Genomic DNA, 143159 nt, shown 5'->3' with positions numbered 1-143159 from the left:
TTTGATTGTTAACATGGTTGGATTCATTTGCTCTGAAATTCAGTATTTAGATGTGTTAATATAAAACTTGTAGAAAAGCCCTTATTGTTTTCTAGTTGGTTAACTGAAGATTGGACTCAACACTGGTCTATAGTCTGAGGTGCCAAAATTTCTCTAGTATACTGTATGACAGTAATTTTTAAATTTTAACATGCATACACATCACCTGGAGATCTGGTTAAACAGTTTCCTGGGCCCCAAACCCAGAAATTCTGAATCTCTCTTTTTTTTTTTTTTTTGCAGGGGGTGGGAAGTAGTTGATGAATTTATTTTTATTTATTTTTTATTGAATTTATTGCAGTGATGTTAGTTAATAAAATTATATCTATTTCAGGCATATGATTCAACAATACATCATCTTTATATTGTATTGTATGTTCACCACACCTAGTCAAGTCTCCTTCCATCACCATTATCTTCCATCCTAGCTTTATACTCTTCTACCTCCCCCAAAACTCTCTTCCCTCTAGCAATCACCATACTGTTGTCTGTGTCGAGTCTTTTCTCTTTGCATCATCTTTTTTCCCAGCTCCCAACCCCCACCACCCTGACAGTTGTCAGTCTGCTCTTTGTATCCATAAGTCTGTCTCCACTTGGAGGATGGAAGGGGAAGCTTGAATAGCATTTCTAACAAGTTCATGGGTGATGCTAATGATGCTGGCATTAGGACTACATATTGAGAAGCACTGCAATAAAGAACTATATGTTATTAGAGGGAAAGGGACATAAGGTATACCTATTACATAAGTTGCCATGTATAACATGCACTTATTTGCCCAAATTTTTGAGGGAAAAATAAAAATGTGCGTTATACATGGGTATAATGATCACATACTATGGATATAATAAGGACCATAATAATCCCAAGTATGATGCTCACAAAAACATGGGTGCACATTATACACAGCAAAATACAGGTATGTGCAATCTACCTTTGTTAGCCATACTCACTGAGAGTGCTTTAGTGGGAGGATAAGGATAGCCAACAACCTTAAAATTCTCATGGTGGCTGGCCTTAATAGGTTGGAGAGGACAGTTTGCAGATGCCAACATTAATGGGGTGCAGCCAGGGCCCCCCCAAAGAGGGGATTTGTAACAGGGTCCAGAACTTGGGGTATCCAGGAAATAGAAATATAGGATATCCACCCCCCACAAGATGGGCTGCCATGGGAGATGGGACACAAGGAGCAGGGCCACTGAGAGTTATTTTGTGTATCAATAACAGCAGACTAATCTTCCAGTCAGAATGGAGCCAGATGCATGACTTTGACGCAAGACATAACTGGGAAGCAGCTACCCCTGGTTACAGTGCCTGCATGACAGCTTGGAGATGGTTTGCTCCATGCCATGGGGCCACACCTACCCAGACTTACTCTGGCAGTCCAGAAAAGCTGAAAACTGTGGGAGTGCTAGTAGGTGTAGCTAGTTGTAGGAGGAGTGGGAGTAAGTTTTAGACTAGGATTAAACTAAAGGTGGGCCACTGAGAGGGAGAGAGGCAATGCAGGACTAGGGACAGGAGACAGTGCAGGACAGTGAGATAGGACAATGTGAGACCTTGCAGGAAGGAAAAGGGTGAAAGGACTCTCGCTAGTGGTCCATGAGAAGGTGCCGCATGGTTTTGGATTAAGAACTGGAGATCCATGGTGGCGACATAGCTAATGGTGCTGGAAACCGAGGGAGACCTGCCAGCCAAGCACAGATTACTGGGAGAAACCAGGAGTCTAGCTTAGCTATGGACTTCTATCTCTTTTTCCTGAGATACAGTACCCCTGACTGGCCTACCTGGGCAAGGGGGAAAGGAAGGACTGTCTGTGTTTGTGAGTGCTTTAAGGGACTTTGAGATTTTAACAGCGACATTCTGCCATTACCTTAAACCTGTTTAACTTTTGAATAAATAGTTTCCATTTCTTTTTACCAAACTCGAGCACTGAGAGCCACAAATCCTAAGGCAATGGGCAAACAACCATACTACAGAAAGATGCTGGGGGAGGGGGCTTGTTTTGGTAACAGTATCTGGGCCCCACCCCAACAGTTTCACTCTGTAACAAATATGGAATTGGGCTCCCTTGTCTCTATGGGAATACTAATGAGATCCCAGTGCAGTAGAGGCCAGGTTTCTATCCTTAACAATTAAGTAGAAATGGGAATAATTATTGTTAGGGTAGTCAAAGACATAGACTGTCAAAGAATTCACAAAGAGAAAAAAATGCAGAGAGCAAAGCTTTCATTTTTGTTTCCCAAGAGAGGGAAGAGCTAGGTGTAGTGATGTGTACCAGCCCTGAGGGTACAGGGCGTTGATCTTTTATCAGGTAATAGGGTGGTTGTACAGCAGGTTGTTTCCTTAGGTTGCAACATGTTTTAATGTTATCTTTGCGTGTAGGGTTGTCCTTGTGGTCTGTCACACCCTGTTTCATAAGTTCCTGGGAGCTTCTATACCTTGAGGGCACTTCCAGTAAGTTTCTAGTCCTGAGGATAAAGGTTCATAAAACAATTAGGGTCAGTCATGCTTTATGGGGTTCAGCTAGCTCTGGGAAAGACATCCTGAAAAGGGGCTTTTGTCCTATTAATACCATAATAAACACCAAAGAAAGAGTAGTACTCAGAGTATTTTACCCAATAGGCAATTGTGACTAATTAAATGGACTACTTAGTCCCTGGAAATAAAATAGAGCAGTATCTGAAGTTGGGCTATTCTGAGTAAAAATGTGCTGTAAGTATAAAACACACAAGATTTCAATGACTTGATACAAAAAATGCAAAACTCATTATTCATTATTTTGTGTTAATGTTGAAATTATAATATTTTGGATATGCTTTGCTAAAGAAAAAGATTATTGCTCTGGCCAGCTGGCTCCTTTGGTTAGAGTGTCATCCTGATTCACGAAGGTTAGAGGTTCTGTCCCTGGGAGGTCACATGCAAGAAACAACCAGTGAATGCATAAGTGGAACAACACAATGATATTTCTCTTTCTCTTGCTCCCTTCCTCTCTTTCACTGTCTAAAATCAATAAGTAATTTTTAAAAGGATATAAAAAGATTACTTAAATTATTTCATTTCCTTTTTGTTAAATGTGGTTACTAGAAAAATTTAAATAACATATGTGGTTCATATTATATATCTATTGGGCAACACTAATTTATTGAACCTAGTGAACAGAGAAGAGCAAGTACCCAAGATGCCTTAGTAAGACATATGTTTGTCAGAGAATAATAAATAAAACCTGAAAAAAGTACAGAGGCTATAACTTTGGTGTTCTCTAGGGGTCCCACAGGTCATGTGGGTATGTTAGACACCTATTTTAGAATGAGAGACAAATCACTACACCTCTCACTGTCTACCATGAAGAAGCACAACACTTGGTGGGTCTCTTTGAAATTTAGAGGCAACATATATCACATTTAAGTGTTCCACTCACAATTTTTAATATAGTTTGATTATGCTATTGCAGTTGTCCCATTTTCCCCCCTTCACTCCCCTCCACCCTGCATACCCTCTCCCACCCACATTCCCCCCCTTTAGTTCATGTCCATGTGTCACACTTTTAAGTTCTTTAGCATCTACATTTCCCATACTATTCTTACCCTCCCCCTGTCTATTTTCTACCTACCATCTATGCTACTTATTCTCTGTACCTTTTCCCCCTCTCTCCTCCTCCCACCCCCCTGTTGCTAACCTTCCAGGTGATCTCTATTTCTGTGGTTCTGTTCCTTTTCTAGTTGTTTGCTTCATTTGCTTTTGTTTTAGGTGTGGTCATTAATAATTGTGAGTTTGCTGACATTTTACTGTACATGTTTTAATCTTCTTTTTCTTAGATAAGTCCCTTTAACATTTCATATAATAAGGGCTTGGTGATGATGAACTCCTTTAACTTGACCTTATATGGGGAGCACTTTATCTGCCTTTCCATTCTAAATGAAAGCTTTTCTGGACAGGATGTAGGTCCTTGCCTTTCATGACTTCAAATACTTCTTTCCAGCTCCTTCTTGCCTGCAAGGTCTCTTTTGAGAAATCAGCTGACAGTCTGATGGGAACTCCTTTGTAGGTAACTGTCTCCTTATCTCTTGCCGTTTCTAGGATTCTCTCCTTCATTTTAACCTTGGGTAATGTAATTATGATGTGCCTTGGTGTGTTCCTCCTTGGGTCCAACTTCTTTGGGACTCTCTGAGCTTCCTGGACTTCCTGGAAGTCTATTTCCTTTGCCCGATTGAGGAAGTTCTCCTTTATTATTTGTTCAAATAACTTTTCCACTTGTTGCTCCTCCTCTTCTCCTTCTGGAATCCCTATAATTCAGATGTTGGAACATTTTAAGATATCCTGAAGGTTCCTAAGCCTCTCCTCATTTTTTTGAATTCTTGTTTCTTCATTCTTTTCTGATTGGATGTTTCTTTCTTCCTTCTGGTCCACTCCATTGATTTGAATCCCAGTTTTCTTCCCATCACTACTGGTTCCCTGTACATTTTCTTTTATTTCACTTATCATAGTCTTCATTTGTTCATCTAATTTGTGACCAAATTCAGCCAATTTTGTGAGCATCCTGGTCACCAGTGCTTTGAACTGTGATTTCTGATAGGTTGGCTACCTCTTCACTGCTTAGTTGTATTATTTCTGGTGCTTTGATCTGTTCTTTCATTTGGGCCATTTTTTTTTGTCTTGTTGCACCTGTTATGTAGTGAGGGGAGGAGCCTTAAGTGTTCACTGGGGCAGAGCAACCCACATTGCTGGGTTGTGATGCAGTATGTGGGGGAGGGGTCTGAGAGGGAACAATGGCACTTGCTCCACTCTCTGTCGGATTTCAGTCACTTCCCTCACTTCCCCCAAGCAAACTGGGCCCTTTTGGTGCTGATTCCCATGTGGATGGTTTTGTGTATGTTCTAGGACCCTGTGGGTCTCTCCAACAAACTCTCCTGTGAGTGTGGGAGTCTCTCCCAACACCTCAACCCCCACAGGTGTTTTCCATTGGTGTTTTGAGGCTTTATTTCCCCAGGCTGGAACCCTGGGTTGGAGGGTCTATCTCACTCCCCAGTTTCACCTGGTTTATCTTCACACAAATGTGGGACCACCCGGTCCACCAACTGCCTTATACGCCAAGCCCCTCCACAATCTACTGCCTCTCTGAGTTCACCTGCTGCCAGCCCTCACCCAGGATCCACCAGCCGCCGCTTTGCCACAAGTCCTCTCCACCCAGCCCCTCAACTTTGCCCCTCCTACCAATCTGGATGAATGTCTCTTCTTTAAGTCCTTGGTTGTCAGACTTCCATACACTTCAATTTTCTGTCAGTACTGGTTGCTTTTTAGTTTCTAAATTTTTGTTTTGTCCTTATTTTGGTTGTACAAGGAGGCACAGTGTGTCTACCTATGCCTCCATCTTGGCCCACAATTTTTATGTGTGTTATTTGTCGTGTTTCCTTTTGATTTCTGGTTTCAATTTTACTGATTTCTGCTCTTATCTTTAGTATTCTTCTTTCTGCCTTTTTAGATTTAATTGCACTTCTATTACTAATTTCTTAAGGTGGGAAATTTGACTATGAATTTGAGAACTTTCTTCTAATGTAACTAAGTGCTATAAATCTCTCTATAAGCATTGCTTTAACCACATTTTTATTTTAATTTTATTTTTTAAACATTTTTTATATTCCCTTGAGAATCTTTCTCTGATCTATTGGTTATATATAAACTTAGCTATCACTTGCTTTTAGACATGCTACATGGAGATGTCCTAGAACAGCTAGAAGTAAGAAGTGAGAAAACAAAGAATATAGTAATGGAGTTTTTATTAAAAAAAATTTTCACTGATAGAATCACAGAAAGAAACACCAAAAATTTTTCTACTGAGCAGGCCTGCTATCAGAGTGGACCACCATGAGTCACAAAAAAGTCTTAGGTTCTACACAGTAGAATGAATCAAAAACAGGCTAGATGAAGCAGAGGGTTGAATCTGTGAGCTTTAAGACAAGGTGGGAAAAAAAAACCTAGAAAAAGCAAGGAGAGGAAAAGAGACTCAGAAGGAATGAAGAGGTGGTAAGGGAGCTACAAGACAACATGAAATGCACTAATATCTGTATAATAAAGATACCAGAAGGAGAATAACAGCAAGGGATACAAAACCTGCTTGAAAAAGTAATGATGGAAAACTTCCCTAATTTGATGAGAGAAAAAGTCACACAAATCCAGGAAACACAAAGAGTCCAAATCAAGAGGAACCCAAAGAAGCCCACTTCAAGACATATCATAATTAAAATGGCAAAATTCCAAGACAAAGAGGGAATCTTGAAAGCAGCAAGGGAGAAACAGGAAGTAACATACAAGGGAGTCCCAATAAGGGTAGCATCTGACTTATCAATGGAAATGCTGTAAGCAAGAAGAGAATGGCAAGAAATATTCCAACTAATGAAAACCAGAGACCTGCAACCAAGATTACTTTACCAAGCAAGGCTCTCAATTAAAATGGAAGGCCAAATAAGGAGCTTCCCAAATAAAAGAAGCCTCAAAGAATACACATCCACCAAACCAGCTCTATAAGAGATGCTAAAGGGTCTGCTTTAAGAATAGGAAGAAAACCAGTGAGAGAGAGAGGAACACAGGTACCAAAAAAAAGGGCAATGAATAAGTACCTATCAATAATTTACATTTACTTTAAACATAAATGGATTAAATGCTCCAATCAAAAGACATAGAATAGCTGAATAGATAAGAAATCACAGCCTACACATATGTTGCCTACAACCTGTTTCAGAAAAAAAGCACGTACACAGACTGGAAGTGAAGGGCTGGAAATATTCCAAGAAAATGGACAGGAAAAAAAGAGCTGGGATAGCAATACTCATATCACAAATTGGACTCCAAAGAAAGAGCCATAAAAAGAGACCCAGAAGGTTACTTTATAATACTCCAGGGAAGAATCCATCAAGAAGACATAGGCATTGTAAATATATATGCACCCAACATAGGAGCACCCAAATACATAAAGAAAATCTTGCAGGAATTCAAGAAAGATATCGGCAGCAACACAATTATAGTAGGGGATTTTAATACCCTACTCTCAAAAGTGGGTATATCTTCCAAACAATATATCAACAAAGGTATTGTGGCATTGAACAATTCCCTAGATGAAATGGACTTAATTAAAATATAGAGAGCCATTCATCCCAAACAGACAAAATACACATTCTTTTCAAATGCACATGGAACATTTTCAAAGATAGGGCACATGATAAGACACAAAACAAGCCTCAAAAATTTCAAGAAAATTGAAATCATATCAAGCATATTCTCCAAACACAAGGGACTGAAACTGGAAACCAAACTCAAGGAAAAAATGCAAGAACACTCAAACTCATGGATATGGAATAGCATGCTGTTAAACAGTGAATAGGCCAAGAATAAGATCAAGGAAGAAATCAAAAATTTTCTGGAAACAAATGAAAATGAATTCACAACAATCCAAAACCTATGGAACACAGTGAAGGCAGTCCTGAGAGGGAAGTTCATAGTGAAACAGGCCTACCTAAAAAAGATAGACACGTTTCAAATAAATAACCTAACACTACACCTACAATAACTGGAGGAAGAACAACAAAGACAACCCAGAGCAAGTAGAAGGAAGGAAATAACCAAGATTAGAGTAGAATTAAACGACGTAGAGACTAAAATAATTCTAAGGATCAATAAATCTAGGGACTAGTTCTTTGAAAGGTAAACAAAACTGACAAGACTTTAACCAGACTCATCAAGAAAAAAAGAGAGAGGACTCACATAAACACAATCAGAAATGAAAGAGGAGAGATTACAACTGAAACCACAGAAATACAAAGGATTGTAAGAAATTACTACAAAAGACTATATGCCAAGAAATTTGAAAACCTAGGTGAAACGGACAAATTTCCAGAAAAAACAATGATCTTCCAAAAACTCAATGAAGAAGAAGCAGAAAGCCTGAACAGACTGATAACAGCTGATGAAATTGAAGTAGTAATCAAAAAGCTCCTGACACACAAAAGCTCTGGATCAGAAGGTTTCAAAGGAGAATTTTACAAAGCATTTAAGGATGAGCTACCCCTATCCTTCACAGATTATTCCAAAAAATCCAAGAAGATGGAAGACTCCCAAACTCTTTTTATGAAGCCAGCATCATCCTAATCCCAAAACCAGATAAAGACACAAGAAAGAAAACTTCAAGCCAACATCACTGATAAACATAGACACTAAAATCCTCAACAAAATACCGGCAAACCACATCCAGCAATACATTAAAAAGATCATACAGTATGATCAAGTGGGATTTATCCCAGGGATACAAGGGTGGTACAATAATATTCACAAATCAATAAACATAATACATCATAAACAAAACAAAAGACAAAAATCACATGATCATATCAATAGATGTGGATAAATCATTTGATAAGGTTCAGCACCCATTTATGATAAAAACACTTAGCAAAGTGGGAATAGAGGGAGCATTCCTCAACGTAATGAAGTCCATATACAAGAGACCTACAGCCAACATCATACTCAATGGGCAAAGGTCAGGAACAAGACAAGGATGTCTGCTTTTACCACTCCTATTCAACATAGTATTGGAAGCCCTAGCCATAGCAAAAAGACAAGAAAAAGAAATAAAAGGCATCCAAATTGGAAAGGAGGAAGCAAAACTGTCATTGTTTGCAGATGACATGATAGTCTACATGAAAATCGTATAGACACCACCAAAAAAAAGCTCAACCTAATAAGTAAATTTGTCAAAACAGAGATACAAAGTCAACATTCAGAAATCAAAGGCATTTCTGTACACCAACAATGAAATACCAGAAAAAGAAATCAGGGGGGAAATCCCATTTGATATAGCAACAAGAAAAATAAAATAGCTAGGAATAAACCTTACCAAGGAGGTAAAAGACCTGTACTCAGAAAACTACACAACACAGAAGAAAGAAATTAAGGAAGATAGAAATGGAAGTACGTACCATGCTCACTGATTGGAAGAATTAGCATCATCGAAATGTCCATACTAGCAAAAGCAATTTATAGATTCAATGCAATCCCTATTAAAGTACCAATGACATATTTCACAAATCCAGAAAAAAATTTCAGAAATTTATATGGAACCATAAATGACCCCAAATAGCTGCAGAATTTTGAGAAAGAAGAGAAAAGTAGGAGGGATCATAATACCTAACATCAAACTGTATTACAAGGCCACTGTAATCAAAACAGCATGGTACTGGCATAAAAACAGGCACGTGGACCAATGGAACAGAACAGGGATCCCAGAAATAAACCCAAGTCTCTATGGTGAATTCATATTTGACAAAGGGGGAAGAAGCATAAAATGGAGTAAAAATAGCCTCTTCAACAAATGGTGTTGGGAAATCTGGACAGCTACATGCAAAAAAATGAAACTCGATAACCAACTTACACCATAAACAAAAATAATTTCAAGGTAGATAAAACACTTTAATATAAGTCATGACACCATGAAAGTCCTAGAGGAAAACATTTACAGGAAAATGTCAGACATTCCACGCAGCAACATCTTCACTGATATGTCCCCTAAAGCAAGGGAATAAACAAATGGGACCTCATCAAATTAAAAAGCTTCTGCATGGCTAAAGAAAACAGCTTAAAATGTAAAGAGAACCAACTATATGGGAAAACATATTTGCCAATAATACCTTGGACAAGGGTTTGATCTCCAAAATATATAAAGAACACACACAACTGCACTCCAGGAAGACAAAAGACCCAATTAAAAAATGGGCAAAAACTTGAACAGACACTTCTCCAAGGAGGACATACAGAGAGCCCAGAGACATATGAAAGAAAGCTCAGCATCACTAGCCATCAGAGAGATGCAAATTAAAACCACAATGAGATACCACTTCACACCAGTCTGAATGGCTGTCGAACAAATCAACAAACAAGTGTTGGAGAGGATGTGGAGAAAAGGGAACCCTAGTGCACTATTGGTGGGAATGCAGACTGGTGCAGCCACTGTGGAAAACACTATGGAATTTCCTCAGGAAACTGAAAATGGAACTGCCTTTTGACCCAGCAATTCCACTTTTGGGATTATATCCTAAGGGCCCTGAAACACCAATTCAAAAGAACCTGTATGCACCCCAATGTTCATAGAAGCACAATTTACAATATCCAAGTGCTGGAAGCAACCTAAGTGCCCATCAGTAAATGAATGGATCCAAAAACTGATACATTTACATAATAGAATACTATGCAGCAGATAGAAAGTACCTCCTACCCTTTGGGACAGCATGTATGGAACTGGAGAGCATTATGCTAAGTGAAATAAACCAAGCAATGAGGGACAAATACCATATGATCTCAACTTTAACTGGAATATAATCAACAAAAGCAAGAAGTAAGCAAAATGTAACCAGAGACACTGAAAGTAAGAACAATCTGACAGTAACCAGAGGGGAGGTGGGAAGGAATAATGGGGGAAAGGGTTTTCAGGAACTACTATAAAGGACACATGGACAAACCCAAGGGAGAGGGTGAAAGTTAGGAAGGGAGGGGGGTTTGGCCAGGGTGGGGGGAGTAGAGGGGGAAAAATATAGACAACTGTAATTAACAACAATAAAATAATCTTAAAAAAAAAAGAATGCATATTCTAGCCCTGGCTGGTATAGGTCAGTGGATTGATTGTGGGCTGCAAACTAAAAGTTCACAGGTTTGATTTCCAGTCAGGGCACATGCCTGGGTTGTGAGCCATGTCCCCAATAGAAGGTGTGCAAGAGGCAACCACACATTGATGTTTCTCTCTGATCTTTCTCCCTCCCTTACTCTCTGTCTAAAAAATAAACAAATAAATAATCTTTACAAAAAAAGAATTGCTGATCAGCAGATAACGAAGTACTAGGAAAATTGCTGTATTGCAGCTCTTATCTAACCTTTTTTCTAAACCTCTTGCCTACCCTTTTCTTCTTCTTATAAAAAGGTTGGCCTGAAATGATATGTGATGATAGTTTTTGAGGATACACAGCCACCATCTTCTCAGATCACCAGCATCTGAATAAAGTGCCCATAAAAATTCAATCCTTGACTCAACTTATTGGTTCTAGTAGTGACAGGCAGCATGAATGCCAACTTTCCCTCTTTTATTAGGATTCTAAATTCACATCTTTTTCTTTTCTTTTCATTTTAATTTTAAGGAGACAGAGAGATTTGTTGTTCTACTCATTGATGCATTTATTGCTTGATTCTTGCATATGCCATGATCAAGAATTGAACCCTCAATCTTGACATACCACAACATGCTCCAACAAACCTAGCTATCTGGCCAGGGATGATTCATATCTTTTTCTGTTATTTGTCCTAATGAGGCAGGATACTAAGAAGCAAAGAAAATTCTTTGGCAAGTAAAATGGGAAAACTGAGACAGATAGCTGAACAAACTGGCCTAGCAATTTCCAGCCAGATATAGGAGGTCACTTTCCTAGAGATAACATCTAGGCCTCAGTTGTATTTCAGCTCCAGGCCCATAAAAGCAATAAAACCAGGTGTGCAACATTAGGACTAGATGCAGTAATTAATGGTCCCCTGCCCTGGTGCCAACCAAGCAACTAATGGAGACATCAAACCTGAAAAGACACACCTGGAAAATTAATGAATATTCTGCTGAAATCCTCCCCTCAGGTCTCCCCTAAAATTTCCAAAAATAAACAGAAAACCCTCAAGACAAAAGACCTAATGCATGCTTTCCCTATGGGGAGGGAGCACACCTGCACCATTTACTTCTCCCTTTTCCCCCACAGATATATATCTCCTAAATAGTAAGAGTCCCCAGGAGATTTGTAATCATGGGAGTAATGGGCAGTGGCAACTCATCTGAAGGTAACCCCCTGAACCTGTCTCCAAAGCCCCTTTTTTCTGACTCTCCAGTGAGATTGTTACAGAACAGACCCAGGGGGGTGAATGATATACCATTACTGGATGGACCCCCTTTGTGGTCCGGGGGTACCCCCCCATACTAGGTTTGCCTTGCGGGCTGCCAGGGAAAGTCATCTCTTGATGCCAGAGACTGGTGAAAAGGAAAGGAATTATTTCTTTAAAAAGTTATACAGACTTAGAGTAATGACCTAATGTCTTCATTAAAATACTAAAGTCCTTTAGAATACCCACAAGCACACACCATCCTTCCTTCTCCCTCTGCCAAGTCCAGGGTACCATATCTCAGGAAAAGAAGTAGAAGTCCATGGCTCAGGTAGCCCCTTGGTTCCCAGTACCATCAGTTGTGTTGCCACCGTGATCTCCAGTTAATCCAAAACCATTTGGCACCTTCTCATGGCCCATCAGCAAGAGTCCTTTCACCCCTTTTCTTCCCAGCAAGGTCTCTTCTGCTTCTAAGCCACCTGGAAAAAGGGAACACCCCAAAGTCACATGGTCCCAACCATCCAGCATGGTTGCTGTGCCTGAGTTTCAATCCCAGCACCAATCTTCCTCTGCAGCCCCATTTCCAACTCCTCCCACAATCAGCCACACTTGCCAGCATTCCCATATTTTTCCAGCCTTTCTTGACTGCCATAGTAAGTCCGGGCAGGCATGACCCCATGGCATGGAGCCAATCATCTCCAAGCTCTTACGCAGGCACTGTAACCAGGGAGAATTGCTTCCCAGTTACATCCTGGATGGAAGTCACTCCTCCCATCCCCCAGGTTCAAAGCATGGCCACAGCTATTTAACATATCCATGAAACCAGTCAAAATTTGTAGATATGTTAAATGACCATGCCTGAGATTATTTGCAAAACTGTTGCTATGCAAAACAACTCTTAATGGCCCTGCTCCATGTGTCCCATCACCCAGTTCAGACCTGTGGGGGTGAGGACATCCCATATTTTTTTAATATTTCCTGGACACCCTGAGTTCTGGACCTCATTACAAATCCCTATTTGGGGTCCCCCTGGCTGCACCCTGTTACAAGATGACAGCAACCCTGCCTATGCTCACTTCTTTCCAATAACATTTCAACAGAGCCAAACAAGCCCTACCTAAGTTCATTGGTTTCCTACAACACTTCTAGAGAGCCACAGTACTCCAGCCAAAGCTCTCTCTTATTGCTTCTTCTATCCTAAGCCCTTCCTTGTTTCACTGCACCCACCTTTAATAAACATACTTTCAATCACCTGGACTTATGTTGTGAAATTTTTCCTGCATGAAGTCAAGAACCCACATGCTACTGACCAGTCCTAGGCAGACACACTCAGGGCCAGGTCCCCTATCTGGTAACACTATGCTAAAAAGCCTTGAAAGTTGAAAATTAATAATAACACAACATACTGAGTTTTGTTTTTCTATTTCCCCTTCATCTATATCTCTTATTCTATTCTATCTCTAAATTAATGGTACAACTATCAACCCAATTTTACTCAACTAAAAACAGAGAGGTTATCTTGGGTGCTTCCCTCATCCTTATCTCTTTATTCAGTCAGTCATTAAATCCTATACAAATCTCCTCAGTCATATATCTTTGTCATAAACCCCCTTCCTATCTCTCTACTATCTGAATTCCAGCCTAAGAAGGTGAAGACACCTTTTGCTTGAACAATTGCAATAAATTTCTAATTGGCTTCCCAGTAAATGAAACCTCTCCTCACCCCACACTGAGGGTATCTTCCCCATGATGTAACTTCCTTGTCTCAAGACTTTTAACATCTGAAGAAACAATACAAGCCACATACCTGAGAAAAAATATATAAAATCAGAAATTTCTCTACCTTTATGAAAAAAATAGCTTTAATTAATAAGAATTTTTAGCCAAATCAGTTGGGTTTTTAAAGTATTTTGTTTAATCAAGTACTGTGTTGTGAGTCCTTTATCTTAACTAAAATTATGAAATCTCTAGGGAAAAAACACATATCACTGACAGAGCAAAACAGAGAACCTATCACCAGAGTGTAATCAAGGCTGGGGCTCATGCTGCCTGTCACCATTCAGCCAAAAAGCAGAGACAGAGATTGGATTATAATTGCACCTTTAGTAATATCCTAGGCCAGCAATCTGAGAAGGTGTCAGGTACAAACCCTAACAACCACCTTCCCTTGAGCTTTCAGAAGCAAGTTTATACTGGAAAAAGATGGGAATTTGTGGGGGGGAGGAAATTTCTAAGGGAAGTAAAGATGTGCTGTTTCTCTTGAGAATAAGAGGAAGGGGAGCTAAAAGGAGATTTGTACAGCCTCTTCCCAAGTTCACTCCCTGTGTTCTGGTGCTATCTGTCCATTTGCATTAGCATTCCTCTCTTTCCTGGACACCTGTGGTTTATGTCCAGAGAGGCTATGTATTCTCTGGTTAAGGAGGAGAGGTATAAACCATTTGCTCTCAAGTGCCCTTGATTAGGGGAGATAAGGTCTTGTGATTTACCAGGTGGCTGTAAGTTGCTCAAATTGTTTGGCCTTGTTTTATTTTCTTGTCTAAGTTTCCCCATTCCACTTGCCCTGGAATTTTTCTAGCCTCTTACTCTTCTATCTCGTTCTCCCCTCAGAGACCTCCATCCCTAAAATCTTTTAGGGGTGATGAGAGAGGAGATATCAGTAACTACTTTCTGCCAACGAGGAGGTTAGTGGTCTCTGTGGGTGTAGGGTGTGGAAGTCTCTTCCTGCTTAAGATAAGAGAGATGTGAGAACGGGATCTGAAACCAGAACAGAGAGGTTGTTAGCAGATTCTTCCAAAGTAGGGATAGGCTGGGATTGTTACTGAACAAAAGGGGCCAAGGGATCCAAAGGGCGATATACTATTACCCAAAAGGAACCCCCCAGGTTTGTTATGTCTGCCGCCAGAGGAAAGACATCTCTCAGTGCCAGAGATTTGTGAAAAGGAAAGGTTTATTTAATGCTGTGCAGACTTACAGTAGTGACCTAATGTCTTCATCAAAATCCCAAAGTCCCTTAAAACACCCACAAACACACACAGTCCTTCCTTCCCCCTTTGCCCAACCTGGGGTAGTGTATCTCAGGAAAGGAAATAGAAGTTTGTGGCTCAGGCAGCCCCCAGTTCTTCTCAGTAATCTGTCTGGGCTGGTAGGCCTCCATCAGTTCCCAGCACCATCAGCTGTGTCTCAGGGATCTCTGCTAAAGCCGGTGGTAGTTCCCCCTTCTAAAGCTGCAGGAGTCCCCACTCTGGCAAAGCTGCGAGGTTCTTTCTCCACTGCCCCAGCCGTGTGGTCCTCTCTGCACAAGGGCTGTGGGTGTCTCCACTCAGCCAAAACTCCGTGGTTCTCCCAGCTCAATGGCTGCAAGGAGGGGGGTCGCCACTCTGCCAAAGCCAAGTGGCAGTTCTCTGCTAAAGATGCATGGTGGTTCTCTCTCGCAGGGCTGTGGGAGTCCCCACTCTGCTAAAGACCAAGTGGTTCTCTCCTCAATGGCTGCCGAGTCTGGGTTTAAATCTCCATGTCAATCTTCCTCTGCAGCCCCATTTCTGACTCCTCCCACCATCGACTACACTTGCTAGCACTCTCATATCCTTCCAGCTTTACTGGGCTGCCATCGCGAGTCTGGGCAGGTGTGGCTCCATGTCATGGAGCCAATCTTCTCCAAGCTCCAAGCTCAAGAACACAGGTGCTCTAACGCTGTAACTTGGGGGACTTGCCTCCCAGTTACATATTGGGGGGAAGTTACTTCCATTCCCCTGGCTCAGAGCAAGGCCACAGCTATTTAACGTATCTATGCAACCAGTTAAAGGTTATAGATATGTTAAATGATCACACCAGAGGTTGGCTGCAAAGCTGTTGCTATGCAAAACAGCTCTCAATGGCCCTGCTCCAATTGTCCCTTCCCCCAACCCACACCTGTGGTGGGGGGGTGGTGCAGACATCCTAATATTTCCTGAACACCTTGAGTTCTGGACCCCATTCCAAATCCCTATTTGGCCCCCCCCCACTCTTGGCTGCACCCTGTTACAGGATCCCCAAAGTATCATCATCTCAATATGGAATTATTGTATCCAATTCAATCATCTAGTCCTGACAAAAAAATCCATTCAGCCAAACCACTGAGTGTCATCTCAGGAGGTGGTAATGCAGCTGAGCTTCTAATGTGAGGCCTATACTTTGTAAACGAGCAACCAGGTAAATAAGGTCATAGCATACACTCTGTGAAATAAGAAAGAACACAAAAGTTAATAAACACAGCAAATTATAAAACTTTCTGAGTCTGCAAGACTGTCAGATGAGAAGACTTCCAAATGCAAGGCTTTTGCTGTATTGAAATTAAGCTGAGACAATCTGATAGACCTTTATCTGTAGTTTAAATGTCTCTAGTAATATCATCAGGTCCTCAGGTCAATTCTGTATGGCTGACACTGCATCAGTAGTTCTCATGAATTCCAAATCAAAGTCATACAGAGAGATCTGATCAGATCTTTGGGAATGAGTAGGGAGGGGCTGTAGGTGGAGGTTGCCCAAGGAAATGGTAAACAGCCTAGAACAGGATAGGCTAAGAAGCAGAATGCCTCCAGAGCACATGGAATTATGGGCAAGAAAATTTGAAATAAAAGAAGGGTTCTCAGACTGGTGGGCTCTTGGAGTCACTCAAGCTCTTTCTTCCTCAGTGATGCCTGGATACTCATGGTGCAGCTGCCCATGTTTCCCAGTGGATGGTATTTTGGTTAGAAAATACTCTGGACACAGTCTAGGATCAGGCTGACCTGGCAGAGGGTGGCAGGGTTATTTTTCTTAGGATGTTCTAGGGGGGATGAGCTCTGAGGCAGAGGTCAGCCGTTCTTCAAAATTGTGTAGCTTTTGTATCTTATTTTTTTTTAGTTTGTAAACTAACCATATAGAAATAAGATAATTAAAACTAACTGGGAAAGAGATAGAAGAACTCAGGTGTTGAAGAGTTTAGCCTTAATTGATAGGCTTAAGTGACTAATGCATATGAAAAGAGGTTAAAATTCAAAAATGTGGAGCCTTTAAATAAAGACTCTTTTCCTTTATCACAATACCTTTGCTTATAGAACGTTGCCTAGGGGGTGTTGCAGACAGCAGGACCACAATTGCTGTCCAGGAACAAAAGGATAAAAATAAAAAAGGATGAAACATCAGTTTGAAAGGAAAGTAGAAAATTTAGGATCCAATTCAGTTTGTAGGTAAAAAGTGAAACTTTAACTAGAATCTAATATTTATAACTGTTTATAGTAGATTTTATTGAAAATAATTATTCCACTAAATTATCCTTACTTTTTATTAAAGAGACTGCATTAAGTCTAATTTCAATTTGGCCTGATTATTTGCATAAACACAAGAAGAATAGCAACTGATTATATAGGCTTTCTTAAATTTACTTTGCTGGAATGGTATAAGAAATTCTCAGACTGAAATTCAGTTTGCCCCTTAGGGCAGGAGCCAAACTACACAGTTGCCATTAGGCTTTGCCTGCAATACGTACTGATTTGGGGGGTTCCTCAAGTTCTCAAGGTCCCCAAAATGTCTTGAGGTTCTTTCCTTGATATCTTTCAGGAAAGTGACCTTTGTTCCTTGCCTGGAAAGAATGCCATCAACCTTCTGAATAAGCAAGGTACCAGGCAATTTCTGCAAGGGACTTTTTTGGTTTCAAGGTTAATCTTTATTCCTTAAAGCTTTTTGCTCACATCCAGAGACCAAGCATGTCTCTTTTGATTATTCCAGACAAAGACTAATAATTCATCATTCCAGACAAAGACTTGGATAATAAAATCACAGTTGGAAACTGGCTTTATGTGTCCTGTTGTGAAGAAATAAAATTCCTATTGGATTTATGCAAACAAAAATATTGCAATGCAAATAAAACTCACTAATTAAGACTTTCCAAATTCCAGAAGGATCACAGAGGGAGAAAAATATAACTGCCTTAGTGACTTCTGAGAAGTCTCTGTATACATATATACCTGCGTAGCCTTCTCAGGCTACATATACCTTCTCAGGCTATGCAGATATATATAGCTCATCTCCTCAAAAAACTACATCAAAGTTACAACAAAATACAGAACAACCATCACTCAGAACTTTCAAAAATCAAGTTGAATGAAAGTCTAACAACTATGGAACTAAAGAAACCACAACCATCAGACTATAAGAGGAGTGGAAACATGGAATAGACTGCTCCTACACCCACATGTGGTGGATAAAAATTCAGGAGGGATATGTCAGAAGGAGGAGTCCTAGTCTCATGCCTGCCTTCCCCGCCCACACAGGGTTTCAGTGCCAGGAAGATAAGTCCCCATAATTTCTGGCTACAGAAACCAATGCAGATTGAGTCAGTAGAAGAAACTTATGGAGTCTAAAGCAGTTCCTCTTAAAGAACCCACACATGGACTTACTCAGAACCACTCCCTCTGAGGTCCAGCACCAGGGTAGCAGTTTGAAAGGTACCAGTAGCATATAGGGAGAATCTGAAGTGTCTGCATCAAAGTGAGAACTGGAGGACAGAAAGACAGCAGAGTCTGTTGTCCCTTTCTGAACCCTCTACCACAGAGTCATGGAGCCAGCAGGCTGGTACCATATCTTAGGCTCCATCATCATGGCTAACAATGTTTGGCCCAGCCTGGAGATGCCCTGAGACTCCATCCCACCCAACTTATGGGTCCAACCAAGCAGCTTTTCCATATGAATGGCTTGTCTTGTCTGATGCTTCACAATTCCCTAAATCCTCTCAAAACAAGCAACCCACAACCTCAGTGAGCACTCAGCCCCACACCTCTTGCTAAGTGGCCCCAGGCCCATCTCCAGCAGCATATAACCTAGATTCACAACTTGGCTTCACCTGGGAAATTACAAGCCCAGGACAAGTAAAAGCCATCTCAGATTGGTTTATACTTCATGCAGGGCAGCCCCAGAGAGAATGCAGGTGGGGCCTGACCTTGGCCCCCAGTGTTGGGAACTGCCCAGCCTGGTTTCAGAAGCTTTAACCCCCCATGGCTAAGGCTGAGTAAAGGATCTTGGGACCATAAGTCACTTAGGAGACAAAGCTTATCTTCCTTTTAGGGGCACCACCTCTGCCCCCTTTCTCTTTACCCTGCTTGGCCCTGGGCAGATGACTGGTTAGCCAATGATGGGTAAGATTCCTCAAAAGAGGCACAACCTAAGACAGACATGGTCACAAAGGGGCCCTCAGGGAAGGACTTCGGGGGATATAGAAAAAGAGGGTGATGGACCCTCACCCCTCAGCTTTGACATATCCTGAGTCCTCATTCTGTCTGAAAGAAGTCTCCTAATCTCTTGACTGCCTTACTTCCACTGCCTGACTTAAGCTTGAAACAATGCCTTAAGCCTGAAACAATGCTGGAGGTGGGTTCCGCCCTGTGCTGGAAAGGGCAGGTTCCCTAAGGCAATCAAGCCTAAGAAAGAATGCATAAAATTCTGTGAAACCTACTTTGCTAATACCCTCAATTTAAATGATAAGGGTCCAAGCAGGAAGTGAATTTGTTCCCCAAAGTTTTATAGCCCTTTAACTATCTGACCCTGACTCAGAATAAGCCCTCAGAGTTCTTTGAATGTTATCTATTGTTTAATCATTTCTACTTGACAATGATTGATGAGCTTTGTGTATACACCCTGTATTCCTGTGCAAATTGAATCCAATAAAAGCTTGTAAAGGCAAGGGTTGAGGCGCTCTCCTCTTGAGAGGGTGGCTGAGGTGTTCTAAGGCTTTTTCTCCTCTTGAGAGAGAAGCCATGCCATTCCTTTTCCTCCACAAGACTCAGTAGTCCGTGTGAACTTGTCTCCTCTCATCCATAATGCCGTGGACCCCAGGAGCCAGGATCCACATCACCCCACAACCTGGGAAATCCAGAGCTGCACACCCAGTGGGTAGCTACAGACCACATTTGAGCACAATCACCCTGCCACTCCACAGCTGATCGTCCATGGATGGCAGATGTTGGTGGTCAGTGGTCACAGCTATCCTTGTAGCTGACTGGCCTAGGTAAATCCCTCCCATTGACCTGCCACCAACAGCCAATGCTCAACTACAAGAGGAGGGAGTATTCAGCCCACATTAATGGCAAACAACAAGTACCAAATTTGGGTGATAGGGGAGGCTATGACACTGGACCTCATAGGATACATACTACATTAGACCACATTACAAAGAATCAGAGTAGCTCTCTCTAACACATAGAAACAAACACAGGAGGGCTGCCAAAAAGAGGAAACAAAGAAACATGGCCAAAATGAAAAAACATATCAAAACTACAGAAAAAGAACTAAACAAAATGGAGATAAGCAATCTATCAGAAGCAGAGTTCAAAACACTGATTATTAGGATGCTCAAGGGCCTTAGTAAGGATCTCAACAGCATAAAAAAGATCCATTCAGAAATGAAGAATACGCTAATTAAAATAAGAACAATTTAGAGGAAAACATCAGTAGAGTGGATGAAGCTGAGAATCAGATCAATGATTTGGAAGGAAGAAAAACCAACCAATCAGAACAACAAAAAGAAAAAAGAATACCAAAAAAATGAGGATAGTGTAAGGAGCCTCTAGCACAACTTAAAGTATTTTAATATTTGCATCATAGGGTGGCAGGAAGGGAAGGGAAAGAGCAAGAAATTGGAAATCTATTTGAAAAAATAATGAAAGAAAGTTTCCCTAATTTGGTGAAGGAAATAAACATGCAAGTCCATGAAGCACAGAGTCCCAAACAAGATGAATGCAAAGATAGCACTATAAGACACATCATAATTAAAATGCTAAAGGTTAAAGATAAGGAGAGAATTTTAAAAGCAGCAAAGAAAAATCAGTTAGTTACCTACAGGGGAATTCCCATAAAACTGTCAGCTGAATTCTCAAAAGAATCTTTGCAAGATAGATGAGACTAGCAAGAAATATTCAAAGTCATGAAAAGCAGTGACCTTCAGCCAAGATTGCTCTATCCAGCAAAGTTGTCATTTAGAATTGAAGGGCAGATAAAGAGCTCACCAGACAGGGAAAAATTATGTAGTCATCATCACCAACAATTATATGAAATGTTAAAGGGACTTAAGAAAAAGAAGATCAAAACTATGAACAGTTCAATAGCAATAAATTCATATCTGTCCACAATTGATACAAAAAAAAAAACAAATTAAGCAAACAAGAAGAACAGAGAATTGTGGGTACAGAAAGAATTTTCATGATTGTCAGATGAGAGGGAAGGTATGGGAAAATGGGTGGAGAGGTGAGGGTATTAAGAAGTACAAAAGGTAGCTGTATCCCTGGCTGGTGTGGCTCAGTGGATTGAGTGCTGGCCTGCAAACCAAAGGGTCGCTGGTTCAATTCCCAGTCAGGGCACATGCCTAGGTTGGGAGCCAGGTGCCCAGCTGGGGACACATAAGAGGCAAACAGACATTGATGTGTCCCTTCCTCCTTTTCTCCCTCCCTTACTCTGAAAATAAATAAATAAAATCTTTAAAACAAAAACGAATAGGTAGTTACAGAATAGTCATGGGGAAGTAAAGTACAGTATAGAAAATGGAGTAGCCAAAGAACCTATGCATTACCCACAGACATGAACAATGGTGTGGGGATTGCCTGAAAGTGCTGAGTGGAGAGGAGCAAAGGGTTTTAAACTTGGGACAACTATAAGAACATAATCAATAAAACATAATTAAAAATATATAAATGCCAAAATATTGCTTAGGAAAGTATAATTTACCAAGTTGCTTTAAGAAAAAAATAAGTTTTATGCCTGAAAAACAAAAGATTAAAAATTAGCAATATTTTCAACAAAACGTTTTATAATTCACAATTATCTTCAGTTTATTATGCCCATAACTTTTGATTATCTCTTCATTCAGCTTAAAGGTATGATCTGAAAGTTTATTCTCAAAAATATGTAATTTAAAATAAGAGTCCTTTGTATGAATCTTACCAAAGACATAATATATTTTTGCAAATACATTAGAGAAAAACAAAGGCTGTTCCCAGCTGATCAAAAACAAACAAACAAATAAAAAAACCTTAAGATGATATGGTTACAGATTTGATCATAATGTAATTGACAAAGGAATTTGCTTTCCTGAAATAGCATTTAAGATAACAACTTAAGATAATTACAGATGAAACTATATCAGAATTTTGTAGGATCTTGGAGATTTTTATACAATCTCTAGAAGATAATAATGTGCATATATAAATAGAACATACTTATCATTTTCTTTATTTTACAAATCTACCCATGTACTTTAAGCAATTACATAGGCCTAATTAGGTCAAATATTTTTGTAATAAGAAAAAATAATAAAACCCCAAGGCATTCCAGGGACCCACTAGAATAATATAAAGCCAATTTTACATCAGGAAAAAATTCTCTTAAATTTTAAACCCTGGGGTGGTTGTCAAATGTACTTGACTAAAAGATTATATATCATTATACAACAATATTATATTACTTATTTACCTATCATTTTTTTCTATCAACATTGAGGAGAATCTGTGGGTCTCTGCTACTTAGATTTTGGGGAATGGTGTTAATTGCCCTATTGTTCCCAGGATTTCAGAAGCTACCAGGCCTCCAGTAGCTACCAGGCCTCTAGAAGGAGGTTTTAGAGTGTTTAAAAGACTTATGTTCTCATTTTTCTTCTTTCTGAGTTTTACAGTCTGGGAGTGGAGTGAGATCTCCCTCTCTTTAAACCATCAGTTTAAACCCTTTCTGAATACAATCTTTATTATTTAACAACATGAAATCTTGCACATAAAAGATCTTATCCTAGGAGAGATCCAAGATGGTGGAGGAGTAAGTAGAAGCTATACTAACCTCCTCCCAGGAACAATCTGGAATTACAACTAAAATGCAGAGAAATCATCCAGAATAACCAATGGAACAATAGCTGGAGAGAAGCCTTATAACTATGGACAGATAGAAGAAACCACTCACCACAATGTAACCTGAACAGAATGCAAAAGAGATGCAAGTGGGCTAGCTGGGCTCCCATGGGCAGCAGCTGAAGTGTTATAGGGGATCCCACTGAGAAGTGTGGGTCTAAACCCCATCTGAACTCCCCCACCTACAGCACCAGAGCCAGGAAAGAGATTCAGATAATATCCAGCTGTGAAAACCTGCAGGGTTACTATCTGCCAGAGAGAGACACCTAAAGTCATGGAGAACCCCTTAAAGGACAAAGACACATAATTTTATTACAGCCACTTACCCTAGGCTCCAGCAAAGGGGAACCAGAGTGGACAAGAGATGATGGAGGAGAGTCTGAGGACAGAGGCTTTGGGCAGAGAACTGAGGGAGCAGCCACCAGGATCCCTGTGCTGAGTCATCCCCCATACTTCATCTTGCTCTGGCAGAGCAATTCCCTCCAAGTGGCATCACCCTGAAGGAAAGTGAAAGCACCACCCACAGAATTACTCTGCCCCACCTTGTGGTGCTTAAGCCTAACTGCTGATTAGAGACTAACTAGATTAACAATGGAAGGAGACAGCCACAGACTGGATTGCTGGTAGCCTGGAACAGGCTGCCTAGGATCAGACTGGGACACCATTTGACATTGCTAGGGGCAGATCTAGAAAGAGAAAACAGTGAGACAAATACCACCATGATCTTCTTCATAATTTGCAGTATTTTCTCTCCTGCATAGCTTTTTAACATTCATTTCTTCTCCTTCAAGTTTGTGCATATAAAGTTGCTAGTTTTTATATAATAGTTTATTTAAAATCTCATATTTTGATCCTCCTTTCTCTTACCCCATTTTACCTTCTTTCCTCTTATTTTAAATTTTATTTTTTCTCTTGCTGTGACTTGTTTCCATTCCACAATCTTACTATTTCTACCCATTCCAGCCTCTAAAAACCATTTTTCTTGTCATTCTTTTTCTTCACATTCTTTTTCCCATTCTTAAAATACCCTATTCTCCCTCCACTGTAATCAATCTTTGCTCATTGATTGTGGATATGGTGGTGGTTGTTGCATTTCTCCAATTTTATTTCTAGATCTTCACTATTTTTGTATTTCAAAACTCAAATTGTACCATTCATCTTTCCCATTTTGCCTTTTCTGTCCTTTCTTTTTGTTTGTTTTAAATTTCAATTTTACCCTGTCTTAGCCTGCTTTTCCTTCCTCAATCTTAGTATTCCTTCTCTCTCCATCATCTCAAAATCACTGTTTCCTTTGACCCAGCATTCCACTGCTGGGACTCTATCCTAAGTATACTAAAACACCAATCCAAAAGAACCTATGCATCCCAATGTTCATAGCAGCACACTTTACAATAGCTAGATGCTGGAAGCAACCTAGATGCCCATCAGTAAATGAATGGATCAAAATGGTACATTGGTACAAATGTACTATGGTACATTTACACAATGGAATTCTATGCAGCAGAAAGAAAGCAGGAGCTCCTACCCTTTGCAACAGCTTGGATGTAGCTGGAAAACATTATGCTAAGCGAAACAAGCCAGGCAGTGAAAGATAAATACCATATGATCTCACCTTTAACAGGAACCTAAACAACAAAACAAAGAAACAAGCAAAATATAACCAAAGACACTAAAGTAGAGGACAGGCTGACAGTGACCACAGGAAAGAGAAGAGGGAATTTCAGGGGACAATGGGAAGGGTTCACGGGAACAAATTTAAAGGACACATGGACAAAAACTAGGGGGAGGGTGGCAATGGGAGGGAAGTTGGGAGGGTTGGGAGGGTGGGCTGGATTGGGAGTAAAAGGGAGAAAACTGTACTTGAACAATGATTAAAATAAAATTTTTAAAAAAATCACTGTTTCCTCTAGTAATCTCTTAAGCTTTTCTTTCTTTCACTTTTACCTCTTATTCCCCTGTCACCTATATTAATCTTTGCTCACTGCTGTTGATAGTGCAGGGGTGGATCTTTTTCTCCAATTTGATTCTTATTTTTTTCTTTTCTCACTCAGGACTTCCCTTTTTTATTTTTTAATTTCTGTTAAACCTAATACTATACACTTCCCTTCTTTTACTCCATTCCACCTACTTCCCTCCATTTTTTATTTACTATGTAAATTTTTCTTTCTTTCTCTCTTTGCCTTCTCTACTTTTCTACTACTTCTACTTTTCTCTACTTTTGTTATTGCTCCTTTCTCTACTCTCTCAAAATCACTTTTCTTTCAATTAGTCATCTCATATTTGTTTTTCCTTTCTTACAATAGTCTCAATCTCTTTACACCTTTATTCATACTGGCTAATTTTCTGTTAATAGTGTGATTGTGGGTGGGAGTTAATTTTGCAGGTGTGGGTTTGCTTCCTGGGCTGTTTTGTTTTGTTTTGTCAGCACCTGTATGAAAGCATACAAGATGTGGTGGGCAGAATGACAGTCAGCCAGACAGAGGGAACAACCCACCAGTGAATGACCCAACAACAATCAAAACCCAATTACAACAAAAGAGCTCACAAAAAATGGCTTAAAGAGCATTCCAAGAGCATCAAGTTAAGAAGATCAATGAGACTGCACCACTGTTTCCAACAGGTTTCCTACCACAGAAGTTCACACCATGAAGACAGGGAGTCAGAGCTGATCAATATAAGAAGCAGAAACAAACAAGTAGAGTCACCCAAAATGAGAAGACAAAGAGACTACCACAATCAAAAAGAAAGGAGGAATCCCCTAAAAGAGTGCTAAATCAAATTGACACAAGCAAACTATCAGACATTCAATTCAAAATAATCATTATAAGGATGTTAAGTGAGCTCAGTGAGAACTATAAAGAACTCCAGGATAGCTACAAGGAACTTACTGCAAACTACACTAGCACAAAAAGCGACACAGAAACTATCAATAAGAGCCAGGGGAAATGAAGAATACAATATCTGAAATGAAGAATGCAGTAGAAGAAAATCAATAATCTTCCAAAACTCAATGAAGAAGAAGCAGAAAGCTTGAACAGACCAATAACAACTGATGAAATTGAAGCAGTAATCAAAAAATTCCTGGCACACAAAAGCCCTGGAGCAGATAGTTTCACAGGTGAATTTTACCAAACATTCAGGGAAGAGCTAATGCCTATCCTCCTCAAACTATTCCAAAAAATTCAAGAACAGGGAAGACTCCCAAAATCATTTTATGATGCCAGTATTACCCTAATTCCAAAACCAGGTAAAGACATAGCAATGAAAGAAAACTACAGGCTAGTAACACTAACAAACATAGATGCTAAAATCCTCAACAAAATGTTGACAAACTGGATCTAGCAATATATTAAAAAAATCATACACCATGATCAAGTAGGATTCATCCCAGGGTACAAGGATGGTATAATACTTGCAAATCAATAAACATAATACACTACATAAACAAAATGAAAGACAAAAACCACATGATCATATCAATAGATGCTGAAAAAGCATTTGATAAGGTACAGCACCCATTTATGATAAAAACCCTCATTAAAGTGAGTAAAGTGAGTATTCACTCACATAGGGAGTATTCCTCAACATAATAAAGGCTATATAGGAGAAACCTGTGTCAAAATCATATCCAACAAGCAAATCAGAAAGCTTTCCCCCTAAGATCAGGAAGAAGACAAGGGTCCCACTTTCACCACTTTTATTCAAGATAGTATTGGAAGTTCTAGCTACAGTGATTACACAAGAAAAAGAAATAAAAGGTATCCAAATTTTAAAACTGTCATTATTTGCAGACGACATGACAGTGTACATACAAAACCCAATAGGCTCCATCAAAAAGCTACTCAAACTATAAAGTGAATTTGGCAAAATATCAAGATACAAAGTCAATATTCAGAAATTGAATGCATTTTTGTATATCAACAATGAAATATCAGAAAGAGAAATTAGGAAAAATATCATTTAATGTAGCAACACAAAAAATAAATTACTGAGGAATAAACTTAACCAAGGAGGTAAAAGACTCAGAAAACTATACAACACTGAAGAAAGAAATTAAGGAAGATACAAATAAATGAAAGTATATACTGTGTTCAAGGATTGGAAGAAGTAACATCATTAAAATGTCCATACTAGCAAAAGCAATCTATAGATTCAATGCAATCCCTAAAAAAATACCAATGACATACTTCACAGATTTGGAACAAATATTTCAAAAATTTATATGGAACCAAAAACAACCCTAAATAGCTTCAGCAATCTTGAAAAAGAAGAACAAAGTAGGAGTAATCACAATACCTGCTATCAAAACACATTACAAAGCCACTATAATCAAAACAGTCTGGTACTGGCATAATAATAGACACCTAGTTCAATGGACCAGAATACAGAACCCAGAAATAAACCCACGTCTCTGTGGTCAATTAATATTTGACAAAGGGGACAGACACATAAAATGGAGTAAAAATAGCTTTAACAAATAGTGCCCATTTGACTACATCACATTAAAATGCTTCTGCATGGCTAGAGAAAACATCATAGAAAAGGAACCAACCATATAGGAAAAAATTTTGCAAATGATACCTCAGACAAGGGTTTGATTTCCAAAATATATAAAGAACTCATACGACTCAATGCCAGGAAGACAGACAATCCAATTAAAAATTGGGCAAAGGGCCTGAACAGGCACTTCTCCAAGGAGGTCATACAGATGGTCCATAGGCATATGAAAGGATGCTCAGCATCACGAGCCATCAGAGAGATGCAAATCAAAACCACAATGAGATATTATTCCACACCAGTCAGAATAGCCAACATTAACAAATCAACAAACAAGTGCTAGAAAGAATGCGGAAAAAAGAGAACCCTAGTGCACTGTTGGTGGGAATGCAAACCGGTGCAGCCACTGTGCAAAACAGTATGGAATTTCCTCAGGAAACTAAAAATGGAACTGCCTTTTGACCTGATGATTCCACTGCTGGGCTAATACCCTAAGAATCCTGAAACACTAATTCAAAAGAACCTATGCACCCCAATGTTTGTAAGAGCATTATTTACAATAGTCAAGTGGTAGAAACAGCCTGAGTGCCCATTAGTAAATGGGTGGATCAAAAAAACCATGGTACATTTACACAATGGACTACTATGCAGCAGAAAGAAATAACTTCTACATTTCTCAACAGTATTGCTAGTACTGGAGAGTATTATGCTAAATGAAATATGCCAGGTAGGTAGTAAAAGACAAATACTGTATGATCTCACCTATAAGAGGAATATAGCCCTGGCTGATGTGGCTTAGTGGATTGAGTGCTGGTCTGCAGAGAAAAGAGTTGCTGGTTCGAATCCCAGCGAAGGCACATGCCTGGGTTGCAGGCCAGATCCCCTGTAAGGGGTGCATGAGTGACAACCACACACTGATGTTTCTCTCCCTCTCTTTCTCCCTCCTAGAAGCATGGAAACAAGGGAAAGGCTGACACTGACCAGGAGGAAGGGGACGGTGTAATCAACTAACAGGTATAGATGACCCATGGGCAAAGACAACAGGGTGGGGATTGACTGTGAGAGGGAGAGGGGTGTGTCAGGCAGGAGAGTGCAATGGGAGAAAATTGGGACAACAATAATAGAACAATAAAGAGAAAGAGAGAGAGAGAGAATATGAATCTTATTCTATTTATCAGATCTTTGGCAAAACAATTGTCATTAGTCATTGACTTAGAGCTCTAACATGACCAGTCAGCTAAAATGCAACCTAATGGTCTCTAATGGGACAGAGACCAAGTTGCTCCTTTACAAAACAGAAACAAACAAAACAAAATCTAAACAAAAGACAAAGTTCAAATACACAACTACTCCTCTGAAAGGAGGGACTGGGACTAGGCTTAGAATCTTACCTTACACTCCCTTTCATTATAGACAGATGAGAGAAACAGAGGAGTGCTATCAAACAGAAACTCACTTACGCCCATGGAGGAACAGAGAAACAAAACTAACAGACAATTAAGCAATATGCACAAGAAAAGCAAACAATACCCAAAAGTCCACATCCCAAAGCCAGAAGAGGATTCCAACCAAATCCCACACTGAGGAACTGGGATTTTTCTTGTCCCTGAGCCAGGCCTACCATGAACTGGCATCTGTTTATTCTTAGAAAATCCCAGGTGGTTCAAAGAATCCAAGTGGTGGGGCAGGAGTTCCTGGTCACGCACACCAGGGACTTACCCAGTTTGGAGTCTGTTGACTCCCCAGAGAAACTGGTTACCAGGTATTTGTTACATAAAGCCCAAAGCAACTTTGATTTATTCCAGATTTAGCCTGCAGACCACTAGATAGATGGTTAAAGGCCAGAAACCAGATGAGCTTTCTGAGGATAAATCCAATCTCTTACTGAAAGATGAGGTTGAAATCAGAAAAGTCAGCATTCATGCTGCCTGTCACCTACCAAGCCCAATCAGCAGGGACAGGGATTGAATCTTTAAGGACGCTTTCTTCAGACGGCCAGCGATCTGAGAAAATGGCAGATTCACAGCCTTAGAGACCATCTCACATTTTCTTCCAAGCCAGCTCTTTTATAACAGTGAATATAAAAAGTGGGGTGAGGGGCTTTGAAATTCAGGGAAAATTAGATTTAAAAACTGCAGCATTCTCGTCCTGGACGGTTAGCCATTCCGGGACAGGTAGTTGTCTGTCTCTCCCTGGAACACAATGGCCTGGATGTCTCTATTTGTTCCCCAGGCGGTGGTCGGTGGTCGTTAGCAGTGTCCCACGAGGTGGGCTCTCTCTCCAGGGAGTCAGGATGGGCTATATCTGCAGTTCCTGAAACAACAGCTTTAACATATGCATTACCTACTAGGCTTACACTATTTACTTTAAATTAAAATTTTCCAACTCTTGAGTCCCCTATCAAGATGACAGGAGGTGCCAGGGTTCCTAGGACCAAAGATCTTCCTTGGCCTAATTTCCAGGCAGCTGCTAAAGATCTTAGCTCAGGGGTCAGGGCTTCTGTGTTCAGACAGCCTCTGGGACTCCCCCTGACCAGAGAGTCTAAAAGCCATCCCAGTGGAATCACCAGAAATTGAAACTGGAGGGCAGTCATGTCAGGGGCTCATGCTTTCTGTCACTGCTCAGCCAAAAAGCAGAGGTAGAGATTGGATTGTAAATGTGCTTGTATTAATATCAGAGGCCAGCCATCTGAGAAGGTGTCAGGTACAAACGCTAACAACCACATTCCCTTGAGTTTTAAGAAACAAGTTTATGCCCTGGCTAGTGGGGCTCAGTGGATTGAGTGCCAGCCTGCAAACCAAAAGGTTGCCAGTTGATTCCCAGTCAGGGCACATGCCTGGGTTGCTTGCCAGGTCCTCAGTTGGGGGCATGTGAGAGGCAAGGGACTGATATATCTCTTGCACTTCAATATTTTTCTCCCTTTCTCCCTCCCTTCTGCTATCTCTAAAAATAAATAAGTGAAATCATTTTTAAGAAAATAAACACGTTTATACAGGGGAAAGATGGGAATTTGGGGGGGGGGGATTTCTAAGGGAAGTATAGATGTGCTGTTTCTCTTGAGAATAAGGGGAAGGGGAGCTAAAAGGAGATTTGTACAACCTCTTCCCAAGTTCACTCCCTTTGTTCTGGTGCTATCTGTCCATTTGCATTAGCATTCCTCTCTTCCCTGGACACCTGTGGTTTATGTCCAGGGAGGCTATGTATTCTCTGGTTAAGGAGGAGAGGTATAAACCATTTGCTCTCAAGTGCCCTTGATTAGGGGAGATAAGGTCTTGTGATTTACCAGGTGGCTGTAAGTTGCTCAAATTGTTTGGCCTTGTTTCATTTTCTTGTCTCAGTTTCCTTATTCCACTTGCCCAGGAATTTCCCTGGCTTCTTACTATGCTCTCTCACACCTATTTGCTAGCTAACCAAATTGGGTGAAGATCTTAAGTAAGATAAATTGATCATGCTGGATCTGTTCACTCTCTTAACTGACAAATTTTTTCTACAGTGTTTTCCTGCCATTTTCAGAGTAAAGAAATAACTGTATGCTGCCATACTGTTTTATTACCCACATAAAATGCAAACCTTTGTCAAGATTTATATGTTTAGAGGATTATCATAAATCACAATTAACAATAGCTTATGACATAAAATTCATCTATTTTACCTGTTGTTAATCACCTTATCTAAAATAGAAACCCTCTAGGGCTTAACACATCTTTGTTTTTCTTTATAGTATCTATCACTGCCAAGTATTTTGTCTCCAACAAAAAGTAAGCACCTAAGGGCAAGGACCTTGTTTTGTCAAGACAATGGTATTACATGTGTTTTAGTCATTCCTTTACAATAGTTTCCCTTTACCCTCTGAAAATATATTGCAACACCTCCAGTGTATGCCTGACAATACTGAACATTATAATACATAATGTTTTTTCCTATACATACATAGGAATGATAAGTTCTACTTATAAATTAGGTAAGAGATTAACAACAATAATTAGTAAAATAGAATAATTATAACAATACAGTGTAGTAAAAGTTATGTGAATATGGTCTCCCTCTTTCTCTCAAAATATCTGATGAGCAATCTGAAAGCCAGCACAGCATGAATATCACTGGGTTATTATCCAAAAGACCCTAATGTTTCTCAAAACCTAAGCTGTCATGAACTGGGCTTGCTTAGAGAAATTGGCAAGAATTCCTGAGAACAAAGACCAAAGTGCCAAATGCAAAAACCAAGGTGGTGATGAAGCATTGAGTGCAAAAAAGACCATGTGCAAAAGCATTGAGTGCAACAGAATATGCATGCCTAAAATAATTTAATCACTTCACACCACAGCCTATAAATGTAAAGGGCTCTTTCCCAGTCAGGAACAAGGTGCTGTTAGAAAATGAGTTCATTCTTTGATCAAGGAATAGAGTTTCTGCTCTGCTTTACTGAACTGTTTTGTTCAATTGACAAAAGCGGCACTGGGAAGAAGGACCTTGGTTTGGATCCTTGAGTAGGATGGGTTGGTAACAAGATACAACGGATATGCTGGATTAAAGGGATTATTCATATCTTGGACAAGACAGAGCGGAACTATGCAAGATTTCTTCACACTACTCAGAATGGTGTGGGATTTGAAACCTACTAATTATCTCTAGAATTCTCTATTTAATATTTTCAGACTCAAGGTTGACCACAAGTAAATGAAACTGTGGAAAATGAAACTGTGGATAAGTGGGGGACTCCTCTATATTCCTAGGACAGTGCTTGGTATACAGTGAGCCTTGTTACAGGTGCAAGGTTCATGTGCCTGATGCTTCAAAAAAAAGGACAATATTCAATACATCAGAGTTTGTGAGACAGGCTAGTAAGTCAGGACAAGCAAAATAGGAAAACTGAGGCAGATACTTAAATAACCAGTTTGCAGCCATATAGTAAATCTAGATGCCAAGCAATTTGCAGCTATCTATCTTCAGTACACCAAGAACACTTAAGAGTAAATGATTTGTACTTCTCCCCAACCAGAGGGTAAATAGGTTAAATCACGCTGCTCAGGAACAGCAAAAATCCACTTAGTGCCATTTGCCAACTATACCCAAGGACAAATTAAGGGAATAAATCTCATTTTGGCACATCTACTGAGATCCTCTCTTAAAACTTCCCCTAGAAAAACTTCCAGCCTTTAAAAACTCTGAAAATGAAGGTCCCCACCACATGTACCATCCTTCCAGTAGCATTCCTACGCCTTTCCCCCCATCCTCTTCTTTCCCCACAAACACGAATCTCCTTTTAAGAGATCCCACAAGGCTTGCAACCAGGGAGCAATGGGCAGCAGCAGCTCATCCCAGGCTAACCCTCTGAACCTGTCCCCAAGACCCCCTTTTCTCTGACTGATCCAAAACAGTCCAGCCTAAACTCATTTTCTTTTTTAAGAGTTTATTTATTTTTAGAGAGAGAGGAAGGGAGAAAGAGAGGGAAACATCACTGTGTGGTGCCCCTTGAGTGCCCTCTACTGGGGACCTGGCCCACAACCCAGACATGTGCCCTGACTGGGAATCAAACCAGTGACCCTTTGGTTTGCAGGCCGGTGCTCAATCCACTGAGCCACACACAGTAGGACCTAAGCTCATTTTCTCACCTAGTATCCTAGGCCCTTCTTTGTTTCTCTGTCCCTGCTTCAATAAATGTCCAAATCATCTGGACTCATGTTGTAAAGTCTTTCCTGCATGAAATCAAGAACCCACATACCAGCCCACATACCAGCCCTAGGCAGAACCACTCAGGGCCAAGTCCCCTTATTGGTAACATTTGGAGTAAGAAAATATTTATTGATCAAGAAGGCCTAGTCATAGAAGATGAGAGTGTCTTATAGCCCCCACAAATCCATCTTAAGATAGCAAGATTCTGGCATCTCTTATTGCCAAAGGAAGGGAGGAGGTAAGGCAAGAGGTTGGTCTAGGCAGTAGACAGTTAGGCAGCTAGGTGTCAAAATGGATCCAAAGAAGAGCACAAAGTTTCTAAATCCAAATCCCTTTGCTCCTGGCGTAAGCAATGGAGGTGCAAGTGTCCAGTAGGCCAGTTCCCTGCTAACACCATGCTCCAGCTGTCACTGCTGAAGACATCTCAGAATCACCCCATGTTGATGGGCCTTAAAAATAGGGAGGGGGTGTGGACTGGGATGGGAGTAAAAGACAGAAAACTGTACTGGAACAACAATTAAAAAAATAAATAAGATAAAACAGGGAGGTGTACAATGGGCATCTGGTAAACTGTGACAACTAGATGAACATCAATGTGCATGAGGTGATGTGCACATTCAGGGACAGGGACAATTTGGTGGATGCCCAAGGACTACATCGGTGGCAGCGCCAAGTGCCTGCACAATCCAGAGGAGATCATCAACACGGTCAAGGAAGAAGTACTGGCCAAGTCACTGCCCACAGTGGCTTGCTGCAGCAGAAGCAGCAGAAAGGCAGAGGTATCTGGAGTGCTGGCTGAGTGAGGAGGAGCGTCTGGAGGTCAGGGCCAAAGCTGGATTCCAGGCACAGGCAGAGGTCAGCCAGAAAAGAAGCCCAGCAGGCAGGCGGTGCACACATCGAGCAGGTCCTCTGTCCCCTAGAGACTTGAGTTCCAATCCACGAAATCTGTTCAGAAAAGAAATAACAGGCAAGTGTTGCGGGGATGCCCAGCCATGCATTTTGTGAATATCCTCTTCATGTAAAGTCCTTTTTTTTTCAGACAGCAATTCTACAATTGGAAATGTTATTTGGTGAGTTTTTATTTTGTGAAGTCGAAGCCAACTTTTTTTCCTGGAAGGTTCTCTGTGTTAATGTATTTTTAGAGCCCTAGCCCTTGCACTACTGAGGTCATTCTCCAAACAGGTTTGTTTTGTATCTCTTGTTGGATCCCTGGATAGCAAACAGGTTTCGATTTTAAGTTCTCTGCCCTGAGATTCATAGTCCAGGCATTTCCTGAAACACATCTCTGAAATTACATTTTCAAAACAAATCCAGACAGACGTGTTGCCACAAAAGCTGTTGTAGGGACATGGCTGTGCCCTGCTCCTTTGCCTCTTCTCCTTCATGTTACAAAAATTAAAACAAAACACACACACACAAAAATCCCCTTTGTTCCTTGTCAGTCAATTGACTCCACATGACCTGGGTCAGGTTCTGGAGACTCCTCTAAATCGTTCAAAAACATTCATGACTTTGTGTAAATTTCCGTACCTCTAAATTGACAAAGGGCTGCTCAAGCCTCAAGCAGAATTCCTCTAGTTATATTAGCATTATTGTAGCAGCTATTAGCCTGAAGGCCATCAGAGAAAGTAAGCATTTCACTGTTACAGCCTCAGTAAATATTTAATGAGTTAAGAGTTAAGGAAAACAAAAATAACCTCTTCGAAGAGCACAGAAATGACTTCTCATTTTATAGATCAGGGCGATAGAATAATTTTTAATTCTCACACCACTGTCTTTCAAGTTTTGAGTAATTTTTGTAACTGTTGCAATTGAAACTGTTAAGACATAAACAAAGAGCTCTACTACAAACTGCGAGAATAGCCTAAGTACCCCCCGCCGCCCGCCCCCCGCCCGCACCCAAACTAAGCTCTCAGCAATCTTCGCGCCCAGCCCGGAACCCCTCCTTCCTCCAGTGCCCATCCTCTGTCAGAAATCTGCTCGTGATTGGCTGCTCGTTGTGTAGGCCGCTTCTCCGGATATTGCGTCAGGCAGCCAGCCGGTGAACTGTGCGTTTGCAGACCGTGGGAGGCGGGAGGGCGGCCTAGGTGTGCGCGTCTGCGTTTTGCTGTCCCGGAAGGAGAACTGCGCGGTTGAGGGGACTGGGGATCGAGGTACCGCTTTTCCGACCCGACAGGCACGGGAGATCGCCCTGTTCTCAGTCAGGCCCTCGGGAGCCCGCTGGGTGCGATTGGGGAGGGCTGGAGACAGCAGCGCTGCTGGGTGCGTCACAGCCTGGTGGCGCGTTAGGATCGTCCTGCCGGTGACCCTGTGAATGGGGGCAGCGGCTGCGGGGCCTGGTGGGTAGGCAAGCAGGGGCTAGCCCCTCGCTGCCGTTTTCTCCCTGGACTGCGAGGTGCTGAATCATCCCCGCCGCTGGGCCGGGAGATAAGGGGGTACCTGAGGCGGGGATGTTGTAGGGTGTGCGTTGACTTTGGGAGGCTGGAGGCTTGTCGCCGGTTTCTCTAGAGAGTCTAGTGAGCTGGGTCAACTTCCTTGAGGACCAGGCGCCTGAGCTTGCTATTGCTCACAGAAGCATACAGAGTATTTATCTATTTTATATCTGGGGAACCTGAGTCTCAGAGGTCAAACACATTTGCAGCAGAAGCAAGATTTCCACCCTGTTCTGTTAGGCGTCACGGAAGCCACTCCGAGCTGGGCTTGTTCCCAGTCCGTGTGTTGAGGACTAAGAGGATGCACCGCAGTTATAGGCGGAAATGATGCAATAGCATGAAAGTCCTAGAAGAACTTGGTATTTTTCCCAAAGGACGGATGCCCGGTGTTGTACCTGGTGTACATAGATCCTGGGGCAGAGCTGGAAGTGCATTGAGATAGTTATTTTTAAGCAAGGACTCTTAGCTTTGGGGTGCTAACTAAAATATATATTCCTTCGTCCCCTTCCTAGAGATTGAATCATTAGGATCAGAGTTAGACTCCGGAATCTACGTTTTAAAATGCATCCCAAGTGGTTTCAATAGCTTGGTATATTTTATATCAAAGTTTGAAGAGAAGTAATTTTTGTCGTGTTTGCCAGAAATTTGTTTGGTTTTCACTGATGTCTTTTAACTTTGTAGTGCACTATGACCTTGAAGAGTTAGTCATCTCTTCCTTGGACGACCTTTTTACTCAGCCCGAAAGTTATACTACGGAGGTTTTTTGTGTGTTTTTTTTAATTGATTTCATTGCGGTGTCATTGGTTAATAAAATTATATAGGTTTCAGGTGTACAGTTCTATGATACATCACACCTATGTTGTGTTGTATGTTCATCACCCCAAGTCAAGTCTCCATCAAATCTCCTTTTAAATGTTCTCATTGAGTGTTGGTATAATTCTTAAGTCAAAACCACATTTATAAAAGCAGTTACACACCATGTAAATTCCCTGAAGACATTCACTCTGTGCTAGCCACATAACCTACATAGTTGTATGTTTTGTTACTGTGTAAACTGGGATTCAAACCTAATTTGGTGATTCATCTCCAACTGGGTTTTGTGGGATGGATTTCTTGAATTTAACAAGAGACATGCAGAAGGTTTATCATTAACATTTTAAAAGGTCACTTTATTCCATCTTTTCTGCTGCGGGATGATTGGCTCCTTCTTATCTCTGGACCCCTCATGTCATTTCCTCAGTTCATTCATGGGTTATTTTTTTGTTTTTGTGTCCAACTAGCATTTTAGATCGGCTTTGGTAAACCTGGTTCACCACCATGCTGGCCGCAAGACTTGTGTGTCTCCAGGTTCTACCTTCCCAGATTTTCCACCCAGCTTTCACCAAGGCCTCCCCAATTGTGAGGAATTCCATCAGGAAGAATCAATGGCTTTTAACACCCAGCAGGGTAAAAATAATCTGAATGTTTTTATATTGTTGTCTCTCTCTTTGTGCCCCTAGGACCATTGGGGGGGGGGGGGGTCAAATATATATATACTGTGAAGTTTCTTACTCTACCATTAGTCATTTACTGGAACACTTAGCCCTAATATTGATCTAAAATAGCTTTCTCTCCACCAGTTTGGTATCATTCTGTTCCATCTTTATCTCATGTGAAAGAGAAAAGGAACTATAATTTTTCCTGTCTTTACAGCTCTTACAATTTCTCATTTAGAGTAGTTTGTGAGGGATTGAGAGCTATGGTATAGATAGATTCATGGAGCCTATAATCAAAAGCTTAAGAACCTAGGATTATTACCAGCTGGCCAATAGACATTGCTAAATGTTATTGCACATCTAGTTTAGGAAATGGTGAAATCTATCAGGTAAGAGAGAAGTCCATTTCCTTTGATAATAGATCTCTCTTCTAACATTCAAAGCAGAAATACAAATTTTGAAATGTGAGGTGGATAAGGAAATATACAAAATATAGGAAGGCCAGGGTTTTTCCTCATAACTGTTTCACTGTTGAAAAGGAGCTAAAATATAGGTAGTAGTCATTCTTTCCTTTAGCTTTGTGTAAAAGAAAGAACCTTTACTGAGCCTGTTTCCCAGATGAAAAATGGTGTAGCTAATATTGAATGCATGTTTTTAAATAGTGTTTAAATGTAATAGATAAAATAAAATCTGTAGTTTGTGAAATAAACAAGCCTGAAACTTAAAAACTAAGAAGTTGTAATGAATTAGTCACCTTGAAGATCAAGCACAAATGGGGTCTCCATATAGGGGTTTTTATGTTTGTTTGTTTAAGATTTTATTTATTTTTAGAGAGGAGTAGGGAGAGAGGAAGAGAGGGAGAAAAATATCAGTGTGTAGTTGTCTGTCGTGTTCCCCCTACTGGGGACCTGGACCACAACCCAGGCATGTGCCTCAACTGGGAATCAAACCGGTGACCCTTTGGTTCACAGCTCGCGCTCAATTCACTGAGCCACACCAGCCAGGGCTCCATATAGTTTTTTAGATTGGTTAACATACTTTCATTGTAGAATTATATGTGTATAAAGTATCATATTACTTTATGTAGTTTTCTAGTGTAACAAAAGCCTATTTTCACTTTGTTGTTAACATTCTGTTTTATTATGGATGGTGTATGTCTGTGTTTTCATGTATATCAGGAATATGCCAGCAAGACAAGAATTGGGGTCCGACGTAGTAGAACTGGCCAAGAACTCAAGGAAGCAGCAATGGAACCATCAATGGAAAAAATATTTAAAAGTAGGTGTCAGTTTTTAGTTTTCAAATGAAGTCTATAAACATCTTCCTAAAAATATGTGCAAATATCTGTATATGTGCATTTTCTGGGGAGAAGGGCAATTATTTTCATCATTGTCAGGAATCTGATGACCCAGGAAAAAAATGATACTTAACACTAGATTTAGTGGTTCCCAGTCACAATTCTTCCAGAGAAAAATGTTACTTTCACCATTATATATGTATAGTCTGTTAAGGAAGTTAATTTGAAGGTGCATAGACTCGTTATTCAAGCATATATTTCAGGTCAAGAATAAATTGTCAAAACACCTATGTTAATGAAAACCTAGCTGTTCAGAAAGAATCCTCTTAACTAGCTGCCCCACTAAGGCCTCTCAGGAAGCAGACCCATTTGTTTCACAGTTTGGATTTCAGCTTTGCAAGTTTGGAAGCTAGATTGTTAATCTACCCAAAGCCAGGCAAAGAACACTACTGCTCCTTCATCTTGCAAAATGTTAATATATTACAGTGGGACAGATCCCTAATTGGTATCCCCCAAGGTGTTTATGACCACTAAGGTGGCTTTAGAAACCAAGTTATATGAATCCTATGGCTACAGAATAGTAACATTCCTAATGAACACATTTAGTCTAAAGGGAGTAAGATGATCTTTATGAATACTACCTTCATCTAGTTAGACTTGATAAGTTAATTGTTTCTCAGTACTAAGATAAAAGCACCCTCTCCCTTAATTGAGCTGCTTAAACACTGATTCCATTTTTCTTTGATTCTTTGTTTGTTTATTTATTTATTTATTTATTTATGTTTGGTTCCATATAAAACACCATCTTTGCTAATTGCACTTCAGACAATTGTCATATAACATTTAACATTTCTTTCTCATCTTTACTTTCTAAGTGTCATGAGAATACATCCCAGACTCTTATTGGTAAAATAACATATCACAGTCTCCCCACATCAACAGATATACCACTCTCAGTTTTGTCAGAGTGAGATTAAAGGTTAATCAAGGGTGATTATTTTTCTACTAATTATACCTGTGTTTCAGCAATGTTTTTTTTACTGGTCCCCTAATTTTCAGGCCATTTGTATATCCCCATACATACTAATTATGGCTATTACAAAGAAGTATGGTATATAGTTTGACTTCCCTCACTTAAATATTGGGAAGGGCTTACCACCACAGCATTTTAATTTAGTCAAAACATGGCAGTGTTAACCTGCATTCCTCCTGTATTCTACAGTTGATCAGATGGGAAGATGGTTTATTGCTGGAGGGGCTGCTGTTGGTCTTGGAGCATTGTGCTACTATGGCTTGGGAATGTCAAATGAGATTGGAGCAATCGAAAAGGCTGTGTAAGTAAATGGTTCCCTAACAGTTCTAACCTTAAATGTCAGGATTCTGGTCCAGTCAGTCTCCCACGATGCAAAAGAAAGACTGTCCAGGCACAATGCAAACTCTTTTTACCTGGAGAGAGAAAGGGAGAGCAACTCTCTGTAAAGAGAGAGTGCTCCTGACCAGTCTTCCCATAGGGCTTTTATTTGCTTTTTCCCCCATGCGCCTTGTGATTCTTATTCATCATAAATCATCCCCTAAGCTTGGGAAAGCTGTTTTCAGTACAAAAGCATATGTAGTTTGTGAAAACAGAGAACAATAAGTGTCAGTTGACAGATAAATCTTTGCACAACTTTCTTATAGGAAAAGACAGTGTCCTTTAGAACTAACAAAGTGATATATAACTACTAAGCAGGACGTGAGTTAAACATAAACTATATATGTAAAGCTCAGCCTGGCTCCAAAGCTAAATGCTTCAATAAGCAGAATACAATTGCCTAAGTTGATTAATAGGTTTGTTTGCCTCATACAAGGGTCCATGTTTTGGACGCCTTTCCCTGGGAATGTACTGCCACTTCCCTCCAGCCCCATTCAGCTTCTGGCGCTGCGCCTCCGCTCGGGCCATGCTGCCTGAGGGTCATAGCTGCAAGAACCAGAGGTGATGGTCCCCAACATTAAAGGCTCCAATTTTCTTCTCATCCTTATCTTTTGCCACTTTTGGAATGTTGAATGTCTAGTCTTCCAACTGTATGGAATATACATGAATAAAGATAGAATCTTTTGTTTTGACATACAGTTAATCAAATTTAAATAATCGTTTTTTAAGTATATGTATTTAAGTAGGGAGAAAATATGTTGCTTTGTACATGAGCCAAGTGCTTATATGTCTTCTATCTTTTACTGTTTATGATAACTTCAATGTATGCATCATTTCCTTGATAAATGAGGTGAATAAGATTTAGAGCAGTAAGGGGATGTTTCCCAAGGCCTCCCAGCTAATCTGAGTCAACAAAAATTTACATCCAGAATCTTATAAATTAACCATATTGTGTTTTCTTTACAGAATCTGGCCCCAGTATGTCAAGGATAGAATTCATTCCACCTATATGTACTTGGCAGGAAGTATTGGTTTAACAGCTTTGTCTGCCCTGGCAGTGAGCAGAACTCCTGTTCTCATGAACTTCATGATGAGAGGCTCTTGGGTGGTAAGTCATCTTGTTTTTGTTGACCTTTTCCACTGCATAGCAAAAGTTTAAACAGAATAAATATTGAGGGCTAGGTGTTAAATGGAAAGAATATCTTACTAAATTGAACAGTTTTTTGTTCAAATAATAAATGAATTATTACTGTAGCTGAGACAAAGTAGGAAGTACATCGTGAGGTGCATCAGCTATTATTCTTTGTTGAATGTGTATTCTATAGCACCAAAGGGTTGGAGACCAAATTTACAAGAATGTGCTATTTATCTAGCTGCAGATATCAAACAGCCTCTATATGATATATTTTACAGCTATTTACTAAAAATAAGGCAGACCCCAAACCAAAGCATTCTGTACTGTTACGAGTAGAATAGTACAGTGCTGTAACTATTCTGAATTTTCTAGACCCTATGTGAGGTATTGAATGAGTGTTTCTTGTGCATTTGTCATTTTACAAGATTTCAAAACTGATTACAAATGGTGGTGCCTATTTCTTTACTTTTTGGTTGAAGAGATGAACTAGAGTAAGTGGTAAAGGATGTACAATAATAAGTAGGAAGTTTAAAATCAGTTGAAAGACTGTTTTTGTCTTGGACTAATAGAGGGTTCCTTGAAGGACAATTTTATCTCATCAGGGCCATAGAGGCCTAGCACTTTTTATTTCAGGAGAGAAGAGGGGTAGTCCAAGTTTGTAAAACAGCTTGAGCAAAGGAGGTAGTCATGAAAAGTGACTTTACAACTCCATTCAAGTATTTGAGGGCTAGAGTATGAAGAAGGCAGTTAGAAAGGGGATGTATGGTTGCCAAGTGGAGGAGAGTGCCTAAGCTGTGAGGGGCCTTTGCAGATACTGGCACAGCAAAAGTCTGATGGGTATTGGAGCATTTAGAACTAATGTGGAAAAGACAAACAGGTGTGCTAGCTGAGCCTTTGCAAGATAAGAGACGAAGGATGATAATGTGAACTAGAGACTAGAGGGGGGAGGGAAGATGGGAGAGTTTAGGTACTACTTAGAGATTTCCCATGGCAAACCAGTTCTCCCCACAGGTAACCCAAATCCATCTAACTTCCAAATTTGTATATTTCTACTATATTTTACATTCCAAAAAGAGAACCATTTATAGTAGCCATTTGGACAAAATGGTATTCTTAGGATATTGCTTCTCAGATAGCTGTCATGAATTGTATAGCTTAGAGGTTCATGAAGACGCAGAGTAAGCTTGGTGCATTCTCAACAAGAATGTCAGATTTAATCAGTAGTAAATAATTTTAAAGTAGTGCTTTTTATAATATGCATGGCTATATGAAAACATGCAAAAGAGGTTAGCCCCTAAAATAGGTCTCCAAAGAAGTTTTGTGCGCGGGCCAAATTGTCAGCTCTATGTGGGCATAGGTTCACTCTCTCACATGCCATTCATTCACTAATTAAATAAAATAGTTTGGAAAGCCAGACAGATTCTACAGAGACGAACATGTAGCTTTGTGGTAAGCTACAAAGGAGGAAGGTGGAAGGCATACACACAGATAATGTCAGAGTTTGTACTAAGTGTTTTTGGAGGAGAGGCATCAGACCCATCATTGCAGTCAGGAGACCAACCATAAAAACTTCCCAGACAAGGGGGTAACCTTTTTTTTTTTTTTTTAAATTTTTATTTATGTTTTCAGACAGAGGAGAAAGAGGGAGAGAAACATCAATGTGTGGTTGCCTCTTGCCCCTTACTGGGGACGTGGCTCACAACCCAGGCCTGTGCCCTGACTGGGACTTGAACTGGCAACCCTTTGGTTTCTCGGTCCATCGTTCAATCCACTGAGCCACACCAGCCAGGGCCCGGAGGTATCCCTTGAATAAGTCAAACCAAATAGGAAAGAAGGATTTATTCTCAGGCACGAGGAACCTGAGGCATGTTTGCAGCCATACTAGTTCAGTGCAGCTGTAATGTAGAGTAAGGAAAGCTAAAAGGCAAAAATAGAACTGGATTATGGAGGACCTTAAAAGAAAAGGTATAATTTTAATAAATATCCTGAAAATGCTTTGCACAGAAATGTATGAAGTGGTTTTTAGTAACTTTCTCATTGGAAAATGGTAGGGTAGAACCTGCTGTGCTTTTCTATATTAATATGAGTGAAAATAGCTGTTCTGTTCAGTTGTATTACGTTGGAGGTTGCATATGCAGATGCCTGTATGTCAGACAGATGATGAAAATGAGTGAGGCAGGCCTGGTATGGCACATGGTATTATTGGCATCTAGAGAAAAAACCCTCTCAGCTAAGAGCATTTACATTGAATTGCTTGTTTGAATAGTTGGCCAAACAAAATACCTATCCAATTCTGTCCAAAGGCAGCGAGTATGCAGTTTCTCCTTTAAATTTCCTGAAGATTTATTATCATCTTTCTTCCATTATTTACATTTTTTCCTTGTTATATACACAGGAAATCTTTAAATATCATAACACTGGAAGTCTAAGCAAAGAAAAGGGAAGAGGACCAAGTCAGCCAGAAAACTGGGAGGATAGAAACAGTCTTATTTCTCATCTTTTCCATGTGTTTCTATTTTTCAGGTTTTCTTTTAGCAAATACGGAGTTAAAGGCAATGTGCTCTATATACTGATTGGTATATCATGACTAATACTTTCAAATGCTATTTGTGCTATATTAAAATAAATATCATTAAAAATTATTCTAGGATTCTTAAAGGGGTTTTGTTAAACTTTTGTCTATGAAGAATAAAGTTTTTGAAAGATAGTGTTATTAGTCAAAACTTAACTCGTTCACTTGAAGCTGTCTGCAGAACTTCACTATATGGCAGTAGGGGCACTCTTGCTAACTTGGCCAAGCTGAAATAAAGACCTTTAATGTGCTAGAAAAATACAGGATTCCATTTCTTATCTTTCATCTTTGTAAACATGGTTTATTTGAGGGACTAACAAATTAGAGTGTGAGGGTTTCTACTTTGCTGTTGTATAAGGACCGATTTTTCTTAGCAGTATGTGTCTTTCAGACAATTGGTGCAACCTTTGCAGCTATGATTGGAGCTGGAATGCTGGTACAATCAATACCATATGACCAGAGCCCAGGCCCAAAGCATCTTGCTTGGTTACTACATTCTGGTATGTTCTAATTTTCAACTGCTACTAAGTGAATCTTGACTACTACCTTTTTGGTTGCTCTTCACAACCATAAATGCTTTGTACATAATTTAATTAACCCCCATGTTTAGAAAATGCTTATAATTTTCTGCGATTACTACTGGTTACATAATGAGACCATGGGCATCCCCAGTATTATACTTGCCTCCTTGGACAGTCTATATATGCAGCAATTTCCTTTTATGTATTTTGTCTAATACCAAGAGGATTTCAGCTCTGATACACTATTGCTTGAGAATTGTTTTAGTTTATGTTTAGAAAAATAAATGGTGACGAGAAGGAGGTAAGACATATGAAAGAATAGGAGAGGAGGTTTTTGCAATGGAGCATTTGGAGAAAGAAAGCAGTCCCAAAAGATTGTTGGAAATGCGTATTTTCATCTGATGAGTTTAGCTGAGTCAATATTAAGATAATTCTTTGTATGAGGTTACATTGGCAGGGCAGTGACCGTTCAACCCTGCTATTACAGGACCATTCTGACATCCTTTTATATGTTGTGAATTTTTCCTTAAGTGTTATATGACAGATTATTTGAAAGTTTAGATAAGTTTTTCACCCCAAGTATTCTGGGATATTCTGTCTCTGGGTTGAATAAAAAACCAGCCAGACCCAGAAAGAAAAACGCTTCTTATAGATGTGTGTTCTTTACCACAAAACAAGACATTTCATAAGCATTTCCCTTAAACTGTCATGGAGACAGACTCTGAAATGTTTTAACATGTTAGTAAATGGAAATTAGGTTTTTGGCACTCAATAACAAATTTCTGATGTGAAATATGTCATTTATATTATTGATGTGCTATCCTTATTTTAGTAAATATGAGACAGCTTCCCAACCTTGATTTTCAGGTCTTTTTCATTTGGTATGAGATTATTCAACCACAGATATTCTCCCTGAAACTTTACAGGACAAAACACTTCTGGTTTGGAGGAAAATGGTCCCTTATCTAATACCAATGAACTGCTTTTAAGAAAAAAATTATTCAAAATAAATATAGCATATGCATTTGCTAAGAAAGCAAGTATCCTTTCATTGAAACACCAACATCCTCACCATCTGAGTTTACATTTCACATTTATGTTTCTAAATCTGTGGATTATGGTATCTTGGCCCATGAGCAGAATTCTGCACCTGTTTCCCCTTTTAGACACTTAAGTTCCTTGAGAAAACAGGTTGTGTCTTTTTATCTCTGATTAATAGTATAGTTACTTGTTGGATTGAGTTAAAATGCCTTTGTAGTTTTAATTCTACCTTAAAGAAGTATTTTTACCTGGTTTGCTTAGAAAACTCCTTTTAATGTGTCATTGTAGCACATAAATTACTTGAGTCGGGGTATTATGTGTGTTGCAGGGGTGGGGTACCCAAGGCCACCAATTTATTCAGTGATTGATTTGTATTCAGAGCTAGGGTTTATTACAATGAAAGGATGCACAACTGGATCAGCAAGGAAAAAATAAGAGGCAGAGCCATGGCCAGTGTGGCTCAGTTAGTTGGAGCTTTCGTCCCATACACCAAAAGGTTATGGGTTCAATTCTCAGTCAGGGCACATACTAGGGTTGTGGGTTCAGTCCCTGGTTGGGGTGCATGCCGAAGGCAACCAACTGATACTTCTCTTTCTTTTCTCTCTCTCTCCCTCCCGTTCTTCCTCTCTCTAAAAGCAATGAAAAAGTGTCCTCAGGAAAGTACAAGCAGATTCTGGAGTGTAGATAAATATACAGTCCTTCAGTGCTCTCATTCCTCAGGGGACACAATGACAATGCGAAAAGTGTAGTACATGAGATTTCTTGGCTCAGGGAAGCCCAGTGGAGACTGAGTGTCCATAGTCTTTAATGAGAGCTGATTATGTAGGCACTGTTATAGCAGCTCTCAAAAACCAGACTCCCAGAAGGAAGGCAGGTCTTCAGAATAGCTCACAGTCTTTGCACAAATAGTCTAACCCTATCAGTTAGGTAATGGCTTAAGTGCCAACTTCTCAGAAGAGTCCAGGACTAATCTGGCAATCAGGCCTTTATAAAGATAGCCTTGGGCCTGCTTTGTTAACCCATTCCTGCACAGTATGAAGGCCAGGTTTTTTCTTTTTTTATTGTTGTTCAAAATTTGCTTTATTCTTCATAAACATCTTAGGAAGCCATTCAGACATTAGCATGTTCATATTTCCTAATTGAGGAAACTGAGGCTGGGTGAGGTCACCCACTAGGGAGCACCAAAGTCAAGACTGACACCCCAACCTTATTTCTTCAAGTCCTGCACTCTTTCATTCACTGGCATGATTGAGATGGGACCCAAATAATTCAAAGACAAGTACTCACAGCATCAAAGGGATATCAAAGCTGGCTTTTGACCCAATATTAACACCCAAATACATTCCATTTTCTTTCTTTTTCCAGATGTCTAGCATGGCTGTGGTCACAATCAGGATCAAGTGATAACGTTGCAGGAATTACTGAAATGGACTTGAAAAACTATTCTAATTGTGTTATACCCCCAGCTTTATTGATATATAATTGACTCATAATATTGTATAAGTTTAAAGTATACAACATGTTGAGTTGATACATTTATATATTGCAAAATTATTACCGCTGTAGCACTTCCATTTCATACTTACCATTTCTTTTTTTATGGTGAGAATATTTAAGATCTACTTTCATAATAACATACAAATATATGACACTCTCATTAGCTAAAATCACTGTCAAAAATTCAGAAATAACAGAAGTAAAACCCAATGAATTACTGAAGTAGTAATTATTAAAAGTTTTATTGTACACACACCAAAATGGTAGTCTTAAAACCAGGAACACTTAACCAAAAATATGGAATGAGGCCCACGTATATTATTATAAAGGAACTTACATAATAAGAAAGCAGTGGCTATTTGTTCTTTACACAGTGATTGGTTATAATAGAATTTTCTGTGGTTACCTCATGTCAGTCTTGGTAAACAGTTCAAATACTGCTTACAGTTTCCAGAGGCATAAGCAAGAAATGATCCAGGTCAAGTTAGTCTTGCAAAATAAGCTAAATTGAGCTTTACTTGTATAACTAAACTGGTTTTGTCTGCCAGGGAAAGTTCAAGGCTGGTCTATATTTGTTTTTTATTTTAATGTCATTGTGCTCCACATTAGAATCTCAAACTTGCTCTTTATACTCTCTGACCATTATCTCCCCGTTTTCCCCATCTCCCTCCCAACTCCTGGTAACAACCACTATACTCTCTATTTCTCTGAGTTTGACTTTTTAGATTCCACATGTGAGATCATACATTTGTTATGTTTTTGTTGTTTTTGGGGGTGGTATTTTTTTTTTTTGAGATCATACATTTGTCTTTGTCTGACTTGTTTCACTTAGGATAATGCCTTCAAGGTCCATCGATGTCAAAAATGTCACGGCTTCATTTTTGTGGCTGAATAATATTCCATTATATATATAAACCACATCTTGATCCATTGATCCATTGATGGACACTTAGGGTTTTTTCAGATGTCAGCTCAAGTACAGCTGTTTCCATGATATCTTGATTCTAATTTTTTTATACAAACTCAGATGTGGATTGCTAGCTATAATTTTTCAAAGAATCTCCATACGTGTTTTTTATATAGTGGCTGTGCCAATTTGCTAAATGCCAGTTTTCATTCACAATAATAATGAGCTATCCTTGTTAGTTTTATAATTGATTTGTCCTTAAGCAGCAAACATATATTATCGCCACTTAAGATTTTTATCAGAAAGTATTACTGACAAGCAGGGTTGGGATCGATGAGGGTAGGAGGTAGGAATGGCTGGGGTGGGGGAAGTGGTGGGGGAAAATGGAGACAACTGTACTTGAACAACAGTAAAAAAAATTAAAAGAAAAAAGAAGGTATCACTGAAAACTCTCTCAATAGTCTCTTTAAGTGTTTTGATAAAAATTTTGCTGCCAAATGCAAAACTAATAGAAATCCTAACAGTAATATCCTACAGAGGAATTTTTACCCAGGATTTTTCCTAGAGCAAAAAATATTTTTTAATTCATCATCATGAAACATAATCAGTTACCTTACCATTTGATCTAGAAACATTATTCTTGGAAAAGAAACACACTAGTATTGAAATTTCAATATGAAGGTAGCTCTTTGCCTATTCCTTGAGTTAAACTGTACACATACAATGTTTAAGAAAAGTGTAACTTCTTGTACTCACCAGTGAAATAATGCCTTACGTAAGATTTATTTTTTAGTTGAGCTCTATTTATTTTTGTTAATCATATTATGGAAAACTTACTGTAATTTTTATAGGATGTTTATAAATATCTTAACAACTGAAATTATTTTTTCCAAGTTGTAATCACATTCCCTATTAATGCAAGGTAACAGCAGTGCCTGTTTTTGGAGTTTCTCTGTTTCAAGATTATCATAATATTGCTCTCGTTTTCTGATTTCATTTTGTTTCCTTTTCGCAGCAGGAGATTTGACCTTGAGCTATGCATTTTAAGCTATTTTAATCTCAGTTCTTACATGTATGACTGTTGTTATAAAGACTAATGTTAGGTTCAGATCCAAATAATGAATTACATAGAATTTGACAGAGTTACTAAAAATTAGATTTGTGTTTGTACTTGTGATTGTGACTGATTGGAATAGTGTTACTCTTGTGTTTTTAGAATCTGGATAGTCCCAAGTTTTGGTTGTAGAATTTGGGGGGTAGTATCACCTAAATAAGGGGAAGGCTTTTTGTGATTATGCTGTTTACCAGTAAGTTATAATATATTCAAATGGGGTGTTAGTTACAAGTGTTAGTTTTTCCTTAGGTCATTGTTTAGTAAAAAGTGACCACTTGCTCTTTCTCCAGGTGTGATGGGTGCTGTGGTAGCTCCTCTGACGATATTAGGGGGGCCTCTTCTCATCAGAGCTGCATGGTACACAGCAGGCATCGTAGGAGGCCTCTCCACTGTGGCAATGTGTGCACCGAGTGAGAAGTTTCTGAACATGGGCGCACCCCTGGGAGTGGGCCTGGGTCTTGTCTTTGTGTCCTCTCTGGGTAAGCCACTGTGCTTTGACACCTGGTTCTTTGCTTATGATGTCCCAAAATCATCTTATGTACTCAAGTATCCTACTGGAGGGAATATATTTAGTCATTTTTAAAAGTTGTTTAAAAGATACATGCTAATTAAACTGGATTTTCTTATTTGGCATGACAAACCATTACTATTGTTTTTACCAAATACATCTAAAATGGCAAGGTGGCCTGGAGAACACGAAGATTGCTCTGATGCAAGAGAATTCCTTGTAATGTGGGCAAGTGACCCCTTGCAGGAATGAGTGTCATAGGTTTTGAACCGAATGTACACAAAACTAGACCGTACTTATACCAAGATGTGTTGTTGTCTGGCAGTATACCAAATAAGTATTTTTAAGTAAGGTTAATTATAAAGTTATAGAAAAGTGCTTTTTTAAAAAAGAACTTTTTTTTCCCATTTTGATTTCAGGATCTATGTTTCTTCCACCTACCACTGTGGCTGGTGCCACTCTGTACTCAGTGGCAATTTATGGTGGATTAGCTCTTTTCAGCATGTTCCTTCTTTATGATACGCAGAAAGTAATCAAGCGTGCAGAAATAGTACCAGTGTATGGAGTTCAAAAATATGATCCCATCAATTCGTAAGTACTCTTTTTAACGTCTTTGTTACATGAAGACATTTGTGTCATTTTGTCCTATTTTGTTTTATGACTGCATTCATTTCTTAGGGCTGCTGTTACCAATTATACAAACTGGGTAGTTTAAAATAACAGAAAATAATTCACAATTTTGAAGCCAAAATCTAAAATCAAGGTGTCATCAAGGTTGGTACCTTCAAAGGACTCTTAAGGGTGAATCGCTTCCATGCATGTCTCATCATCTTGTTATAGCCAGCATTCCTCAACTTATAGATACAGCAGTTCAGTCTCTACCCCTTTTTTTAAATTAATTTTTTAAATTCTTTTTTATTTTTAAACTTCTTATTGTTTATACTATTACAGTTGTCCCATTTTTTTCCCCTTTGCCCCCATCCTCCTATCTGCCTGTCTTCACATGGTGTTTTCCTTGTGCCTGTCTGTCTCTTCCTATGAAGACAGGTGTCATATTAGACTAAAAGGCCACTGCAGTATTCATCTTAACTCACATCTTAATTACATCTACAAAGATCCTATTCCCAAATATGGTCACATTCACAGGGGACCAAGGATTAGGACTTAAAATTATCTTTGAATTCAACAATTACTATTTTATTTCTTTTGTTGTTTGGCCTATTTTCCCTCTCTCGTAAGCTGTGTATCCACAGAAAGTTGATTGTATTGTAACTAAGTGTAATATTTAGTCAGTTATTTCAGAGTACTTTTTTAAAGAAATTTATTTATTTATTTTTAGATGAGGGTAGGGTGGGGGATAGGGAGAGAGGGAAAGATCAATGCGTAGTTGCCTCTCATGTGCTCCCTACTGGGGACCTGGCCCACAACACAGGCATGTGCCTTAATTGGGAATCAAACTGGTGACCCTTTGGTTTGTAGGTCAGCACTCAGTCCACTGAGCCATACCAGCCAGGGCTAATTCAGAGTATTTTCAATTAGCCTTATGGTGCTCTTACAGGTCAACTAATTTTTATATTTAATAGACTTTAGAACTGAAGAAAAGATTTCTTAGTCAGGTATTCATTGAAAAGTGTACATAAATGACTTGAAATGTTTAATAGAAAAGCCTGTTTTATTAAAAATTGGAAACACCTTAGTATGAAAATCTTATTTTAGGGATAATCAGAGTTAACTTACATTAAATGTTCTAATGCCTTTTTCTTTTCTTTGCCTCCCAACCAAAGTAGTGTAGTTTATTTAAACAATTTCCTTGAGTTTCATTGTATTACCACATTTTTAAAGTAATTTTTTAAATTAAAAATGTAATTGTTTTTAAAATGCTGCTTTAATGCTTCAGGTTTGTAACCGTTTGGGTGAAGTGAGGGTGAGGTGTTAAGGGATTGTATTATATTTTAAAATGTCAGACTCGTGTCTGACATGTTTTTGTAAAGGTGTTTCTTTGGTTTTGTTTTGGTTCTTTATTGTCTAGCACCCACTTTTTTCCCACAGGATGCTATACTAATAGTAGAGTTTTAGAGAATAGAATAATGATTTTTAAACTGTCCTTTACCATTTAAACTGCCAGACGAAAATCTTGACTATTGTCTTATCTAGAACTTCCTTAGTTGGCATCTTGTTTTAAAATTTCCATCTTACATACCTGGGACAAATAATCAGTATTGCTTTTCCTTCTTTTCTAGGTTAAGAAATAGTTTTTATCATTGTTATTAGAATTGCATCATATTTAAACAGGCATTTTTCCCCCTAGGATGCTGAGAATCTACATGGACACGTTGAATATATTTATGCGAGTTGCCACTATTCTAGCGACTGGGAGCAACAGAAAGAAGTGAAATGACTCAGCTTCTGACTTCTTTAGTGTATCAGACATCTTGCTTGTTTAATAGGGGCAGGTATTCATTAATAGTTCAAGCAGCTTTCGTTGAAGTTTAGAAGATAAGAACTTGTCATCCTGTTTGAAATGTCCCAGTAATGTGATACTTCAGGTCTGCTTTTCTTCTGGAGAATAAATTCAGTAGTTCTCTGCCAAATGAGCACACACACTCAATTCTCATGTTTGAGTTATTCTGAAATGCTTTAATGAGTAAAAACTGAGGCTTGTGTTGGGAGAATTTATTTTATCTTTTGATTTTTTTTTTAGTGAAAATTAGCAAACTTGTGTTTACCTACATAAATTTTGGAATGCAGAATATTAACAAGTAATGTTATAAGTGGTGTAGAGGTTTGGTACAAGGACCAGAGAGAAGTTAAAGGGTCACCTGCAGTCTTTCTTTAAATGCTTAGACTTTAGGACTTGTGTAACTGGTGGTGAGCCAGTGAGAGGCAATCACTTTTTACATTTGTCTGCTGAATTTATCAGAAGCATTGACCATAAAACAAAGACATGAGTGATACATTTTCCTAGTGTTCCTTTTTAGTTCTCTTTTTAAAATGTAGATGTGGTCATGTTTGGCTCCTCATTGTTTGACATTATTAGGACACTTTAGAATTTTCATATGAAGAATTCCTGATATATAATACATGTGTGTGTGTGTTTTACTTTTGTGTGTTCTAGAACAAAATATCCTTAGAATACCTCCTCAGGATAAAATATTCAAAGTATACAAATAATATATTCATAATTGCTGAAATTTTTGCATATTTATTGAAATGTGTAATAGAATACATGCTTGCTTTTCTCATCTCTTCAGGCTTTGAAGCTTCTATTAGGAAAGCCTGTTTGTGGCTTACACTTAAGATATGAAGGCAGTTTTTCTCCTAAGACTTGGTTTCTTGCATTCCCTCTTAGACCAACCACTAAAAAAAGGAAAACACAGATACTCTTTCTTTATGGACTATATTAGTCAAAAATGTAATGGGCAGAATACTTCATTAGCATGTCCCCTAGCAGAATTTACCTTCTCTCCTACATAGACTGTTACTTAATTCCCTTGTAACATTTGTAAGTTTTTTGATAAGAGCTATTTTGAAAGTTCTTAATGAAGTATATATGATTATTGAGATGATTGGTGTTTTGACAAGCATTTATTATAGTAATACAGAAATAACTATTCTAATGACCATGAGTCACATAGGATGCTTATGTTTGAAATAATAAAGATTCCAGCCAGATGGTGATTGGTCTGTAATTTTTCCAGCTGAACCATATACATACTATTTGAATAGTGGGTTTGTTCAAGAAAGCAACTTACTCTCTTACCAATATAGTGTATATAGTACAGTGTGATTATTATCACAGTACTTAGAGCCATATTGCTTTTTTTTATATCACAGCTCTCCTACTTATTTCTTATGTGACCTAGGCATTACTTAGCTTCTCTATGCCCATTTCCTCATCTATAAAATGAGGATGGTAGTAGAATCTACCTGAAGGTGAAATATGATGGCACTTGTAAGTTTAGCTGCTGTTGCTAGTTTGTTTTGGGGGCGGGGGTTCCCTAAGAAAAATCTAGGTGCCAAGCTTCTATTTTTTCCCTACTTTAGTTCCTATAAAGTGTCAGTGTGATCTTAAAGTAAAATCGTTTTTGTTTGCTTAAAAGATTTTTTTATGTATGTATGTATGTATGTATTGATTTTAGAGAGAAGGGAAGGAAGGGAGAAAGACAGGGAGAGAAACATCTATGTGCAAGAGATATATAGATCAGTTGCCTCTCACACACTACCAGCTGGGAACCTGGCCCACAACCCAGAGCACATGCCCTGACCTGAAATCAAACTAGTGACCTATTGGATCATAGGCCGGCATTCAGTCCACTGAGCCATACCAGCCAGGGCTTAATGTGAAATCTTAAAGATCCTTCTGTCTTTAGTCACATTCTGGATCCCAAAGTTTCTACCTTTATGTTTGGATTGTATCACACAGAAAACAATGGTATAATTTCAACAATGGGTATCAGTAGAAACTTATCTAGAAAATCAAGGATTTTTTAAAAATTTAATGGCTTAGTATTTTAACTTCTGATTTTGCTAAGACAATGAAGACTTTTAAATATAAAACGTGAGGTATATGAGGGGTGGGGCCCTTGTATTACTGGCTTCACCCACTGAGTATTTTAGGAACCCACCTACCTGTATCAGTGTACCAGCTGGCATTGTAGTGAGAGGCTGTGTTCAGCTTCAGTGAATTTTTTTTGGAGACTTTTTCAACATGTTTTCACATTTCATGATGGATGATGTACAAGCACCCCACCCTCCCTATTCACCCAGTCTCACCTGAGTGACTATTTTTTTTTTCTGGATGAAAAAAGTCCTCAAAGGGAAATGTTTTGCCAATGTGGAAGAGGTAAAACAAAAAACAGCAGAAGCACCAAAAGGCATCAAAATAGACAAGTTCAAAAACTTCTGAACTGGGGGGAAAAAATGCCTGGATAGGTGTATTGCATCAAATGGAGAGTACTTTGAAGGTGACTGAAGTTTAAACATATAAGAATAAATACAATTTTTTGTAAGTCCAGGTTTTTCATTAGGTCCTTGGCTCCTTTGACATCCCACTGGGATTTATTTTTCTCATATCGCCCACAGGGAAGAGTGTATACTAGCAAATTGATGGTTTTTAGCCAAAAAAAAAAAACATGTTTCTCATTTTTGTACTCATCATCTGAAGCATTTAGAGGATAACTAAGATGTGGTTAAAAATAATAACACACAAAACTAAAGGTGTTTTTGGTTTATTCACAGTATTATCTAGTGAACATTCAATCAGAAAACATTGAATATATCAGGTAGGTACAGTGCCAGCTGGACCCAGGGGAGACAATGATGAATAAAAATTGCCTTTTAAAGAATAGCATCCCTATATAAACACAGCCACAGTTCATTGTGTTGAGTTCAGTAAGAGAAGTGAACAAAGTAACGTGTCCAAAATGTCCCAGGAGGAAGTCTTCAAGTAAATGTAGTAGTTATAGCACATTAAAAAAAAAACGCCATTCCACACACAGGAAGAGTAGGGATACATGGAGAAAATGGTAAGAAGCAAGAAATTCCCTTGGAGCCAGCGGGTTTATGGTCTGTGGTTAGAGCACTTTAAAAAGTTGGCTGTCTTCTATGCTCTAAAATGGTAGACACACATTTCCCTTAAAATTGTTCATCTGGATAAAATGTGCCCACATTAAAAGTTTCTGAAACTAAATGACACCCAACATTTGTAGCATTTTGATAGGGTGGGATAAGTATCCAGATAAGCTGGTTAGTAGCTAACAATTGAATTTTTTTATGTTGTGTGCTGATTCCTTCGCACAAATGATAACATTCCTCTGAGCTAGGTACTGCTATCCCCATTTTGCAAAGGAGTAAACTAAAGCCCACAAATTCAACCTGCACAAGATTGAGTCCTGTGGCTGGGAAGAATAAAGTGGTAGAATTGAGAGATCCTCCTAACTCATCATGCTGGGAGGTTCATGATAAATCTCATAGGGCTGAAATTCTATCTGAGAATCAAAAGCACTGTACAAATTAAATAGGCAAGTTGAAGAGGAGTCAGCAAACCCACCCCATATACATACACCTCAGACCAGGCCCTCTGCCTGGTCTGTATTGTGAATGGGGGAACATGGAAAAAAAAAGAAGAAAAAATAAATAGGTTGAGATTCTGGTGAACATATCTACAACATTAGAATTTTAGTGTTTATCCAAAGGAATTGACCTCAGTCCAATGGTAATTGACCTCAGATAAACAATAATCATGTTTTATTCCCCCAATCCTATTTTTTTATATAGAGTACCAGAAACTCCTACTTGGAGCTACAAATCAAGCCATTGTTTAAAGGTCAGTGTAATTAGTAAGATGGACTCTAAATGTGCTCAGTTTATATAGGTAGCACTCAAAATGGAAGCCATTTTTTCAGGGCAGAGATTTGAAAGCTGTGACCTTGAGGACTTTGTCTCTGGTGTAGCAGTTCAGGAAGATGGAGGAAATTCCCTTAGTAATAACATGATAACACTTGAAAACAACAAAAGGAGCATTTTGTACCAGAAGCAAAAGTACCAGAAATCTAAAGTTTGAGAAGGGAAAATGTGAACCATTCTGGCCAGTATATCATAGGGCTGCTGGCCAGTTAGCATGAGGGCAGATCCAGTACAATCTCTTCTCAGCCTCAGCACTCCATTCTGCCTGGCTCATTTGTATTGGGTCTTTACCTAGTGGGATATCAATTGTCCTTAGGGGCCTCTCTCTTCACCTTCAGGAGTCCCTGTGGTTATACCTAGAATTGATATTTTCTGGCAGGGCCAAATTGACATTCTCACAACTGGGCACAGAAATCTAAAAACAAACATTTAAAACAATCCACTGAGCACTTTGTAAAAGCTACCTGGGGCCTTGTATGGTGTCAGCTGGCTGTCATTACCCCAAATTAGCCTTTCGTGTGCCTGTTGCATGTGCACTGCTCACCTATGTGCCCCAGTGTGGTTTTACATAGTAGCTCAGCTTGGTGAAATTAGGTTTATATGGTGATCTAATTGCAAGGGTGTTATACATGTCTTAGTTCCATTTACTCATTAGTCATGTTGCCTCAATGCCAAGATCCCCCATCAGACTTTATTTCTGAAATGTTTGTTCAATTTCATGATTTTTTTTTCAAAACTAAATAGCATATCTTAGCATCAGTGGCATTTCAGAACTGAAAAAATACGGTGTTTTCCAGGAATTTGTTTCCATAATTTCCCAATAGTTCATTGTCCTATAAAAACAGGTATCTGAAGTATAATCTTTTGGTAATTGCCAGTAGCAGTTTTTACTGATGATTCAGAGGGAATCTTCAAAAGAAAGTACAAGTCTAGCCCCACCCAGTTATGTACTTCATGAGGATTGGTCAGACAGGAAGACCAGTGGAAGCTGAGAGCATGAGTGGTTTAGTGTGATCTGACTGTAAGTAGAAGATTCACTTAAAAAGAAGTTGGAGAAATTATGACAAGATCTTCACTGTTGTTAATTCTGAGTGGCAGAAAAAAATAGGCATTTGGTAGGAAAATGACATGTTTGGTATCTTTTTCAGTATATTATAGCTTCCCCTAAGTAACTTTTTACAAAGGAAAGTACATACATTGAAACACACTTTTCAGTTTTGGGAACTTATTGAAAGACCCAGAAAAGCAGAACTTCTTTCTACCCTGTGTAGCCTTTTGGCACATCTTATCTCTGAGTGGAGCTGGACCCAAAGCCTTCAAGGTCCTAATAGCCTCTCATGCTGTGTCTGTATTGCCACCAGGGTTGTTGACATTTCCCCCAGGACTGTAGAGCTCTCGCTGTTTCTCACACATCCACCCTGTCCTGGTGGTGCTAGGTGTGAGGGTGATGATAAGAAAGGTGACACCTCTTTTCCGGGAAGCCTGCTGTCAGACCTGCAAGTCATAGAGCAGAAGCTGACAAACTCCAGCTCTGAGGGCGGGCAAAAGCAGCAAATTTTGGCATTCCCCCTCCCTTTTTTTTAATTTAAATTATTTTATTGATGTTCAATTACAGTTGTCCGTATTTTCTCCCCACCCCTCTCCCCCACCCTCTCCAAACCGACCTCCCTCCCTTGTTTCCACCCTCCCCCTTGGTTTTGTCCATATGTCCTTTATAGTAGTTCCTGGAAGCCCTTCTTTCCACTGTCCCCTCCCCCTCCCCTCTGGCTATTGTTAGATTGTTCTTAATTTCAATGACTCTGGTTATATTTTGTTTGCTTTTTTCTTTTGTTGATTAGGTTCCAGTTAAAGGTGAGATCATATGGTATTTATCCCTCATCGCCTGGCTTATTTCACTTAGCATAATGCTCTCCAGTTCCATCCATGCTGTTGCAAAGGGTATAAGCTCCTTCTTTCTCTCTGCTGTGTAGAATTTCATTGTGTAAATGTACCATAGTTTTTTTGATCCACTCATTTGCTGATGGTCACTTAGGTTGCTCCCAGCACTTGGCTATTGTAAATTGTGCTGCTATGAACTTTGGGGTGCATAGGTTCTTTTGGATTGGTGTTTCAGGGCTCTTAGGGTATAATCCCATGAAAAGAAAGCCAACCATATGGGAAAATATATTTGCCAATGACACCTCAGACAAGGGCTTGATCTCCAAAATATATAAAGAACTCACACGACTTCACTCCAGGAAGACAAAAAACCCAATTATAAAATGGGCAAAAGACTTGAACAGACACTTCTCCAAGGAGGACATACAGAGGGCGCAGAGACATATGAAAAGATGCTCAGCATCACTAGCCATCAGAGAGATGCAAATTAAAACCACAATGAGATACCACCTCACACCAGTCAGAATGACCAACATAAACAAATCAACAAACAAATGTTGGAGAGAATGCAGAGGAAAGGGAACCCTAGTGCACTGTTGGTGGGAATGCAGACTGGTGCAGGCATTCCCCTCCTTTCTCCCCAGGTCTCTTGGACTTGCTCTACTGGTCCTCCCACCTTTCCTCAAATTCCACATTTGTGAATGGATCTGGTGGTGTTAGTCATTCAGACCTGAGTTTTAGTATTTTTTTTTTCTTGCCCTGAATTGTGGCAAGAAAACACAGTCACTGTTCCACCTTATAGAAACACCATATATTCTTGAACACAAGTGGGAGACTTATTTTTTGGAGACAGGTTGCTGTTGAAAAGATGGAAAGCTATGCACCCCACTTTCAGGAATTAGCCACTTAATGTAATAGAAAGTTATCTTCAGATTGCAGGACACTTTAGCGTTACACTGATCAAAAGGATCTGTCCATCTCCAGCTTCAGCTACTGTTTTAATGAGGAACAGGGAGGTTGAGCACCTTCTCTAGGTCCACACAGTTAAAATGTGGGAGAGCCCTGGTTAGAGGCTGGATCATGTGACTTGAGCCTGTGCTTTCACAAAGTATGAGGAGGTAGGGAGACAAATCAAAGAACACAATCCTGATTCCTGGACTCCAGGCTAAAACCATGGGGGTGGTGTGATATGGGAGCAAAAAGCCAGAAACTCCAGAGAGAGCAGAAAGCCAAAGGAGTCAGAGGTGGTGGCTTCACAGATCTCTAGCACCAACATGGAATGGACACAGGCTAGAAAAGACAGTACTTTCTAGTTTCTTCAGGTTGCCTTTGTGTCATAGAAGAGAAGGTGACATCCTAGCATAACCCTTGGAGGATTCCACAGTCCTGGCAGTCACCATGGTGAGGCAGGTAGCCCACAGTCATGACTGTGTGTAGACAGCCCCCACCAGGGGGCAGAGAGACATGAGTAACAGTGGAGACTGGGGGTATATAGCATCATTAAAATCCAAGGGGGCCAGCAACGGTGGGGGTGGGAGGGACATACCTGGTATTTACCAGCCTTGACCCCAGCAGCAGGACAAGCAGAGGCAGATTGGAGACTTATGAGGAAGTTCAGATTAACTAAAAAATAGAGGAAGCTATCGGGTTTTTGTACAGTTTGGGGGTGGTGTGTAAACTAAACATTAATGTAGGTTATTTTCAATCTCATGAGCTCTCATGGAACCAGTGTCAGGAAAGAACCTTGGCTTTGGAGCTGGACAGACCTGGTTCTAAGTGAGAAGTGGCCGTAATGTTTTTTGTGAAGTGAAGGAAAGTTGACTTTCCCTTATTGCAAGATGAAAATTAAATGCCTGTGTTTCTGAGGTTGGGGAAGAATTCAATGAGAAAAGAATTGAAGGATTACTGTAGTAATCATCAGAGTCTGACCCTTCTTTCTATTATAAATTGATCTGTAAATGCTAAGCAAATGAAGGAGAGTCATTTCTGAACAATCACAGGATCCATAAAATACCCTTAGAAGAAGAGTGTGTTGGCCCAGAGTGAAGGGAGAGACTGGGGCCAAAAATGCTCTAACCGTAAAGGGTGGGGATGCTTCAGGCGTTTTCCTAATTGACCTTAGAAATCACAAATACGACTTGAAATTTTTTTTTTCCTGTAAATTCCCGTGTGTTAGGTGTGCCTCTGGAGACTCTTCTCAGGAAGGCTGCCACATGTCCAAATCATCTTTGGAAATTACTCAAAGCCTCAAACTTGATTATTTGGGTACCCAAACTGCATATGTTTAAAACTAACAGGTGTTCCTGTAAAAAAATCCTTCTCATTTTCACCTCTCTGAGCTCAACATGAGATTCCAAATATTCTAAACAGCCAGGGGTGTTTCTTCCTTTTTAAAAATGAGATGCTAACAGCTATCTTTGAAGTGTTAAAAAAAAGCAGGTGAAAATCTGTGAACAGGGATTGGAGAGTGAGATTTTGAGTAGAACTTGCACTTTATACCCTGTGTTACTAAATCAGTGCAGGCAGAGATTGCTTCAGTAATTTTGTTATAAACATTTAAAAGCAGGTGGAATTCTTTTTTGTTTGTTTTTTTTTTAATTGTTAAAGCACAGTTGTCTCCATTTCCCACCACCACTGTCTCCCGTCCCACCCACCCCCACCTCTCACTCTCAATCCTACTCCCCATGACTTTGTCCATGGGTCCTTTATACGTATTCCTTGACCACCCTTTTCTTTCTTTCCTCTGTTATTTCCCTTCCCCCTGCCCTCTGGTTACTGTCAGTTTATTTCACTGTCTGGTTATATTTTGCTCGCTTGTTTGTTCTGTTGATTAGGTACCACTGAGAAGTGAGATTGTATGGTATTTGTCTTTCACCCTCTGGCTTATTACACTTAGCATAAAAAGCAGGTGGAATTCTGACATCTGAATCTATCCTTCCTGTCAAACATACAGTCCCAGGAACATCTGTATATCTGAGAATGGTCTACAATTGCATAAGGATCAGAGACACTGAAATAGCCAGTTCCTCCTCTGAGCTGTTCAGTGCTCTTATGGCTGTGTTCTGTGGAGACAAAAAGCTATGTTGAAAATCTGACAGCTATTTTGGACTCTGTGGCTGAGGGGCCCTACAAAATTACACAAGTCCTGGCTTAGTGGATGCAGACCAATATCTCTCATCACTAGCCAGAGAGTTTCCTGATTTCTATACCATTGCAAAAGCAGAGTTCAACTTTTAAGATAGGACCCAATTCCTACCCCCTCTTCCAGGTAGGTTGTTCTTTTCTCCTCTGATGATGGTTTGCCAAAAGCAAAAAGAATCATGCCAATGCAAAGAGTACCTGTTACAACAGGTAATGGGTGAGTAGCAGCCAAAAGTATGCTATCACGCAGAGAACTTGGTGGTGGCACCCCAAACTACCCAGATAAAGAAAAATAAAATAGTGGTAATAGTTCTTTATATGAACCACAGATATAACCTCAGGAAGCCCCCTTAGGAAACTTGGCTCTATAGGTCCATACACTCAGCAAAAACAGCCAAGACATGTCACACCCTCTTCCTTTCAACAGTGGCACCCCTCTCCCCACCAGTCTTTCCTGGGCATCAACTCTGGATTTGTTTCTGGGAGAACCCATTCCCCCTCAACCCCGCCCTCCTCTGGCTCCACTGGCCTTCTTGACCACACCCTCTGTTGTGGCCATGCCCACTCAGCACAGCTATCAAGATTTAGAACACAGCTTGGAAAGGGAATGGGGTTGGGTGGGTGACTAACATAGCGTGACATTCAGTCATTAAGCCCAGCAGCTCCAACAAGTTTCTTTGGAATGGTTTTAAAGTTTTTATAAACACACAAAAGCATACAGGCTGTCTGTCAGATATCCCCCTGTCCCTGATTTGCACACCAAGTTGTCTGGGAATGTTGTCTGAATTGTTTCTCTAATCTCCAACAACAGAGGAGGGCCAGTGAAGGGTACTATTGGCCAGTCTTGGGCAGCAAGGAGTGTCTGATGAGCTGCTGGGAATCAGGGAGATCCTGAAAAGGTGAACCACATATTCCACCGTCTTCCCACATGCCCTTGGAGGCTTGGAACAGAGCCTGTCTTTAGCTAGAAGAGCACACATTAAGGCAAAGAACAGAAGGACATGATATTACAAGAAAAATGCAAATTCTGTGATTCTGCATGGCTACCTCCACTAGCAAAAGGCCCAAAGCCAGACACAGTGTCTTTCATGTCCCTGGGGCCTAAGCACACAGCCTAGTCCATGGTATGCGTCTGGCAAGTAGGTGACAGCTGAGCCTCCTGAACCCATTGCCAGACTCTTCCCCATGCTTGTCCTTGTAGGATGTTCTTTTTCTCCATATCTTTTTTCAGGCTGATTCTGTACCTGAAGTCCCTTTTATTTCATCTTAAATACACATCAAGGTCCAGCTGCAGCCCCACCTCCCTTAATAGCCATAGGAGCTGCTGGCTCATTGCAGATAGCTTCTCATCTTCTCATTGAAACTTGTGAGAAAGGCAGCACTGTGCCCAGTTCACAGATAGGAAACAGATTCACAGACATTCGATGGCAAGTTCAAGTTCATAGTGCTTGTAGCAGAGCAAGGACACAAACCCAGGCTGTGTGATTCTCTGCCTTCTGTTCTCTTCATTTCACTCATTGCTCAAGACTTCCCAGAGGCTTTGTAAAGAGTTTTATGGCCCTCCTCCTGCCCCATCTAAGGAATGAACAGGAAGATCTGTATATGATGGAATTATTACTGACACTAAAAGTTAACGTTCAACCCTGGGAAGTGGCTCTTCCCCGGGAAGAGTTTCCTGCCCTAACCACTGAGGTGAGCACTGGAAGCTCCCAAGGCTGGGGCCTTTACAGCTCTGTTTACAGTTCACTAAATGCTCTCAACTTCTCGAAAAGCTGGTTTTTTCCTCCTGGGAGGGGCTAACTCTACCCTCTGTGAGAATTCCAAGGTTGTTACTGCCCTGCCCATCTGGAAACACTTCTCCCAGTCACTCTGTAAAGGTCTGGGTGTCCTCAAGGGAGGGCTTCTGTGGCACAGCTTCTTCCCCAGGACGTGAGATCCAGCCGCCCACCATGAGGTTTCTAGTCGTCTCCAGTCTGCTCTGCGTCTTGCTTCTCTGCTTCTGCATCTTCTCCGCAGAAGGTAGGTCTGTCCCCAGGGTGTGCTGGGCCCTGAGTGTGGCTTCCAGTGTCTGGGAAAGTTGGAATCAGGAAATGTTGGAGGGCAAGCCCCTGGCAGGCAATCCTGGGCCTGAAAGACGGGCTCTTCCTCTTGAATCTATGTAACACTTCACCCACAGTGGGAGCAGCAAGGGTGGCTTGGGAACTTTCAGCCCCACAGTCTCCATCCACAGCCCCAACTTGCCCAAATGCACATACAAGCTAAGTAAGAGCAGTGTGCTTACCATGCAAACACACAACCTCCCAGCTAGATTGCTTTGCGTACCTAAGTCCTACCTAGCTAGAAATTCCACAGCCACTTTGCTGTCTTGTATCATGCTTGGAGCACAGTAAATTTGTGTTGAGTGAATGAATAAATTAATGAGTAGACTATCTGAGCCTGAACATCACCCATACTCATACACAATAGACACCTGTGGCAGAAGGGATGAAAGTACATGTTGTGGGGGCATGTCTCTGTGTGTTTAAAAGTGGGGGAGATAGTCCTGTACTATGGATATGAATATTTATCTCTCTTGCCTTTTTTGACCAGATAGCTGAGTATTTTTATCTTTTTCTCTTGCCAGCCCTCTAGAAACTGCCTACTTTTATCCCTGTTTTAGCAGTTTTGGTTATTTTAACATTTATTGGAGTTGGAGATAAAAAAATATATGTAGGGGTGAAAACATCAGTCATTTCATGACACAAGGATAGCCATGTTCAGCATTTTGTTTTTTTCTTTTAAGTATTGCATGTAAGCATTTTTGTAATTGATAAATCTCTGTATGTTCTATGTTGTATCTTTTTTATTGATCACTGTATTATCATAATGACCAAAAATACTTAATGATTAGAATTCTGGAAATATTTACAACAAAATGTCAATAGCAATTATCTCTGAACAATAAGATTATAGGAAGTATTTGTTTTCTAAAGTTTCTGCAAAGAACATGGCTGCATATATGACATGGAAAATAGTGATTAGAATTCCTCATAAATGCAGTCCATAGCAATGCATCTCAGACCTCCATTTCAGACATGTTACAAGTTGCTGATGTTACCTTAATGACCATTCAACAAAGATGAATATCTTTCTCCATAAAGGTTCCCATCCATTTAGGAGTATCTCTGGAAGATTCTCCAAAGTGGTGCTATTTAACTAATACATTTTAGGTATAACTTGCCATCAAGTGAATGTCCTATGATAAAATTACAACTTTTCACTATGTGGCAAAGGCATATGTGTACATAAGGTGTTTTCTGTATTTAGGGCAGTTTTTTTAGGCTAGATTGCCAAGGGGAGAATCACTGCATCAAAAGGCAAAGACACTTTTGAGTGAACTGTTTCTCAGACAAGAGCACAAGAAAGACATGTTTTGGGGGCAGAATATGTCTCCACATTGACTTTCTTATTTCTGAAAAATAAATCACCTCAAGGTTCTTCTTTAACCTGGGCCCTCCCATAGCCTAGCCCCTCCAGAGTTTTCATGAGTAAATATTTCTGAACCCAAGTTTGAGAGCTGAAGCTCACACAAGTCATTCCTACAGACCAACCTCATGGTGTCCCCACACATGCTAAGAAAGGGTCTCTGCCCCCTCTGTGTCCATCCTCAGGAAAGAAGCATCCTAGGCATCCTGCCAAGCCCTTGAAAGGCAAGCCCTGCTGCTCCCCAGTTCTGGGGACCCAGAAAGGTAAGCAATGCACCTATGCATGTGGAGTTCTGAGGAGGCCATGGTCAACCCTACCCATCTCTGGCACCAGACGCTGCTATGGAGTGGCCATACGCAGATAACATCTAGCCTCATGGAGCTTCTAGTCTAGCGGGGAAAATTGATCATCTCCACCTCCATCAAAGTCAACAAATTAATCATTTTGAACTGAACATGTTCTGTCAAAAGAAAGAACAGGATGCAATCAGGAGACAGGGAACAAAGAGGGTGGAGGATTAGGGTACAAGCCAAGAAGCAGCAGGCATAGGGGCCTGAGATGTGCAGGAGGGAGGAATGGAAAACAGGGGGAAGTGCTCATGGAAGCTATAAACTAAGGCAGGGCCAGTCATATGAGCAGGCACATGAAGTAGCTGGCACATGAGGTAGCTGGCACATAGGGGAGGTGAGGCTCAGAGGGCCAGATAGTCCCAGAGGTACAGGCAGGCATCAGAGCTGACCTCCATGCCAGGGTGGGGTTTGGCAGAGCAGCACCACCCTCTCTCACAAGGTCTGGGGGGCGGGGGTCAGTGGGTAGTAAGGGAGGCAGGATCCAGGGAGGGGCTATGGGCACCCAACTCCCAGCACTGGGGTTCTAGGCCAGGGGTAGACTAACATGACAGCTGCCCAGAGGGTGAGGGTAGGAGTGCTGGACCTTTGTTGGCCTTTGATAAGAGGGTCCTAAAGCCTGGCATAAGCATAATCCTCGAGAGAAAGCTGCAGAGCTGAGGGCCAGCCAGGTCCAACACAAACCCAGGGCTCCTGCCCCCGTTCTTTGCAGCCTAAGGCCTCCTCTCAAGGATATGAGAAGGCCCCAGCCCTGCTGGTTCTCTGGGGCCCTGACCAGAACTGGAGCTCCCACACCCCTCCCAGCTGCCAAGAAACCTGTGTAAACAGGGGGAGTGGGTGTGAAGGAGAAAACTGGAGGCAGACTGCATGCCTCAGCCATAGGCCACTTCTCTGGACAAAGTGACAGCACCTTCTTCCAAACCAGCAGGCATCACATGCAGCTGGAGCAGGGTAAAAATAACCAGATCTCACACTCTGAACTTGAGCGTGAGGCACTTGCCCAGGCAAGGTGGAGATTGTGCGCACTGACTGGCTGCCTGCAACTCTGCTCCCGCCAGAGGCCCTAGCCTAGCAGAGGAGGAATGTTTTCATGAAATAAGACAAAAATCTAGGCAAGAGAGGAGTCCATCCCTAGGTGGACAGCAGGGTGTGCTCAAACTCTCCCCTGTACCCAACCACCAACCAGGGTGAACTTGCTCAGAACCAGTAAGGAAAAGCAAAGTTAAGGCTGTGTGCACAGGCACATACACAGTTCATAGGAAAGAGCCAGATTAACTCCTTATGCACCATGCAAGTACAAGGGCAGGCATTTAGTTAGTTGCACAGTATTTTAGAATCATCTAGATCAAGAGTGTCAAACTCATTTTCACCTGGGGCCACATTAGCATCGAGGTTGCCTTCAAAGAGCCAAATGTAATTTCAACTCTTTAACAGTTAAGGAGTAATTACATTTATACAGTCCTAAAATTACATTTGGCCCTTTAAAGGCAACCACAAGGCTGATGTGTCCCCTAGTGAAAATGAGTGTGACAACCCTGATCTACATGCATAGCTCTAATGTTGGATTTGGAGTTCTTTTAGGGTAAATATTTTTCAAATTCCATTGCAGAAATTTGCAAACAACTTAGAACAAAAAGAGCAAAACAAACATTTATATTGGGTCCTTATCATGCAACCTCATTTAAATCCTTGGAACCACCCTGGGGAAGCATTGTCACCACTTTACACACTGGGAAACTGAAGCTCGGAAAGACTCAGGCACAGCCAGGAACCAAGTATACCTACCTCTTCCACTACAACAAACTGCCTCCTCAATAGAGAGCATGTAAAGTCAGCAATTGGCCACTCAGCATGCTGGTTTTTGAAGATGGTTTCATTGAACTGACCTAGAGTCCTGTGCCTGCCACTCCCCACTGCCCCTATAGACCTAGCACAGCACTTACATGTAAAACAATGCTCAGAAAAGACACTTTAGATTGAGGAGTAATTGATAGCCAGCATGTGTGTATCACAGCTGGTGCTATCAACTCAGGGACATGCACATGCCTCAGGGGACCATAGACTTCCAGGAAAGAAAGCACCATCTTGATTGGAATATCTTTTCCACAGCATCTGTGACACACATGCTGGACATCAACCACTCAATCTAAAGTGTCTTTCCTGCCAGCCAAGATGGAGGTGTAGGAAGATAGACTTGGCCTCCTCACACAACCAAAAGAAGGAAAACAACAAAATTAAAAACAAAACAAAACAAAAAAAAACCAGTACTGACAGAAAGTTGAACTATATGGAAGTCCGACAACCAAGGAGTTAAAAAAGAAATATTGATCCAGACCTGTAGGAGGGGCAGAGATGGGCAGCTGGAGCAGAGAGGACTCACAGCAATGTGGTGGCTGGAGGACCACGGTGGGTGAGGCAGTGGGTGGTGGACTGGATGGTCCCACATTTGTGTGCAGATAAACTGGGAGGAACAACTAGGGAGCAAGAAAGACCTCACAACCCAGGGTTCCAGCTCTGGAAAAGAAAACCTCAAAACCTCTGTCTGTACAAACCAATGGGGATTGTGGCAGCATGGGAAACTCCCAGACTCACAGAACAGTTGGTTGGACAGACCCACATGATCCTAGAATATACACAAACCCACCCACCCAAGAATCAGCACCAGAAGGGCCTAATTTGCTTGTGGGTAGGGGGGAAGTGACTGAAAGCCACCTGAGAGCTGAGCAAGAGGCATTGTTCCCTCTCAGACTCCTCCCCGACATATAGCACCACAATGCAGTGATGTGGGTTGCCCCGCCTGGCGAATACCTAAGGTTCTGTCCCTTACTACATAATGGGTGTGTGGAGACAAAAAAAAATACGGCCCTAATGAAAGAACAGATCAAAGCTCCAGAAAAAATACAACTAAGAGATGAAGAGATAGCCAACATATCAGATGCACAGTTCAAAACAGAAATGGTTGAGTATGGTCACAAAAAAGAAGAAGTGAAGGCTGTGCAAAGTGAAATAAAGGAAATGTAAGGGGAAACAACAGTGAAGGGAAGGAAACCAGGACTCAAATCAACAATTTGGAGCACAAGGAAGAAATAAACATTCAACCAGTACAGAATGAAGAAACAAGAGATTTAAAAAATGAGGAGCAGCTTAGAAACCTCTGGACAACTTTAAACATTCCAACATCTGAATCATAGGGGTGCCAGAAGGAGAAGAGGAAGACCAAGAAATTGAAAACCTATTTGAAAAAATAATGAAGGAGAACTTCCCTAATCTGACAAAGGAAATAGAATTCCAGGAAAACCAAGAAGCTCAGAGAGTCCCAAAGAAGCTGGATGCAAGGAAGCACACACCAAGGCACATCATGATTACACTACCCAAGATTAAAGTTAAGGCAAGAATCTTAAAAGCAGTGAGAGAAAAAGACACCTTTATCTACAAAGGAGTTCCCATAAGACTATCAGCTGATTTCTCAAAAGAAACCTTGCAGGTAAGAAGGGACTGGAAAAAAGTATTTGAAGTCATGAAAGGCAAGGACCTATATCCAAGATTCCTCTATCCAGCAAAGCTATCATTTAGAATGGAAGGGCAGATGAAGTACTTCCAGGATAAGGTCAAGTTAAAGGAGTTCATCATCACCAAGCCCTTATTATATGAAATGTTAAAGGGACTTATCTAAGAAAAAGAAGATGATCAAAAATACGAACAGTAAAATGACAACAAACTCACAACTATCAACAATTGAACCTAAAAACAAAAACAAATTAAGCAAACAATTAGAACAGGAACAGAATCACAGAAATGGAGATCACATGGAGGGTTATCACATGGAGGGAAAAGGGAGAATGGGGAAAAAGGTACAGGGAATAAGAAGCATAAATGGTAGGTACAAAAAAGACAGAGGAAGGTTAAGAATAGTATAGGAAATGGAGAAGTCAAGGAATTTATATGTATGACCCATGGACATGAACTAAGGTGGAGGGGAATGCTGGTGGTGGGGGGCATGCAGGGTGGATGGCAATAAAAGGGAGAAAAAATGGGACAACTCTAATAGTATAATCAATAAAATATATTATTAAAAATATAGAACAAAAACTGTAGCAATATTAGTACTTATTTATAATTAAGATATGGAGCTATGGATGAACTATGATATTGATGTATCCATATGTATCTATGATGTATTTTTATATAGCTAGTGGTTATATAGCAGTTACTATGTAACACATATGCTAAATCATTTAGTTCTCATAATAATCCTAAGAGTTGAATACTATTACTATGCCCATTTTTACAGATGAGGAGCCAAAGCATAGAGAGGTTAAGTAACTTGTTGAAGGTCATACAGCTAGTAAGTGGTAAAGCTGGCTCTACCAAATGATCTGGCTCCAGATTGTATGTTCTTTTATTTTTTAATTCATTCATATAATTTATTTTTCTCTTTTACCATGAAATTATTTATTCATTTATTTATTTTTAGCATTTTCTTTTTTATTACATTTTTCATTGCCATTTAGCCTCCTTATGCCCCCTTCACCTCTTGCTACCATCACACTGCTGTCCATGTCCATGGGTCCTTTTAACCTTTTTGTTTAATCCCTCTGCCCCCTAAACTCCTCACTCCCCATAGCTGTCATCCTGCTCTCTATCTCTGAGCCTGTCTCTATTTTGCTTGTTAGTTCAGTTTGTTCATTAGATTCCACATATGAGTGAAATTTTGTGGTATTTGTCTATGTTTTTAACTATCACACTGCCTTGCATACAGTAATAATCTGGAAGCAGAAGGAGGAAAAAAAGAATAAACTCATTACCATAACTTAATAATTCTCTCATTCATATTTCCTTTGTTTTTCATGTAAAATATTTGCCTGGTTTTATGTTTATTGTACATCATTTTTTAATTTTTAAAATTAACATTACATCATAATTTTTTTCTTTATGTTGCAACAGTCCATATAGTACTTTGTCACTATTAAATATTTTCATCATCGTGGAATACCTTTATTAATTAACCATTTTTTAACTTTAAGATATTCAGATTGTTTCCAGAAATTTTTTCCAGTTTGAAAACAAAACTATGAAGGAAAACTCAGTCTATGCATTTTTTCTTTTTTGTTGATTATTCCTCCCATAAGTGGGATTAGTTTATCAATACATGCAAATGTAACTTTGCCACACATATTGCTTGAGAGTGCTGTCTGGAAAGAGATAGCTAGATGGGTCCAAGGGTCTGCAAATACATGTGGGCAGACCCTTCTACCCAGCCCATCAGAAACAGGCCCCCCAGACCCTCAGCTTCAATGGACTCTGTTCTTGACACAGCCAACTGAAAAGATAAACCACCTTCTCTCCATCTTCTGCTAATAAATCAGATTTCTCCCAGATGAGACTCAGGCAGCTTGGACTGGTTATGTTTGTCACGAAAGTCACATTTTGATCTTCCAGAAAGGAGGGTAGAATCTGATTTGTCCTTTGATTTTTTTTTAATCTTTGTGTCTAGAAATGAATCTTAATTGTGTTTTCCCTTCTTTCCATCACTGATGCTGCCTGCCTCTTTGCCTGCTTGTTGTTCCTTCCCAGGACACCGTGGGATCTGCAAACCATGCAAGTTCAAGCCCAAGTCCAGCATTTGGGTAGTACCTGGGGCACTCCCACAGGTGTAGTGTTTCCAAAACAAGGCTCAGTTTCTGGCCTCCATCCCCACCTGGCCCCTCTAGTGCTGGTAGTCAAGATTCCACCACTGACACACGGCAGCTATAAATTCAGGGGCTCTGAGCCTGCTGGAGTGCAGGATAAGAGGCAACCCAGAGAAGCTGACCAGCACTGCAGAGGCCTAGTTGTTCTAGATACATCTAGCCTCCAACCATTTGTATCCCATGGCCCCTGAATGAATCCCTTTCTATCTTTCTTATGAGAATCTGCTAGAAAGGTCATACAAATAAATGTTAAGTAAATAAGTAACCAAAATGCATGGCACATCCTTGTTTGAGAAAGTCCGTGATAGAACCTGAGCCATAGCTTCCTGCTAAAGGAAACCCATCCCCAAGCTTCCCCAGCAGGCCACCCCTTCATTGCAGCACATCTAACTATGAGAAGGGAGCATGAGAAATAGTGACAATAGCAAGGGTCTTCATCCTACACCCCAGTATTCAAATCCCAGTCCTAACCAGGGTTTCCCTTTTCTGGGCAATAAGGAGCACAGGGCTTCTTCATAAGGTTGACAGGAGGCTCCACCTCGTAGATGAATGTGCAGTGCCCACAAGCAAAGCTCTGGATCATACAGGGCTTAGTTCAGGGAAGTTCCTGCCTCCCTGCCCCCACACTGTGGGGAACGTTTATGCCCACAGTGAATGCAGAGCTTCAGAACTGCAGCTCAAAGGGGACAGATGGCCCAGGTCTAAGAGGCTTATCTCTCTATGAAGCCCCCTTCTAATCTGATTCTCCCAGCAAGGTGAGAAGCTCCTCCGTGCATCATCCCCACAGCCACATCTGAGACTGACAGCCCCAGCAAGCACAAGCCTGAGGGACAGAGGTTCTCTAATACAGGGTTCAGGAACATGATCCCAGGGTGGCCAGAAGTCCTTCCTTGTCATAGATAGGCCAGACCTTTCACTTCCTTTCAGAAGCATCATTCATAGGCTCGCTCACTCACTCAAACGCTCACTCATTCCTTCCTGGGGTAGGTAATCGTCAAACTGTGGGAGATTCTGAGGCTCAGGGATGAACAAATAAGGTTTTGAGGGCTGAGAAGCAATCATGGCTCCATGAAGTGGTAAGCACTGAGGTAAGGGGGCTGGGCGTGAGACAGGGAGTGGGAAGATGAGCTGGGAAGATGAGCTTGACCTGAGTTATGGAAGACTTTCAGCTGGAGAAGGGGTGTGTGGGGTGGGGTATAATGAAGTAGAGGTGCAGCAAGAGTCAGGCAGGAAAACTTGAGTATTTCAGGAAAATTTAGCAACTGGACAGCAAGATCAAGAGACAAAAGGGAAGCAGGGGATTCAATCTGGGGCCATGGGAGAACGAAGAATGCAATCAGATATTTGAAGTTTATCGGGAGGATGATGAAGAGCCAGGGATGTTTGTAAGCAGGAGAGAATATAGGTATGGAGAGCTATTAGAAGGAAATAGAATGTGCTAGAACTAAGGCAGGGCAATGGGCAAGGTAGAGAGGACAGGAATAGAAGGGTTTCTGAATAGCCTTGCAGACTTGGCAGCTATGTGAGCTATGTGGACAAGTCCACAGTGACCATTCCTTTGCTGTGTAGGACTTCCACTTAGAATTCCCTTGGCAATGTGAACCCCTCACCTTCCAGCAATGCAAGAGGGTTGGCCCTTCCAGATCCTTGTCCCTCACCCTTTTCCTCTACTTTTCACCTATCCCTACCTCCCACCCCCAAAAAAGAGGTAAAGAAAAAATCTCACACAAAATTATACACTTGTACTCAAGAGTCAACCAGGAGGAAAAATTCAAAGGCTATGTCCCCGGCCACTGAACCAAGTCCCTCTGTATGCTCAGGAAGCACAAGTCCCAGAAGCCTCAGCTTCTTTGAGAGGTACAGTAGGGAAGGTCAGACATTTAATGTACACAAATAAAGGGAAGACACGGCCTGGCCTGTGGGAAAAGGAAGAGGGGCAGGAATGCAGTGTTCACAGCTCTGAGCCACTGTCCTTTGGGATATGGTGCCCTAAAAAGACCATCCCCAGATGAAATGGGCAGTGACTCAGAGGGGCCTTCAAGGGACATGAGTCCCTTAGAGCAGCCCAGACCAAGTGTGGGAGGCGTGAAAGGGAGACAAGGACCCAACCCCTGCCTGCCTGGCCTGCCTCATCTGTCCTTCCTCCGAGAAGTGGCGGAGAGTCTGAAACTGATTCCCAAGCAAATAGAGGTGCCTGTGCAGAGCTAGAGGCCAAATGCCAGGAACATTCTTTTCCTCTGTCGCCTGTGGGATGCCACTGCCAGAACTTGCCACTTGAGTTTTTAATCTTGGTGGAAGAACTTTGCCCTTGAAGGGTAGATTGAGTCTAGAGTGGCAATCTTGTGCATAAGGCTAGTCAAGGTTATTGGGCACTCTATGAGATTATAAGGAAATCCCAAACATCTGTAGGTGACTTTTAGTTAGAAAACTGGAATTCTGTTGCCCTAATTGATTCCATGAAGAATCTAGATGTTTGCAGGTTACAGTAGTGTCATTAGAGAAATATGCAGTCTTCATGGCAACTAAAGGGGACCCACACTCCCTGAATGTGTGGGACACCTATATGTTGACAGCTGCAAGCTTCACAGACTGAGTTGGCTTCAAATGATGGCTCTATCATGTGCTTACTGTGTGACATCAGGGAGGTCAGATGACCTCTCAGAACCTCAGGTTCCCCATTTGTAAAATGAGACTGAGACCACCTTTCACAGAGGGCTGCTGGGAGACTAAATGAGAAAATGAGAAATGCCTGACTCTGAAATTACCGATCTGCTTCCACCAAACTAACTACGCAGGTCTCTCCCCCTCAACACCCCTGTTTAAGGTGGGGTCCTCCTAGACCAATTTCATCCCTAGCTATTTTAAAGCATCCTGTTGGGCACCACATACACTTTACAGTCCTTTACCCACTCACTCTGCTGATCATCTCTGAGCTTATCTCTGAGCAAACTGTTTAGGGTAAACACTTCTTGGAGCCCTGCAGAGGCCATGTCCTGGCTGGTTAATGTTCATGCAGGAACCTACACATGACTACCCTCATTCACTCTGCAGTCAATTTTCCCTGCCTTGAAAACATCATAAAATTTCTAGGATGTGAATGTGTCCAGGGCTTTAGTTTGGTCTCCTAGACAGTGACTGGTCCTTGCCCATTTACTAGCAGCCCAGTGACATGTGAACAGCTTTAGAGGCAACTGACAGACTTGTTATCAACAGCTCCCTAGAAAAGGTCCTTTGCTCATTTAATGTTTAATCTGTCAAATTTTCCCTGGTCATTGTGGCTCACTTGGTTGGAGCATCATGCCATGCATCAGAAAGCTGGAGGTTTGATTCCCGATCAGGGCACATACCTGGGTTGTGGGTTCAATCCCCAGTCAGGACACATATGGGAGGTAGCCAATTGATGTCTCTCTTTCACTTTGATGTTTCTCTTTCACATCAATGTTTCTTTCTTTCTTCTTTCCTCTCCCTAAAATCAATAAACATATTTTAAAAAAGTAATCTTTCAAACTCCTCTTTGGATTTGCTAAGTGTGAACCAGAGGGTGGGAGATATCAAACTGTAAGATGTCAGACTGGAAACCATTCTGTTTGTTCAATTCAACATTTAAATATGCTTTGGCTCTGAACACTTACCCTTGTTCGGTAGTCTCCACCACTCACTGTTGACTTTCACTCAGCCATTTCTATCTCCTGGCATTTCAATTCATGAAATTGGCTTGGCTACTCCAGTCTGTCAATTTATGAATGATTGGAGAAGGAACATGTCAAAGACTGCAGAAAGTCAGCTGTTGACTATGACCAGGTACCAAGACTGACTGTCAGGTGCCTTTTCACTCATTCCTTAATTTATTTAAATCATTCATTCATTCACTCAAAAACTACACATTAAGGACCTACTGTGACGGACCCTGTGCTAATACTGAAGCAAACTAAATGGTTCACAGAACTCTGGGGAGATGCAAAGTAGAGCACTAACATCTTTCAAGGGCCCTGTCAATGTCCCAAGTAGGAACCAGTTCTGCTTGGGGGCAGAGCATGCCAGAACAACAACAACAACAACAACAACAGCAAAAGGCTTCTGGAGGAAAAGACATTTTTTGGTGTATTCCCTACCCAGGCTCAGCCACATTGCAGGCTTAGATAGCAAAGGAAACTATTGTAGGGTAAAAACCCAGCAATGTCAATACTGAAATTTCTGTCCACACTTGAAAATACTAAAATGACCAAGAGACAGCATTGCAACCAGGTGTCTGAGCCAGCTAGATGGGAACTGGGAAATAGGTGGCAGCCCTAGACTCCTGCAAAGTCCCTCAGTTAAGGGGACAGGCAGGGCCTTAGGATGATAGAGGAGGGATCCCATCCCCAAGTCTAAAGAAACTGAGGCAGCCACCCTGTATCTGTTCTGAATGCAGCGAAGGCAAGGAGAGGCCACATTACCAAGTAGATGGTGTCCAGGGCTTTCCAGTCTCAGCCCACTGCTGTGAGAAAGCACTTCTAACCTACAGCCAGGTAATACACCCTGGCCCAGACCTGTAGAGGACAGTCCTCAGGACCTCACCTGGGCTGGGATAGGTGTGGCCTCACAGTCATGTCCAGAGAGGGTTCATCCAGGCCCACTGGGATCCCCTGACCCTATACCTTCAAACTCAGTACCACATGCCTCTCTGGAAAGGATTTCCCTATCATAAGCAGTCATTTTGTTGGAACTCAGCAAATGGACAAATCAGCTCAGGATGCCAGGTACTAGGGTAGAGGTCAGCCTGCCAGATGGTCTCATTCTTACAGCTGGAGCAGAGCAGGGTGCTGGTAACCTGCTCATACCTCCACCCACCCCAAGTCAGGATCATTAGGAAGATGAGCCTGAATAGCAAGCACTTGCTACTCATCACATCCTCAGCACCAGAAGGAGCCTGGAGAGCTCCTTGCCCAAACTCTCTTGGTGCAGGTGTGCATGCATGTGTTGGGCGTCCGTGTTTACGTAAGGAGACGTGAGCAGATTCACATGCAGGTATGTGCATATGTGTGTACAAATGAGTCTGCAAATGGGACTAGAGCTTGTGTGTGTTTGTAGGCATCTGTGTAAATGTGTGTGTGCATATAAGCAAGGCAGTGTAGGTTAGCACAGTCACGTGGATCAAATATGAGCTAAGAGGTCACAAGAGCCTGGGCTGCCATTTTGGCAGATGGAGCTGGAACACATACGTGCCCAGCCTGGCAGCTGAACAAGCTGTTCTAAATGTACCTGGGGAAGAGCTGTCACACCTGACCTAGAGATGACTTGATTTGGTATTTCACCCCAGGTGCCATACTCCTCTAGGGTGAGGAGACCCTAGAAAAGAGAGAGTCTGTCACTCTGCAAGGGTGATGGGCATGTGGGAGACAAAGTGACTAGTGTGCCTGAGGCTTCCCAGAGTCAGCAGGGGAGGGCCAAGCCCCATGTGCTATGGCAGATGAGTCCTTCCTTCCTGGCTATGACAAAGTAAGCCATCCAAGCCCTCCATACTGCAAGTTCAAGACCAGGGTCCATGATGAGACTATCATGTAGAGCTGCTGTTTTCCCAGGTTCTCAGATGCTTTGAGGACAGAGGCTGGTCTAAAGTGACCAGCTCCTCCCAGGAGCTGGGACCTTTATCCCAGACCTTTATTCCAGACCTTCCTGGTTTTCACATTGAAAGTTTCACATCCCTGAAAACCCCCTCAGTCCCAGGCAAACTAGGATACTAGGATGTCTGGTCACTCTAGCAAATGTCAACCTATACAATTGAAGAAGAGAGATCTCTTTTAAAAAATAATAATATAAACTACAAATACAAAATTAGTGCTAAGAAAGGGAGGTGTGAGCAAGGGGCTTAGTGCTGAAAATTCAGTGGCTTCCCAGTCATCTTCTACTGCCATGGGAAGAGTCTCAATTTTTTTTTGAAACCAGCCCAAACTGGACATGAATCCAGAGTCTGTCCCTCACTGGTTATGTGAGCCCAGGCAAGTGACTTATCCTCTCTGTACTTTAACTTCTTCCTTTCTAAAGCAGACATCATACCAGAATAGGCTGTGCTGGTTACAAGAGATAATATGAGTGACAGCACACATGCACACACATGTACACACACACTGTGTGTGGACACTCCTTTTCTATCCATTTCTGGTGCCAGTCTGTTGACTGAGTGAACTGAGAGAAAAGTCAGAGACCCCAGAGGAGATGGGCAGGCAGGACAAAGAGAGTGCTGGCTCCTCTCAGCACACTGACAGGACATTTGCCCCAGGAAACTCTGGCCCTGCTTCCAGTCACTGGGAGACCAGCATAGGCCTTAGAATCCTCATCTCTATATAGGACTTATGGAACACTTGCCTTGGATTTGTCCCAACATTTTGTGACACAAAGATGCAAAAATGTCTGTGTAATTTAAAGTACATTTTTTTGGAAAAAAATAAAGATTGAATTTAAAAAATAAAAATAAATAAAGTGCATCTTTCCAGTCAAAAGGCCAAGCCTGGAGTCCAACAAGATGAATTTTGGTTAATTGAGTATGAAAATTGCCAGACACTCTGGGACTACTGACATTTTTCCTTGTCTTGGATCCCTAATTCTTGCTAGTGCAAGAGTTGACTGGGTAAAGGGGTGGGGAGGGAGGCCAGCCTGCCACTTCGAAACTTCTGCCTCCCACCTTTGTGGAGACTTGAAGGCCCTCTCTACTGCCCATCACACATGTGGATAGGACTAGTGATGGGACCCTCTAGGAGAGCTGGCCTGGCCTGGGAGGCAGGGCAGGCATAGGTTGAGATGCTACAGAGGCAACCCTGATAACCCCCCACCACGTGCTGTCTCCAAGCCACAGTCCTCCTTTTTATCTCTTGATCTCACCCTATAGCCTTCAGGGACACTATCCATGGAACATATTTGTCCCAAAGTGAAATGCTTTCCCCCAGGGCCCACACTTTTCTCCTCTGCTCTCATTTTTCCTCTAGGGAGGGATCCCTCTAGCTTGAGGCTGGGTTACAGTCTGGAATGCTCATGCTCTGAGAGAGCATGAACTCCCTGAAAGTCACAGAGGAAGTTCCTAAAAGAGAAATTTCCAGTGGAGCCCAGCCCCACAGGAATTTGGGGACTCTGCGAAGACCCAATTTCAGAGTGCCCTACTCAGGGCACTCTTGGGAAAGACACTTGGTCCCCTCCAAATTGCTTCTGTCTGGTACCTGGGAGGCCCTTGACTCCTGATCCAGACTGAGCAAAGGGGGAGTGGCAGGAGAGAGGATTGCCCTCTTCCCCCAGCCCCGCCCGCAGCTGAAGCAAGTCCCCCGGCTCTCCGTGCACTAATTGGTCTCTTAAGGCGGCCGCGCCAGCGCTTCAGTGGTGCAGACCCAAGCCGTGTCATCCGCTTAGCGCCCTCGCACCACCAGATGGTCCCGCCCCGCTCCCACTACCTCAGCTGCCACTTCTGCTGCCACCCCCATTATCGCCTCTGTGATCCTCTCCCGCCCGGGGCATGCTCGCTGCTCTTGCGCCGGGCCTTGTCTGCTTCGAGCTACACTACCCGCCCGCGGAGACATGAGCCTCAGCCCGCGGGCTGCACTGGCCCTGGGGCTGCTGCGCCTCTGCCTGGGTGAGTGACTGCTGGGCCTCGCGGGCCTTGTTGGGGCGAGGGATAGGCGCCGGCGTTACCCTGGGAGACCAGAGGCATAGGGCTGGACCGTTCACTTCTAGAGAAGTACTTGGTTTGAGGGACGGGGTCGGCAGGTAGGAAGGAGGGCGATTCTTCCGGTTGCCTGGCCCTGCTGGTAAAGAACTGCCGAGGCACTTCCCCGTAGGCCAGTATCCTGGAGACCCAGAATTTGGGGACAGGACCCCCGCTACCCTCCTCTTCTTCAAAAGCAGTGGTGGCGGTTAGGTGGCTGCTCTGCTGGTTGCATCCGGCAGGGGAGGGAGCACCTGTGTCTGATGTGACCTTGGCAGGGCACTGTCCCTTTCTGGTTCAGAATCCCCATTTGCCCATTGAAAGGTTTCGTTTGACCGCTGCCTGGATTCTAAGCGACCCAGATCTTCCGTGTCCCTGATAAGTCTGGGCCCACAGAAGATGGTGGCGAAGAGACCCTGCCTAGGCTCCCCAGCAGAGTCCGTGGGTGTGCTAGGGCGGGAAAGGGGAGTGTCAGCCTGCCCTGGACTGGGGCCAAATGCAGGGCCACGCTGGTGCGAAGTTGTCCCTTCTCGTGTCTGGGTGTCCCATCTGTTCTATTTTCTTCCTAGCCCAAGCCAACTTCGCCCCCCACTTCTTCGACAACGGGGTTGGCAGCACTAATGGCAACATGGCCCTATTCAGCCTCCCGGAGGACACTCCTGTTGGTGAGGAGCTCTGGGAAGGGCCCCCGTGGGTCTCCCGGAGGGGCAGCCCTCCTTCCCTTGGACAGGGCACCCAACAATGAGTCAGTCCTCTGAGCCTACAGAGACACCAGCGCCAGACTGCTTGTGCTCCTGATTGAGCTCTGAATTCCCTAGGGCTGTTGCTGGGTGGGGGTGTTGCTGGGTAGTGCTGTTGCAGGGAGACCTAAGCTTGGCTGGGAGTTCTATGTGGCAGGCAGAACTCTGCAGCATGATGGTAACTGTGGGGCTTAGCTGCCCAGTACACACTGTTGTAACCTTGAGCAAATGTACTGACTCCTAGAATCTCAGGTCTATAGTCTTTAAAATGGCCCAAGAATACCCAGTTCCCAATGATACACAGAGAGACAGGAAGAAGGTGAAAGAAGACAGAGATTTGCACTTCTCCCTCACCTTGTCTGGGTCGGAAAGCCTGAGCAAAGGGACAGTGGTGTAAAAGAGGCTACCTGCTCAGAAATCCATTAGGAACTAATCTGCACATGAGGGACAGTACTGCCCAGAGGGACACTCCTCTGGCCTTAATGGTACATCCCTTTCTCCAGCTCCTTTCCCCAGGAAGCCCCTACTCTTGGCACCTGGGACAGGAGTCATTACCAGACTAAGGCCTAGAGTTAGGCACAGCAGACCAGAAGCTCCTCTGCAGTCTGTATCATAGATGACAAGCTGTAAAGTGGCCCATACAAACATCTCACTAACAGCTGTGAGGAATAAAGACAAAGAGTGGGAGGCAGCCAACAAGGGTGAGGACAGCAGCAAGTGCTCAGTTCAGAGCTGTACCTTCGGCACTGAATTGCAGTCACTGTATGAACAGTTGAACCCTTGGTTCAGAGCAACTGCTCCTCTTAGGAAAAGTTGGGTCCCCAATTCTAGGTCTCCTATCTGTGTTTCCTTCCAGGATCTCATGTGTACACCCTAAATGGGACAGACCCAGAGGGAGACCCTGTCTCCTACCACATCAGCTTTGACCCCAGTGCTAGAAGTGTCTTTTCCATTGACCCCAATTTTGGAAACATCACCCTGGTTGAAGAGCTGGACAGAGAGGTATGGGGAGATGCAAGAAGTGCAGTCTGCTGGCACGCAGACAAACATCTCTGGGCTGGAAGGTCCCCTGAATATCATCTTTGGAGAGGTCCTGTAAGCCACAGAAAACTCAGAGAGCAGAGTAGGGATGGAAAGTATGCTTTAGAGAGTGGATCTGAGCTTGGTAAAACTCTACCTTTTACACCCTTCAACCTGCAGGTTCCAGGGCACAGGCTGTGTTTTTGTCCCTTTGAGCTCCCACACCAGCCTGGTGGGCCTAGTTGTCCACATGACTGGACTGCAGCTATGGGGCTACTGCCAGCTCTGGTCTGGTGGCAGACTCCACCAGGCATAGACCAGGGTAGAGAAAGGAAAGGGTAGGTCTCAGAGGCTGTAGTGAAAATGTGACTGTGTAGTCTCTTTCTGGGGACCTGGGAACCTCAACACCCTTCCTCACTGTGTCATGGGGAGTAATTTAGACCCCACAGACCTGGACCTTTGCAAAACCATGGAATATGGAGAGGCATAGGAGAGATAAGGGGGAAAAAAGGAGAAAAAAAGGAATAAAACCTTTTTCCTGGGACCTCCAAGACAAGAGATCCCTCTTCATTCTAGCTGGGAAGCATTTCTGTTGGCCCCTCTACAATCTCTCTGGGTTCATGAGAATCCCTGATATGCAGAGCCCTGAAAGAAAGCATGGCTAAAGGCAGCTTTGGGCCACCTGCCCTACTCCAGGCCTCCTCTCAGGGCTCAGGGGAGGTGCAGGAAGAGCTCCTCCCACCCTCAGGGGAAGGGGAGTTCTGTAGGGTATGTCACTCCTGGACACTCACTCAGTTCTTGTTCTTCACAGAGGGAGGGTGAGATTGAAGCTGTCATTAGCATTTCTGATGGCCTGAATCTGGTGAGTGCATATCTGAGCCAGCTCCCTGGCAACACACGGCTCCCTGGGCCTGAGCACATTTCCTTCCTCCCACTAGAGGGTGCAGGGGGAGGTGGGTACTCACTCACTGGCAAACTCTAGCTAAGGCCCACCAAGACCTGCCCCAATGTGCCCACAGGTAAGGGCTGAAGTGAGTGAGGTCAGTGGGGGAGGGAGAGAATAAGAATGGAGAGAGCAAGACTCATCAGCTACATTTCAGATGGAGCACATCCATGCTCCACAGCAGCTCCTTAGATCTGCTTTCCCATCTGCCTTCTCCCACTTCATTCTTGGATCCTCCCTCTCAGTCACCCAAGCTGAACACCTGGGCACCCAGACCCCAACTACTCCCTTACCTCTTTCCCCACAGCCACCACCTTCCCCCAGCGCTCATTAGTGCTTCCCCTGATCATTGCAGGGGCTCCGTGCTTCTTAAGGACCCCAACCCCAATTTACCTCTGAATTGGACAAGAACCATCCCTGTGGAACACAGGCCTGGCCACAGCCCAGCTCAGAAAGCACTAACAGCTGGCCCCCACTACCCTCAGGGTAGAACCCAAGCTTCAGTCAGCATTCAGGGCTTCCCCATTGGGCACCTTTGGCCTCCTCCACCTTTTCTCCCACATTGACCTCACCAACCATCTAGCCATAAATTTACTTATGTTCTCAGAACTCATTGTGTTTCACTCCTCTTTGCCTTTGCACATGTTGCTCCTTCACCTATTTCCCTCTCACCTGGCAAACTGCTGCAGAGCTTAGTTCTCCTCACTCCTCTGTGAAACCTCCCTGCTGTCCAACACCACAGGCTGGTTTGGTGCATCTTCTGGGGCCTGGGGACACAGCTTCCTGCACCATGCACCCACAGCCCCAGGGGATGCAGGCCTCGGTGAGCATGCTGTTTCCAGACTGTTATCACCCTGAATGATATCACTACCCTTCTTTTATATGCTGATCTTTGCCCTCCTATCTCATCCTATAAATTACACACTATCAGACTGTCTTCTATCTCTGGAATGGAACACAGTACTTGGCACCAAGTAGTTGCTTAAAAATATTTGTTGTATAAATAAATAAAAGAAGGAAGGAAGGAGAGAGGGAGAAGGAGGATAAGTAGAGACATATACCTTGAGCATTACGGGCTGCTGTCCCTCTATCGTCCAGATCTTACAGCCCCAAATCCTGTCCCCTTTGCCTCTTCTCAGGTAGCAGAAAAAGTCACGATTCTGGTGACTGATGCCAACGACGAGGTGCCAAGGTTTATTCAGGAGCCTTACATTGTCCAGGTTCCCGAGGTAAGCGATAAGCCACTAGAAAGGGCCCAAGCATTCCCACGCTAGACCTATGGCCTGACTTCTGGGGCTGCCCTGTGGCCTGGCCAAAGAGACCAGGCATCAGGATGCAGCGTCTCTCTCCATTCTCTCTCATGTCCTCCTTACCTCCATTGCTATCTCCTCACATTTCTTTTTCTTCCAAAGGAATGCTCATTTACTATTCCTCCGAATCATAGTATACATTTATCATGGAAATGTGGAATATATGGGAAAGTAGAAAAAAAAAGAGTTTCAAGATTACCCAAAACCCTTCCAGGTTGAAAAAGCACTATTAAATTCTGATGTATTCTTTCTAGTCATTTTTGTGATAGTTGGATTTATTTTCTGTTTGTCTTATGTAGTTGGGACTACACTAAATATGCTTTCTGTATACATTTTTTCATTTAATTTATAAGCATTTCCTCAATTAATTTTAAAGTTTGCATAATTATTTTAATAGCTTTTGTTAAGTGAACATTCCATCATTTATGAAGCTGTTCTCTAATGTTTGGATATTTAAGACAGTTTAAATTTTTGCTGTCATAACAGACATTAAATTCCAAACATAAAAGTTTCTTTTTTCTAACTAGAATTATTTCCTTAAGATACAATCCAAGATTTGAAACTACTAACTAGATTGAAAACATGAATGGCTGTGAGTTGTTATTGCTTCTCCAGAAGAACACCCATGTGTTCTTTCCTCCACGATATTGGGGAGGGTTGGTCACCCTATCACCTGCCCTGCACCCCCTCCCCAGCCACCGCTGCCAACACTGGGGATTTTTCAAATATCTAAATGTTTGTTAATTCTATAAGAGAAATATATTTCATTCTGGTTCAAAATTGTATGTATTTGATTCCTGGTGATGCTGAACATGTTCATGTTAATGAACCTTTTTCTCAGCTCATATTTAAATAGTTTATCTACTCTGAGTCTTAGTTTCTCTCTCAGGGGAGGATGTCTGTTTGTTCCTCCTTTTCTCTTCCTTCTTTCCTGTACCCACTCTGATGTGTTTCCTCTGTCACTGCCCTTCCCCCTGTTGGGGGCTCTCTGGGTCATTCACTACCTTTTCACCTTTTCTCAGCCCTTCACTCCCCTTACCCCACTTTTCCATGACCCTCCATAACCCCAGTTCCCTGAGCATTCTGTCAGTGCCACAGGACTCACCCCTGTGGCTATGACCACTCAGGATACACCTGCTGGGAGCAGTATCTTTAAGGTTCATGCCATGGACAAGGACACAGGCTCTGGAGGGAGTGTCACCTACTTCCTACAGGTAAGGCAGTACCCCCAAGATGAAACCAGAGGCACGGGAACACCTAGTGGACCCCACCTCCATCACCAAGGTCCTTAGGTCAGTGCATCTACTGTTCCTGGAGATTGTCAGAGATGCCACATCAGATCCCAAGGAGCTCTTAGTAAACGCAGGGGTAGGACAGACAGGTGAGGACATGAGATGACCTGGGCAGAAGCTGTCTTCTCCTGACTGGCCCACCCTGCCTCCCTCTGGGTTGGTCTGCCTCTATCTCCATAGATCTTCAGGACCCTCAGCTCTCTACCCCCAAACCCGTCTTCTCCATGAGAAGGCCTGGACACTTTGTACCCACATAGGGTGGACTAAAGCTGTTGTGCTGAGAATTGTCTATGGCAAAAGGTCCAAAGGGTCAGCTCTTGGGAGCAAAGCTGTGACTCCCTCACCTCATCCTTCTCCATACATCCCACCCTGTCAAAGGCAAGACCCTTCCTTGCACCTCCTGCCTCTCCCTGGGTTCCCTAGGAACCAGCTGCCCTCCATCACATGTTGCTGTTTCTAGAGAGTTTTCTATTCTCTCCATATTTACTCACTTGCTCTCACAATTTTCAAAGCAGCACAGCTTGGTGGTTAAAAACACAGCTTGTAGAGAAATCTCCTGTGCTCTACAGGTACTAGAGAAGTCTAACCACGTCCCACTCATGGGGCCTTCAAACATAATCTAACTCTCCCAACTCAGTTCCTTCTCATGTAAAATGGGAAAAATAAAAAGCACATCCTCACTGGATTGCAGTGAGGGTGAAACCCATATAAACCTCCAATAATAGCTTCTGACACACAGTGACCCTTTTGTAGATTTTGGATCATCTCCTGTTCCCTCCCCACTCCCAACCCCATCCCACCTCAGATGTTGCCTCACACTGGCCACAGTCACTTTTTAGGGGAGGGGGCAGCTGAAGACCCCACCCCCTCTAGATTAAAGCATTATGCTGACTTCTCTATCTGCTGGATCCTTCAGGCCAGAGTTTAGCCCAAAGCCAGACCCAACTGTTTTCCAGATAAGCAGAGAGGAGAGCTAAGGCCCTGTGGAAGGGACCTTCTTGGTTTTGACTGAGGGAGTGGGAGGGGAAACCCAGAGCCCTAACAAAGGAGATCTTGGAAGCCAGAAAGGCTGAGTGCCCTGAAATTTGAACTTCAGTGCCAAGGCCAGACCAAGGATAGTGAAGATCCCCTTTCAATATGCAGAATGGGTATTCTGGGGCCCACCAGGGTTCCTCTCCAAGGCCAAGCTTGCCCCTCACTCTTACAGAATATTCAGTCCACCAAATTTGCCATGGATCATCACAGTGGTGTGCTGCGTCTCCGGGCAGAGACCACCCTGGACTACGAGAAGGCCCAGGCCCATTTCGTCATTGTGGTTGCCAAGGTAATAGGGAGGAATGAGGAGTATAGTCTTTCCTCAGCCTTTGTCAGAGGCAGCTGCCCTGGGATGGGAACAGAATTAGGTTCTACAATGGAGTGGGGGCAGTTTGGACAGAAGGTGATTGGGATGGGGTGGGGAGGAGGGTGTGGGGTGCAGCTGCAATCTCTGTTGAGTGAACCCTGCCAAAACATGAATATATTTTCCAGGTTGACTGGTGACTGTGGGCTCCTAAAGTCACGTTCTCTCCTGGGGACTGACAGGCCAGGTCCCTTCTATAAGACCAGGTGGCCATGGCCTGAAGACTCATGTCCCATCACATGCCCCACAACATAGCCTCTGCACACCTCCCAAGCTTGTTCACCCACATCTTTCTCTTTGTGTGACCAGTTACCTTCTCTGAGCCTCGTTTCCTCATCATCCCTCCCCTGAGCCTTAACTAAGTTCCTCACATTTCCAAAGTGTGTGGTATAGACCTGCAACTCCGCAAGTGCAAAGTGGTTGCCCTCCCCCTGAGGGAAAAAAATCCCAGTCGTTAGGTCCAGTGTTTAATTTTCCAGGAATGCCCTTGTTGATCACATGCTGGCTACAGGCCATTCAGTCCAGCCTGTGCCAGGGGACTTGAGCTGGCCCCACCTGCAGTTACTCCATGAGGGCTGGGCTCAGTGACTGCTCCATTCTACATGCTAAGCACAGCCAAGTCATACTCGGGTAGCTCCTCAGCAGGTGTTGAGGTTTGGTTCCTGGCTGGGAAGGGAATTGGCTTGGACTTCCTCTTCTGCTTCCTCTTGTCCAACATAATTTTCCTGGACAGTGAACTAACCCTGTTTCCAAAAGAGCATTTCTGAGTATCTACTACATACAAGACACTGACTGAAGACCTTCGTGCATCATGTCATTACATGTTCCTAGCATTCCTACAAGGAGAGAATTATCTCAGGTGACAGAGGAGCAAACAGAACTCAGAGAGGGCAGCTGCTTCATGTAAGTGGCAGGGGCCAGATTCCACTGAAGTCTGTGCAACCCTAAAGCCCAACCTCTCTTTACTCCCTGATTCTTCCCAGGATGGCGGAGGGAGGCTGCGAGGGGCTGATGTGGTATTTTCGGCCACCACCACAGTCACAGTCTACGTGGAAGACGTGCAGGACATGGCCCCTGTCTTTGTGGGCACACCCTACTATGGCTATGTGTATGAGGACACCGTTCCGGTGGGTGACTTGCCCCTCAGCCCAGTGTTCCCTCCTGATGCTTCCTGTCCTGTCCTTCAAGCTACCTCAAGATCCCCCTGCTGGACATGACTGAGCTCAGCCCTGGCTCACCCTCCTCACACTGAGGCTGACTCAGGCTCAGGTCAACAGGTTTTTTTCCCCTCTGGAAGCATAAGGGGGAGGAAGTGAGTACTTATGTACAAAGCACATAATGGGTGCCAAGACTGTGCCAGTCATTTCTCCCTTCATCCCAGACCAACCGCAAAGGTCACCCCTTCAGAAGGGTTCAGAAGAGAGGCTGGAAGGTAGTTGAGAGCCTTGATTTGGGTGGGGACTTCTCTACACCTATATAGGAGATGAGGTGCCTCTGTGCTTCCCCAGCCCTAAGCCTGTGGCCTGTGGCCTCTCAGACCTCCAACTTGCTCCTACAATTTGCTGCTGAACTACCACGACCCTCTCTGGATATCACACACAGACCCAGCTCAAAGGTTGACCTCAGCTGTCTCCCCTCAGTGTACTCTCTGCCCCTAGTGTTTGGGCCACTACACTTGTCTTTTGGCCTCTCTGGTAAGGACCCACTCTTCAGCCTGGCACCCAAGGGTCAGCTGCCCCTCCACCCATGAGCTCTCACTGTCTTCTACCCACCCCAGCCCATTTCACCATTCTGCCCTCATCTCTGCCTGAAATATGCCCATGGGCCTGATGCCCCTTGCTCTTCTCAGTTCAGCCCTGGCACCACTTCCCCCGATATCTTTGATTGAGATAGGAGCTTCCTCCTCTGTACTCTCATATTATGTATACCCCTCCATGAGCATGCCCCTCTATGCATCCTTGATATGCACTCACAGGATCTCCCAGCCAGACCATGAGTTCCCTGTGGGGATGGCTGGAGCCAGACTTCACAGGGCTCAAGAACTCTCTGTGGAATTGAATTGCATTCTGAATTTACTGAGGACCATTCACGTGCTGGGCCCAAGCTAAATACCTCCTCTCCAGAAGCTGGTAGCCAAGTGGTATAGATAGGGGAGGGGGAGAGAGAGAGAGAGAGAGAGGGAGAGAGAGAGAAAGAAATAGTGGCTTCCTTGGAAGGCCTGTGGGACCTCTGAGGAGCTAAGATTGGAGAGAGTTGCTGAGGGGAGAAGAGGCAGTGGTCAGTCAGCCCAGAAGACCCAGGAGTATGAACAGGCCAGGGAGAAGGACTTGAGGAGGGAGTTTAGAAGTGGGTGGTAGGCTAAAGTCAAGCAAGATCTTCTAGTTGTGGCACCTCTGTCCAAACCCTTCAAACTGCACTCCAGGGCCACAGGGTAAAATCCCAATTCCTGTATTTAGCATCGGACCCCCCTGTGCTGGTTCCCCTTCTACCAGTCTCTCACCTCTCCTTCTGCACATCTCTGAAGGCAAAAAAAAAAAAAATGGATGAGACAAAGGAGGCAAAGCTGGAGGCAGGGACAGTAGAGCTGAGGGCTGAGCACAGTGTATGGGGAAAGAGGCAAAGTTAGAATTGTGTGGCCTGGAAGTCCTTGGGTAATCCACATGCCTACCCATGTGCATGAGGAAGCAGTGGAGCTCAAGCTGACCCTCCAGCCCTGGGAGGCCAGTGGGTTCTGCAAGTTCCTGAAGAGAAGGGGTGAGGCCACAAAGGCCTGCCACTTCTCTTGGGTGGAAGAAACACCTCCCCTTTATGATATGGCAGTGTCTGGGGAGGGGAGAGCCCTAGCATCACACATGAGCCTCAAGAAGCTGCTCCTGTTCTCCCAAGGGCTCGGAGGTACTGACAGTTGTCGCCATGGATGGAGATCGGGGCAAACCCAACCACATTCTCTATAGTCTCCTGAATGGTGAGTCTGGGTCAGCTTTGGGGACAGATCATCACTGGGCAGCAGTTCTGACTTCCTGGGCAACCGGAGCAAGGTTCCCCAGCCTCTCTGAGTCCCAGTCCATCATCTATCAGGCCAGAAACACATAATGTATAGAGAGGAGAGGCTGTAAGGGAGGGACCCTTATTGGGTCTCTCCAGTAAGTAGCAAGTCTCCATGGATATGTTCTCTGTTCCCCACTTGTCATTAGGTCCAATCACAAGGAGAGACGCACTGGGTAGGCAGACTTATGTTTCCTTTGCTCTGGGCATGTGCTCATTGACAGGAATGGCAACATTTCTTATACTCTTTAAATGGTTATGTTTTTTTCTAATTCTTTAAAAATTTTTGGCCTAGAACATATACTTAAATTAGTTAATTAAATGCAATGATGATACAACATTTCCCTAGTACTAGCTCTATATATAGATGAGAAAACTGAGGCTCAGAGAAGATAAGTAGGCGTCCCATGTTCCCTCTGGGTTTGAACCTAAGTCTGCTGGTTCCAAGTCTATGCCTTTTACACAACTGGGCAGCAACTGAGCAGGTGGAGCCAGCCCTGAGATAGGCTCTGAAGCCCTCAGTAGCTGGTCCCTACAGGGCTAGGCCCCTCAATAGGGCCCTCCTACCTAATGCCTGTTCCTATCATCCATATGTCTACATGCTCTCACCCAGGCACTATTCCCTCCTCCAACCCTGTCCCTAGGATGTAGAGGCTCATGCATGGACAAACATGACTACCACCACACACAAGCTCCTTTTCCCAGGTACACAGACCCTTGATTGCCTTCCATCCCCACCACCACTTCAAACTTTTACAAATTACCAAGTACCCATGACCCCCTTTCTTCTCTTCTCTTCTTTACTATTTGTCTCCCTCTTCTCTGGTCTCTTTTCTTTTATTCTCTCCTCTTTTTTTGCCCTCCACCCTTCTCTTCTCTCCTTCTCTCTCTCCCCTTTTTTAATCTCCCTCCCTCTGTTTCTCTTCCTTTCTCTGTTTCTCTTCCCATCACACACACACACACACACACACACACACACACACACACACACACTACACATAAGAGAACCAAAGTACTGTGGAACCTGGGAACCAGACAGAAGTGAGTTCAAGTCCCAGCTCTGCACTTACTGTGTAATCTTGGACAGAGTTACTTAGCCCCTCTGAGATCCAGCTTCCTCACTAGCAAGACACACAGATGATAGAATGACATTTTATAGAGGAGGCTTCAGTGAGGTAATGCATGAGGAGAATGTATGGTTACCGTACCTGGCATGAATCCCTTATGACCCCCTGTGCTGCTGGTCAGAACTACAGGGTACATCTCTTCTCTGACAGGGAGTGATGGGGCCTTTGAAATTAATGAGACTTCTGGAGCCATCTTGGTCACACAGAGCCCTGCCCAACTCCGAAGAGAGGTGTACGAGCTACATGTACAGGTAACTTCCCTCTAGCTTGGTCTTCCCTGCCCTCTGGCTCTGGGAGATACTAAAGGCAGTGAGACCAGCCTGGCATTTGAGTACACTGGTCTTGACTTTGGTTTGGAAGGAAATGGATGAGAAACAGAGAGGCAGAGCCATCGGCCAAGGTGATACATGAAGAGGGCCCAGGGGGATGAGGGAAGTAAAATGGCAGAAATGGACAAATTGCAAAATATGAAGGAAGGAGACTACACAGAAAATGACAATTGACTGGCTGTGAGGGGTGGGGGAGAAGAGAGGAATGAACAAGCATGGTGGTACCATGCCATCGGGAACAGAGAGGAGGCAGATGGACTAGGATGAGCATGATGAATTTTGCTGCTTCAGGGACAGTAAAGCTGAAATGTTCCACCCTGGGAAGACAGGTTTAGAATTTAAGGGAGAGAGTACAAACATACAGGTTGCTGTAAAAGGCTAGGTGGGAATGAGGCCAGCCAGAGGACGGCTGTGAGGAGAGAGGGGCCATGGGCCAAGATCACAGCTGAAGGAACATCTGAGGCTTAGAAGGAGGACTGAGGAGGATCCAGCACAGGAGACACAGAGAGGTCGAGGGGAACCTGCAGAGAATAGTCCCACCAGCTGAGTGAAAGAATGACAGTGCCATATGCAGCATGGGCACAAGCAGAGTGGAAAGTAGGAAATGGAGAGGTGCAGGCTTCTTAGAAAGGAGAGTTAGGATGAATCTAGGGTGTGACAGAGCAGGGACAAGGGAGGGAAATTTTAAGACACATAAGACCAGAACATGCTTATAGAACAAGGAGAAGGAGATCCTTGAAGAGGCTTATATGATGCTTGCCACATGGTTCATGAGGTTCCTAGGACTCTTGACCCTGGCTTTGCAGCCTGTATTATTTATCCATTGTGTATCTCCACATCTCCTCTCCCTGCCACCTTTCCCTGGCCAAGGGACACAAGCATAGAGCATGGCAGAGCTAGGATTTGAACCCATGTCTGGCAGCAAAGAGGGAATAGTGCAGTGAAGTAGAGAAACACCAACTAAGGAATAAGACACATCTGCAACTCACTAGCTATGACTTTGGGTGACTGCTTCATCCCTCCATGCCTCATCCAGTAAATGGGGTTGGTAATAGCACTGTATTAGTTTCTAGAGATGTTGTAATATATTATCCCAAACTTAGTGACTTTAAAAAGCACACATTTGTATCTTGCAGTCTCTGTGGGTCAGTAGTCCAGGCTCAGTGTAGCTGAGTCCTCAATTTCAAAGTCTCTCATGTGGCTGCCATCCAGCTGTCAGCCTGGACTGCATTCTCACTGAGGGATCCACTGAGGAAGGATCACCTTCTGAGCTCACGTGGTCATTGGCAGGATTTTGTTCCTTGAGGGCTTATTGACTCAGTCGCAGTTCCTTGCTGGCTGTTGCCTAGAGGTCACCATTAGTTCCTTGAAACATAGCTGTTCGCTTCATCAAAGCCAGTAAGAGAGTCTGCTAGAAGACAGTAGTTATAATTTCTTGTAATCTAATCACTAAGTAGTATCTCCCTTTGCCATATTCTATCTGTTAGAAGCAGATTGCTGGGCCAGGCCACACTCAAAGAGAGGGGATGACTCAAAAATGAATACCAGGAGGTGGGGATCATTGGGGCCATCTTGGAGTCACCCTGTCACACAACCATAGTGACCTATCCCACCCTAGGTGACTGAGGCCAGCTCTGCAGGGAGCCCAGCTGTCCAGGCCATGGTCCCTGTCACCATCAGGATCGTGGACCTCAACAACCACCCACCAACATTCTATGGAGAGAGTGGACCCCAGAACAGATTCGAGCTGTCCATGTATGAGCACCCCCCTCAGGGGGAGATCCTTCGGGGCCTGAAGATCACCGTCAATGACTCAGACCAGGTATGTAGCTCTGCTCTCCACCCGTCTTCCTGAAAATCGTATGGGGACAAAGTCCCACAGCTGAGGCTGTATCAGGCTTCACTGCTTATGTCATAGGGACCTGGCAGGTCACAAACTGAATGAAACAGGGGTGTGTAACCAAGAGAGAGAAGTGGGAGAGCAGCTAATCAAAGACTGTGTAGCTTAAAGACATTCACAATTAATTAAAAAGTAAAAGCCAGTCAAACAAAAGCACCTCTGCATATGAGCCTCCAAACAAGCATTTCTGTGTGTATCCTCTTGCCTCCTATTCCCACACAGAGCTAGGCCTCTGTGTTCATTCTCCTGAATAGTCCTCATAGTCTATTAAGTCTTTCTGATTGCTGACTGCCTCACCTACAAAAAGAACTAAATACTCACCTTCCAAGGTTAAAGGCATATGAAGGCTCTTTGCTCAACACTAATATATATATGAGTTTGTATTTCCATTCATCTTCCCTGTTTCCTCTCTCCAAACTGTTGCACAGGGAGCCAATGCTAAATTCAACCTGCGCATGGTGGGACCCGGGGGCATCTTCCGAGTGGTCCCACAGACAGTCCTGAATGAGGCCCAAGTCACAATCATTGTGGAGAATTCAGCTGCCATTGATTTTGAAAAGTTCAAATTGTTAACCTTCAAGGTATGTGATGATTTGCACTGGCCTGAATGGGGAGGGGGTCCCAGGAGCTCACAACAGCACCTGGATTTATTCCTGAGGGGGTCCCTTTTAACTCTTGCCCCTCCTAGTCCTTCTCTCTTTCTCTCAGTCCCTCTGCCCCTACTGCTGATTTGGGGAGCAAGAGGGGAGGAAGAAGAGTGATACAAGATCCCTCTCTTGCTGCCTTCACTGCTTCTATGAGCTCCGGCTTCTAAACTACAGCAATCCCCAGGACTTCAAGGAGGGCTTGAAGGGAAACTGCCAATATAATGTGCCATGTTAGTAGATGAAGATAGCAAAACTACTCAAGATAAATGTTTTTCTCATATATATTTGACATCTGTCATCTATGCTGATAAAAACTTTAGTAGAACATTAAAAAAGCACTCCTTTGTATTTGTAATTATTTAAAATTATAAATATAAACAATGCCTATTTTACATAAACAAATAATATATACATAAAAGGTAAAAATGCTGTTATTATTTAAATTTTTATTTAATCTTTATTATATTTTCCATCACTATTTAGTGCCCTTATACCCCCTTATCCTAAATTGTTATAATTATTTATAATTATACATCATGCACACATAGCCAGCATCATTCTTAAAAGTGAAATTCTAAAACCATTCTGTGAAGTCAGAAACAAAATTTGAATGCCCACTGTGACAAGCATTATTTAACACTTTTCCTAGGATAACATTATCCCTGGATAAAGGAAGGACATAAGAGGTATAAGCATTAGAGAGGAAGACAAATTTATCATTATTTTTAGGTGAAGTGATTAGAAAAACCTAAGAGAAATTGAAAAACTGTTAGAAACATGGCAAAGTTGTTAACATGATTGATTACAAAGTTAATACACAAAATTTTATAGTTTTCCTACATACAAAAAATAGCAATGGGAATAATAGAATAAATGTTTTTTACAATAAGAACTCAGAAAAAAATTCCTAGGAATAACTGTATCAAGAAATAGATAAGACTTAAATGACAAAGAAATTGTAAAAATTTAACAAAGGGATATAAAGAAGGAAAACCTGTTAAAAATGCAAATTCTTATTGTAAAGAATCCAATGCCACCTCAGTTAAGTCTTACCTTAAGTTTCCTTCAGAGGGGTGGTAAGAGGACTTGACACAATTGCACAGGTTTTTATCTGGAGAAATAAACCTATAAGAACAGTTGTGAAAATTCAGAAAAAAAGAACAAGGCAGGAACTTTCTCTATATATACTAAATTATATAATAAAGCACAATAAATTTTAAAATTGGAACTAAAAAGAAATAAACAAATCAGTCGAACAAAAGAAATTGGCCTAAATACAGGTGGAAACTATAAGAAAGCTGGCATTGCAAGTTTGTGGGGAAAATGATGGAGTGCTTTACAGGTGGCTCCTGCGAGTGGTGGTAGGAATAGCAGCTGACAGTAGGAACAGAGCCAGGATCCAGGGAACTGAGGTGGGTCTTGGGCCAGGCCTGAGACAGGAAGTGATTGCCACCCAGACAAGTCTTTATTTTCCTCCTTCCTTCTTCAGCTCCTGGCCATTGAAGTGAACACCCCGGAGAAGTTCAGCTCCACTGCGGATGTATTGATCCAGCTCCTGGACACCAATGACAATGTCCCCAAGTTCACCTCTCATTACTATATTGCCAGGATCCCTGAGAATGCCCCAGGGGGCTCCAACGTGGTGGCTGTCACAGTGGGTTGGGGACTGGCCCAGGGACTGAGGGTCATCTTAGGAACTACTAAAGGGAACCTTATAAAGTCAGACAAACCTTGGTTCCAGTTTGAATTGCCCATACTCATTAGCTTGTATTTGGACACACTACCTGTCCTTATGGAGCCTCCATTTTTTCTTTATAAGGGGGACAACAACACTTCAAAGGACTATAAGGGAAACATAAGTGTTAACTTCAAGCTCAAGACATAGGACTCACCTCCTTTTCCTTTCTCATTTACAAAGGATACAGATTTATCTTTTTGTACTTCTATTACTTGAGACCTTCTGGGCAGAAAACTAGGGCTCTGGGGTAGGATTCCAGATCAGTTTATACCACAGTTGGGCAAACCCAAAAATCCCTTGTTTTGCCAGTGAAAATAACCCTCTGACACATGAGCTGCCAATGTGCCCAAACAAAGGGGCAGGTGGCACTGGGAGCTTTCTCTCTTCCAGGCTGTGGATCCAGACACAGGTCCTTGGGGTGAAGTTAGATACTCCATCTATGGGTCGGGGGCCGACCTGTAAGTAGATCCAACCCCATACAGGGCCTTGGGCAAGGAGGCTGCGGGTGCATGGGGTCTGTGCCAGAGTCAGAAGGAACCTAGAAAGGACAAGTCCTGGGTCACAAAAGTTAGCATGGGACAGGAGTGGAGGGAAGCAGTGGAGAGCCTGAGGCAGAGGTACTGGGGACACAGTAAGGTGCTGGGATCTGAGAGAGAAAGGGTCATCAGGATGACCCAGAGCTATGGCCCATGACCTTAGGAGCCAGGCAAGGAGTGCTGGGCTAGGGAGGGCCAGACCATGGAAGGAAAGGGAAGGTCTGTGACTCAGGTCATTAAGTTCAATGTTAATGGAGGTGTGGGTAGTTGGGTGGACCTGCTTCCCTTGGTCAGACTGCAATGATGGGAGAGGGCCATGTGGGATACCTGAGAGAAGCTGCATAATGCATTATCGCCACTTCCTGGAGGCATTTCATTACTATAGGCATGTGTCTATGTGTGTGCACACATGTACATGTGCTTGTGCTTGTGCACACCCCTACCTCTTCTCTCTGTGACTGGTAGCTTCCTGGTTCACCCATCCACTGGGATCATCTGCACCCAACCCTGGGCCAACCTGGATGCTGAGGCCACTGCCAGGTACAACTTCTATGTGAAGGCAGAGGACATGGAGGGCAGGTACAGCCTAGCTGAGGTGTTCATCACTCTGCTGGATGTCAATGACCACTATCCCCAGTTTGGAAAGAGCATACAGAAGAAGACGATGGTGCTGGGGACCTCAGTGAAAATTGAGGTGTGCTTTAAAGACAGCTAAGCTCCCCTAAAAGCCTTATTTTAGCAGCTGCAAGAGATATTGTGGCATAAGAATTTCTTTTAAAATAAAATATATTGGATTCTCACTCTGGGCAAGGGTTTTTAAGATACTTTATATGTCCCCATCCTCACCTCAACCCAGAAATAACCTCTGAAAAGAAAGTACCATTGCCACTTAATGAAACAAAAGATTGAGTCTCAGACAAGTTAAGTATTGCTTTACCTTCATTCACATAGCCAGTCTGCCCACTTTCTAAGCAGTGTCTTTCCCACTGTTCTACACTGTCTTCCCAATGTGGAAGAGCAGGGACTCTGAAACCCAACAGACTTGACTTTCAGCTCCCCTCCCTCTACCTGTCTATACTTAGACAAGTCACTTAGTACCAAAGCTTTTGTTTTTCAACAATGCCTACTACCAGGATTGTTCTGAGAATAGAACGGCATAACATACACAGAGGGCCTGGCATGGACACTGGCTCATAGTAGCACACACATTCAATTTCTCTCCCAGCTCCTGTCTACTCAGTAGGATCAGGACCCTTCCCCATCAACCAGCAAGCCCCATATGTCATGTTGGTTTAGCCTGAGTAAACAAGTACTTTCCTAGAAACCCAACCATGTCTGTTCCTCCCTGTGCACAGGCCACAGACCAGGATGCAGAGGAGCCCAATAACCTGGTGGACTATTCCATCACCCATGCAGAGCCAGCCAACGTGTTCGACATTGATGCATACACAGGGGAGATCCGGCTCAAGAACTCCATCCACTCTCTGGATTCCCTGAATAATGTCACGTGCAACAAGGACTATACATGGTCCCTGGAGGTGCAGGCTAAAGACCGTGGCTCCCCATCCTTCAGTACCACGGCTTTACTCAAGATTGACATTATAGACACTGAGGTGGGTATAAAGCCTGAGTGGGGAAGAGGGTCATCTCAAGCCTCACTGCAACATGACTGGAGGGAGAGACCATCTCCAGCCTTCCTCCAAATTATACTGGATGCTAACACAGGCTCCTGTGCCATCACACACACATGCCAGCCAAGGCTCCTGTGCAACACACAGGCTTTGGAATCAGGTTGAAATTCTAGTCTCAATACTCATTAATGGTGTGACTTTGGACTTTGCCAAGCTGTTCTTCCTTTTCTGTAAAATGAGAATAATGATACCTCCTTATCATAATATTGAAAGGCAGAAGTGAAATCATTATATGAGGGGCAACACCCCCCAAAACAGAATAATCTTCTGTAGGGCGAGCTCCTTGTAGTACAGGCTTCCCCTGCTAGGTGAGTATTCTAGGAACCCATCTGTATCAGTGTACCAACTGGCATTGTTGTGAGAGGCTTGTTCAGCTTCAGCAATTTTTTTTGGAGACTCAATGAATGTCTTTGCCCATTTCATGATGGGGGATGTGTGATCATACCTGCCCACACCACACTGATTGTTCAGCAGTTTTTGACCAACAATGGCATGACCCCATGCCCCACCCTACCCATTCACCCAATCTCACCCTGAGTGACTATATTTTGTTATTTCTCTGAATGAAAAAAGTCCTCAAAGAGGAATGTTTTACTGATGTGGAAGAGGTGAAACAATAAACAGCAGAAGCACTAAAAGGCATCAAAATCATTAAGTTCAAACACTGTTTTGAGCAGTAGAAACAATGTCTTGATAGGTGTATTGAATCAAATGGAGAGTCCTCTGACGGTGAGTGAAGTTTAAACATGTAATAATAAATATACAATTTTTAATAAATAAATTCTGTTTTTTTAGTCCCCCCTCATACATAGTTCTCAGCCCAGTGTCAGGAAGAAAGTCATTATCTTAAGAGTTCTTGTTAGATTTGAGAAGATGTGCACCCCATAATCAAAGGTAAATGATATCCTACTCTCTGGAGAACAGAGTCCAGCTAATGAGGAGGTCTTAATCCAAAAGATGGTGTTTGCATCGTGCTTTCTCTGTGTGCATTTTTTTCTGATAGGTTGCATGCATTGTGTTTTTTTCTCTTTGTGCATTTTTCTGGGATGAAGCCCATAGTGCTCATCAGATTATCAAGGAATACCTGATGCCAGAAAGTTTAAAAACCATCGGGCTTAAGGGAGCTCATGACCCCTGCTCTGTCCTCCAGGGACTAGGCAGGGCAGCTGAATGCAGGGGTGCCTCTCTCTTCCAGATGCTGTCCCGAAACCCTATGGACACCTTCCTAATGCAGACGAAAGACAATCCCATGAAGGCTGTGGGTGTGTTGGCCGGCATCATGGCCATTATAGTGGCTACTACTGTCCTCATCTCCACTGCCACCTTCTGGCGCAACAAGAAAACCAACAAGGTCTTGCCAGTGCGGCGTGTGCTCCGCAAGCGGCCCAGCCCTGCACCCCACGCTGTCCATATCGAGTGGCTCAAGTTCAACAAGACCAAGGCTGCTGCTAAGTTTCTGCTCAGAGAGGATCCTCCCAATGAGAACTGCAACAAAAACAGCCTAGGAAGTCTCCCAGTCCCTAGAGCCCCAGTCCCTCCTCCTCTACCTAGAATGGTACCCAGCATGGGTGCAGCCCCCTGGACTGTGCCTACGGTCTCTGGCTCACTCACCCCTCTACAGCCTCAACAGTCATCCAAACCCAAAGCCTTGGAAAGCCCTATCCAGTCAGCTCTGGTTTCTGAGCTCAGGCAAAAGTTTGAGAAGAGTGTAGCTAACAAGGCTTATTTCTAGAGCATAGCCCCTGACCTCTCTCTTCCCCACCCCATTTTTCCACTCTCTGCTCCTTAGGGTCACTCCTGTTTTGTACAATATAACCCAGGACTGACCCAGACAGTATTAAGAGGTAGACTGTAAGAAGTCAGGAGCCCAACAAACAGGTCCTTTGCAGTCTATGATTCAGGAGAGGGCTGTGCTGGATCAGGTTTGCCCCCCACAGGAAATAAAGTATCCTTCCAATGTGCATGCAATTAATCTCTCTTTAAAATTATAAATAAAATCTGCTAACCAACAGCCAAGCTGACCTGTCAATTTCTGCTACCATTTGTGATAGTTGACTCCTAGAAGCTAGTCTTCCTGACATATATCCAAGCACATCAGCCTCCTGGCTCCTTTGGTAGGTAGATCCATCCTTTGACACCCAGGTCTAATTCTGTGTATAGCTGCAAAATTTTGTCCAAATTGCTGTGCAGACTCTCTAACAGCAGCACATTTGCAGGGCTTGTCTACCTATGCATGGCATGTTGTGGGCCTGGACTAGGTTTTCTTCTTGGCAGGGCTGCTTGAGGAGGAATGGAATCTGGATCTAGAACTAATTAACCCCAACACAGCAAGGGCAGGAATTAGGGGACCTGATGTAGGCATGACAACCTGAGAAGCAGTGTTGCCTCTGTGACAATGGTCTTGAAGGCCTCCAGACTGGGATCTCAAGCCAGCATCAGGGCCCTGGGAGGGGACAAGCCTGGGAACTTGAACAAAGGCAGAGCCAATCTTGGAAACTGGGCATGTGGGCAACTCTTACACTGAAAAGTATGGGAAAGTGCCTAGTTGCCAGAATGAGCCACATTGAGAGAGAGAAGGACAATATCACTAAACATGAGCCACCAACACACCTGTTTGGCATTGAAGGAGACCCCCAGCCTGTGTGAGTGAGGCTGGGCTGATTTCACTGATGTAAGGAATGGTGGGGGCCAAGGAGCTACTTGCTCAGTTATACTGGGAAGGGCCTAGGCTACAAGCTAGGACAATGTTAGGCCTCAAGGTAAGGAGCTGGGAGGCAGAAGTGATAGACTGGGCAGGTCCACCTATCCTGGGTCATAAGAATGCAGCTTTAGGCCCATGAGCAATCAATAGATATGACTAAAAGAAATCTGCAAAATAGTGTGTGTTTCTCCCTGTAGCTGAGCTCAGACATTCTAATTATATGAAATAATATAGTGCTTTACAGTCTAACAGCCCTGGGTCTGAATCCTGGTTCTGCCGCTTAAGTGTGACTTTGGGCCTCAGTTTTCTCAGCAATAAATGGTACAAAGAATCATTATGAAGAGGATGACATGATAAGAGCTAATCTATGTAAAGCACCTGGCACCAGTTTTGCATGTGCTGATACAAACTCAGGAGACTATTGTTATTCTTAGTTGTACAAGAGAGCATTTGAGGGTGGCTGACAGTTCATGTGCTAGAGTAGCACATCCTGAAGGAAAGGACCCCTTCTACACATCCTTCTCTCCAGGATGATTTCATCCACTTCTGGGCCTTGGAACCTTTCCTTTGTACCTGCAGGAGCAAGGAGGGAGATCTAGGAGGGTCAGCCCACCTAACATGCATGTTGGCATCTGTTGGCAGGCAGTCAGGTTTCCTTGATAGTCTTCAGGGTCCTGGCCATGGAAGGATGGACAAGAAGAGGAGTGAAGATGACACATGAGACTAAAGCTGCCAAACTGGCATGTGGAGAGGACACATGAAAGACCCCTTAGGAGATTAACAGTAATAACTTTTAGGGAGGTGGTGCTTTGAAGGGACTAGTTTGCTGAATGAGGTAGTGATGGCTTAATTTGTGATCAATAAAGTAAGTGATCTTATTTTGCAGCAACAGGCTGGTGATACTGAGGGTATTTGCATGACATGAAATTCTACAAATGTATCTCCTTGGCTACCAATATAATTTACTCAATCATTCCTTTAATAGCACAGTTTCTGAGTATATCACATGTGCCAGATCCTCTGCTAGGTGTTAGGAATACAAACTAATGAACTAGGAAAAAAAAGAGAAAAAGGACAAAATTCCTCTCTCAGGTTGCCAATAGCAGAGGCCTGAGACTAACAGTGGCTTTATCCTAAAAGTGAGTAGCCCCACTTACAAATATCTCCTGAATCAAAAGCACTGCCTTAAAATTGCGCAACTGAATCTAAAACTATAGCACCTTTAGACATTAATTTAACAGAACATGTGAAGGATATTAGCATAGATACTATGTTACTACATATATATTTATAGATGTACACACACATGTGATCCTAATAAGATCTGATGTTCCAAATGGCTGGGTCTATATGCTGAGTCACATTTAAAAAAACACACATAAACTCAGACAGCATAAATGGTGATAACATTTATTGTGCTGATGTTTACTGAGGGCTTATGGAACAAACAGTGTTCTAAGAGCTTTACATGTAAAAGCTCATATAATCATCCAGACAATCCTATCAGCTTGGTACTATTATTATCCCCATTTTACAGATGAGGAAATTAAGGCACAGAACAATGGAGTAACTTGTCTGATGTTCTAAAGCAAGAAGCAAAGCCAACATTTAAGCCCAAGAAACTGGATTCCAGTGTCTATGCTCTTATTCCTACTGCAATATTGCCTAGTCAATCTGAGTAATGTACATCTTAGCTCTAGGATTTATTAAAGGGAAGTCTATGGTCTTAAAGAGTTAGATTCCCAGAAATCTTCTGTAGACCTCTTTCCTCTCCTTAAATTTTCATGTTCACAGAAGCAGCTGAACACTCTCCCAGCTCACCCAATGCTCCTGACACTCAGAAGCAAACAGAAGTACAAGTTCACACCTTACTCTGACCTTTTTCTACAAAATTTATCATGGGAATTTTCACAGGAATAAATTCTGCTATATATATAAATGTATGAATGTGTTGTTTCTACATATGTAACTAAGTTTGTACATATAATTTTTAAATATATGTTCTTAGGTGTGATAATAGCATTTTTAAAAAACTTTTTAATTTGGGTCCTGGCTGGTGTAGCTCAGTGTATTGAGTGCCAGTCTGTGAACCAGTCTATGAGCCAGTCTGTGGTTACTGGTTCGATTCCCAGTCAAGGCACATGACTGGGTTGCAGGCCAGGTCCCCAGCGGAGGAGTGTGTGAGAGGCAACCACACATTGCTGTTTCTCTCCCTCTCTTTCTTCCTCCTTTCCCCAATCTCTAAAAAGAAATTAATTAATTTTTTTAAAAACCTTTTTAATTTGTTATAGATAAAACACAAATATCCACAAGTCAACTGTGGAGCTTTGTATTTGCCTTTAAATACTCCAGTTAAAAAAAAAGTTGAGGGCAAGGACTAGATGAAATAAGATTCAAAAATGTTAAAAATTATTACAGCTGACTGATGAGAAGGAATGAGATTCTCTCCACTTTTTACATGACTCAAAATTTTCATTAAAAGGGTTTTCTTCTTCTAATGCTCAGAAGAAATAAAAACTTGAAGAAATGAAGGAACAATTGGTCTGAATATGAGAGCAGTCTTTAATTTTTAAAAATTAGTTTTAAACAACATTGATTTTTCAACACAGTCCAGGTGTTGGATGAGCCCAGTAGCCTCAGCAAGATGGGTTTTTGACCCCAAGGGCTTGCAACCAATGAAACCATTGCATATCCTGCTCGATTCTATTTATTTTTACTGGAAATGTGAATCAAGGAAGGTTAATGGGGCACATGATCCTTGAGATAGGCCTAGAAGGATGAGAAGGAATTGGTAAGAAAAGTGGGAAGGAGAGAGAAACATTTGTGGGATGTTTCAAAGAGGCCAGCTTACAGCTGTCAGGGCTCTTTTTGGGACCAATGGGAGAAGCTGTGGGGAGAAAGACGTGGGTTTAAATTCTGGTCTTCACCAGCTTGACTTCACAAAGGGATGGTGAGCTGTCTCTGGGGTTCATGGAGATCCCTCCATTCCTCATGAGCTTCCATTCCAACATTTTCTGGAGCCTGAACCCTGGGTTGCAGCCAATACTCTGTTGCTCGGTGCTAATGGCACCCGGCTCTCTGGAGTACCAAAGATTGCCCTTAGGGACATGGACACCCACAATAAGATGTGCATCACCCACCAGGCTCTTACCACTCAAAGGACAGCTTTTTGAAACATCCACCTTACACAATGTCATTGGAAGTTGCCATTAAGGGGGAGAATAACACTTTCTGAACAATAGAAGAACAAGAATACTGCAAAGCAGACATTTAGAGGAAACGATAGAATTAGAACCTCTTTGGAGCACTGCCTCTACTGCCTGCTGGATGGGTAATGTAATTCTCTGGGCCTCATTTCTTCACCTGTAAAAAGGGGTCAAATTCTATTTTTCTTTAATAGGATAACACATGTGAAATATTATGTGTGAATGTTACATGTAAACATGTCAATGTTATAGGACTATATATGTAGAAATAGAAATATTTATTAATTTTCAGACATTGTGAATAATAAAAATGATTAATGGACAGGATAAAGCTCCATTGGCATCAGCTCCATGAAAACAAGAACTGCTCACTGTGTCAAGTTCAGTGCCAAGAACACAGTGGGTGCTCAATAAATATTTGTTGAATAAATAGATCAGACTCAGCTGAGCAGCCACAGAAGGTCAGTTTAGGGGGCTGGGGGCCCACACTTCTCTAGACCTAGCCCAGACTTTTCAGCCACTATCTCCCTTTCCTTTTCCCTCACCCTCCTCAGTGTCCCTGTGTCCCAGGCCATCCTCACACACCACTATGGGATCTCTGTGCTGTGGGGCTGCCTGTGGGTACCTGGGGGCTTTCCTATGATGAGGACAATAGAGAAAGCCCCACTTCCTGCAGCTGCAGGGGACCTGGGCTGCCCAGACATAGGTGCCAATAGGCACAGCCAGCAGTACTGCACACAGGACCACCGTGATGTGCAGGAAGTGCTCCCGTTCGTCCAACCCACTGTGGTCCTGGCCTGTCACAAAGACCACACACTGGCCCTGGTGTAGTGGCTGGTCTTCCAGGCTGACACATGCCTTGTATTTTGTGCCTGGGAGGAGGTCATTCATAATATATGTGTTGATTCCAGGCCCGATGTAAACCACCTCTTTCCTGAGGGATACATCTGAGGCAACATAGAGGATGGTCCACTTCTCTTCAGAGGTATTTCCCACTGTAAACCACTCCAGCAGGACTCCACCCATGGTCTGCTTGATGACCCGCAGGTTGATGTAGACTTTATCCTGTGAGGGAATGGAAAGAGAATGCAATGCAGGCAGAACCAGGAGAGGCTGGACATTGAGGGAGTTGACAACAGTGCTCCTGCTGATGGAATTAGAAGCCACACACGTGTAATTGCCCTTGTCTAATAAGTGGGCCGCAGGTATGACCAGCTCTGACAGAACAGCATCTTTTGTGGTGGATGAGGTCAACACTGGGTGGAGAGAGAGCAAAACAGCTGTGCATTTCCATGATAGACAACTGGAGTGTCCAGCAGTGCCATTTTTTTAAAGGTGGTGTTTACCATTTATTAAGCATATACTTGGTGTCAGGTGTTTGCCTCTCAACAACCCTTTAAGACAAGTACCCAATTTTTACACATAGGAAGTTGAGGGTTGGAGAGATTAGGTGACTTTCCAATAATGAGTGTTGTTCAGAGGCAGCAACTAATCTGAAAACTTGTCCTTCTGTGAAGTTTTTCAACCACATTAGCTGCTTCCACCAAACTACCTTAGCTTTGCTGAGCTAACACCATGGTTCCCAGGATAGCTCTAACAACTGTGTGACTGCAATATTGTGACCTTCAACAAGTGCCCTCTCACCCCCAGGATGTGGAGTGACTTAGAACCTGGAGTCAAATACCTGGGTTCTATCCCTTACTAGGTATATGGTTTTTGATAAATTCTTTGGATTCTCTTGGCCTGAATTTCCTCATCAATAACATGGTATGATAACAATACTTACTCAATAAGATTGATAAAAAGTGGTCTGTGTTAGCTGTTATTATTACTCATAGAATAGATGGGGCAAGGAGATTAATCACAGAGCATCACAAAAGATAACACCTGGGTGCATTTCATTCTTCTTAAAGACTCTACAATAATAAATCCTGTATTACTTTCATTGGTGTTTAACTTCAAGCCTATAAAATGTGATCAAAATGACAGGAAAAAGTCAAAATTTCAGTTAATTCAGTATTTTTAATCATTCAGAGGTTTTTCACCACATGTATAAATGTGTGGAAAACTGACTGTGTTTCTCGAGTTTTACACAGATATTTCTAGTTATCTTCTAGAAAACTTCTATATACCACTTGGGAGGCCATATTGGCTTTGTGATGTGCTCCAACCCTCAGGGTATTATTAAAGGTGATTCCAGCTGAGGTATAAAAGCAGAGCAAGCACAGAGTTTCAAGAAATGAGAGGCAGGTTTAAACCCCAGTTGTGGGGTCCATGGGCCCACCTCTCCCTGGATCCTAGTATTACAACGGATCCTAGTATTACAACTTTAAATCAATAAGGTCTGGGCAACAAAGTGGTGAAAAGTGTAAAATTCAGTCAATATCTAGAACCTCCCACCCTTGCCTGATGTTAAGAATTAGCTAGGGTGTGGGGGTGAAGAGTGGAGGAGGAGAAAACACTTGTTAAAATATATATTCTCAGGTCCTCCTCTGGATTCACTTAATTCAGGTTTTCATGGCAGGGGAAACATGGAAATATTATTTCAAACAAATACCCCAGGTGAGTCTGTTCAGGCAATTTTAGGAAATATGTAATGGATAATCTCTAGAATTGATCCTAGTCAGAAATTACTATGATTTAAAAATACACAGTATAGTGTTTTGCATCTAGAAAGTCGTCAAAATTATATTTGTTCATAGAATTCTCTAATATTTATACAGTGTTAAGTCAACTCCAGGATATATATTTACATATGTCTATATAAGATATGTATGCTTTATATATAAATATACATACTGGTACATCCTGGCAGACAGGATGGCCAAGTTGCATGTAAATCCATAAATATACATATACACATTTCTATATAAAGCATAGATATCTGTATATTTATATATGTTTATAAATATATATTATACATTATATATATAAAATATATATCTGTATGCAATCATTTAAAAGAATGCCAATAGTGTAATACTACCTTGTCATGATGTATATAATACAAGCCTTTCCCAATCTTACCTACACCCATTTTAGTACCTCTCTATTGAGGATAAGGTTGCTATACACCTCCCCATTCTCCCAGATACATTAAGAGAGTGCATGTGGCTTACCATCAAATTCCCTCCACATGCTCAGGGGATACATCCACATAATGGTTGGTGAAGGGCTGGCCTGTGCCAAGCATTTCAGGGTTACATTCTGGCCTGTGCCAAGCATTTCAGATTACATTCTGTCCCACCTGAATGGTGACATAGGCACTGGGGGTTGAGATCTGGGGCTTCACGCAAGCACTGAGCTCAGTTTCATGAAAAAAACTGCCCTGCCTTGGAGAGAGGGCCTCAGCACATCAGACAGGGATTCATCAGGATAACTGGGAGGCTGGTGGATTTTACAAACTGGAAGAGTCCCCTTAGGTGACAGTCACATAGCCAAGGATTATTGTGCAATGTCAGCACCATGCTAGAGAGAATCTTGGCCCCATAGTCAGGTTGCTGGTGTTTCTGGTAAGCTGGCCGATTCAAGAAGACACTCTTGGATACAACTGTAAGCCTATTGGAAGATAGATCAAGGTAGGTCAAATCGACCAAGAACTGAAGAACCAGCTCAGGGAGTACATCAATCCTATTGTGTTTGAGATCCAAGACTCTCAAAAGAGGGGTGGCATGGAACAGTGTCCACAGTACTGAACGAAGTTTGTTCCCTTCCAGTCTTAGCTCTTTTAGTTCTGACAAGTGTTCCAAGGCTCCTAGGTGGATCACAGTGGCATCATTAAAATTGAGCCAAAGGTATTCCACTGTGCTCATGTTGACAAAAGACCCTCAGGGCAGTTCAAGTAAGGATGAATGTTCAATTCTCACTTGCTTGAACTCTTCAGGAAGTTTCCCTGGGATCTTTCTCAAAGAGAGAGATACACTGCAGAGTCCTGTACAAGAAACAGAAAAGCTTTAAGATGAACATCAGGAGATTGGTAGGTTGTATGAATTTATCCTGGCATTAGGATATGAATTAGACAAAAACATTACTCACTTGAAATGAAAGAGTTACAGCTATCTTGGTAAAAGCTCACAGTTCACCAAAGTTCAATACCAACTAGAATGAGCCTCATAGAGTTTTTCCTAATTCTCTGCAAATTCTGGGCACACTCCCACTCCAAAAACTCCCCAGAAAAACCCATCCCCTAGAGCTCTGTGGCATCTCGCTAGCACAACACACCTGCCAAAATTCTCCTCTAAGCAGGTACATCCTGGCAGACAGGGTGGCCAAGTTGCATGTAAATCCAGAAAGGCCAGAACTAGCAAGAAATAGTGGGAAACTGAAGCCATGTTCCTCTGTAAAAAAATAACTTGAGAATTTTGAGTAAGATAGCCTTGGCTTCTAAGTGGCAAATCCCATTATTGATAATCCATGGTGATGTAGGCCAGCACAGCAGTGGAAAAGCCCCTGGACATTCTGAGGTCTGCTGTGGCCCAGATCACAGGCTTAGTGAGAACCCATAGTCAGGGAGCTGTGTCTCTTGACTAAGGTCAGAAACTTCACCCTTTGTTTGATTCTTGAGTTCAGAAAGCAAATTCTAAGGCAGACATCAAATTCTGTCCTGATACTGTCTTCCCTCAGTTTCTCGCTAAAAGATCTGAGACACCAGCAGGTAGTGCTATTCTGAGCACTATGGTTCAAGTAATTTTGCAAAATTCATTTAATATTTCATTAATCACAACTGGATCCTGAAACCTAGAATTTCTAACCATACTCTAAAAGTGAATGCAGATGATGGGTGACAAGTAATTCTGTGACCACGCCTCTGTATGGTTCTCTTCTCAACACCTTGTGTGGTGGAGTTTTATATTATGGAGCTATATCTCTATTGCTTTGAGGCATCTGCATCTGCCACTGAGATGACCAGACTAAGAGAAGCATTATGGTGCAAAAGGTAAACCTCAAGACTGTGTTTTCTGATTAAACTAAAGCATGTTTTTTATTTTATCTTGGATCTCATGACTTTCCCTGAATGCTGCATGTCTTTCACAATAAAAAGACCGGTATTTTAAAGTTACATATGTGTAATTTCTGGATGCTTGTTCTGCCACCCATTATTCAGTCAAAAAATATCTATTGATCCTCTGCTCTAAGCCACACACTTACTAGGTGCAAGAAATGCAGTGGTGAGAAAAACTCTTATGGACTTGATCCATGAGGTTTTCGCTCTAGCCTATGCTCCCTAGTCTTGACATCTTTGGAAAGTCATTTAACCTCTCTGAGCATTAATCTCTCCTCAGCAAAGTGAGGGAATTAACAAACACTTAACAGTGCTTCTAGGTAATTTTGAGATTATGTAAAATAAAGTACTTAACATACAGTAGGTATCCAATAAACTTTAATTCACCTCCCATATCAACATACTCTTGAAGAAAGGCAAAGTCTAATTCCCTATTACTTGGGGTACTTCCTGGTGAATACTGAAATTCCATGAGTTCTCTAAGACTCATGATACACATTATTCCCTACAAAAGGCCTCAGAGAAGAAAATCCTCTTAGTAGCTAACCAGTGAGAGGAAAAATGGGTCACAACTAAGCGGATTACATTTCAGGCTTTCCATTCAAGCCAGATATATTTGCTGGAGTTTTCAGACATTCACAATTTGGCTAGATCTCTAGAGTTCCTCTCAAAGTAAAAATTAAAACAAGGAGAGTGCTACGGGCACACAGCTTGTGGTGGACATGGAGAAAAGCTGCCTAGACCCTCTTCAAGTAATGAGTTGATGCTTACCTGCAAGGAGTGTTTGCATGGGGCCATTCCCTTCCCACTGTCTTCCTACTGACTCAAGTAGACTCTCTGAGAGCAAAGATAAATTTTTCTGTGTCACACAATTTTTCTGTGTCTCAGCCCACATGCAGTGACTGAGGGTGGTAAGGGCACAAGGGCTTGGCCAGTTTGGCCTGATGGGAACAACGCTAATGGGTGATTCTCATCCCAAAGTCCCCAACCAGGTTGGCCAAGATTTTGTTAGGTTTGCTTCATGGGGAAAAAATGTATTTTAATCCACGAGTATCACAAACCACTAGTGATTTCTTTCTCACTCCAAAATATAAAAGGGTAAAGAATTCTCACTCCACCTCCACACACACAATTTCTTCTCTATTCATTCTGTATGAACCTTTTCAAATGAGTTCAGTTCAATCCAGCCTTCTAGTGGTTGCTGAAAGCTTGTCACTTCTGGAATTCCTCAGGCCACATCAGCACTGCTCCACCTCCTCTCCCAACCCTTCATCCTCTGGTTTCCTAATGAGGCATATGGGCATAGGGAGTAGGTATGGTGTCTGTTATGGCTGGAGACTGGTACAATTAAAGTTACTTTGTTTACCTTGTTTTATTACATAACTAGTGGTTAAGTGATGTCCTAAATTCCAGAGATTTAACACCAAAAGGAAGGAGTCTTAGTACATTATACCCCTACCTCTCTTCCTTCAGGATGCTTTTAGGAATTGGGCTTTTAGAGTGGAAGAGACAGTCATAGGACAGAACTTTCTCAGTGTTTATGAAATAATTATATATAAATGGCTCTTGGGCTGCAGCTCTCTGGCTTTTCTGAACAGAATATTAATCAGAGAGTTTCTTATCTATTCATTTGGTGGAATGTTGGCACAACTCAGACAGAAAACTGGGTGACTCGTCAGAAAGACATACTGCCCTTCCTCTTTCTCAAGGGGCTGCTCTTCCCTCACTCCTCCACCAGTCACATCTAAGATGTCCCCTTGGTTACCTGCATTCTTTGGCATGCCTGTGATGGACACACAGAGGACTATATTCCCAACCCTCTTGAAATAGGTGGACTATGTGACTAATATTCTAGCTAATAAAATGTTAGCATAAATTATGTTTTAAAAGCCCCTATGTGATTCTCCAGTTTCTCTTTTCACTTGCTATAGCAATTGGTGACATTCTGGGTGGTGGCATTTTCAACAGCCTGAGTCCCTGAGTGAATAAGTAGAGCAGAACCCTCCCTTCATCTGAATTTCTCACTGACTCAAGTAGACTCTCTGAGAGCAAAGATAAATTTTTCTGTGTCAAGCCACTAAAATTTTGGAATTGTTAGCACAGCATAAGCATAACCTATTCTAACTAGAAATGCCCTTGCAATCAAATAGAATATGCTCCAGTACTTGTAAATTGATTTTTGTCTCTTCTGGCTTATATGATAGAACAAAATATCCAGCTCCAATTGTCTAAACACACTGATCATTAAGTACCTTGATCAATAGTCTAATTTGAATAGCCCACATCTACTTCCTGGGATATAGTTTCTGTTATTTGTCTTTTGATACCCTGCAACTTCAGTTACAGATGTATAACATCAGAAGTAGCTTCTGCCTAGGTAAAAAGGCATATAATCATGTAGCAGTCAGAAAATATATGATGGAGATTCTGCAATTCCAACCGCCCTCCAAACAAAGCTTCCAAAGGCAGCATGCTGTGGGATCACTATAGTGCAGGCAAGTCTTCAGCATTGGGCAACCAGAAATGTTTTTCCCAGGAGAATAAGAAGGCATTAAGTTTTCAAGGACTGACTCATATACCAAAAGACTGACTCATATACACAAACAAAGCATTATTTTATTTTTTACAACAGGAATTTGTTTTTTTTTTCAGTAATTTGAATATTCACAAGCACAATCCAATCTGACTATTCTCTGTAACAGCAATCTAAAAAAGACAGAACACACAAAGGAAAGATGGTGACAGATGGGTATTAGGAGGCTAACCATCTCAGAGGTATTTTATCCAGATCACCAAAGTAGATCTTAATGAATCATTGGAAAGTTTGAATTCTCTCTCTCTCTCTCTCTCTCTCTCTCTCTCTCTCTCTCTCTCTCTCACTCTCTCTCTCTCTCTCTCTCTCTCTCTCTCTCTCTCTCACACACACACACACACACACAAAATATTGGGTAAATACTAATATACAAATATGTTCATGCTATCAAATAGCAGGTGATGGGCAAAAAATATCCATGTATGGAAATTCTGCACTCATGTGCATCAGTGCTCCCATGGTTCTGATCCCATGTTTCAGGTGGCACACACACAAAAAAATCCATTTCTGTAGTGACCCTGCTAAGAATTGTATTGCAGAGATCAGGTGAATATAGACCCTCAGCCTGGCCAGAAAGTTATCAAACACTTGGATCCTCCATGAAAATCCATCACAACCCTCTATAAATTATTCTGCTCTCTGGACTTCAGTTTTCTAACCTGTACAATCAAGTAGCCCAGTCTTTATAAGGGGTTGTTGTGAGGGTCAAATGAGAGAAAACAGAAAAACTACATTGTAAGGTCATATATTATAAGGTCTTCTGTAAATGTGAGAGGGAATATAGTAACCTTAGAAATCACTATACCAGCCAAATAGTTCCCTTGGATCACTGGCTGAACAAAATCTTGTCAGTTGTTGTTACCCAAAGGTTTTGGCACCAGCTACCCTGGATGTTCAGTCCTGCAGACAAGATACATCTGCCCTTGTGCAGGAATATTTGTCTGCTCCTACACTCAGAAACATCTCAGGTGTTTCCCATCTTTAAGCAAATGGAAGCAGAATCCTCCTTTTAAGTGGCTCACTGAGTGACTGGGAAGACTCTGAGATATCCTCAGGAACCGAGGTAAATTTCAGTAAGGATCACAAAGACTGCTACTTGGGGACTGAGGTGAGTAGCATTTTAGATAGCATTGTGTGTACTGTACCACACACCACAAAAGGTCTCTCAAATCCCTCCAGACTGACATTCTTAGAGTAAATGAGCAGTAATCGCTTGGGCATCATCCAAACCTCTAGAATTTATTGAAAATCAAATTATTACCTCTAGGCAGAATGGCACCCAGAGGAAAAAAGTGTTAGAATCAGTGAGTATAACAGTGAGGGCATGGTGTGTGTCTGTGTGTGTGAATGTGTGAAACTGTACAAATGTGGCTACTGCATAAATAGGATATGTATGTTAGTGCCTATGAATCACCATAAATGTAATCAAGATGCAGTAGATGAGAACATATGTTAAGGATTCAACTGTGGAACCAATTGCCTGGTCCAGCTGCCAGAGCTGCCACTTTTTAGCTGCATAGTTGTGGGCAATAGAGTAGATTAGATCACTGCTCAGCAAAATAGTTCTTGCACCAGCATGGCCTCCAGCAAAGAACTGTCCTTCTCTGCCCTTTTAAAGTTGGGTTTGGCCATGGCACTGGCTTTGGCAGATAGAAAATAGACAGAAATATCAGTATGTCAGTTTTAAGCCAAGACTTTGAGAGGTATTACATGTTTTTGCTCATTCCCCTGATATCATCTGAACTACCCATAGAAGGAACCTGCCCAAGTAGCCACTGACTCTCCATCCTGGGTCCCAAATAAGACACATGGAACAAAGCCACCTCAGTCAACTCAACAACCTGTGGATGGTGTGAGAATAAGTGCTCATTGCTGTATACCACTGAGGTTTTGCTTTCATTTATTTTGTAGCAAAAACTGACTGATACAGGCAAGTTACTTAATTACCTTATTTCTTCTACAGGAAAATGAGGAGGAATGTGTCATCTACTGCAAAAGATTGTTATAAAAATTAAATGAGTCAATGCATGTAAAGCACTTAGAACACTTCCTGGCATATAGTTAGTGCTTTAATAGATGTTAGCTGTTGTGTATATATATGGATGAATAAATAAGCACCCAAGTGGGTAAGAGTGGGTGAGCATGAATCAGGTGTCAGAGTGAGCATGTGGGAGTAGAAGGTGGTTGGAGCAGATATGTGGGCATCTATGTGTATAGGAGAAGCAGGCTCCTCAGCAGAAGTACTCATTGATTTGACGGCACCCCCTGGTTCCCAAGAGCTGAGTGTCCAGGCCAGAGTGGACTGAAAGGAGCCTGTCAGCCTCACTGAGGCTATGCCGGGACAGCTCCTCTGAGCCATCCTCACTGTGGCCCAGCCTGTCCAGGTTGACATAGGCACCCATGGACTCAGTGGAGCCCACAGTGTGGCACTTGCGGCAGCGCCTCTGGAGAGCACCACAGCAGACGAGCAGTGTGAGGGGCAGGGCGATGACAGTGGCCACACTGATCACGACCACATTGATCAGCCGCTGAGTGGCCTCAGCATCCACAACCTCATTGGTAGAGAAGATGACACACTGCTCTTTCCGGGGCACCAGGCCCCGCACACAGATACATGCCACATACTTGGTCTTAGGCACCAGCCCATGGATGGTGACCCTGGTCTTCCCAGGCTGCACAACCACCTGCCGCATGTCATGCTGCCCAAAGACTGCATAGAGGACACTGAAGACAGTTGTGTTCCCAGCCTGAGGGGCCTTCCACACCAAGGTCACACTCTGGTAAGTGTCCCCTAACACTTTGAGAGACCTCACCATTCGGGCCTCCTGGGATCCCACCTGTTCATTCAAGTGTTCTGCTGGGGCACTCATCTGGAAGTGCTGGAGCATCAGCTCCTCCTTCATACTGGGCACAGAGGAGCCAGTGGCCAGGATAGCAGGCTCAGGGATGTAGGGGACATGCCTGGCCACCAGCTGATTGTTGTATGCAGCAGCTTTTGCCCCCTCACCTGTCCTTGCCCACAGTGCCTCTGGGCTTCCACTGTGCTCTGTGAAAGTCTGGGGCTCAGTGACAACAAGGGAGATAAGAGTCTCAGAGGCTCCCAGGAAGTTCTTGGCCTGGCAGATGTAGTCTCCAGAGTCAAGGTAGGACACAGCCAGCAGACCCAGCAGAATCCAGCTTGTGCCATCACTGGAGACTTCCTGGTGCACTAAGGAGAAAGAGCCATATGTGAGAATGAATGGACCCATCTGCCTCAAGCTTCCTTTCAGGCCCAAGTTCACAGCCTCTGGACTATTCACTCTCTACTAAAGACCCTGTCATCCCAGGAAAACACTGGGATTCATTCAACTTTTCTTAGACTAACCAAGGAGCTTGAGATCACCTAGGCTCAAATTTGGGGAGACCTAAGCTGAGTCAGAGCCTAAAAATGATCTGCCTTCTAAATGTGAGATGTTCACACTGTGTTCCGTAGAGCCCTGGAGTCCTGCAGAGCTGACCCCTCAGGGAGCAGGCAGGTACTTTTGGGGGTTAAGGTGGGTTGGGGTAGATAGGAGGAAGTGCTCTGCCTATCCCTGTCCAGCCCCATGGCCAATTCAATCAGAGCATCTTCAACTTTCTGTTTGAGATATGGGGATCCTTATACAACTTTGTCTGTAAATTGATTTTTAAATCCATAGTTCTAGAGCAATGCTTTTCAACCTAGTAGAAGGACACAGAAAACAGCTGGGAAGAACATAAGCTGTTCTGGTCAGATGCTAAGAAATTGTTCCCTTTGAACCCTCTTTCTGCATGTAGGTGAGCTCTGACTCCTGCAACCCCACTCCCAGCCCCCACCCAGTGCCAGAGATGAACCATCTCTGTCTACACAGCACAAATATCACACATTGTGGAGCTGCTCCTCCTTGTAGCAACTGGGTGATATAGGCCAAGCATTGAATCTCTGAAAACCTCACTTTACTTACATGCAAAATAAGAAGGATATTCAGGTTCTCTAAAGTTTAACAACATTATGCACTGATACATTTAACAAATGTAGAGCTCCATAAATGATAACTCACATTGTTACTTACTGGGAGTAACTCCTAGTGATATTGACTTAATATTCACAACTGGGAAACTTACTATAAATATTAAATATACTAAAAGAGTATCTTCTACCAAAAGTCATCATTTTGTTCCTCTCAAGGTGGGCCCTGAGTCTCTGATGGAGTGGCTAATGGAATATGATAGGACAGGCCATTGTCCCCATAACCTACCTCTGGGTAGAACATGCCCAAATCTGCTCAGACAGAATGAGAGTGTACAGCCTTGCTTAGCCTACCTCCTGCTCCTTGGCAAACCTGACTCTGCCCATTTGGGACACTGACCCACCTGCCCCCATCAGGGTTCTCAGCACAGTGGTACCTATAGCTCACGCACCTGTGCCATTGAGTGGGTACCCATCGGCTCTCCTCCAGCTCATCTCAGGACCAGGGACCCCAGAGGCTCCACAGCGTAGCAATACTGCACTGCCCAAAGGAGACCTGATGCTGGTCACCCCTGGATGGAGCTCCGGACTCTGGCACTTCCTCAGTTCTAACTGGCTGAAGGCCACTCCAGCCAGGCTGCGTGGGCTGGCACACCTCAGCCTGGCCTCTATGAAAGCCAGGTTTGGGGCCCAGCCTTCCAGGAAATGGACCATGTCATAGAGTTGGCAGTCACACACCCAGGGATTGTCCTGCAGCCCTGCAGAGATAAAAGGCAAGAAGTGAGCCCTAGCTATTTAGATCCCCAGGCCCAGTTCCATTCCCCCTCAGGGAGGACAAGGCAGCTCCTGAGCTCAGAATCCTCAGGACTGGTGTCTCAGCCCAGCTCCTTGCTTCACTAGCTATGTGACCTTAAGCCTGGTTCTTCAACTTGAATGACTGCACTAGTTCCATTTAAGGATTGCCATAAACATAAAGGGAAATCATATTAATCACTTAGTAGGCCATACAGCATACCAACAAAATTAGCAATTACTACTGCCATTCTTAGACTCATGCTTTCTGGCTACTGGCCAGTGAATGCTTCTGCAATAATTGCAACATGCCAAAACCCATTTCTAGAAATGCTAATGACCTCTGCCACTTGATCCCTATCCTCCCAGTGTAAGGGGAACTTTCAGGATCACCCCAGCAATGAGGGTGGTTGTTCTGACCCATGGTTCCTTTGACACAGGCTCAAAAGGAGAGGAGTGAGGAGACCAAGAAGTCAAATCCTATGTCATATCCCTGCATTCTCTACTTTAAAATTGAACATCTTTACAGAGCTTAAAGCAGCTCACTAAGTCTCCACCCCCATTAAAAAAACTTCAACAGATAGAGGGATATTATGTGTCCCCAGTTCTAAGGCACAAACCCTTTTTATGTGTTTGCATTTCTGAGATGCAAAATAAATGCATTTAATGTGATGTGCTTTTTATTCCCCAGAGACTGTTATTAAAATTGATAGTGTATCTAATAATCAATGGCATCTTATACACTTACATATTTGATTTATTTAGAAGGGGAAATGTGAAGGTTGGAAATCTAATGAACAAACTTAACTAACAAGCAAAATAGAGACAAACTCATAGAGAGCAGGCTGAGAGCTCTTTGTGGGGAGTGGAGTTAGGAGGTCGAGGGTGGAGCAAAAGGAAAAAGGACTCATAGAAATGGACAACAGTGTGGTGATTTCAAGGGGGAAGGGGTATAAGGGGTTAAATGGTAATGGAAAAATACAATAAAAAATAAAGAAAGAAAAGGGGGAAAAGACTGCATTCAGATCTGCTGCATATTCATAACTCTCAGGTGAGCACTAGCTGAGAGGGTGTCAGTTCCTTCTCCCACCCTACCACCTCATCCCACTGATGGTTACTACTCTGTGTCACTGGTTAAATGCATATAATGACACACCTGAACCCCAAGATTCATCACTGCTTGGCTCTGGTGGTGAGCTATCTGGCTTTTGCCCATTACAACAGAATCCCCAATAAATGAATGCAAAAGACAAAGTGAAAGGAAGTGAAATGTTCACCTGTCAGACTGGCAAAACTTAAACATTTTAGCCATTTCTGTTGTTAGCTTCATGAGAAAATAGATTTTCATCAATTTAGCTCACTTCAGCATCCCCAGCACCAAGAACTGTGCCCACACATTCATAGGCACCCAAATAAACTTACAAAGTGAATTTACATGGGTGGTCTTACACACAAATGGTGGGGGATGAGTATTGGCCCAGCCCCTTTAGAGATTCTCAGATTGATGTTAAAATATCCAGTGTGCACACTCCATGAGCTAGTCATTCCACCTCTCAGTTCCTATCCTAGAGAAACATTTGTCTACCTGCACCAGGCTGCAATGTCAAGAATGTTCTCTGTGGCATCACAGGTGTTAAAATAATGAAAACAACTTAATGGTCCATTAAAGGGGGAATGGTTAAATAAAGTGTAGTATAACTATACTACAAAATATTATGCACTAGTTGAAAAATGAGGTCATGTGTGTATCAGCTCTTCATAACTGTCATGGGTAGAAGCCCAGTGCTATTGACCACTGTCATAAATTTCCACATCCTGGCACTGCCAGGTAGATCTGCTCAGTCTCACCAGCTCCTTCCAATGCACCTTCTGCCCAAAGAGTGACATCTCTCTTGTTCTACTAAGTTTCACACCAAAGCAGAGGATAGAGAGACAACAGGAAACAATCCTGCCCTCAAGGAGCCTACAGTTCAGGGCTGTATTCTATGCTATCACAGAGAGCAGCACACTCGCATAAGGTAAAAAGGAAAAGATTATCAAGAAAAGTAAACTTAGGAGCTGGGCAAGAGAGACCCAGCCTTTGTGCAGTATGTGCAATATGAAGTTGATTCTCTTGTAGTAACTAACAAAAGTCTCCAAGACATACTATTGGATGAAAATTAGTGCTGGTTGATATATACAATATGATAAAACTATATGTAAAACACACAGATGAAATTTTATGTGCACATATGTATATGTATGTGTATGTAGACATACTGTAGAAGACAGGGAACATGCAAATTAACAATAGTGGCTACCTTTTAGGAGGGGAGAAGGAACTGGAATTGGTAGAGAAGACAAAAGGGTTTTTAGCCTTTTCTGAAATATGTTAAATGTTTACATATATTCACATATGACTTGTGTCATTAAAATTAATTTTCCAGAGTGAGTTATGTCCCCACCTGTCACCCTTCAGGCCATGCAGGAGCCTTGGGCAGGAAAGAAGTTCTGGTTCACCCAGTAAGCCATTAGTTTGTTAGGAACTGGACAGAATCAGAGAGAGCCAGCTGGTGTAGCCCATTCAACACTGCTTTGGAAAACTGAATCTCAGGGTTCTGTCTCCTTGCTGCATGACCTAGAAGGTCTCTTGTCCCTTATTTTCCTTGTTTGTAACAGTGGGCCAACACTCCTTGCTGTTGTTGCCTGACATGGTGTTGGAACAGAGTTTATACACATACACACACACACACACACACACACACACATGATTAGCATGCAGAGGAAAGGAGGAAAACAAGAGAGAGACAGGGAGCTGGGATGCAGATGTGGTGAATCACTGGGTGGAGGGGCAGTCTGGAGCTGAAATAGCCCATCAGAGTTGCCCCAGTGGCTGGGCTTTTAGATTCCCACCTGATAGGTATTTGGATGGGACTGCCCCCAGAAAGGGTGTGTGGCCTTGGGCGAGGCTGCTCTGCAGCTGTGGCTGTCCTGAGGGGGGCAACAGCTTAATGCTGCTGCTGACGGTACAGCCTTGATGAGGATCTGGGCAGCACATCTCTGTGCCTGCCACATGACCTACTGTGTATTAAGCACCATATTTATACCCACAAGACTAACCTTTTTTGAGATAGTTTTATCATTCTCTCTTTTCAAAAGGAAATGAAGACACAGAGAAGCCAAGCTGAGGACACACAGCTAGCAAGAGGCAGAGCTGGAATTTGAACTGCAGCAGTCTGACCCGGCACTTGAGCTCCTAACTGTGTCAACAGGAGCCTTCCATTCAATAGTCACTCAAACCGGGAACAGGTGTGATTTCAGTTTTCCAGGTAAAGAATCTAAACTCAGAGAGGTATGGTATTCTGCACAAGACCCCAATGTGGTTCCAAGTGAAGGATGCCATCTCTTACCGAGGACCAGCCTGGTGCGGTGGCCCGGAAGGAAGGACCCAGTCTGCATGTGAGACCAAGTGGCCAGCAGCTCCTGTGGGAGCCTCATCAGCTGGTTGCTGGAGAGGTCCAGGAAGGTGAGGTTGTCCAGAAACCGCGCAGCCTCGGGCGGCACTACAGAGAGACGGTTGGCCTGCAGGTCCAGCAGCCGCAGCTCGGGGGCGTCCCTGAGCGCCGCCCAAGGGAAAGCAGCCAGACGGTTCCCCGGCAGGCGCAGCTCCCGCAGGCTGCGCAGGCCCCGCAGCATTAAGGCGCTGATCTCGCTGAGCGCGTTGTAAGGCAGCCACAGCTGCTCCAGGCGTCGCAGCGGCCTGAAGGCCTCCCCAGGCACCCTGCGGATGGCCGTCCGCTCCAGGCGCAGTCTGGAAGTGTCCAGTGGGACAGATGCTGGGGGCAGGGTCATGTCAGGGTCATTGCACACCACCGTCCTGGTCACAGAAATGGGGGATATTTGAGCAAGGGTCCAGTCAGGTCAGAGATTCCCACCTTCCCCTACCCCCTTTCAAGAAACCTGCTGGTCTGCACTGGACACAGACACAAAGCCCGGGTTCAAGCTCTCTTGAACTCTGGAGATGCGCCAGGAACAAGCAGCATCCTATTTTCTTTGGGGGAAGGGGTGGAGGGAGGGTGGGGACAACTGGATCGGTGTTCTTGTTTTCAGAGCCTTTCACAAGGTCCCAGGAGGACCACATGGTCTTTGCCACTGGCCTAAAGGACCTCAAGCTTAAATTGCTATGTCCCATTACATCCCACACCACCTGCATTACACTAAGAATCCTGAGCTCATCACATGCATTGGCCCATTGCAAATGTGTTAAAAAGTGTTTGATCGTTAAACTATACATCAGTGTTTTTAACCATTTTGGCTTTCTTTATTTTATATATATATAAAATATATATTATATATAAATATATATATATATAGTGTGTGTGTGTGTGTGTGTGTGTGTGTATATATATATATATATATATATATATATATATATATATATATATATATATATAAAATAAAGGGTATCAGAAAGGGAAACCATACACAGGGTGCCTCAACCCTTTCCCAACTCTGAAGGGAGCATAAGATGCTTAAGGGTCTTAAGAGCTGGGACTTCACACCCCCACATTTGGATTCACATCTGTGCTCTTTGCTTGCTGGCTGTGCATCCTTTAGCATATGACATAGCCTTTATTTTCCTCAGTTGTCCCATAACAATAGACTCCACATCACAGGGAGGTGTGGGGGTTTAAATGAGGTCATGTGTGTATCAGCTCTTCATAACTGTCATGAGTAGAAGCCCAGTGCTATTGACCACTGTCATAAATTTCCACATCCTGGCACTGCCAGGTAGATCTGCTCAGTCTCACCAGCTCCCTCCAATGCACTTTCTGCCCAAGAGTGACATCTCTCTTGTTCTGCTAAGTTTCACACCAAAGCAGAGGATAGAGAGACAACAGGAAACAATCCTGCCCTCAAGGAGCCTACAATTCAGGGCTGTATTCTATGCTATCACAGAGAGCAGCACACTCACATCAGGTAAAAAGGAAAAGATTATCAAGAAAAGTAAACTTAGGAGCTGGGCAAGAGAGACCCAGCCTTTGTTCAGGCTCAGTTTCATCTGGAGAGTTTCTCTGTTCACATGGAGGAGGAGGTGTCATGTTTTGCTTAGTTTAGGGGGGTTGTTCTCCTGTGGAGTCATAACATGTTGCTCATTGGTGCCTTCCTGGGTAACACCCACACTCCACCCACATTCATCAGCTTAACTCACATACTCTACATACTCCAGGTCAGATGGGCTTGACTTGTTTTTTTTTGTTTTTGTTTTTTGTCGAGTGTGCCCACAAAAGGCACAGTTACTTTCCATCCATTCATATTCTCTAAATATACATGGAACCTCTACTGAGTGATGGGTTCTGTGAAGATCCAGAATAATATTAGCTTCATAGACCCTGTCCCCATACAGCTTATAATATAGCTAAGGAAGAAGGAGCATTGGACACAATGATATTTTCAATGATGGTAGAGGTTTGGGTATTGCAAGGAGGAAGGTCTGGATATAGATAGGAAGAAAGGAGTTGATGGGAAAACAAGTCTTGAAAGGGAGAGAAAACAGTCAAGGGAGGGATCAAAGAAACCAATAAAAGAGCCCAACACAGGCCAATGGTACTGCGGTGCACACTGGGCACAAAGAACATGGTGACACATCTGTCCAGGTACCCAGACTGCCCCCCCACCAGATAATGCCATTACCCATAGGAACACAAGTTCTGTTTGTGATTACAGGAATGTAGAGCATGGGCAGGTCACAAGGTCTAGACCCTCTGAAAGGCCCCAGTTAGAGATGGGGCTGAGGAAGGCATCTGAGGCAGAAGGAGCCTTAGTCTGACTGCACAATCTGTGTCCGTGACCATTCGGGACCTCAAACCCCTACAGCTTTTCATGGACTCATTCCCCTCATAGGACACTCTGTGCTCATGAGCTGGTAAACATCAGCTTTGGGATTGTCAGGCAGGTAGACTAATGATGAAAGTTCTAGCTTCAGAGGAGGGATGGCCACTGGCTGACATAAGGGGCCCTGGAAACTACTTTTAGAATGTCATTTTCCATCCTAAAGCTAACCTGCTACCAGCAGTCCTCCCCTGGTCCTTGTCCATGAAAGTGTCATTGATGAGAAGAGTTCTGGAAATGGACCTGAAGCCCTGTGTTCCAGCACCAGGTCTGCCACTCGTGCTGTGTGACTCAGATCTCTGTAGGTGTCAGGGGAGGGTCTTCATCACCCTGGTCACACTGTGGTTGGCAACGGGCATTTCCCTGGCTTGCTCAGGGCTCAGCCTGGCTTCCCTTTGGGAGAGGATCTTTATTTCTGATGATCCGCATGAGTTGGAGCATCAGAGATTTGGGCCAAAAATGGAGATATTTCTGTTCTTCAGACCATAGGGGATATCCTTTCTTGGGGTTCCTCTCTCTTCTCCATCTGCCTTCATACCCAGTCAACTCAGCACCCATTGCCAGAATCACTGAGAAAATCATACTGATAACGTTATTGCCCTGGTCAGAAACCATCAGTGTCTCCCCACCATCCACCAAAGACAAGGGAGAAAAGGAGGATGGAATTCCAGAAGTTAGGAAAGGTGGTGGGAAAGGCCCTGAGCCAGGGGCTGAAATCCTTGAGCCAGATGGATGAGGCAGTGGTCATTAATGGATAAGCTGAATGCATCAGAGGAAAGATGTTTTAAAGACAGTTGGAGAGAATGAGAATGAGCTGTGGTAGAAGAGCAAGGGTCCACAAACTCCAGCATCCTGGGGACATTCATGCAGGTGGAAGAGAAGAGGATGGAGGTTCTCTCAGAGCTCAAATGGGATATGAGGAAAGTTAAAGAGAGGCTGAGGAGGGAGAGAAACTTGTCTGCCAAGGAATGGGAAGTCCTGGTCTCTCAGAGAGCCTCTAGAAAGGGGTCAAATTGGAAGTTCCTGAGGGCTTTGTCAGAGGAGACCCAAAGAGGGAGAGCATGAGGAAGCAGGTGGTCCTTTCTGGGTGGAGTGGTAAAAAATACCTGGGATGTGAGTGGGTACCCCCAGAAGGTGAGACAAGAGAATGAGAGAGGCCGGGGAAAGAAGGGGCTAAGTAGATATTGAGAGGATGATAGGAAGGAAGGAAGGAAGGAAGGAAGGAAGGAAGGAAGGAAAGAAGGAAGGAAGGAAGGAAGGAAGGAAGGAAGGAAGGAAGGAAGGAAGGAATAAGGGGGAGATTTACTGAGCCCTGTCCACCAGGATCCTAGAGGAAGATTCAGAAAGGATCTCTTGGGTCTGTCACACCTGTGCCCCACTGCCAACCCCAACTGTAAAGGTACCTGGTACCACCCAGGCAGAGCCATGTCCTTCTGGCCAGACAATAATTCAATGCAGATCAGCCCCATAGGACCCCTGGGCCTCAAGTGCCAGGGAAATGGAGGTCTTACCTGGCCACACTCTGAGGGCCCTGCATCCAATCCTCCCAACCCAGCCATGCTGGTAGAGCTGTGGGGGCTGGGTTACCCATCCCACACACATGGTAGCATACCTGGCCTTGTTGCCATCACCCAGGATGTGGAGGCTGCAGCTGCAATGAGAGGGGCAAGAGCTCCAGGCCTGGGGGGGTCCCCTGAGGGCCAGGAGCCAGAGCATGCCCAATGCCACCCTCATGGCTCCTGGTGGCTCTGTAGCCCAGGCAGAGGCCTGTCCCTGGACTGCTCTGTCCTTCCTGCCAAGCAAGCCCAGCAACAGTCCACTGGATCCTCAGGTCCCACACGCACACCTCAGATAAACATGATCAAGCTGGGGATTAAGGAAGGAAGCTCCAGCCAGAGCACTCAGCGGCTTATTGCTCCCTGGAATCATCTAGTCCTGAGAGTAGGGGTGGGGAGATCCCCTTCTGTAAAATAGTTGAAGGCCCTGAGAGGCCACGGCCTGGCAAGGTGGGGCAGGCAGGTGGGCAGCCATCCGGGGGCAAGTAGCTGCTGGATCAGCTGTCTGGGCTGCCCACCTGCAAAGCCATCCCAAGCCAACCAGGCTGTGGGCAGCAGAAACCCACCAGGGTACATGGGTTTAGAGGAGATGAAGACAGAACCTGACCTCTGATAAGGGTTATTGGAAATTATTTTCTGTGATACTATTTCATAGTGAAAAAGCAATGAGGTGAACGCAGTGAAGGTACTGGAAAGAGCCCAAACTCCAGGGCCATGCTGCCTGTGTTTAAATTCCAGCTCCTCTATTTATGGGGTATGTGACTTTTGATATGTCACATGATTCCTCTGGCCTCTGTGTCCTCATCTGTCAAAATGAAGTAATGTTTACTCAGGGTGTTTATGAAAATTAAGCAACCCAAATTTCCCAGACCTCAACAGCCTGTGAAAACAGAAGTTCTCTCATGAGCAGTAAGGACCCAATTTTGCTGGCACTTAAAAGTACCTGCTTATGTAGGAATTGGGAAAATACAGATATTTTGGATAGACTTCAGAGGTATCTCCCATGGGCTCATGGGCTCCCTCTCAGCCTGCCGGGTGAGCAGCTGCCTCCCCAAATGCACTGTGGACAACCAGTCTCCACACACTGCTGTCTGAGTGGAGCCCTTCTGGCCATTGCCACCAATGTCAAAGGCATGAGGTGTCCCCATGTGAGGGCAGGGAGTGTCCCTCTCCTCAAGTCATCATACTCTGAGGAGGGTCCCACAGCAGATCTCACAGAGTTTTTGAAAGTACTTTCCATTTTTACAGATTGTCCCCTACCCTCAACCTCATCCTATCATAGGCATCACCTTTCACTCATTCATTCTTCACATTTTACCCCAAGACTTTTCCAGAAGTTTCCTTTGGCTTTTCCAGAAGGTTCTTCATTCCCTCATGCCCATGAGCCTAGGCAGGTCTAGACCAGTGAAATGTGACCAAAGCAGGTACCTGGGGCCCAGCGCACACATGAAAAATCTGGCTTTGTGCCAGGCCTGTTTGACAACATTGCTTTCCAGGAAACTTAGTTCCCTTCCTTTCCTCTCTCCCATTCCGGACAATATAATTTTCCTGTGCTTCCCACTTCTACCTCATTTTCCCCAAACAAAGGCTAGCCTGGCCCATTCCCACATCTCTGCCCTTCCCTCCTCCTTCTGGGGCTGCCATCCTGTCCATCTTACCTAGCTGTCCTCCACCTTGATTCCCAGCCCTGTCCTGCTTTCATTTCTGCCTTAAAGTCTTTTGCAGTCTTGCAGGGATAAAAAAAAAAAAAAGAAAGAAAAGAAAAGAAAAAGAAAGGAAGGAAGGTAGGAAGAAAGGAAAGAAGGAAGGAAAGGAAGGAAGGAAGGAAGGGAGGGAGGGGGGAAGGGAGGGAGGGGGGAAGGGAGGGGGGAAGGAGGGAAGGAAAGGAAGAAAAAAGAAAACCTGACATACGCATTAACTGTAATGCAAGACAGAAACTGGAAAATGGCAGAAAAAACCCTGTTGTAACTGGGTTAACAAGGAAGGCTTCCAGGAATATGTGAGTGTCAGCTCAGCCTTGAGGGGTACTTAGGCTTCGACATAAGCAGGAATCACAAGAAGAAAGGCATGGAAATGAACGTTCACAAAATAAAATTAGCTACTTGACCAGGAGCCCCCCTGCCCCCAGGGATTTGCAGATGGAGCTTTTGTGAATTACTGTGTGGCCTCAGTTTGCTCATGTGAAATGGAGAGGAGTTGCAGGAATCATTGTAAGGTTGGTTAGCACAGTACATGGCCCTTAGTGAGCACTCAATAAACATTGGCTATATTGCTGATAGCGTTCTGAGCTTTGGTGTCTTTATTTGAAAATGAGTTAAGTTGTCCTAGTTAGTGTTTCCTGATGCAAATTTCACCATGGGCCATTGTGTAACTTGTACCAGGACCTCATTTGTAGAAGCCAAAGCCCTTAGTGGGTTGTAGACCACTTACAAGAGAGCAGCAGACCCTTTGCTCCAAGCCAGTGACTTGGGAGACTTTGATGCTTGTGTAGCTGAAGTGCTCTGTGGGAGTCAGGAAGTGCAGACCCAAAGGCTATACCCATGATATATTCTTCTAACCAAGATGTACACAGTCCATGCAAAAAGATGCTTACATTGCAAAGGAGGAAGCAGGGACTCCTGTGGTCCCACTCCAGGGAACATAGCTAGTTAACAGCAGATTCAGAACCAGAACTCAAGTGTTTAGTTCTAGTTGGAGTTCTTTCTATAACAGCAGCTGACTTCCCAGCCATCATCCTTCCCTCCTTGCTTGTGAGGACATGCATGCAAGCGTGTGGACACATATATATGTGCATACACATGTACATAAGCACTCAGCTTGTCAGCACCTACAAACATGTTGGGAACTGGCTTCTAATCAGTTCTCAGGTACAGCTGCAACATCAAATCCCTCCTTCTGCTCCCCATCCCTCCCTTAGTTATGCAACTCTCCTAAATCAGCTCTCAGCCACACACCATTTGGATTCTGGGTCATTAATCCTGCCTAGTGGGGCTGAAATGAATGAGACATGGCTCCATTCTGGCTTCACAAAGGTTGTACTGTCCAGCTGGTGAATGGGTTCCTTCTGCTCGGGCCAAGAGGGTGATTTGGGAGGAGGGGCAGCAAGAAGGAGCCTAAGATCTAGCATAATCACCTGCATGTGCCAGCATGTGAGATGGCCCTTTAAAAGGGAGGAGCCTGGCTTTGGGAAGCCAGAGAAGAGCTGGGACAGCTGGAAGGAAGGCAAGGATGGCAGAGTCCAGGTCCTTGCCCACAGGGTTTCGAGAACTGGAGGTGCTGGCTGTGGGGATGGTGCTGCTAGTGGAAGGTGAGCCAGGCAGGACCTGGGGTGTAGTGGGGAACTAGCAGACTCTCAGAACCTGAGCCACAGCTATGAAACTTACAAGGAGAGGTCTCCAAACTCAACCCCCCTGTGACTGGATCCATGGGGGCTTTGATGGCTGTACCTGTGAGACACAACCTGCAGGCTGGGAGCCAAGATAGAGAAGCCAGGCAAGGGTAAGGGAGAGAGCGACTTTGAGAGGGGGACATCTACCCAGAGCATGACCAAAAACCAGGGTTCAGGCCTTTGAATTATCCTTTCCATAAGGAGAAAGTTTCATCCACTCTCTGGAAATTCTGCTAAGAATTTTGTATAAAATCAGGCCCCTGATAGGCTCCAGAGACAGTTTAGCCATCTGTATGACTATAACCAAGTCACTCAAGCTTTCTGGCCCTCGGTACCCTGATGTTCCATGTGAGTGATGATGAAGGTCAGATAGGATCATGGGTATAAAGTGCTAGCTGAGATAGATACCCAATGATTTCAGTTAATTTAAGTTCATTTTAAATTAATTTACTCCCAGCCTCTCCAGCACCCCCATTAATGCCACTATATCCATTCTCTCAGCCCTAAGCACTTCCATTCTAAGGGTGACCTGGGTCCATGAGGTGCCAGCCTCAACCCAGAATCCGTAAGATGTTCGCTGAGGCCAGAGCTGGGACTGTATACCCAGGAGCTAGGTCACCCCAAGACTAAGTTGTTGGGAATGCAGCCCTTGTTCAGAGCAGATCCAGAGAAATAATCTGCACAATTTCTCACCCCGTAAGAACTGACAGAAGAGAGAGCAGCAGCACAAGGCTGGTCCTGGTGGCCCTGGCCTCTTTTCCTCTCTATAATCTAACATCCCTCTATGTCCTCAAACAGAATTTTACCACTGTATTTCTTTGCACATGCTGTTTCTGTTTCTAGAATGCTCTTTCTGCATCTTGTCTTCCTACTAAATGCTCACAGTTTCAAAGACAGGATGCTTCCCCGTTCCTCATTTTATTTTTTAATTGTTTTTTATTGTTGTTTAATTACAGTTGTCCCTACTCCCCCCCCCCCCCCGCCATTACTCACTTTAGATGGGAGAAGCCAAGGCTCAGAGACTGTAAGTGGTAACCAAGCTGAAATTCAAAGTTGGATCTTTCTGCCACCTGAGACCACCCCCTTCAAAGCTCACCTCTCTGCCCGGTGTCCTGGATACCTCACCACTCTTAAAACATCTCCTCCTCCTCAAGGGTCTCCCTTATGTTGCTCCACAACACTTAGAGAAGGCATTCTGGAATTTGAAAGACCTGAATTCGATTCCCAGTCCCATCACTTACGAGTTGTATGCTTAGGGCAAGTTAGGTAGGGTCTCTGAGCCTCAGTCTCCCAAATGTAAATTGGGAGAACAGCATACATCTGAAGATTGAATGAGAGGATTTTTGTAAAGTGCTGAGCACCATGCTGCATGTGATTAAATGCTTGGAGGCCATTCATGATTACAAATGTTCTAGCATAAACTGTGCTGTGTTTATGGGCTTTCCGCCTTGTCTGTCTTCTCCTTAGGCTGCTGTAGTAGAAAGCAGGGTGTGTGTCTTACAGCTTTCAGTCTCTGAGGCCCAGCTCTGCTTGTAGGTGTTTGATGAGCTGCACTCAGAAGCTTGCTAAATGTGAAGGATTAAGGATAGGAGGTTGTCCAGTCTCTGTTCACCCCGATCTCCTGGTTCTGACCCTGGGTGGGCCTCACAAACCCACTATGGCAGTTTCTACCTTCTTTTCAGCTCTCACTGGTCTCAGCCTCAATAGCCTGACCATCCTCTCTTTCTGCAAGAACCCGGAGCTTCGGACCCCTAGCCACCTGCTGGTGCTGAGCTTGGCTTTTGCAGACAGTGGGATCAGCCTGAATGCCCTCGTTGCAGCCACATCCAGCCTCCTTTGGTAACATCCCCCCTACCCCCCACCAGTCCCTGGCCTCTGGGGTCCTGCCTAGGGCCTGATCTCTGGGCACTGAGCAACAAGGCCAGAAGCATTCTTCCTAATAACTGAAAACTGACCCTAGCAGGGAGGGCAGACTGAACTAAGCTACTTCCAAATTCCAGACTCCCCAAAGTTGCTCAGACCTAACCAACAGAGCTGACTGACTGTAGTGATGAAGAACATGGGTCCTGTAACCAGGCTGCTTATATCTAAATCTAAATCTTGGTGTCATTATTTCTACCTCTTGGCATCTTCTCTAAATTGGATATTATCACCTAACTCATATGGTAGTTGAAAGTATTGACTTTTTACTGTTTGTAAATAACTTAGAATAATAATTGGTACCTGGGAAGCCCTAAATAAGTGTTTGTGAAAGCAAACAGGATTTTAACAAGAGTCTCAGACCTCCTTATGTGCAAATCAGGGTCTTCCAACATGACCTCAGAAGGTGTTTACAAGACTGTTTTCTTAAGCAGACTGAACATTGGGCACTGCAGATAGGACTGGAGCCCACCTGGGCATGAATGATCTGTGGGTCTAAATCAGTGAGGATTCTTTGCTGTGATCTCCTACCTCTGCCCAGGATGGGGAGGGGCAACTGAAGCTTTTACCCTTGCTTGACCTATGAGGCCAAGATTTGGGAGGCCTGAGTTCCACCCTCTGACTTTGCTTTCATCTGCTCTGTGACCTTGGCCCAGTACCTTGTCTTCTCTGAGCCTCAGTTTCCTCATCTATTGAATAAAGTTATGAGCTCTCTCTCCAGCCAGGGTGTTCCATGTACTGTAAAGGAGGCACCTGATCACAGAGACTTTTGTTCCAACACTGGTGCTGAGCCTAGAGAGTTTGTATCAGGCTCCACACCTTCAGGCCAGTGACTTGGACTCTAAGGCCCCAGTTTCCTCATAGAAAAAAAAAAAACAGATAATAAAGCCCTTTTCTGAGGAGCTGGGCCAATGTTCAGGAAGGTGCCCTCTGAGAGGAGGACAAGGACAGAGGGGAGGATCACTGTGCCCACTATCTCCCACAGGCGCTGGCCCTATGGCTCAGATGGCTGCCAGGCTCACGGCTTCCAGGGGTTTGCAGCAGCATTGGCCAGCATCAGCAACAGCGCAGCCATTGCTTGGGGGAGCTATCATCATTACTGCACCGGTATGTTTGGGGCTCCCAGGGTGAAGGGACATCAGTGCGGTGAGGGTGGTTGGGATGAAGATCTGCTCAGTCTCCCAGTTCAAGGGAGTATGGGTGGCAGTGAGTGTGCAGGAATGTGGGGTATGGGCAGTCGGGAAAATAGGAAGGCTGGGAGAGTGCAAGAAGAGTGCTGAGACATGGGATGGAATAGCTGTAGCCTCAGGCAAGTCACGGGTCCTCAATGAACCTTAGTATTTTCCTCTGTGAGATGGTTTTCATGACCAGCCTCACAGTTTTATTCTGAAAATCAAATGTGATCATGGATGCAGAAAATGTCCTTGAAGATAGGCACTGTTAGGGGGCAGAGAGGTGATATCGCGGGGCTAGGCATGTGCCCCCACACTTCACACTTCTGAGGAACCTCTGCCATGCCAGAGCTTCATGAAAACCAGTCTAACTCTGGATTTCCCAAGTTGTATTGTCAAATATCATCTTCATAAATGGCCCTATCAGAGTACCACCTGTTGTTATCTACTTGATATTTCTTTCTTAGAAGTAACTCACTTTAGAGATTTTAAACACCTGCTTCATTCTTGTTCTAAACCGTATCTGTGACATCACAGCTTTAATATTCTTTTTTAAAGCATTTTTATTGATTATGTTATTACAGTTTTCCCAATTTTCCCCCTTTATCCCCCCTCCACCTGCCCCCCCAACCCTCCAGCATTCCCCCCACCCTTAGTTCATGTCCATGGGTTATACATATAAGTTCTTTGAGTTCTCTGTTCACTATACTATTTTTATCTCTCCTCAACTATTTTATGCCTACTAATTATGCTTCTTCCCTGTAACTTTTCCCCCTATTCCTCCCTTCCCCCTCCCCTCTGAACTCCCTCTGTGTGATGTCCATTTCTCTGGTTCTGTTCCTGTTCTGGTTGTTTGCTTAGTTTTTGTTTTCATTGTTTTTCTTTTCTTTTAGGTTCATTTGTTAATAGTTGTGACTTTGTTGTCATTTTATTGTTCATATTTTTGATCTTCTTTTTCTTAGATAAGTTCCTTTAACATTTCATATAATAAGGGCTCAGTGATGATGAACTCCTTTAGCTTGACCTTATCTGGGAAGCACTTTATCTTGCCCTTCCATTCTAAATGATAGCTTTGCTGGATAGAGAAATCTTGGATGTAAGTCCTTGCCTTTCATTCAAATACTTCTTTCCAGCCCCTTCTTGCCTGTAAGGTTTCTTTTGAGAAATCAGCTGACAGTCTGATGGGAACTCCTTTGTAGGTAACTGTCTCCTTATCTCTTGCTGTTTCTAGGATTTTCTCTTTGTCTTTAATTTGGGGTAATTTAATGATGATGTGCCTTGGTGTGTTCCTCTTTGGGTCCAACTTCTTTGGGACTCTCTGAGCTTCCTGGACTTCCAGGAAGTCCATTTCCTTTGCCAAATTGGGGAAATTTCCCTTCATTATTTGTTCAAATAAGTTTTCAATTTATTGCTGTTGTTCTTCTCCTTCTGGCACCCCTATAATTCAGATATTGGAGTGTTTCAGGTTGTCCCAGAGAATCCTCAGCCTCTCTTCATTTTTTTGGATTCTTGTTTCTTTGTTCTGATCCAGTTGGATATTTATTTTTTCCTTTTGTTCCAAATCATTACTTTGAATCCTGGTTTCCTTCTTGTCACTGTTGGTTCCCTGAATATTTTGCTTTATTTCATTTTGGGTATCTTTCACTTGTTCTTTCATTTTTCGACCAAGCTCAGTGAGTTTTGTGAGCATTTTGATGACCAGGGCTTTAAATTCTCCATCAGATAGGTTGGTAATCTCCTCATCACTTAGTTCTGAGGTTTTTCTGTGTTCTTTCATTTTGGCCATATTTCTTTGTCTTGGTGCAGGTGATGATAGGTTGTAAGGGGGTGGGGGTGGGGCCTTAGGTATTCACCCTGGCAGGGCAACCCTCTTTGCTCTCTGCCTGTGTGGGAGGGGCCAGAGTGGGAACAATGCAGCTTGACTGCTCTTTTCTAACACACTTTCCAACAGACTGTCATGTCAAACTGGAAGTATCTCTCACCTCGGCAGCCCCAGCCTTAGCCCACGGTCAGCTCTGAGTCTGTGTTCCCCTTAAGTCAATCCCTCCCACACAGCTCTGCGGAGCTCTGCAGTCAGCCCCTCCCCTCAGCCGCCTCACTGTGGTTTTTCTGAGTTGGCCCTCCAGGTCTACCTTACCAGTCTGGTTTTTCTGTTTGTTTTTTTCTTTAATTCCTTGGTTGTCAGAGTTTCATGCAGTTTGATTTTCTGGCAATTTTGGTTGTTTATTGATTTGAGATTGGTTGTTATGCTCCTTTTGGTTGTGCGAGGAAGCAAAGCATTTCCACCTACACCTCCATCTTAGCCAGAACTCCTACAGCTTTAATATTCTTATGATTTTAATACACATTAATATAAAATACATGTTCGCCCATTAGACTCTCTAGAATCCCACTCACCACCTGGGTATGCCAACATACTTTGGGGAGCTGTGGCTCAGCTAACATTCACAGCATAACCTCCAGCTTGCGGACTGGTAAGCAGAGGTGCAGACAGGTTAAAGAGCTTGTCTAGGGAGGGTCACACAGCTGATAAGGGCAAAGCTGGGTTTGGGCATGGCCTGGGTGCCTCTACAGGTAGTCTCTCCCTTTGTCTCCTGGGCTCCAAGTGTGGAACCAAGGGTGTGCCTGGTATGGATGCTATTGTGGGGCCCAAGGTCAGCATGGCCTGAAGTCTTGGGCATAGCTCCTTTGGAATCATAGGTCTGTCATTGCCACAGACACACACACACAACCCCTCGCCCTTGGCAAAGTTACATGCCTCTCTCCAGGCCAAAAAAATTGCCTTTGTTCTCGCAGGTTAGCCCCTCCTGTCCCACCTGACCTTGGAGCTCCTCTCCCACCACTATCCCAGCCCTGCCCCTCAAACTCCCTCAGACCATCTCACACATGCACAGACTCTCACACATACACACACACATGCAACCTTCTCAGACAGTAACAGGCTTCTCTGCCTCAATATAGAGCAGTTAACCCCTGTTCCAGGGGTTCCTAGACCAAAGCCCTTCCTGTTCTGGATGGCATGGCATGGTACCAAAACAGGGAAGAGAGGAGAAGGGACCTGGGTTCATCTGCTTTATTACTGGATGACCCTAGGTATGTCACCTTGGTCATCTGTTTCCAAAGCCAAAAAAATTAATGCAACACATTAGTAACACAGCAATTAATATGGTAGGGAGAGGGGCTTACTACCTAGGAAAACACCATAGACTGGGTACCTTAAACAGCAGAAATTCATCTTTCACAGTTCTGGAAACTGGAAAGATCAGGGAGCCAGCACATTTGGGTTCTGGTGAGAGCTCTCTTCCTTGTTTGTGGATAGCTGCCTTCTGGCTGTGCCCTCACTGAAAGGAAAAGAGATCATCTCTCTCATGTCTCTTCTTATAAAGGTACTTAATCCCATCATGGAGGCTCCAATCTCATGACCTAAGTACCTCCCAAAGTCCTCCAACCCCAAATACCATCACGCAGTGCTTAGAGCTTCAGTATATGAATTTAGAGTGGGAGGACATAAACATACAGTCCATAGAAGGAGGACACATCCAAGCAAAGTCCTTCTGGGGCTGTCTCAGTGGAATCAAAGTGTCAGGGTAAGGGGGCTTGTAGGCCTCTTCTCTACTGGTCAAACCCCATCTGGAGTCTTGTCCATTATCCTGGAGTCTTTTTTTTCTTGCTTTAAAAAATGTATGTTTTATTGATTATGCTATTACTGTTATCCCAATTCCCCCCCCCATTTACTCTCTCTGCCTCATACCCCCATTCCCTCCAGCAATATTCCCTTAGTTCATGTCCATGGGTCATACATATAAGTTCTTTGGTTTCTCCATTTCCTATACTTTCCTTAACATCCCCCTGTTTATTTTGCACTTACCAATTTATGCTTCTTAATTCTTTCACCTTTCCCCCCATTCTCCCCCTTCTCTCTCCCAGCTGATAACCTCCTGAAGTCTGGTCTACAAAGGAACATGACATAAACCATGGACAGAGAAGGCATCTGGGAAAGGCATTCTGAAGTGAGATCCAGGAAGAATCACTGGATGAGAAGGGCTGGGTGAGGCTGTAAGGAATATAGGCAGAGGGATTGTGGAGGAGGTCAGGTCAGTGAGACTGGTCACACCAAAAAAAAATGGTGTCAGGACCTAGCCTCTGCCAGTGTCACAGAGATGGAGCTCCAAATCCCAAGTCAAGAGTTCTCAAAGAGTATCCTGAAAGCAAAGACAGTGATCTGATTCTGAGTAAGAGCAGAGATGGTGCTAAGTCCAGATTCCACTTTCCTCTCCCAATGGCCCTCACCTGAACCACTGTCCATGTTTCTGTACTAACTTAGCTTGGGTAGCACACCTGTCTCCATTCTCTGTCCTCTAAAGAAGATGGTATAGAGTGTCTACTCGGAGATCTTCCCATCTATTATCTCTCTTATTCTTCATAACAATCCTCTAAGTAGGAACTATTATTCCCTTTTGTGGAGAAGAAAAGTGAGGCTCAGAGAAACTCTTAACTTGCCTGAGGCACTAAGCTATTAAACATCAGAGCCAGAACTTAGGGCCATTTTGCAAGACCATGAAGTTTTTTTTTTGTTTTTTTTTATAGATAATGATTTGCTTTTATTTTTTTTATTTATTTTTTATTATTATTTTTTTTAATCATTGTTCAAATACAGTTTTCTCCTTTTTACTCCCAATCCAGTCCCCCCTCCCACCCTCACCACTTCCCTCCCATTACCACCCTCCCCTTAGTCTATGACCATGTGTCCTTTAAATTTGTTCCTGTGAACCCTTCCCAATGGCCCCTTAAATTCCCTCTTCTTTCCCTTCCGGTCACCATCAGCCTGTCCTCTATTTCAGTGTCTTTGGTTATATTTTGCTTGTTTCTTTGTTTTGTTGTTTAGGTTCCTGTTAAAGGTGAGATCATATGGTATTTGTCTTTCACTGCCTGGCTTGTTTCACTTAGCATAATGTTTTCCAGCTCCATCCAAGCTGTTGCAAAGGGTAGGAGCTCCTTCTTTCTTTCTGCTGCATAGAATTCCATTGTGTAAATGTACCATAGTTTTTTGATCCATTCATTTACTGATGGGCATCTTGGTTGCTTCCAGCATCTAGCTATTGTAAATTGTGCTGCTATGAACATTGGGATGCATAGGTTCTTTTGAATTGGTGTTTTAGTATTCTTAGGATAGAGACCCAGCAGTGGAATTGCAGGGTCAAAAGGCAGATCCATTTTTAGTTTTCTGAGGAAGTTCCATACTGCTTTCCATAGTGGTTGTACCAGTCTGCAGTCCCACCAGCAGTGCACTAGGGTCCCCTTTTCTCCACAACCTCTCCAACACTTGTTGTTTGTTGCTTTGTTTATGATGGCCATTCTGTCTGGTGTGAAGTGGTATCTCATTGTGGTTTTAATTTGCATCTCTCTGATAGCTAGCGATATTGAACATCGTTTCATGTGTCTTTGGATCCTCTGTATGTCCTCCTTGGAGAAGTGTCTATTCAAGTCCTTTGCCCACTTTTTAATTGGATTCCTTGTCTTCTTAGAGTGCAGTCGTGTAAGTTCTCTATATATTTTGGAGATTAAACCCTTGTCTGAGGTGTCATTGGCAAATATGTTTTCCCATAGAGTTGGTTCTCTTTTAATTTTGATACTGTTTTCTTTAGCTGTGCAGAAGCTTTTAATTTTGATGAGGTCCCATTTGTTTATTCTTTCCTTTATGTCCCTTGCTCTAGGAGACACGTCAGTAAAGAAGTTTCTGGGTGAAATATCTGAGATTTTCCTACCTACATTCTCCTCTAGGACTTTAATGGTGTCATGTTTTATATTTAAGTCTTTTATCCACCTTGAATTTATTTTTGTATATGGTGTAAATTGGTGCTCAAGTTTCATTTTTTTTGCACGTGGCTGTCCAGTTCTCCCAAAACCATTTGTTGAAGAGGCTATTTTTATTCCATTTTATGTTGCTGCCTCCTTTGTCAAATATTAATTGATCATAGAGGCTTGGGCTTATTTCTGGGCTCTCTGTTCTGTTCCATTGGTCTATGTGCCTGTTTTTATGCCAGTACCAGGCTGTTTTGATTACAGTAGCCTTCTAATATAGGCAAGACCATGAAGTTGATTCTTTGTCATCCTGATAGCTGTCATCTCCTTTCAACCATCCTCCTCCTCTGTCCATGCAGATAGAAGATTGGCATGGGACACGGCCATATCCTTGGTGCTCTTTGTGTGGCTATCTTCTGCCTTTTGGGCAGCACTGCCCCTCCTCGGCTGGGGCCACTATGACTATGAGCCTCTGGGGACATGCTGCACCCTGGACTACTCCAGGTGAGGTGGAAAGCTCCCTTCCATGGAAATCTTGGCTTTGAGCCCTTATGACAGCAATGTCATAGCTGAAAATTCAAATGGGGGAATGTCAACATTTGCCAGACAATCTCAGCTCCTTAGTGATGATACCCACTTGCAGGTTAACAATGGAACTGGAGAAAGACCATTATTAACACTGGCCAAGTGATGGAATTGTTATGCAAATTGAGGCAAAGAGTTGGTCACCAGAACGGGAGTCTAAGTGGTCCCATGACCACTTTGCCATCTTCATCACAGTCAACTGCCCAAGCTCTGACTTTATTAATTTCTAGAGGTATCATATCTGTCCTTGGATTAAGTAGATTCAAAGAATGTTAAGGTCTTTGCATTGGAAGGGACCTCCTTGACAAAGCATTCAGGTTTCTAAATTCCCTGGGCATCTGCTGTGAGGCAGCCCCTGGGCCAAGCTCTGGAGAGACAGCAGTGAATACATAGTGACCACACCCTCATGGGGCATGTGTTTAATACTGCCTCACCCATGGGTCTTTGGGGAGACCAGGACTTAGGGAGACCTGTTAGGGGAGGGGTCACATGGGCTCCAGGTCCCCTCTTACTTCTACTAGAACCATGTTGCTTTCATCTGCTTTACATGTTTACTCACATTTACTGATGGAGCATCTGCCCCTGATGAAAGCATCTTCCCAGGTGAAACCCATTTGGGAACCCTGGGTCTGGTGCAAGTGTCCCATCAGGGCACTCCTTGCAGATATTTTCCCAGCCTGCATCCAGTCCTTCTGACATCCCTTCTTCCCATCTATCCTTAGTGGACAGCACCAAGGTGACATGATACCCCCTTAATGAAGGGTCAGCCATTCCACCTCCTATGACCACAACAATTTCTTCATTGACACAGTGCCCAGTCTCTTCACCATCCTAGGCCCCTTTCAACCTCTGTTCCAGGAACACTCTTTGAATGTTCCTTCCTCTTGGTCCACTGACATCTCCATCTGATAAACACATTTCCCAAAGGAAAGTGTCTCGTTCTCTATGCTTGGGGCACATACAGAGCTAAGCACTTGAACTGGCCAACAGCGAGTTGAAGGAGGACCCTCCCTCACCTCAGCTGCCTGGCTCCTTAAGGCAAGTTCTAGGAGGACCTAGTGGCTCCCTGGCTCTGAATGGAGTTCAGCTGGGACCCAGGAGTGCCCACATTCTGAGTACCCACCTGATGGGAGTGACTGAGGGGCCTTCCAGGGTAGTGATCTTTATGGAGAGATGACCCTTACTACCCTACCCGCTCTGGCTGCAGAAACTTCACCAGCTTCCTGTTCACCATGGCCTTTTTCAACTTCCTCCTGCCCCTTTTCATCACACTCATATCCTATCGGCTCATGGAGCAGAAACTTGGGAAGACAGGACATCCCCAGGTAAGGTCTAACTCCTAGAGTGGAAGATATCTCTCTGTCCCACTCAGGGGCACCAGGGAACATGAGTGATGTGACAGACAGCAATCTGGAGTTTTCTGTGTTTTCAATAATTGAAGTAGATCCAGCTTTCATAGAGATGGGGAGTTAGACAAGAATGCACCCTCCCTGTGGATTGCCAAGATATGGAGGGAGGGTCAGGATGACTCAGATTCACTGACAGACACTGTGTCCCTGAGGACCAGGGGCTCTGCCAGACACCCTCCATGCTGTGACATTTCTTTCTCCCCAAGGATGAGAGTATTGGTACAAAATTACATACTTTTTAAATTCTGTTTTGAATCACTTTGATATGTTTAATTTAATCACAGGCACAGGCTGTTACCCACAATATAAAATCACACCTGCAAGCATAGTTGACCAAAAAAAGCAATACTTCAAAATCAGCCCTTCTGACCATTTTTTAATTTCTACATTAATATTCCCTTGCCACAATTTTTGTATAACTTTGTTACCTGGTTAATCTCTAGCAGATGAGTCATATAAGCACCAAAGTTTTTTAAAAACCCACATACTAATAGTACTTTATGTGAATTATGGCATTTCATTTTTGCAATCACTCTCAGAGGAAGGAAGGTTTTATTATCCCTATGTCACAAACTAGAAAATTGAGCAGGAGTGGGGTTAGCTAAGCAATTCATTAAAAGCCACAATTAGGAACAGCAGCATTGGATCAAACCTGGGTCTGGGACAATACCACCAAGTGGTCAACCATCGTGCATAAAAGAAATAATTCTCAATGAGACATTTAATCTGCCACATTATTTTTTTTCTTTGAATTGGAAAAGGACTGTCCAAATCTATTTTTCCTAGAGACCAGGCTTCCCTGGGGTCTCAGAAGGAGGATGAGGGACCTGAATCACATCCCAGGCTCCCAGTTGGGTGCTCACCTCCTCATTACCACCTGTCTGGGTGCTCAAAATCACCACATTCCTTGGAGACAAGTCTGCCACAAAATGTTCTCATTTTTCTGGGTTTACTTTCAACCATCAGTTCTGATAGCATCAGCAGAAGTTGCCATGCACTGGCCCAGGGACCTTGACTATGAGCTTAAATCACCTTCTTTGTTAAAGGAAGACATAGTCAAGAGAAAATAGACATAAATTTTTAGCGTCAGAGTTTGTCATCTGAGTGTATGTGAAAAGAAGAACATGGCAACCTCTCTCCTGAAATCAGATTGCAAGTTGAGTGCTTCCCTGTGGTCCCAGGTAGTACCACATCATCAGCCACCTGGCTGTATCTCACTCGGTGGAAAGCAGCCCCTTTGAACCCAGTATAGGTTGACCAGCCAGGTGGCTGCAGTTGCTGATGGAGAGCTGGCTCTGGGACTGAGGTGTGAGAGCAGCTCAGCCTGGGGACCCTCATGCCCATAGCCAAACTCACAGAACCCAGTACAGAAGCTCGTTATCTGTGCCTAGACCCTGCCTCCAGTCCGGTCAGGTAGTATCTGGCCATTTTACAGACAGGGTAACTGAGGTCAAGTAAGCCTAAATGACAGGCTTAGCATCATGCATCTTAAATGGCAGAGCAGTCCCTCTGGCCCCACATTCCACTCCAGGCTCAGCACCTTCCTGCAGCCTGGTCACACTGCCCAGCCCTGCTGAGTGCTTACACAGTCCCGGGGCTGTGGGGCTGCCAACCTTTGCAGCAGATCAGTGCCTCACTCCTGTGACAATTTCTCCCCAGGTGAACACCACCCTCCCAGCCAGGACACTGCTGCTCGGCTGGGGCCCCTATGCCCTCCTGTATCTGTACTCAGCCATCACAGATGTGACCCTCATCTCCCCGAAGCTGCAGATGGTACAGACAACCCAGAGCTAGAACTCTCTCCATGTTTGTGTCTCTGTTTCACCCCATCTCTCTTTCTTGCTTTACTGCCTCCATGAGTCTTTCTCTCTTCCTTTGAATACTCACAATTCACTGGGAATTTGCTTGTCACACAGGCCACATGGGGATGCTGCTTGACATTGCCTCAGCCTCATGTGAGATGACAGAGATAGACAGCCAGATGGTGAACATGCATTCTGGGACCAGGGGCTGAGACTGCGCCCGGGGAGGCATGTGTTCTCACACATCATCTAACAGTTTGTCAGGAAAGATGTAGAGGCAGCAAGACAAATGATTGATGTGTGGGTCACCGGCCAGCAGTGATCACGGAACACTGCGGATGGCTTGTCGAAACGCGAGAAAAACATACACAGAGACAACCAGGTCCTGTGGGGGAATAGGAACAGCAGGGCCACTCCTCACCTGGGGAGCTCTTGGCCACCCTCTCTCCTAGAGGGCTCCATGGCCACCATCCCTGGTGGGGAGAGCACGCCATTCCCCCCCCAAGAGGCTTTTTATTGGTTTCGTTTGCATAAGAATTCAGGTAAAAGCTCACTACTCATTATGAGGAAGTAAGGATCAAACAGTAGATAACAAGGAACTCTGAGGGTCTATTTTGAGTCAGAGTCAAAGAGCTGTAAGACTTTAAGGAACAAACTAACTTCCTCCTTGGACCCTTCTCATCAACTGAAAGCATTCTAAACAAAGCAGTTTCACAGGAATTTACATGTTCTTTCTTAGGCCTGATCACCCGGGGAATCTGCCCTTTTCAGCACAGAGCTGTACCACCCTGTCATTGTTTCAGGCTTAGGTGGAGCAAGGGAACTAAGGCAACCAAGAGATAAGGAGATTTTCTCCCCAAGGAGGAGGACTCAGGCTATGTCGAAGCCGAGGAGTGAGGGGGTCCATCACCCCCTTTTATGTAGCCCCCAAAGTCCTTTCTTGGGGGCCTCCCACATGATCGTGCCTGTCTTAGATCATTCCCCCCTTGGGGGATCTTACCCATCTTTGGCTAACTAACCAAGCTTTGGGGTTCAGTTATGAATGAAGCAGCAGAAGCAGCTCTCCTGCCAGGGAGATAAGCTTTTGTCTCCTGGCTGGCTTACGGTTCGAAGGGTGTTCCATTAGCCTTAGCCTAGGTAGGGGTTACAGCTTCTGATACCAGGCAGGGCAGTTCCCAACAAATGATTGGTGGCTTCAGGGCTCGGCAGGAAAGCTGAGGTCACCAGGTGGGGACAGGGAGAGGAGCAGAGGCTTTGAAACCTGTTTTCTGGATGTTTTTGCAACAGGTACCTGCTCTCATTGCCAAAATGGTGCCCACAATCAATGCTGTGAACTATGCCTTGGGCAGTGACATGGTCCACAGAGGAATCTGGCAGTGCCTCTCATCAAAGAGAAGTGAGCGGGACTGAGCACACTGAGCCTCTCCATAGGGCTGTTCAGATGCAGACCCACCCCTGCTACTCTGGACTGGGCTCCATGGTTGGAGGCTGCACAAGGAGTCCTACCCAGCAGCCTCAGAAGCCAAGCTCCAGACATACATCCTCCATCCCTAATGGCCCTGTTGAACCTGGCCCTAGGCTGGACACAAGAAAGGAGCTGGCCTAAGGGGCCAGAGAGACTTGAATGTTAGTCATAGCCCTCCACATAGAGGCTAGAGACCTTGGGAAATTTGTTGTTCCTGACCTTAACATAAATATATTAATATGAACTCCCCAGGGCTTTTGCAAGACTTGAATAAGAGAATGTATATGCACCATGCACACAGAAGCTGCTCATTGGAACAGAATTGTTAGAACTCAGGGTTTTACATCAAAAAGGGTAAAAGCCCTAGGTTATTTGTGGGTGCTCAACCCAGGCTGCCAGCATTCGTATGCTGCTTATTAAACTGTCATCTGGTGTAAATGACTTACTCTGCCTGTACATCTTTCCCAGCCTGTGAGATGTGATGACAGTAATGGCAACTTGAGCATGCAGAAAGGACCAGCATATCACCTGGCATGTTAAATGCTCACTGAGTATTGTCCACCAGTACCCACCAGTCAAAAACAGCTAAGCTGCATGTTGCTTAGTTGCCAACATTAAAAGGCAATTTATTTAAAACTCCAGATGTCTGAAGAGGAGGTCCCAGCAGTCTCCTCCATGGCGACAGTTTGCAGGGATCAGGGCATCTCTGCCTTTTGCCCAGGGCATGTGCTCTCCAATAGCTGCTGCTCATGCATTCCCTGCAGAGCACATGGCCATCTGGGTTTGTGACACTAACACTGGAGTCCCCATCCCTGGATGTACAACTGTTCCCCCCAGAGTCAGCACTTCAAGGACAAGGTTCACAGATGAGGGTAGGACTCGTTGCCATAGAAGAAGATGGAGATGGTTGGCAGGGTGATTAAGGGCTCTAACACAAGGTCTGATGATAGAGGGGCAGCTGTCCCAAGCACCATGGAGGCAGGAAGGATAGAGCTGAAGAGGAAAGAGACAAGCCCTCAGAGCTGGGGCATGGGATGGTCATGAGAACAGCATCTGGGGTCTCTGGGCACCAGGACCTGACTCTTGGTTTTGCAGATGCAGAAAATCAGGTCAAATCAACGTAATTCATGAGAAGTCCACATAAAGCCAAGACCAGTCCAGTCATTTTGAAAAACAAGGGCAGGTGAGAGGAAGCAGCCTTCCCACAGCAGTCTTTTCTAGACCATACCCTATGCCGAATGCTATGGAGACAAGATGCCACTCAGCCTCACTCCAGCACTCACACACGGTTCTTGTCTTAGGCCCTGGAGTGGAACCAGCAGAGAAAATCCCAGGCCTGAGCTGTGCTCACACACTGGCTGTTTGGGTAGCCAGGGAGATAGTGGAGTTCAGCAATCAGAGTTGCTGATCCTGCCCCCACAGCCCATGGATCCTTAAATTGTCTTAATTGGAGAGCTGACCTCCACTCCACCATTCGACATACCCCACTAAGATAGGACAAGGAAACTGAGAAGAGAAGGGAGATGAACCCAGACTCACAGAAAGGGTGGAAGATGAGAGAGGCTGGTGACATCCAGCATAATGGCCAATGTCACCAAACACATCACACCCCAACCTGCACTCGAAAGAGAGATGGGGAGAGAGGGAGGTGGGCTGGGAGTAATCAAGGACACCTTTAGCCCCAGCCCAAGTCTATGTGGAGCTGGAAGTGGTGGCATCTCCATGCTGGACTGGATCAGCAGGAGATGAGAAGGGCTGATATGGTGCCCCATAGGTTGGGGGAGATCCTCAAAGCCTGAAGCCATTTATTTAAGAAGTTCCAAGTCTACCCAGACCCTCGCTTCTCATTTATAAAGTGGGTTTAGGGAGCCTCGTTACCATTGGGTATTTTCCAAAGTACTTTCAGGATCTAAAGTCACTTGTGGACACTATGCACAGGGCCTCTCCTCTGCCTACCAGCCCACCAGCCCTCCAGCACCCCTGCCTCAACCTTTCATGGAGCAGCTCAGCAGCAAGGACAAGAGAGGTGGCTGAGTCTTGTCTGAGACCCACCTTTCTGTGAGCCCTTGGTAGAGTCTCTGGGCTGGGAGAGGAATCAGAGCCACCAGTCCCTGGATCTCACCCATCTCCTGTCACAAGGTAGAGCACAGCCCCCAAGGCCTGGCACCTCCTGAAGCTCCCTTTGCCCTGTGTGGCCCTGGTACCAGATCGCAGCCCTCAAACTGTCTACAGCGAACATGTACCACTTCTACAGTCAGAAAAACATGCTCATATGTGAAGTAAGGGGTTACTTCTGCTTCCTTGGAGCTTTTTTTTTCCTGGACCCTTCTGTTGGTCTGATTTTGGTGACCCTCTCCACCATCACCCTCACTTTCCTGCCCACACTCAGGCTCCTGTTTCTTGGGCACCCCACATCTCTCCCCTCCATTCATTCCTGTGTCCCCTAATGCCACATAGGAAGGATAGTTAAGGATAGTGTCTGCTCCCCAGCCAACAGACACAATGCACTTGGGGAGTACACACCAGCATGGTCCTCTTTCCCACACCATCAATCACTAGGGCCACCATGCTGTCCCTAAGTTCTCCAAAAGTCAGGAGAACTAAGGCCAATGGTGGGTGAGGAAACCAGAACCCCGAGGAACCAGGAAAGGAGGGTGAAAGCAACAGAGACTATGGAGCCTGGTCAACAGACCTGAGAGCTCAGGGCATCTTCAACGGGGCCTGGGAATCAGCCCTGCCTTTGCCCCAGGCTTCACCAGTACTCCAGGTGTATTGGCCTCGGCCCATTGTGTGCCACCAAAGAATCCGGAATGGATTTGGAAAAGGCCACCATAAAGCAGGTGAACAACCAGAACCAGGTGCCAGAAAACAATTAAGCAATCACTTCCTCATTTGTAGGTGAGCATCCATTTGACCCCTAACCCCATCTGTGCCCTTTGGTCTTGTTCATCCACTCATTCAATGTGCCTTTAATGAGCAGCTACTGTGTCAAGCTGCTGTGTTGATGGGATGATGCAGGGCCAAGACGCTTTCCAGTTTCCTCAGGAAGAATTCATGGCCCCTTTACCTCTTCATGGCATTTGTGAGTAAAAAGTTGGTGCTACCATGGCTCCAAAGTCAAAAGGAGAGATTAAGGTAGAGTCATGTCCAAGTGCCATTAGCCACAGTATTGATAGTAAGGGTGATCGAGATTGCTTGAAAGTTTCCATCAGAATTTCTCCAAGTCTTTACCTCAAAACTAAACTCTTCTGCCTCTTTGCAGAGAAATGAAACATGCCTTTGGAGCTTCACTGTGCATTTGGTTTAATCATGTGTTTCAACAGAACTGTCCCCCACTGACCTTCAATGCACAGTGCCTTCAGTCCCATTCTGGATTTTTTAAAAAGTTTCTTTGGTTTGACTTGATAACCTAAATGCCATCATTATTTTTCACAGTAACAGCAGCGGGCCCCGGGCATGCACCTGTGTGTCATGACCAGGCTCCAGCCCTGCCAATGCCTCCCTAGAGGCTGCAGTGAGTCAGGAGCTCTCTGTGGTCCATCCTTTCCCTCTCCTCAGTCTGAGTGGGCTCCGACAGGGCAGAAGGTTTTCAAATGCCATCAGAAGTCTAACTCTTTTTAAAAAAGAGGTTTGTTATGAATTTGATATTTGAGTCCTCCCAGGATTTGAATGTTGAAGAGTTGAAGCCCTAAATCCCAGTGTGACTACATTTAGTGATGGGGCCTTTACAGAAGATTAAAATTAAGTAAGATCTAAGGATGGAGCCCCAGTCTCATAGGATTAGTATCCTTCTGAGAAGAGACACTACAGAGTTCTCTCTCTACTCACGTGCACTAAGGAAAGGCCATATAAGGACACAGTGACACGGCAGCCATCTTCAAGCCAAGGGGAGAACTCTCACCAGACACCAACCCTTCTGGCACTTTGATCTTGGACTTTGACCTCAGAACTACGAGGCAATCCATTTCTGTCATTTATGGACCCAGCCTGTGGTGCTGTTGTTATAACAACCCCAGGGGACTAGCACAATGTTACAACAAAGCTCCTTGCTTAGAACAGATGACAGACTAGGGGATGGAGAGCCCAGCTGGTGCCACTGCCCCCGACATCAGAGTACTCAGTGTCGTTTCTGTAGAACCCCGAGTTTGTATGAAAACCAATTTAAAAGGCACAAACTTTGTTTTCTAAGATTGCCTCCAATTCTTGGACCCACTGATTTCAGTTTATTTAGATCTCTAGCAAAGAAATATAAGTACAATAGAATAATACCCCCAACTCACCCCATCGTCTTGCTGGGAAGATGACTCTGCCTATTGACAAATGTACTTGAATTAAAGTCACAAATACAGTAGAAAGCTGTTTCTGAGGCAAATAAATAGAAGATCCCTGCCCTCCTCCCCAAGATCCCCACTGAGACAGTTTTCTGGGGGAGGAACGTTGCTGTGTGCTTGCCTGATTAGCAGAAAAAGGAAATATAAATTAATTATAGCCTAAATTATATTCTCTCTTAAAAGTAAGGATATTTTGCAAATTTTCCACATAAATAAATAAATTCAACATCAAGATGCCTAATTTGTTTATCTCTTTGTCTTTTCCACAAAATTGATAGGATTTCTGCTGTTTTCCCTGTCAGAGACACTCCTAGTTCAATTTGCTCAAGCACAAGCTCACACTACCTCCTACCAAACTGCCTCCCGTCTTGTGTC

General features: G+C 43.3%; 6 protein-coding genes and 2 pseudogenes across 11 annotated transcripts; 6 read left to right on the top strand and 2 right to left on the bottom strand.

Moving 5' to 3' along the window:
* The first annotated feature begins 33395 nt into the window (after positions 1-33395).
* On the top strand, positions 33396-35314 carry LOC123821147 (annotated as a pseudogene).
* On the top strand, positions 35025-51513 carry GHITM (growth hormone inducible transmembrane protein). Of its 2 annotated transcripts, none has more exons than XM_045842328.1 (9): positions 35025-35153; positions 36713-36878; positions 38086-38185; positions 39427-39538; positions 40582-40723; positions 43714-43822; positions 48693-48881; positions 49330-49501; positions 51219-51513. In XM_045842328.1, the coding sequence occupies exons 2-9, from the start codon at positions 36750-36752 to the stop codon at positions 51301-51303; spliced, it is 1038 nt and encodes a 345-aa protein (XP_045698284.1). In that variant the 5' UTR covers positions 35025-35153; positions 36713-36749; the 3' UTR covers positions 51304-51513. The 2 variants fall into 2 exon arrangements, with proteins under 2 accessions (XP_045698284.1, XP_045698285.1); XM_045842329.1 differs by having other exon boundaries at positions 35137-35262.
* Positions 51514-54873: 3360 nt separating this feature from the next.
* Positions 54874-55023, top strand: LOC123821250 (annotated as a pseudogene).
* Positions 55024-62058: 7035 nt separating this feature from the next.
* On the top strand, positions 62059-70101 carry CUNH10orf99 (chromosome unknown C10orf99 homolog). The gene is made up of 3 exons (XM_045842327.1): positions 62059-62353; positions 63985-64062; positions 69721-70101. The coding sequence occupies exons 1-3, from the start codon at positions 62284-62286 to the stop codon at positions 69801-69803; spliced, it is 231 nt and encodes a 76-aa protein (XP_045698283.1). The 5' UTR covers positions 62059-62283; the 3' UTR covers positions 69804-70101.
* Positions 70102-77217: 7116 nt separating this feature from the next.
* On the top strand, positions 77218-97233 carry CDHR1 (cadherin related family member 1). Of its 3 annotated transcripts, none has more exons than XM_045842349.1 (17): positions 77218-77433; positions 78075-78170; positions 79102-79247; positions 80077-80127; positions 81348-81437; positions 82589-82732; positions 84018-84134; positions 85193-85336; positions 87096-87174; positions 88532-88632; positions 90329-90532; positions 91039-91191; positions 92747-92830; positions 93386-93453; positions 93997-94225; positions 94887-95144; positions 96418-97233. In XM_045842349.1, the coding sequence occupies exons 1-17, from the start codon at positions 77379-77381 to the stop codon at positions 96952-96954; spliced, it is 2556 nt and encodes an 851-aa protein (XP_045698305.1). In that variant the 5' UTR covers positions 77218-77378; the 3' UTR covers positions 96955-97233. The 3 variants fall into 3 exon arrangements, with proteins under 3 accessions (XP_045698305.1, XP_045698303.1, XP_045698304.1); XM_045842347.1 differs by having other exon boundaries at positions 77219-77433; positions 92747-92911; XM_045842348.1 differs by having other exon boundaries at positions 77220-77433; positions 82646-82732; positions 92747-92911.
* A 3599-nt stretch (positions 97234-100832) lies between these two features.
* Positions 100833-105460, bottom strand: LRIT2 (leucine rich repeat, Ig-like and transmembrane domains 2). The gene is given in 7 exon segments (XM_045842429.1): positions 100833-101001; positions 101755-102385; positions 102494-102523; positions 104249-104347; positions 104379-104451; positions 104453-105060; positions 105349-105460. Coding segments are annotated over 7 exon segments (1722 nt in total).
* A 3581-nt stretch (positions 105461-109041) lies between these two features.
* On the bottom strand, positions 109042-121185 carry LRIT1 (leucine rich repeat, Ig-like and transmembrane domains 1). Its single transcript, XM_045842166.1, has 4 exons — positions 120967-121185; positions 116873-117339; positions 113144-113449; positions 109042-111932 (listed from the first exon to the last, which is right to left on the bottom strand). The coding sequence occupies exons 1-4, from the start codon at positions 121086-121088 to the stop codon at positions 110956-110958; spliced, it is 1872 nt and encodes a 623-aa protein (XP_045698122.1). The 5' UTR covers positions 121089-121185; the 3' UTR covers positions 109042-110955.
* Positions 121186-124124: 2939 nt separating this feature from the next.
* Positions 124125-142931, top strand: RGR (retinal G protein coupled receptor). 3 transcript variants are annotated; one of them, XM_045841802.1, is made up of 7 exons: positions 124125-124217; positions 125981-126137; positions 127204-127325; positions 133552-133696; positions 134985-135102; positions 136846-136959; positions 138276-142931. In XM_045841802.1, the coding sequence occupies exons 1-7, from the start codon at positions 124139-124141 to the stop codon at positions 138396-138398; spliced, it is 858 nt and encodes a 285-aa protein (XP_045697758.1). In that variant the 5' UTR covers positions 124125-124138; the 3' UTR covers positions 138399-142931. The 3 variants fall into 3 exon arrangements, with proteins under 3 accessions (XP_045697758.1, XP_045697759.1, XP_045697760.1); XM_045841803.1 differs by having other exon boundaries at positions 136846-136992; positions 138276-138339; XM_045841804.1 differs by lacking the exon at positions 136846-136959.
* The last annotated feature ends 228 nt before the right edge of the window (positions 142932-143159 follow it).

The sequence above is a fragment of the Phyllostomus hastatus genome, unplaced genomic scaffold (genome assembly GCF_019186645.2).
Source record: "Phyllostomus hastatus isolate PE091 unplaced genomic scaffold, TTU_PhHast_1.1 phas_contig_38, whole genome shotgun sequence".
Lineage (NCBI taxonomy): Eukaryota > Metazoa > Chordata > Mammalia > Chiroptera > Phyllostomidae > Phyllostomus > Phyllostomus hastatus.
Note: the sequence above shows the minus strand (reverse complement) of the source record. Positions and strands in the feature narration are given on the sequence as shown.

Bases quoted from the DNA above. Each gene is read 5' to 3' on its own strand.
- CDHR1 (XM_045842347.1), top strand. From the start codon at position 77,379: ATGAGCCTCAGCCCGCGGGCTGCACTGGCCCTGGGGCTGCTGCGCCTC. The intron at 81,438-82,588 runs GTAAGCGATAAG...CCATAACCCCAG, and splicing joins ACATTGTCCAGGTTCCCGAG to TTCCCTGAGCATTCTGTCAG. The intron at 87,175-88,531 runs GTGAGTCTGGGT...CTTCTCTGACAG, and splicing joins TCTCTATAGTCTCCTGAATG to GGAGTGATGGGGCCTTTGAA.
- LRIT1 (XM_045842166.1), bottom strand. From the start codon at position 121,088: ATGAGGGTGGCATTGGGCATGCTCTGGCTCCTGGCCCTCAGGGGACCC. The intron at 117,340-120,966 runs GTATGCTACCAT...TTCTGTGACCAG, and splicing joins GGTGATGGCAACAAGGCCAG to GACGGTGGTGTGCAATGACC. The intron at 113,450-116,872 runs GTAAGAGATGGC...TTATCTCTGCAG, and splicing joins CCGCACCAGGCTGGTCCTCG to GGCTGCAGGACAATCCCTGG.
- RGR (XM_045841802.1), top strand. From the start codon at position 124,139: ATGGCAGAGTCCAGGTCCTTGCCCACAGGGTTTCGAGAACTGGAGGTG. The intron at 126,138-127,203 runs GTAACATCCCCC...TATCTCCCACAG, and splicing joins GCCACATCCAGCCTCCTTTG to GCGCTGGCCCTATGGCTCAG. The intron at 136,960-138,275 runs GTACAGACAACC...TTTTTGCAACAG, and splicing joins TCTCCCCGAAGCTGCAGATG to GTACCTGCTCTCATTGCCAA.
- GHITM (XM_045842328.1), top strand. From the start codon at position 36,750: ATGCTGGCCGCAAGACTTGTGTGTCTCCAGGTTCTACCTTCCCAGATT. The intron at 43,823-48,692 runs GTATGTTCTAAT...CTCTTTCTCCAG, and splicing joins TGCTTGGTTACTACATTCTG to GTGTGATGGGTGCTGTGGTA. The intron at 48,882-49,329 runs GTAAGCCACTGT...TTTTGATTTCAG, and splicing joins TGTCTTTGTGTCCTCTCTGG to GATCTATGTTTCTTCCACCT.
- CUNH10orf99 (XM_045842327.1), top strand. From the start codon at position 62,284: ATGAGGTTTCTAGTCGTCTCCAGTCTGCTCTGCGTCTTGCTTCTCTGC. The intron at 62,354-63,984 runs GTAGGTCTGTCC...GTCCATCCTCAG, and splicing joins CTGCATCTTCTCCGCAGAAG to GAAAGAAGCATCCTAGGCAT. The intron at 64,063-69,720 runs GTAAGCAATGCA...GTTCCTTCCCAG, and splicing joins AGTTCTGGGGACCCAGAAAG to GACACCGTGGGATCTGCAAA.